The sequence below is a fragment of the Clavelina lepadiformis genome, chromosome 1, assembly GCF_947623445.1.
Source record: "Clavelina lepadiformis chromosome 1, kaClaLepa1.1, whole genome shotgun sequence".
Taxonomy (NCBI): domain Eukaryota; kingdom Metazoa; phylum Chordata; class Ascidiacea; order Aplousobranchia; family Clavelinidae; genus Clavelina; species Clavelina lepadiformis.
The window spans coordinates 19,182,280-19,324,693 of NC_135240.1; the positions used below are offsets into that span (position 1 = coordinate 19,182,280).

Below are 142,414 nucleotides of genomic sequence, written 5' to 3' on the forward strand. Positions count from 1 at the left end.
GAATTAAAATCAACTTTTTGCAAACCTTTTCTGCCAAGTTAGTAGCCTTATATATATGATCTTATATTTATAAGGTGAAATATTTCCACTTCATTATTTATTGCAACCCTCTTATTAATTTAAAAGATGTATTTAAGTTTCACTGAGCACAGCCTTGCATATTGTATTCTTGTATAGTATCGAGCCACATCGACCTATACATTATTCTATCGTATTGTTATAGCGCCAACTAACATAATTATTATGTTATTAATCATTTGATGGTTTTCTATTCCTATAGTATAGGCTTATAGGCAATAACCAAAATTAGTAACTAAAAATTTTCTTGACGGGAAATATTGCTAAGTATTGTAGCTGTGTATACCAGTTAAAGATTTACGCGTCTTGGGTATAGCATCAGAATATTCAGCCGCGATTTGTGAAACGTCTTTGTACGAATTAAACTTGGCGGCAATTCTTTGTCGCTCTAGCCCCGATTAACAAACTAATTGTACATATGTGCATTTTCAAATAAATGCATTTTTATTTGTTTGTTTAACTTTTGTCGTCTTGCCCGAATTTGAAATTGTTCATCAGGATCACTAAACAGGAGCGAGCGTTGTTAATGCCTTGCTACGCCCAATCGTCACGAGCAAGCCAAACGGCTGCAAATGTACTGAAATCTTGAAAACTGTTGTGACGATTACGCCACTATGGATGTGTGGCGCATAACATGAACTGAATATATAATAACTGAAAGTTCTGATTCCTGAAGAAGGCTAACTGTTCCAGAAAAACTTTATTTCAAATGTGCGGTGTAAACTGAACAAAAATATATAACGAGTATCCTCACTTCAGCACGTGCTAATCAAAGTGTGTGTTTCACAAGGTCGTCAAGATAAACAAAAATGTGAAGTAAATTAAAGTAAAATGTTCCAAAAAATGAATAGAATTATTTTTCATAAATTCGAGATGGCTGTTGTATGTGGCCTTGACCGCCACAGATGCATTGAGCATTAGATGAACAATTGAACATGCCCGTTTCAACTGGATATTTAATTGGTGCTCGTTACTTATATAACTGATTACGCAGCAAAGTAAACAGTAAAGCTTTGACTATAATAATAAGTGTTGTTATAATTATATCAATTATTACGTAACTATAACATTGACCATCGGCCCAAGTCTATATCGGTGTCACGATTTGTCTTTCGTTGCCCAAAAAGGCGACTGTACAAATCGCACGCAATGAAAATACAATACGGTTACAAGTAGAAGCATATTTTGTGTGACGTGGTGAGTGGTGGCAGACTGACAGAAGCCAGCTACCATTGGCTGTATGGCAGCCTGTTGGACTGTTGGACTGTTGGACTGTTGGTAGTAATCATTTCATATTCTTGTCGATGTAATGCCCGCAGGCGACTACAGGCTATGTCTTAACACATAAGGTGTTAACTTTTAAACACCCGCAACAGTTTTAAATTTATCCAGGTTTTCTTATCATGTTATCTCTTATCTGACAAATATATGTAGTAATAAATCCAAATTCTTTCACATAACTACCTGTTAAGTACTTCTGGCTACGTTTCTGTTATTATTGCAGTTGCTTTTCTAGTACCAAACAATCAGCAAAATTTGGCAAAAAGGCTGTGTTAGACAACGTGTTGTTGTTGGTATTCATAATTGCCAGAAGGCATACCATATGGCAACTTACCAAATGCATACTTTGCCTTCAGTGCTCAACTTGAACACGTATAGGTTGCTAACCTTAAATCCAATATGCTGCTTTTACAGAGAGTAGCTTTTCTTTTCATATTAAACATAATTTGTTCAGGAAATTGCCAAAGAAACAGCAATAATGTAAGTTTTTACAGTAAAATTGAAACTGAATAATACCTTTGTAAAAGTGAGAAAAAGTTTTATTGTTGTATTAGGTTTTTCCAATTTTGAGGTTGGTAGCTATGCGGCAAATCGAGGTTTCATCGCCACAGACAAGCGGGATCTTAGAATTTGAACAGAAAGGCAGATGGTACCGATTTTGCAACGAAGGTTGGACGGAACGCGAATCTTACGTGGCATGCGGCCAACTTGGCTTTCCTAACACCGTGTCGAAAGAACAGCGGTATACAAGTTCTGTGCCATACAATTACTGCGTTAACCTTTTCTAGCTGCAACGTTGTAAAATTTTTAAATCGTTTCTTACATGTGGATTATTTGTAACCAGCAGAGCTTCATATGGATTTGATTCATCGATTCGAATTAAAAACGTTAAATGCGAGGGACATGAAAGCTGGATAACCCAGTGTGAACACGAATCTGCAACCATACGAAACTATTGCTATTCTGGCCGGCCTGTTGTGGTATCTTGCCTTCAACCAACTAGCACGGTAAGCGAAATGAAGTCGTATTACTTCTATTCAGGGCAAACACGAGCTTTGAAATTAATGCGTAAAAAAACAAAATTAATAATAATAATTTGCCCTTAGTGATGAATTGTAATCAACAGTAATGACCGATATAGTACGTGTTGCATACAAGTTTCGTTGAAGGATTTGTTTTAATGTAATGACATGATTGATGATACGAATATAACTAATATAATTTGTTTCAATCTAATAAGTACAAGATACAATCTCGTGCATTTTTATTGTAATTTCCTATTCACAACCAAATATACTCCTCGATGTATTGAAACAACTGCATGGTGTCAGAAAAGTAACTTAGTGTCTCAAGTTTTCGAGCCAAATTTTCTGTGAGGATAGCTTTGAAAGTTTTGCAAATGATTTTCTCACAAGTAAACTATATATGAATCACTATATCGTCTATACCAGTGGTCGGCATACCGGTCCGTGAGGAGATCGTTACCGGGCAGCATTTATTTTCCATGTCTGTAGTGTAATAAGGTTGTCGCATTTTGTCACCAAAAAGGTATTGGAAATCCACCTTAGTTGATTTATCCTAACTATAGGACATCATAATGAACGTATTTGTTACACCATAATGGGTAATGGTTACCACAATAGTTTGAGGTTCGAAGAGGTTGTGTGTGTTTAGACCTGCGAAGGAAAGACCTTTTTTGTAACGAAATAGTAACTTTTAGTCCAGTCAGGTTTTCTGTTGTTTTATTTTGTACAAACTGCAGTGAAAGGGCGCATAATCTAAAGATTAGTGTATTAGTGTGGACACTAGGCAGTGTTTTGTGTGTTTTTTTGAAAGCCGGTCCGCGAAAAAATATCTGTTTTAAACCGGTCCGCAGTGCACAAAAGGTTGCCGACCCCTGGTCTATACTACATGGATGCATTAATTAATGAAGCTCTGCTCGGCAATCGACCATAACGTTCAGGTCTTGTATAAAACAAATTTAACGAATCAGTTTAAATCGTTTGAAATTATTTGATTTAATTAGAACAGACTAGAAGGATGCTGTACGAGCGTACGTGTTTGTTTTATGCGCAGCCGCCGTTTGGAATACGGCTAAAAGCAGGTGCATTTACGGGCGAGGGTCGCGTTCAGATCTTGTCTGGTTCCAGATGGATGTCAATTTGTGGAAATGGCTGGCATCTCAAAACAGCAAACGTAGCCTGTCGTCAATTAGGGTTTGGAACAGGGAGGGAGAGTTTTACAGGCGCAAAGTTTGGTCAAGGTAATCTATCCAGCATTATTAGCTTTCGTCAGTCCATTGTATGTTAAAGTAAAATGTAGAAATGTGCACTTTATACAGGACATGGCAAAATATGGATTTCAAATGTGACCTGTAACGGCGACGAGAAAAACCTTAACAAATGTGCATATAATAATGTGGATGCCGATGAAAGCTGCTCTCATAACAATGTTGCAGGAGTATCCTGCTTTGTACCTGATGTCAATCATGGAAAAAAGGTTCATGTGTATATTACATTAGTTTTTACTTTATTAATCCAAAGGAAAAATATCACTTATGGTTGTTATAAAAGCTTAGTTTATTCAGTTTAAAAATGTTCCAGTAGTTTTAACACTGACCCCCAGACAATGTGACCGTAACTGGTACACTCATTCGATCGTTCTCTAGGAACCTTTTTATGCATGCGCACTCGAACATCTGAACACTATGCAGCCGCTTCTTTTTCATGTCACTGTCGTTTAACTTCAGTCTTCATAAAGCAAATCTCAGTAGGTGACTATGGTTTCTGGTCAATGATGACCATTGACCAGGAGGTGACTATGGTTTCTGGTCAATGGTCATATATAGGTATGTAGTGGAGCAGTCTGGCTCTTATCTTGTGGTTCTTAATGAAGTTTAAACATGTTGGCTCCTTATATTGAAGCACTGCATTGATTGCAGCGTTGCCCTCGCAATTACAGTAAGTGATCCATGTTCGAAAGTCGCCCGCGCTATCCGTCGTAGTTATGCTTTGGGAAATGCATTGACGTTGCTGACTCCTATTTAATGTTTGGAAAATACTAACCTTCCAAGTTTGGTCGGTAAAATAACAAAGTTATGGTTGGCTGTCACAATTTCACCGGAAAAAAATCCTACATTCAAAGACATTTTTTAAAGTTTTTTGTTAAAATAACTTAAATGTTATAACATAGTAATTTAAACCTAGCCTAAATCTTTCTTCTAACCTTAATCTAACTTGAAATGGACCCCAAATGTTTAAAATCAACTTTTTGCATACCCATTCTCCATTTCTCCTAACCTGACCGCCTATGTTTAACAACGGGTTGCGTGACCTACTAGTGACGAAATTATCACTCTCTAGGTCTAAGCTTATCGATAAACTAAAAAGATACTTTAATAGCAAAACGCACGTAGATGAGCTCTATGTGAAAGAGCACGAGCGGTGAGCAATGAAAGCCGAGTTTAAGTTGCGCTATGACTTTCGTCCAGGTAAGTATTCTGATACTCTACCAAGTGTAACATACTGTTAACCAGCAATATACAACTCATGTCAAGTATATAATAACTAACCTACTAACTATAGTTAACTTATCAGTCCCTTCAAATTATAGCATCGGTGTAATGCATATTAACATACCGTCGTCGGCTTCACAATCATTGAACCGCAATAGACAGTTTACACATGCAACATTACAGGAAAGACCTAAGTTACGTAGTGGGTAAAATTTAAAGCATGACATGTTATAATTAAAAAATTCAAATATATATTTAACACTCATCTGACATAAACTGATTTTGGGAGATTTATCCTAATGGTAAGCATTGTATTTACATGATAGATTAGGATAATTGACGGGTTTGACGAACGCTCGGGAAGAATTGCTGTGCAAGTTAAAGAAGGTGTTTGGGGAAGTATTTGTAGTGACCACTGGACATTAAGTGAAGCTTCAGTCGCCTGTAGACAGCTGGGTTTGGGTTTTGCCTTGGGTGCAATACAGGTACGTAAGTTGTATTATATTTTTGTACAAATCATTTTATTTTTCTTTGTTTTCTGTTTGATTACCACAACGACTTTTTTATTTCAGATTTTAACATTTCCTCTTCAATAATAATTATTACAACCAAACTATTGATTACATAAAATACTGTTCGGTTATTTAGATCAAGTTAAAAATGCACAGGTACAATAAGCTAGGTTACGCAGGTACACAGATACAAATAAGGTACACAGGAATTGCTGTATACAAAGAAATGTATGCTGTGTAAGCGCACATAGATCTCAGTTTATTGATTACTCTTAAAAAATTGTTTAAGATATCAGTTCATAACAGTGTCCTGAATAACTCATCATATATTTAGCCATCTTAACTGCTTTCTTCTTTGGTAGTCTGATTCTGGAAGCTATATCTTCAGCAGTTGAAAGTTTTCCTATTTTTGACCATTTTTTAAACTTTTGTTTTGAACTTGAATGTTGATCTTTTCGAGGAGGTGCAGATGTTACATTTTTTATCATTTTCCTCAACTTTAACGTTTCCTTTTCCATATTATCTAACCCGAAGGCTTCAACATCATTTTTAAACTTTTTGTAGAAGTAGTCATAAAGTGCGATATCCTATCAAAAAGTTGAAGTGAGTCAAAATACATTATGTTGAGACTATCAACGAAAAAGTATTGCAGAACTGTTTTTGAACTTCTAACAAAAAAATTACAAATTTCATCAGTATGATTGCAGCACTTACAACTTTGTTATGTCGCTGAAAAGTTTTCCAATCTGAATGGCTTAGGGAAAAATGTTCGTAATTTTTTGTTTTTCCGTTTTGATAAACTAGGTCATCCAATTTGGCACACAGCAAGTTCTTTAAAAAGATGAATATTCGAATGTTTGTCCCAGGAGTAGGAGCTAATATATATAGGAGGGAGTGTAGTTGGTTGACTCACTTGACGCAATTTTTCTTTTTGCGGCCACAATTGTTGATCAAAATTTGGTGTGCTAGCTCAAAAGCGTTCGTAAACTTTTTGGATAAGGGGTCTCTTTGTGCTGCCCCAAGAACGTGTGAAAAGATAATAACTGACACGGCATATGGGAAATCACGTACAGTAGTCTCGGAGCAGCACTAACTGAATCAACCAACTCCGCTATCCCTACGTTTTAAAAATGTTAACTTGGAATCTTAACCTTCAAACATGCATCTCACCTTCAGTAGAATCATAGATTCATCCATGTGCTCGCTTATTAACACAGAATCAATTTGAGAATCTAATTCCAAGATTTTTTTGTTAATTTCTTCTTCATCCTCCATCATAGGATCTAATCCTAAGTCGTGTGCTTGAGAATTTTTAAACCTTTAATCATGTTATTTTGAATAAGTTTTTATGGACGTGTTTGCTGCTGTATTTTTATGTTTTATGCATTTGTTAGTCATTTCTATGTTAGTTTTCTTACCTAAAGTACCAGGGCACAGTTTTGTTTAACAACTTCTCAGATTTCCTGAGAAATGCAAGAACATTTATTTCAGTTCCATTTGTGACGTATTTTATAGGCATACTTCTACATTGAACGTTAGAAACAAGCTTGTTTAGAGAGGTTTTATAGTAATTATATGACGACTGAAATTGACTCCATGGGTTTCTTAGAATCGTGAAGTACCTAATAAATAAGCATTAGTTAGTAATGATCATGCAAACGGAATAATATATTCTCGGGAAACATTTTCAGATAAAATTCTTGCCTTGTGTCTGCGGGCATATGATGTTGCATTTCAGATGCGTTGAACCGGTGATGTTCGGATATTGTTTCCACGCCATCGCATGAAATAAATCGAAAATTAACAGGTCCAGGATAACCACCGATAAATGGCGTTGAGTGATGACACTTAAATTTCCCATCGCCTATATGTAACTGGATCGTATAAAAAATGTTACGGAAATTTGCTCGTCCATATACCTGCCTGGTTCTTGCTGGTCAAAGGCTTGGCGCTACAGCCAATTATGGTACTTGGTAGGTTGCTTTAATCGACTTACGTTTTATTCGCTGTCATTTGGATCGATATCAATCAACCACCCAAGTTATATGTCTGGGCACAAGTCGAGCAACCACTGGATCGTGCTGTCATCAAAAACTCGCAGACCATATACCGTGTGGAACGTGGTAAATAGAACAATCTCATGTAACATTGTTTACGATTTATTCCTTTGTGCCATACTCCCAAGCTGCAGAGTGCACTCCCCATTTTTAAAGAGTTAACAGTATACACGCCGGTTCGCAGGCAATTACGCTGTACCCAGACCCTTCTGACAAGCTTTGTTGCCCCACGAGTGAGAGGGTCTATCGCGGCGAGCCTCAGCAGGTGAGGCCAAAGTTTTTTAAATCCCGCCTAAAATGTGCTTAACACTGAAGTTTTGGGTTTTACGCCTCCAAAACCGTTTTCAATTTATTCTCATATTTATACGTACACTGGCAATTTTGGGTGTGACCTACAATTTTGAAACGTCATATAACCCATATATTACGTGTTTTCACAGATTCTCTATTTTTGGCTGATAGGCAGCAACAAACATGAAAATGCAATGAAAGGAAAGGCATGAAAGCGTAAAACGCCTATAGTTATATAGCTATATATACCTATATCCTAAAGCTATATAAGTCTATGAGGGGTCATGGCCTAATGTCTTCGCTAAATACACTAGTTTGTTGGATGGCAGCGAAGATGGAAAGTTTGTCCAGATGTGTGACGCAGACATTCAGTCACAGTATACGCTGATGCTGTTTATGACAATTTCGACATTGTGGGTGTGTGTATTCTGCGACACCAGACAGGTGCGCGGTACGTAGCACTGGAGCAGTCTAGGGCTTAAGCTGCTGTACGAATAATAGCAGGCTAGTAGCCCCAGCGAGCCAATCTGAGCCCACCAGTGGTGTTGTCAAGGCGGCCTAAGATGTAAGCTTCTTGCATTTTAGTGAGTCGAGGTGTCAGCGATATGTTAGCGATTTGTCTTAGGTTACTCTCTTAAGGAGAATTCAAGTCTGGTCAACAACTGAATTGCAAGATCTCAAAATAAAATTCAAGCATTTCAAAAAACAACTCGTGACGTAATCGTCACAAGGCTATACATATAAATTGAGACTGTGAGTGTACAAAAAATACACAAGGTAAACTTACAATCACGACATAATATAGTGGGACAAATAACAGACATAGAAAATGTTCGTTGATGTACAGTATATTTTAGCCAAATGCTGACTTTTCTTTTTGTTATCTATATTATCAAACTTTTATGTAACTCACCGTCGATAGTTGATTTTTCAACACAATGTTTCTTATAACAGATCTCACTGTTGTACTGCCGGTTTTGTGCGTTCTTATAAAGACAAAATGTCGGACTGGCTCCACACAACGCTATAATTAAAGGAATAATGCTAATTGGCAAGCAAAAAATAATTGCGTAAATTACATCACTGGAAAAGTCATGTTTTCTGCTATCTACCAGATAGGTTTTGTTAGAGTTTTTTGTACTACATCCTCATAAAAGTTTTAACGGATGACCAGTTGGCTGTAAAGATTTGTTGCTTGAAGTTTTTTACGTTTCTGTATAGCATTTTCATTTCTTGTGTGAAAATATTCAATCTACGTTATTTGTGCTTTCTAATGCTGCTTGTGACATATACGCCTAGTGTAGAATGTAAGCTACATATTAATCTAAAATTACCAAGCGAATCACTATGATAATAATACAAAGACTGCATTTACAGATATAACTATTTTTAGAAATTCTTAATGTTTACTTCACTGGATGTTTTAATGTTTACTTTTGTGCTTATTCTTCATATACTTACATACATTTTTTAGCCCTTGCTTGTAGATACGGTTTTCACGTTTTTCACTCCACCATATTGATGAGACTAAAAGGATTCCAAAAAGTATGAAACAAATAGATTTTCGTGTTGTACGCGACCTTAATTGCTTCAACACCACGAATTTCATCCAAGACATTTTTTAGTGATCAGCAAAAGTTTTAAAGAAATTGAAGACTTCAGCAAAGGCTATTAAATTTACGTTGTTTTGTTCTTGCAACTCTAAACAATCCTTTATAGTCTGCGAATTCTTTATCTTCTGTCACGTTTATTTTCAAAGAGAACTAAATGTTGGCTATATACTACCTTCTAAAGCTGGTTTAAGTCCTTACCGGAAATTGTGGAAACTATGAACAACTTCTTTTCGCAGAAAACGACCTAAATTAACTCATTCCAAGACTTTTGATCAAATTACACGGTCCTTTTATGGGTTAACCATCCATAGCAAACTGAACATGCGACATTTGTTCGACCACTTTTTCTACAGTATTCCTATATTTTCAAAAAGCCTGAGACAACATATTCTGATTTGAGTGATTATACTCGGTTGATTATACTGATTATTGTGTTGTGATATGATTATCCTCGGCACCAAACATAATACGAAACAAAAGGTAACGTCATGAAGCTGGATATCCTATACTAAAACAATTTGATATATCAAACGTATAATACAAAATGAAAAGGTATTCAAACTCAATCTGGCTTTGCAGGACGTGTGGTACTGGACTGCAAGTTCTGAGCATTTGGAAACTGTAATGACCAAAGTAAGATGCAAAGGAAACGAAAATGCTCTTAGTGAATGCGACTATCAGACCAATTCCAACACTTACTTTCTAAATTGTGGGACAAGACTTCGCTTCACAGCAGAGTATGTTGGTGTGTCATGCGTCCAAGGTGCGTTGTGAAATGGATAACATATAGTTACATCATGTATCGGTAACTGTGATATCGGTATGCTTTTTACACGTGTACTGGATTAGATTATCTCTTGAATTGAAGCTATATCTCTTCTCTTGTATAAAATACTTGATTGATCACACCAAACGTCGCTCTCGGAAAGTTCATCTTACGTGTTTAAAAGCTAACAAACGTTTTCATATTTTTCCCTTTAGTAGGATTTGACTTGACCAAAAATATTTCCTGTCGGATTTTTTCCTTGCTAAAGTTGATTTTTTGGATTTTATTCGATTGGTTAAAGGTTGCACGACTAGAAAATTGTGGATTTGTATTTGATTCCCTCTTCGATCCAATGTGACCTCATTTGATCTAGTTTTCTGCGTTAACTGATTTGCCATCAAATCTCGGCTGGTATAATGGTCAAAGTTGAACAAAATATAGTCTTTATTAATCAGTGTTCAAAGCTTCTGAGCTTCTTTAGGTCAATTTACAATCATTACTTAAGTAAATGCAATTATCTTTAGTGATTTAGGATTTTCCAAAAAAATAAAGTCATCATTTTTACATACCACACTAAAAAAATGGGAAGTTGAAACCTATTGACCAGATTCTTATTTCTGTATAACGCTTTGCTATTGCTCGTGATATTTTTGTTTTATTACAATTCCCATAGTCATAACTAACCATACAAACTCGTTTATGGTATCATGATTCATAGTACCACAGTACAATATGTAAGCTTATGAAAAAAGAAAGACGCGTATCTCTTAGCGTTTGGCATGAATCAGAGTAGCACATTTCAATATTGTCACAGAATGCTGCTATAAACAAACAACAATCCTAATTGTTAAAGTCATTTAATGAACTTTTAGTATATTTAGATCTTCTCTGAGTTAAACTTATACATACTATTTGTAAGTTTGGAAGTACATCATGTGTAGGCTGATTATGGTGTAAATAACAATCATGCATGCAAAGGATTCGTGTGTTGCCGTTTTTAAACACTTCCCCTATCAGTAGGATAATGTGCGAAATGGGGAGTTGGTTCCAAAAAATTCAAACATTGCGTTGAGAAAGTTCTGAAATAGAATAAACTATTAACATCTTGGCTATGTTTTGTATTTATATTCAGCATTACCGGACCTTCACTTGGACGTTGGCGCTCTCCAAGAATCCTTCACTCTAGACATCATTCCTTTACAGGAGTTAGAGTGCGCGGGTAATCTTCCTCAGCATCATATACTGTATATGTTATAGGAAGAAACACACGTTCGTATTTCAGAAGCTTATTTTTATAGCAGAGGTCACCAACCTGCGGCTCGCGGTGCCACATTGACTACAGTATATAAAATACGTCGCACCACCTGTTTTGACCGAACGTGTCTTTACTATCTGGCGAAATTTTTATTAAACTGGCTTCCTTTATAAAACTTTCAGTGATTTTTAGCGATTTCGTGTCAACTGCGCGGCAGTAAAACGTTAACACAAATATTTTACATTCATATTCGAAACATTAAAGACCCTTTTCTTAGGGTATGGCCCGTCACTACTCATAATTTTGATTATTCAGCCCGCTGTTCGGAAAGGTTGGAGACCCTGCTGTATAGTTATACTAAGAAAACAACTTTATGAAATGATTACTTTTCAACGTTATGTCACAGTTAGCGAAAATTGCTTTGCTCCATCTGCGTACGATCCAAGTAATGCAGCTTCACTAAGAAACCTACTTCGCTTTACCACCAGTATTTGGAACAGAGGAACAGCTGATTTCTCTCCTTGGCAGTCTCCCAGCGAATGGCAGTATCATGAATGCCACCAGTAGGCTATGTACTTCACATTTGTATTAGTATGGTGACATCAAACAAATTACACAACGGTGTATTACGAGGAGATCGCTCTCCCCTACCTTTTCGTCGGAGCATCACGTTGCCCTTATACTTCTCGTTGTGTCGCAACGTTTAGTTATCTGTTCTTAATTTTGTTTTCTCATGCTTTATTAAGCTTTCTTGTCTTAGTTCTACGTAGGCAATGAAAAAAAAATAGAAAGCGCTCATTTTTTATAAGAAACTTTGCAGTGGAGTTTTTGTTAACTTTGCCTAAGTTTTTAAAGTTTGGGCACATATTGTAAATCTTAGGTTTTTACAAAGGTTATTCATTTAACCTACCTAAACATGAACTTTTTAAAGCAAATATTACAGATCAAAGACCAAAGTTGCCGTTTTCAGTTTAGAAAAAAAAAACGGTATTGGATTTCACCGGTATATAGGTTTTGAATATATATTAGTATAGTCACATATTTTATATAACGAGTTGATGATGGCAGAACCGTGTTAACCTCAACAGTATATAATTAATAAAAACAAAAGCAGACTAAATAGCCCTTTTAAGGTTAACTTTAATATATCAACACGAATAGAATATTAAAAAAACAGCCTTAAAAACAAATGAAAAACAACAATAAAAATAATTTTATTGAATTAAACTTAACCTTAAGAGTGCTATTTATTCTAATTTTGTTTTTATTTATTATTATTGGGTGGGCGAGCGGCAACTTTTTCTCCCCAAATTTTTGTCAACGGGAAAGTTTTTTTGGAAAGGTTTGGTTTAATAATTCGTGTTTTTACACTTTAGCTTATAGCAAACCTTTCAAAGATACTTAAAATCGGTCTTCTTTACTTTTGTACTCCTATATCAGGATCGAGTATTGAGAAATTATTATGTCATAATTTCTTTTGTGTTTCCCTCATAACTCCTTCTCATTCAGGTCTTCAAGTAGGAGTGCAACAATACAAAATACCCCTTAAAATATTATTGCTAACAGTTGAATATGTTGACATCGGAGCGCCTGCTTCGCAAGCTGTTTGCAATACCAATGTTGCACCATAGTTGACCTGGCATGGTCGATGCAAGTTCATTTATTAATTCCCGATTAAGTTGCATTTCACTCGGCTTAACCATATGTACGAATCCCATACGTTTTCATTTGTCATAAATTTGCAGTGCTCAACGGTTTTTTTAGTCGTTGTGTGTTGGTTTTGTATTACTTCATTATGAAATGTAAATTATATTAATTAGCGGAAATTTCGGTTAAATCCATTTTAGCATTACTTGTTATTTAGAAGGCAATTACATTGTAATTAACGTTTTAAAGAAAATACCTCAATTGAACAGCAATAGGACTGCGCCTGGTCGCAACGACGTTTTGTTGAATTTGTCAATACCGTCCCGGCAGTATGTCATCATAAACCCATTATACTGTATGGTGTTAATATTTGCATAAATTACCTTGCTTTTTCAATTTTTTAATGTTAAAAATTGTTTTTGTTTTTAAAAAATATTTTTTGAAGTTCCTTGTAAAAAAATTGAGGTCTTAAAACGTGATGGCTTGAGCAATCATTCACGTGACTCAGCAAGCTTATGTCATTAATGACACCAAAAAAATCTTACTCCTTTCAAGTATATTTTCTAACTGCATCCCGGGCAAGACACCATTTTCATTTTAAACCCTCACAGCAACTACTAGAAAACTAGATCAACGACAAAAAAGGAGCTATATTTTATATCAAGTGTTTTTGAGAACCACAAAATTTATATTAGTGTAAAACTTGGGTCAAATAATTTTCTTCAGTAAAGCAGCTCTGGTTTCGACTCGAAGCAATTATAGAAATTTATGACTCTAGGCCTACTGTATATTTTCAAACCGTGAAAAAATGCGTAGGCTTATAACAGGAAGGTAAACACCGGCCTTAAACCATTGTTCTTATGGATTTCATATAACTGTATCATTTATGTCATGTAATTAGGATATTACGCGTATTTCTAGTTTTCCAATCTGGCAACCCTTAAATAAAGTCAAATTGCGAGCGAAATATAACGGTATCGGATAATGATGGTACTGAAAAATGGCGGTAACCGTACAGTGTTTCCTTTAACTGGTATTTAAATTATTTAATTAGTTATTTTAGTTGTTATTTAAGGCATATTTTCAGTAGGCCATATACTGTAGTTATAGCTTACACTGCATAAGAGATAGGTGTGTACCTTATTCTCAGTTTCATTAAAATGTTGTCCTTAGACACTATCACAGCATGGAAGAGTTTTTGCATTACGATATCTTATCCACTGACACACACCAACGTGTGGCTGAAGGGCACAAAGTCAGTTTTTGCTTGGCCGATACGATTTGTGACAGCGGAATTTCTCCACGCTATAACTGCAGTAACATATCTCAAAATCCTATTCAAGCAATATCAGTTGGATGTGCAGACATTTATTAGTAAGTTGTTTTATGAAAAATTAATTTACAGCTGGCAATGAAAGAGGTTGACGTGGCATTGATGCACCTCTAAACGGTTTTAGGTCGATTCAACCCAGGGATAATTAAACCAAATACCACTAAAACCAGGATAACCCAACCAACGTCTGTGGGTTGAATAGTCCTTGTGTTGAATTGTTCTAGGTATAATTTTCCATTGGTTGAACTGTGCTTGATTTTATCGTCCTGGGTTGAATCGTCCCTGGATTGACTTTAGTTGACCGACCACCCTTCTATTAACACACATACTGTACATACAGTAACTTATGCACACATATAGCTGTAGGTTACATGTGTGTCCGCATACACAAACGCACGATTACACGATGCACGATTGTCTTACAAATATACAAAACAGCATATTAACATGTTCCATTGTAAATTATGGCGACTTTTTTCAAGCTTATATTATGACTGCCAGTGGATTGATTTGACAGATGTATCTAGCGGAACATATGTTGTAAAAGTAAGTATGTTTTGCATGTTGGACTCTTTAAAATCTGAAATCAATCGATTTCTATATGCCGCGTACCTTTATTCCTACAATGAAAATACGTTTTCCGTATAATTTTGTATAGATAACAATAAACCCCTTGGAACTAGTTTCTGAAAGTGACTTTGATAATAATGAAGTTATATGCGAAATGGAATACACCGGTCTTTCCGCCTCAGTCAGAAATTGTCGTGTTCGTAAGTATACAATCAGTTTTGATTACACAATTGTTTCCAATTCTTGACGTATTATGCTTTATTACTAGGGCCATTTTTATTTTGACCTAAAAAAAATTTTTTTTGACTTTATTTTTATCAAATTTTGACTTTATTTTGACCTAACGAAATTGCTTATTTGTAGAGGCCACAGTTCTTCCTCCAGTTACCCAAACATAATATTTTGTCGATTTCAGACCCAAACGTAATATTTTGTCGAAAAGTCAAGGTGTTTTATGGATTATAAAAAGTGCGTCGTGTTTTTTGGCAATAGATTTAGGTAGCTTGTGTTATTTTGTCCTTGTGAAAAGGACACTTTGCCTCGATTTTCTCCGCATGGTAAATTCTAATAAACAGCAAATTAAACAGGGAATGCTTGTTGTTGCTCCAATCCAGCTGGATGGCGTTTACTTTTCCTGTGGCTTTCAACAAAATACTTTTTATCGCACTTCACTATAACCTCGCAAAAATTGCACCTTAAATCACCCCCGGGAGTTGCATTAAATTCATCAGAAAAATCTCGACAAATCTGTCTAACTTTTGCTGAAGACGATTTAGCTTGCTTAGGCATTTTTGTATTACAGAATGTCAGTAGGCTATTCCTAAAATCCAAACTGTTGATCTTCGAAAATACCACGTTTATGAAGAGGAAGTGTTTTATAAGAATTATTTAAATACGTAACAATCAATAAACAATGGACAATTTGCGATAAAAGTTACTGCTGATCCAAGTGGACATCGTGACTTATTTTCTGCTTTTATGGGTTAATATGGTTTAATTATGTCGCAGTTCCTGATTTACAATGCTTCCACGAGGATTTTTACAAGAATTACTCTCAAGAAACACAAAAACTTTGTAAAAAGCCATATTTTGACAAATTTTGACTTTATTGAAAATTTTGACTTTATTGTAAATTTTGACTTTATTTTGACCTATAAACTTCTTAGAAACAATCCCCTAGGTGCTGAAAACAACTTTATTCTTTGATTCGTGGTCAGACGAGGTCCTTAAAAATTTTTGACTTTATTGACTTTTGCGGGCCCTATTTATTACCAAATGAAATATGTGCTTAGAAACAAATGTACCTTTCATGACTTGAATTATATTCACAGCGTTGGTATAGTTGGGCTTTTTTATAGCCAACGGAAGCAATTCTATCTACAAAATCCAAGATGGTTACAGTTGCTGCATTTATGTTTATCATTAATTTATACCCCATAATTTTCTTACATTAAGTACATTTCCTGTTGCATTTCAATTCGTTACTTAATTTAGTTACATCAGTTAGCAGTTAGTTTCATCAGTTAGCTACATTCTGGTGTGTGTAGTAGCTATATTCGTTAAATTGTTTACTATACCTACAATTTGGCATTTAATCTAAATTATACCTAGCCCTATAGTATTTATATTATTGGTCTATATATATGCCTATATATATGCTGGTATCTACATAAGCTGCATGACCTAAATAGTTGTACATTTCGTTATTTAGAATGGTCCCAACTGACGCATGCAGCGCGTATCTGTATTCCGATGTAGAGTTGTAAGCGGGACTTATGTTTTTAACCCGAACCCCAAAATACAGGCCCAAAACCGAAAATTTATTTGAAAGCCGAATTAGGTCCAAAAGTTAAATTTACTGAATAATTCAAAGTCATCTTTTGATTTCATCCTTTGACTTTCATCATTTTCTACATTGCGCACTTGCGCTCTGTTCTCGCCCGGAGGGTTTTAGCACTCTGCGTGTTCGTACATTCGTGTAAAGAAAGTGAATTTACGACGCAAATGTGGTAAAGTGAGAGTTCGAATTCGGGCCCGAATCTGGCCCGAAATTTTTTCAAACTTAAGCCTGAACCCGGCCCGACTTACAAGTCTATTCCAATGTAAAATCAAAATCAACTGCGTGCGTCAATAATAATTTTTGATTATGAAAGAAAACCGTCGTTCCTAGAATTTGGCAAATAGGATATAAAAATTGGGCTCAAATCAGCTCAACTCTAAAGATTCGTTTTTGTACAATTCCTAAAACCACAGACATGCATTTAGTCCTAGTTATACATTGATACATTGTGGCCTGCAAAAATAGAAATACCTGTATTTATCAGAAATGTTTTTGACTATATATCACTGATGATTTTTCTATTTATCTTTATTACCAGCTGATGATTTGATGTGAACGTATATATCTTCTCCAAGTATTCCTATCAAATCGCAATATACCTGCTTCATCTGCTGCTTGCTTGGTCGATGGCCCTGTAGACTGAAACAACGTTTACGGTCAACGGAAAAACATGTTGTGTGTTTTAAATGCATTAACATAGGCTTTTAGTAACAACAAATAAACAACAGACTAACCACAGAAAAGTGGTATTTGTAACATTGGATAGTTGAAAGTTGAAAAATTATGGAAAAACTGAGGTTTTTCGTTGAATCTACCAGAATTTATCAGACATTACTGTATATTATTAAATACAGTACGCAATCAGCTAGAATTGATGTTAACACTGGGAAAATTGTCACGAATTCTACAGCTTTACCGAGATATCTTTCAGATTTTTACATGTAGTTGTTTACATATCGTGTTAATATTATCGAATTCATAATCCATTTTAATGAAAAATGTTTGTGTTTAAAACATTTTTTTGAAAAGTTCTTTTTAGCCCGGCATGTTTAGTGTAAAAAACTCACTTTACGTCATTAAGAAAGAACATTTATAAGGATACTATTTAGATTCATCTGTAACAAAGATAAATTTAAGTGTTATTAAGAAATAAACCAAATTGCAATCTTTGCATACATGTGTAATTGTGTATTTACTAGGGATGTGCCGTGAGGAAGATTATTCGGGTTCGTGCGAACCCGAATATTATGAAGGTCGACACGAACGAATCCCGAATCTATTCGTAATAGAACCAAACAATAAAATTTCATCCAAAAGTTGTCAACTCTTGCTTGTAACATGATGTAATCGAATAACAAATCGTTTTCTTTCGAAAAATAGTGTTTAAAAAACGATTGAAAAAGCAAATTCGTTTGGAAAACGACCTTCATTGTAAGTACTGTTGACTCTATAGTGTAGCTTTGTTGGGAAACTTGATCATCATTTTTAACAAAAGTCAGTAAATTTATAAGTAATATTGTATTCGGGTTCGCCTATGTTGGTATTCGTGTTCGCCCGAATCTTCCATAAAGGTGATATTCGGCGAATCTATTCGGGTTTGGGTTCGTATCGGCCCATCCCTAGTATTTACTGTAGTGTGAATGATTTTGCAAAGCAGGGTAAGGCTCAGCAACTTTTAGCCAATGACGAACCACTCTCCAAATCCCACAAAAATTGCGATTCGCGATAAACTAATGCAAAAATATTAATATTTGCTTTTAAAATTACTATTTCATATTATATTGAAATTCGAAGCTTAGAACAACTTTCAATGGATTAGTATGAGAAAACACTATAGGTGTATTACCCCAACATGGCCCAGGAGGGTATATTTTCTTCAAACGTAATGTGAAGCTTAAGGTTTAGGCTTAGCCATATAGATTCGAGTTTTATATGCAATTGTCTAACTGAAATTTGTAATCACTGATCAGTAAATATTACCTTAAGGATGGCCGCATACCCCACTTTTCCCTATACTGCATTGTTATCATTAATTTTGCCATAACTTAGTTTACAAATAGCAAGTGCGACAAGCTAATTACAAAAGTTAAAGCGGTGTCCAAATGTCAATATTTGTTCGATATGCATCCAAAACTATATATATACTGTATATATGCATCGCAAATATTCGGATATGAATCTCAATGAATTTATTGCATGCATAGCAACGTGAGTTGTCATCATTGTAAAAATTGGTGCAATTAGCAATCGTTAATTTTGGGAAAACAGCGCAAATACTTCTACTTAAGGGAGCCTATACTTTATAATTAGGAGAATTATAACAACAGCAAGTTACCTAATTGTCCTATATTCTGGGATTATCTCTTTTACAAGCTTTGATAGCTTAACGAAAGTATTTTTTGTTATCGGTAGTTAACGAATCAACAACATAAAGTCTACTTTGTTTAGCCTCCATCATACACATTAATTTTATTATAAATACTGTAAAACTTTGCGTTAAAGCTTTGACTGTTACTGTAATTTTGTTTATATATCTTCGTGAGTTTCGGCAAGTATTTTATAGTAAAAGTGTCTTACGTTTAAACCGAAGTTTCAATACAACTGGGTTTACTGCAAAGTGTTGAAGATATAGTAATCATGCAAATGTATATACTGTACTGTATACTGCAGGTTGATTTTGAAACCAACGCAACAAACAACCGATTGTGCAGCTAACAAACAACCGATTGTGCAGCTAACAAACAAAACGTTTTTTAATTATATTATAGTTGGTCCGACACATAAGTTTCTTGTTTATAACTTTCCGGAAAGAGCACATAGGCACATATACAGTTTCATAACTAATAAAAAATAGGTGTATATTAACTGACCACAGAAAACACACGCTACTTAATTCAACTAACGCATGATTCAACACACGAAAGAGTCAATCAAGAAACGCTCAACCAACACGCTATACCGTAACTGGAATGTACGAAGCGAAGCCATTCCTCGTCTCATTGTCGACAGTTGGGTTTACGTTGTTTTGCAAATTTTCCGCATTTGGTTATTCTGTGTTCATTAAACTCTATAAACGCTTTTGGAAGTATATAATGCTCTTAGAATGGCATTATGTAAAAATAAGTTCCCCGCATTGATTCTATATTGTTGTCATACATATTTCAGTGGAATATTAAGTATATTTGTGAATACTGGGTTAAATATAACATATCTATATTAGCCTCTGGCCTGAATTGGTGAGTTCAACATTTTTGATGAAGTCAAAAATGTAATACGTTATTAAACGATAATTAATTTTAGCTTATTTTAAAATGAATTATACCACTTGTAATGTTAACGACAGTAACCAGCGTCCATCTAACCTTTTGATACAATAATTTTAGATTTAATAACATGGGACCTCCAGCATTATTGATTAGCAAAATTTACGATATGTAATTTATAAAGCAATGGATTGCTGGGGGTATATGAGACGTTTGCAAGCGTATAATTTGCGACGTTGACGAAAAGTTATGATATAAACAAACCTACAAATTATATTTGTCAGTGTTATTAAAACCTCGCAATTGCTGGGCAATTAAACCTTCAACCGTTTGCTTAATGACTACAACAAAATCGCATGTACTGTTTCACTATATACTTTTATAATAAAATTACAGGGGCAAATGAGCATAAATTTTAATGGAACGAATCCAAATACCTTCACACAACAATCTATTAAGTGTATAATACCTTTTGACAATATTATAGAGATTTTATCTTGCGGATATAATAATTAGTTGTATGTGAATCATCATTTGCAATGAAATTTTTTATCGGTTGTTCAATAGCCAATATGAAAACGAAAGCTAATTTAATTTAGCAAGCCAACTCTGTCTTCATTAATATGTTGTTATATATATATATATATATTTGCAATGATGCATCAACAAATATACGCATAAAATTTAAGGGCATAAAGTTGTACACAGTATTTGCATTTTATTGGTTTAATTCTTTTCATAAATGAACGCAACTGTTTGCTATTTCAAAAATTGTACGGCCTTAACTCACTGCCATTGCTTTTCAAGATCTATATATAAAATAGGCAGATATAAGGTTAGCAGGAAGGGATTGCCGTAACCATGTCATAAAGTCTAAAGTACATTGTTATTAACAAACTTTTGCGTAATCAGTCTTTCCTGTTTGAATAGAAATTAAGCACGATTTAAAGGCACAGCATCAGAACATATATGTTTATAGGCCATGCCCTTGCGTTTGAATAATGTAAGAAACGGACAATAATTAACGGTTTTATGTCAATAATTATATGCATGCTTGAAGGGTCGTTCCTTACGTAGTTCGACATCGACGCGTGGAATATAGACGAAGTATAAGTTCTTTTTTCTGGGCAGGCAGTATAAAAGCTTTTTTTTTATAGACTACAACCCATTTTGCGTCGATTAACTCAACTTGCTGTTTGCTATAATGTGTACAGCAAAGATAGTTTTTTTCATTAAACAACTGTTGTTGATTTCGTTACTAATTATTACTTTAACCAGAATTCAACAATGTGAGGCAACGTTCGGTGAGTCTAGATTAAACATAACTGTGGATAATTTAATTAATCAAAGTATTAATTATATTGGTGTTTTGATATTTTAGGTTCAACATTTTACACTAGCCACTCTACATCGTCTTGGAGCCCATTAATTCCTACTTCCAAATACTCCTTCAGGAGAGAAATATGCGAAGGTCAGACCAAGAACATCGCTTGTCAAGATTCCAATCACGTGATTTTTGTTGAGGATGCCTTTTACGGTCGCGCCGATACCACAACGTAATCTTTTGACAGAGCTGATAGTTGTTAGAATATAAATGTAAACAACTATTATGATATACAACAACTAATTCGGAATTTCCTCAGAAACATTTTTGCAGTAAACATATAGCTCTCACTGAAAATGATTGTAATTGAAATAAAGGTTAAACATTGAGTTACTTTGTCGTAGCTGTCGGCGTTCTTCATCAACCAACCAAGATACAAGATGCGAATCTCCAGTCTCATTTAAGAAAATTTTCGAAAAATGCAACGGGAAGAAATCCTGTTCTTTAACTGCTTCGAATTCAGTTTATCAAGATCCATGTCGCGGGACCGGAAAATATATTCAAATGCAGTTTCGATGCGCAGAAGCAAGTAAGCAATTTTTCTGAGTCACGTGAAGTATCGCAAGAATAACTGAAGAATCCATTATGCCAGTAAAATGGTAGATTAGCTATACATATGAAAATGTTTCTAAAAAGTATATTGGACAACATGAATGTTTCTAACATCAGTTGGCGATACTATAGGTACCAACGTCATTGGTTCATGCCCGTCGCATTCGTGGAATTCGTGGTTAGACGTAGATAACCCATCTGGTACCGGAGATTACGAACTTTTGCAAAATCATCGACGGCGATCTCGTTCCGCTTGCGACAATCCGAATGGGTTGGAAATTAAATACGTTGGCAGCGTACGTTCTAATAGACAATGGCCTGCAAACGGAGATGTGCTTCGTCATGGACTGAATTACGGTTTATCTTGCAAAAATCAACATCAGTCAGCGACCTGCAAAGATTACAAAGTCAGATACTGCTGCGTGAAGGGTACGTGTAAATAAAATACGGTATAATTCATTACATTAATAGAGTCTATAGAGTATTTATCACAAAGTGGTCTTTTATTTGTGGCTAGTAGAGCTTATTTGAGATTTGCTTATCGAGTCTTTAAAGAACAGTCGTTTGGACATTTACTCTATAGACCAGTGGTTCCCAAACTTTTTCAGCTTGTGGTACACTAGAAAAATTATAAAACGCTCGCGGCACAGTTACAAGAGAAGAAAAGTTGTTTTAAAAAAATTAGTTTCACGTGTTAATGCGATGGATGTGCTTATTGGATGGACATGTTCTTATTTATCAGCTTTTGAAGCAGTTAGAGCGCTTTTAAGTCGCATATGCTTGTCTGCATGCCTTATTTTAAATATTTATATAGTTCTTTCCAAAATTCCAAAAAGATTCGCGGTACACCTGAGAAACTGTGGCGGCACACAGTTTGGGAATCACTGCTATAGACAGTATTAAGCATAAACGGGAGATGTAACTTACGTTTAGGTACAACAAACGATGTAACTTGTCGTCGGCCTTCAATTTCGTCTGACGTCATTTCCGATGCGAGTAACAAAACGACGTTCAAACCATCCGAGGTTATCTCATTCAGTTGTCCCAGCAATTATAGCATTAAAGGATCGTCAGAAATCACTTGCACGAACAATGGAAGATGGTCTGATAGCCCGCCTATTTGTGAACATCCAGGTTTTTTAATTTTCACCTTGGTCAAAATTATATAGTTCAGTTGAATATAGTTTTACACCTTTTACTAAGTTTAGTGAATCCGCACTATACATTTTTACATAATACAGCCTGTATTCTTTTACCGTTGTAATACTATTCAAAATATAATTCAACGTAGGATGCGATGGATTGCCGTCTTTGGAATTCGGCTCAGTAATTACTGCAAAACGAAAGTGGAGAATTGGTGAAGTCGAGAGATTCAGGTGCAACGATGACTATGCTCTCAACGGTCGATCATTTCGAGTATGTAAGCCAGATGGTGACTGGTCGCATCCACCGCCAACTTGTGAAGAAGAAACGACAACAAGTGGTAATTTGTCATTATCAATTTTCATTACATTTAATACTGATGCTTCATGTTTAAAAAACCGGTAGCATAACTATCTATAAAGCAGTCATACCAATAAAAACAAATGATAAACATGACATATGTCAACAGGCTGCGGCGGAAGGATTCGAGACAAGCAGTCAGGTGAAATAAAATCACCAAATTATCCAAACAGATATCCTCCTACCACTACTTGCAAATGGACCATCAACGTTGAACCTGGTCAGTCCATAGAGATCACATTTAGAAACTTTGAACTCGAATACGAAAGAAGATGTCCATACGATTACGTCGAAGTAAGAACCTATAAGAGTTATATTGCGTTGTCACTTATAAAAAGCTGTCTCTACTTAACCCGAAACATCTAAACGTTGGGTTAGTAGAGGCTATTATTCAAAGGTCCTTGTAAACTTAACTTGCATGTGATAACATAGTAACCTAAATTTAACGTAAGTTTTTTCCTAATCTAAATCTAGATTCTATGTTTACCCTAATACAGTGGTTCTCAAACTGTGGTACGCGAGAGCTTTTTAAGTGGTACCGCGTACCGCTGAACATGATTTTCGATGTGCTGTGAGTAATGTGTTGCCCCGGATAGACAAGCTTGTGCAGAAGAAACAGTTGCTTCTATCAAATTAAATTGTGTTTTCTTGCTATTCATTGGTGTTATGGTATAGTAATAACGGTAATAACTAATAAATACCGGTACATTTGAGTAAAATAAGTCATTCAGGAGCCAGGTGGTACGCAGTGTAGCAAAAAAAACGAATGAGTGGTACGCGATCGCAAAAAGTTTGAGAAACACTGCCCTAATAAAACAAAATCAGTTTTTGCATAATTTTCCCCTAGCTTAAACGCTTATCTTTAATAACCGGCTGCGTGACTTATATACTGTACTTAGATGAAATTATCACTTTCGATTTAAAAACTGCCAGTAGTCTATTTATAACGGACGCGGCATAGTCATAAAATAGCTTGTAAGTAAGTTGTAACTACTCTTTTAAATAAGAATACAATAAATCTAGGCTGCCACTATTTCAACGAAAAAAAATCGTGCTTTCCAAGCTATTTCTCACTGTTTCTTACTATAACTTGAATGTTATAACATAGTAACCTACACCTAACCTAAATCTACCTTCTAATCTGATACTAACTCCAATAAAATCTTAAATAGCTAAGATCAACTTTCTGCATATGCCCATTCTCCTAACTTAACTGCCTATCTTTAACAACGGACTGCGTGACCTACTTATGGTTAAATGGTCGCTCTCGTTAAATTTACGAAACAAGCTAAAGAAAAGATAATAGCCGAACAATTTCGTAACGGCTTATTAGTATCAGATTTAAAGATTCATATGCCTATGCCACATCATTGAGCTATATAACAGAAATTAAAACTATTTCGTCCGTCCCCAAACACGCAAAAGTTTTATGCAACTTTAGTTTTGTCTTCAAATCTTAAAAAATTAAGCTTAAGTTAATATGTTAGTTGGTGCTACAGTTTTCTACATATAAATAGTTGCATGCAGTATGTTCTTCGTTATGTATTATCATTTTAAAGCGATAGTGTCGCTAATCCTTATGTTCTACAACATAACACTATTAGTAGCTTAACGGAAAAATTGTTGTTATGTGGAGCTTCATTGTTTTGTGCTATGTTTCTGAAGTAGACCGTACTGTCGGTTTGAAAATGTTCACTACCATACGATTTTCGGCAGACCTACGCTGGAACCGTGAAGACTTCTCGAACATACAGAATCTGCGGAACGATGCGATCCCGAAAATTTGTATTCAACTCAACAACAGTTACAGTTTTTTTTCGCTCTGATCATGCAATACAAAAACGTGGCTTTATTGCGTACTGGAAGGCAGTAGGAGAAGTTGGTGAGTTGAGGCTTATGTGGTAAATATAGGTATATGACAATGAGATACGTTGAGAAATTTATATTTATAAGCTTAAATTTTATAGGCTACTCTTTATTTTTAACTTTAGGTTTTTTACATTTTAGGATGTTCTGTCCCATCGGCTCCTACAAATGGAAAAATCCTCAATGCAAAAACTTCATACTCAAAAGGAGAATACATTTCATTTCGATGCAACAATGGTTATAGTCTACAGGGTGTTTCCCGCTTACGTTGTCAGGACAGCGGCAGATGGCATGAAGCTGTTCCAACCTGCAAGGAAACAGGTGATCTATTCACCCATACATACGCTGATTATAAGTTACGCTAACGGTCGTTGCATTAATGCCACAAAATGATTTTAAAAGGTTCTAACTTACCAGCTGTGAGTTATTGTTATGCCGTTGGTGACCCTCATTATAAAACCTTCGATGGAAAACGGTATGACTTTCAAGGAACTTGTTCCTATATTTTGGTTAAAAACGCTCTTCGAGAATCAGATGTTCCTTCTTATTTTGTGGAAGTAAGTATAAGTTGAACTTGATAATTGTGGATATAGTGAAGTGAAATATTCTCAGACTTCACTCTGCTTTAGGTTGACAATGAGCATAGAGGACGCAATACAAAGGTGTCATGGTTGAGAAAAGTTACAATAAAAATAGGACAAGCTTCTACTATCGAATTAATGAAAAATCGCGTCGTAAAGGTACATAATTGGCAAATTCGTGCCAAGTAGATGATTTTTGACATCATAGCATTGTACTGTAATTACTTACTGTATATACTATATATATAGCCTACTCCTACAAATACGATATCTTCTATCTTTTAATGTTTATTTAGGTTGCGGGCGAGGTGGTAAATCTTCCTTACAGTAGTGCTCGCTTTGGTATTGACATAAAACATCATGGTAGATTTGTAGAAGTTCACAGCAACTTTGATCTCAAAATTGTTTACGATGGTAACTCTTATTTAACTGTGGGCTTGCCAAAACAATTTTCTGGAAAAGTCGAAGGTTAGTAAGCTAATCATAAATTCAACAGATCACGCTTTATGTAAATATGCCAAGGTCCAAGGGCATTAAATAGTTTTGTTTTCAATGAAGGTTATTTTAACCTGTTAAATTGAAAGTACTGTTTTATGAACACAGGATTATGCGGAAATTACAACGGCAATCCAAATGATGACATGAAAAGTCGTTCATCTGGCGAAATTATTACAAATATTGCTGAATTTGGAAATCAATATCAAACGGTGACAAAACCTGGGTAAATTGGTTACTCGCTATTTTGAATGAAAGGAAGGCATTATGAAAATGACTTTTAGGTTATAGACCAGTGACACTATTTAAGATCTCCAACATGAACACTGTGAAAAGTACTTATAAACTTAACAGTAAACGACTTAAAACATTTTAGGTGTACAGCCCATGTACCTGAGAGTGATGAAATATGCCCTTCTTGGAAAAAACGCCGTTATGAGTCGGCTTGTTCGATTCTTACACAAGAGGATGGTTGTTTTACCAATTGCCATTCTCGCATAGATGCCGCTCCATTTCTCGCGGTAAATTAGTGTTTATTTCAAATTTTTGTGATAAGTTTTCTGCGCTCTTGATATTTTGCAAATAATTTCTTGACAAACTTCCAACAGAACTGCATATTTGATGCTTGCGCTTACAATGATGCCGAATCCTCCATCAGAACAAATGTTGGCGCATACGTGAAATCCTGTCAAGATTTAAGGGTATCAATATGTTCAACATGGCGAACAACTACCAACACACGTATATTACTTTCTTATTACTTCAAATCTTTTAAGATGAACATGGTCATTCTTACTCGAATAACAATTATTTCTGTATTCCCTTTAGCTTTATTATGCCACTCAAACTCACATTATTCCATGTGTGCGTCACACTGCCAACCTACTTGCGCTTCTCCCGAATCTTCTTCCGTCTGTGATCGTTCATGCGTGGAAGGCTGCGTTTGTGACGATGGTTATTTGTTGTCTGGTGATGCATGTGTCAGGAGAGAAGAGTGTGGTTGCTTGTATGAGGGGAGATACTACAAAGTATGTGTTTGTTTATACTTTGCAGTTACGGGCTACGTGGCCTACAGACGGTGAAATAGTCACTCTTTTTGTTTAGTGACAGTAGTTAAAGCATTTTTTATATGTAAAGTTCCAATGAAAGAGAGGGGTTTTGGGGTTAAAAAGAGAGTTTTTTCGGCTTATGTATGCCAATGGCACGATTTCTACTTCGTCATGGTTCCGGCTAGGCCTACTACGCGCTATTACTACATTATCAAGCCGATAAATACTGGTAATGATTATAATAATTTCTGAGAAAAACATGTTAAACTTTTGCTGTGCTACAATTACTATAGGCAGAAGAGGCATTCTACACAACCTCATCTTGCACCAGGAAATGCGTTTGTCAGCGGGGAAGTGTGTCCTGCACGAATTCTCCATGTGGTGATAAGGAAAGATGTGGTCAAGACAGTCTTGGCAGGACGGCTTGTGTTCCAACTGGTAAAACCGTTTTTATCTTTTTAAAAACTTATTCTTTAGTAACTGTTGCTTTAGTTGTTTATTTTTAAAATAACAAATTTTTGGAATTGAAATGGTAGGTTATGGATTGTGCAAGGCATGGGGTGACCCTCATTACATGACCTTTGATGGGAGTGGCTGGTTTGACTTCATGGGTACATGCATCTATTACCTGGCTCGCACATATCAAATTGACCAATCGGATCCCAAATGGTTTTCAATTGAAGCTGCAAATGAACACAGAGGTCGTAACACCAGGGTTTCCTACCTGCGCCATATTACAATAAGACTCTCCGATGGACAAGTAGTTCGTCTAGAGAAAAACAGGATTGCCAAGGTGAAAATATGCCTAAAATAATCAGAAGACATCATAGGGGAATTAACTAACCATTAATGCATTTTCAAGATTAATGATCAAATTGTCCAAGAAGCTAAACGGTCTGATTTTGAGATTTTCCCATCTGGAAGAGCAATTCGTTTTACCACTAAATATGGGGTGACGGTCTATTTTAATGGAAATGGTGTGCGTGTGAAAATTCCAAGTTTTTACATGGGGAAGGTAAAACACTAAACCTATTTATCTGTGTTTTCACTTTGTTGTGTCTTTCTTGGCTACTATGGTGTATAAATTGTTACCATTAGGTTCACGGATTATGTGGAGATTATAATAACATAAAAGAAGACGACCTGAAAACACTTACTGGGGAACTAGTATCAGATTATGGCGTGTTTGCGAAGAGCTTTCAAGTCAGCAGTTGCACAGCAAACGATCCAATTCCTTTTGCATGTTCCGAAAGAAAACAGCAGAGATGGTAAAAAAGAATTTGTCATCCACTTACTCAATCTCTATGCAAGTACAACAAAGAATACTTGCCTATTCTAGAAATCTTTTTTTGTGAATCTAAAATTTCGAACTGTATAACTTTGCAAAAGGTTTACAAAATTCTTATGTTTCAGATAAAATGAAAACTGTTAAACTGCTTTGTTACAGGTCAATTTATGACAATTAATGCATCCAGTGCCCAGTAAAGTTAACAAAAGAGTTCACTATGTGTAGCTTATGTGCCAATGAAAGCATTTGGTTACAATAAATTAAAATCAGTTTCTAGGACTTTGAACAAAATCGAAAGTTTGAATTAGAATCCGTTGGAATTCAGTTTTTAAGATTTTTTTATTTTCGAATGTGTACACTTATTTGTCTATACAGAATCACTGATGTTAGATTGGTAGATATTGGCATGAATATTTAACAATTCCATGGTTAGTCACTACAGTGCATAAATTCGATATTACTTCTTCTAATACACTTTATTACTAGGGGAAGCATTGAATACTGTGGAGCACTGCTCAGTGAAACAGGCCCATTTGCCCCTTGTCACAGTTATGTTAATGCACACAAATTTTTTGAAAAGTGTGTTGTTGATGTCTGTGCTACAGATGGTGATCGAGAAACCCTAATTGAGGTAAAAATAGTGACTGCGTTTTTTTTAATATGCATGGAGTTACTGGTAAAACTTTCTTGCCAAACAAAAACAACAAACAAAATTTAAAATAACTAAACTTGCAGGCTTATGAAATTTATGTCACTGAGTGTCAAGATCATAATGTTGAAATATGTAACTGGAGAAGGAACTTAAATATCAACTCAATTGATTGTCCGGCTAACAGCTATTACCAAGGATGCGCTTCCTTGTGTCCCAATACTTGTGCAGATCCATACGGCTCATCAAGGTATATTAACTTTACCTCATTTAATAGAAATATAAAAATTTACTTGGTAATTAAACAAGCAGCTTATGATGCTGATATCATGTTGCTCGATTAAATTTATTTAATTATTTAGTTGTGCCTTACCACACAAAGTTGAAGATTGTGTATGTAATTATGGATATTTGAGGGATGGAGACCGTTGCATTAGGAAAAGTGAATGTGGATGCACAGTAGATGGCATATATGTCAGCAAAGGTAACTTTATTGTTTACTCTAGTAACTGTACTAGGTTGCTTTTTTAAAATATTCCGCTTTATTATTATTGTGTTGGATAAAATAAGGGCATAGTTTCTATCAAAGAGCAATTTTACATTGGCAGATTCTCACATTATGAGAAATAACAATGAACAATGTATCTGCTTGGGACAAAACGAATTCCGTTGCTCTTGTAAAGATGGCTACAGTGGGCAGCCATGTAGGGGTAAGTACTTTTTTAAATATTGTGCACTATAGTACTACGCCTATAAAAGCATTGTTTCTAAGCCCAAAGCCTATTTTTCATTGTAGATGTTGATGAATGCACCACAAGACCTTGTGGTGATAATACTTTTTGTACTAACACTGAGGGAAGTTTTACATGCCAATGCAATGATGGCTATCATGGAAATGGACATGTTTGCCAAGGTAGCTTAACTAACTTTAGTATTAAGCAAAACTTGTGATATTGTTGTCTAAAAAGTTCATGAAAAACTTTTAAAATCTAGTCAATTTTTTTGTTGAGTATGCATAAACTATAAGCCTAGTAGCAAGTAACTGCTTTATATTTAATTTTTATAAATTGTAATATAATAATTTAACAATTACCCTATTAATAATGTACAGTTAGTTTTATATGTATATGTGTATATTGAGTTATAAACTGTGTGCATTTAATGTGTTATTTCTCTTGAACTTTGTCGTCACAATTTACAGTGGATGCGATGTGTCCGGTTGCCCCTACGATCGAAAATGGAGTTGCCTATCCAGCCATTGTAACTCCAAGGCCTGTCGGAAGCACAGTTTTATATGAATGCAATACTGGATTTAAATTTGTATCTCAAGATAACATTTTATTGCGCTGTGAAGAAGGAGGAACCTGGTCAGATGACCCTCCATTATGCATAGGTGTGTAGAAGACTTTACATTAAAGTTCTTTCTAAAGTAATTTAACGAACCCGAACCTCTGCAATGCATATTTTTTTTATAAATCAAATGGCATATAGATGTTGATGAATGTGAGACTACAGAAGATGTTTGCCACAGTAAAGCAGTTTGTACCAATACGATTGGTAGCTATGAATGCTCATGTATGGAAGGATACACTGGAAATGGAGTAGTTACATGCAGTGGTTAGTTAATTTTTAGATTGTTATATAAAACTTTTGTATTGAGAAAATTTGATGGCACACTAGACATCACATAAAATATGTAACTTGCAAAAATCAACGCACAGTTTATTTTAAGCGTTAAATATGGATTCCAGTAACTCACACATTAAAAGTATTTTAAGAAATTCTTACCACTGTAATTATATAGATTATTTTAGAATTTGTAAATTTCAGCTCGCTCATGTCGCCCATTCATTCAACGAGCTGTTCAAACCATCGAGCCATTTAGCAGTGATGGGCACCCTGTCTCAGAGACAGTTGTGTTTGGTTGCATCGATGGTTACAAATTGATGGGTGTGAGCAGTTTAACTTGCCTTAGCGATGGTACATGGACTTCAAACCAACCTACTTGTGAAGGTAAGGTTATGTGCTATATTGTTAACTTTATCAATAAGTTGTCTAATTTCCTTATTAACTTTCGTGGATTCCTGTAGTTTTAAAAGATATTTCAAATTAACACTTGCAGCTATGTAAGTACTAATTAAAAAATTAACTTGTTATGCAGATATCGATGAATGCAGCATAGGTGTTAATGGCAGTCCAGCATGTAGTTTGAAAGCTTCATGTACAAATACTGTTGGTAGGTTTAGCTGCAGTTGTAATGAAGGCTACAGTGGAAATGGCAAAATTTGCTCAGGTAATTTTAACTCTAGCAATGCAGAAAGTTTACAGAAAATTATCTGTAAAATAGTCCACCATAGACAGGTTATAAATGAATGGTTAATTTTTCTAGCAAATCGATGCTTTTTGCCGCAACTACTTCCATACGGCACTGTACAACCTTCAGATAGGGATGAGTTTGATGTTGGGTCAGCTATAACTTATGGATGTGAAGATGGTTTCTCAACTACTGAAGAATCTCTGGCTAACTGTCAAGTCTCAGGAGTTTGGTCAAACAATCCTCCACGATGTCAAGGTCAGATGTGATATTAGATATTTCTTTGTTAGTTCCAATTTTTGTATCTATTACTGGTTTAGTATGATACTTTATAATTTTATGCACTGATTCCCTTAGTTATATTGCCCCATTTAGTCACTATGCCATACTATAATTGTGTTCAATGTGTACGTAACTTTATATTCATGCAAATTGCAGATATCGATGAATGCAATACAAACGAGCACAATTGCAGTGCCAATGGGAGATGCATGAATACTGTTGGCAGCTATAATTGCGTGTGTAATGCTGGCTATATGGGAAATGGAAGGCAATGTGCTAGTAAGAAAAGCTATCCAATTGAAACTTAATGTATAATGAATGTCTTGGATGCTAAATAATTTTAACTTGCATCATTTTTTGTTGTTGTTAATTTAGAGGTTACATGTTCACCGCAAAGTCCACCAAGCAATGGGTTCATGATACCGCCAGTAGTAAATGCTTTCATACCACAACTTGTATTGGAATTTTCATGTCAAAGTGGTTACATGTTAGATGGCGCTTTGCGAATAACTTGCCTTGCAGATGGTGTATGGTCCGATAATCCTCCTGTTTGTCTTGGTAAATAAATGTGATAGATGGATATATATAACTGATAACATGATTGGTATATAAGTTTTAAGTGTACAACTTAAATAATAATATTGGGTTATCAAGATATAGTGATTGTGAAATATGAAACTGGCAGAAGGCACTTTTGTAATTACCCAATTACCAGTTACGCATTTTGCTTGCTCCGATTAAAAAGATAATTTCAAAATGTAACTTCCCAAGAATTGGTAAGTCCAGTTTAGACACCAAATCAAAATTTAGTATTTATTTGTAAAGAATATTTTTTTGTAAATAGGTATTTTTAAATCTTCTAATACCAAGTAAACTTGACAAAAAATATTTTAGCTTTAATTTTTTAGTTGTATAGTGACACAAACTTGGGTGTAAAGGTAGAAATGGTATAGAAAATAATTCCTTATAATGCTGCTTTAAGATGTTTAAGCTCTCAAAATGTAAGCGTTTTTTTGCTATTTTTATTTAGATAGCAGAGCTAAGCTTTTGAAGGTGTTTTCAAAAATGTATGATTTTTCGCTGGGTGATTTTTGATTTTTATCTTGCAATTGAATGTGTTTAACTTTAAAAGTTTTTTCTTTAAAGAAATTGCTACAAAGTGAGAGCGTGACATAATCAGAAGTTATCATGTTTTCATGTTTGTTTGGTGTTTTACAGACATTAACGAATGTGACATACAAAATCCTTGCAGTCACAACGGAATTTGCACCAATATAAATGGAACTTTTGAATGTTTCTGCAAGTCTGGTTTTCAAGGTGATGGTGAAACCTGCGAAGGTGAGAAATATCTTTTGTGCTCATCAAATGTGGTCATAGAGATGAAATATATATAAAGATGAGATATATTGGATCCACCGCAGACTAACTAGAAGTGTTTGTATTTCAGAAATCAGTTGTACCGCTCCTCCTTCTGTATTCAATGGAAATTTCTTGGATGACGTGCAACAATCTTACAGAATAGGCAGTACAGTTATGTATGAGTGTATAGACGGTTTCACATTTTCATCAGCTGCACAAAGTGTTACTTGTGGAACAGATGGAGAATGGAGTTCTAGCATACCGGAATGTGTTGGTACGTTAGTTTTTTGTAGATTGTACACAATATGATGTAATTAACATAAACATAAGTATGATTGTGAAGTTTATTTTTTCTAACCAGACATCGATGAGTGTGATAATAGATTGTCAATTTGTGCTGAGGAAGCCATTTGTACAAATAGCGATGGTGATTTCATTTGCACATGCAAAGCTGGTTACAGCGGTGATGGATTCAGCTGCACAGGTATATACAACCAGAAACGATGCCTAATAACACCGGACCTAGTTTTAAAATATTATCTGAAATTTATTTGGTACATTACATCCAGAGATCAGATGTCCTCAACTCACAGAACCAAACCACGGAACTCTACGGACATTTGAAAATATTGTTAGCTCTGTTGTTTTATATGATTGCTCCAGTGGATTTACTGTGTCCTATCCACAAGGAACAGAATGCTTACCTAATGGACAGTGGAGCATAACTGATTTGATATGCGAAGGTTTTAATAACACCACTATTGTTTTCTTTAACATATGGTCAATCACGATCCACACCAAATGACCAAAAACGTTATTCTTAGGTTTTTATTATTTTGCATCTTATTGTAGACATTGATGAATGCACCAATCCACCAAACGAAAATTCATGTGACTCACATGCACAATGCACTAATTCAATTGTTAGTTTTCAATGTAACTGTAATATTGGGTATGTTGGAGATGGAGTCTTTTGCGAATGTAAGTTTATTTGGTGATATTCTGTTAAAGTATGACTAACTTTTTTTCGTGGGACAAACAAGCGAAAGCCAAGGTAACAACTCTAGTCAATCTCAGAATAGCACCAAATCCGTTAAAATATGATTGAACTGTGTATATATACTATAGATATGACTCCTTTTCCAGAAATACATTTTTTTAATTTAACTTTGGCTATGTTTCTTCTTTGTTATTGTCCAGTGCATGACTTTTCTCAGATTTTTTGCAATTGTTCTGTAGAAAAATAAACTCTGCATGAAATAAAGCTTGCTTTTTCTGCAGTAATATACTGTGAAGCACTCGAACCACCAGAATTTGGGGTCATGATGCCACCTAGCAGACAAAGATGGCACTTTGATGATAATGTTACATTCTCATGTAATCCTGGTTACCGATTAGTGGGGCCTGAGACATTAGTGTGTCAGGAAAACTTCCTATGGTCAAGTGATCCACCGATATGTGATGGTAAAGAGTGTGTTATTTAAACTGCATTTGTTGATGCAAGCAGCATTTAAGAGGACAATGTACATTTTAGACATCGATGAATGTGCTCCCTTGGTATCTCCGTGTCATCCAAATGCAGAGTGTCGGAACCTACAGGGGACATTCACATGCTCTTGTCGACCTGGATTTGATGGAAATGGAGACAATTGTCAAGGTGGGGAGGCCAAATAACCACCACTCAGATTTTAACAATTTATCAGAGGAGTTTAACACGTTTCTTCTATTTTAGCAATACGATGTCCAGATTTATCAAATCTGGAAAATGGTGTTCAGCAACCTGCTGTGTTATCCACGAATGTGGGAAGTGTAATTACGTTCCAATGTAATCCCGGTTACCAATTTTTCGGGAGTGATGGAGTTGCTTTTCGACGAATGCGATGTGAATTGTCAGGAAGTTGGGACACAAATTTTCTGCAATGTGTCGGTGAGTCAGAAATTTGTAGCAGTGGTTTGGATAAATATCTTTTGCAAATATACTTTTGCATAATGGTAATGACTGCACTACTTTTAGACATTGATGAGTGTAATACTGATCCATGTGACCCAATGGCAACTTGCTTTAACACACTTGGATCATTTACTTGCCAGTGTGACAATGTCTATAGTGGAAACGGATTTAATTGCGAAGGTACAGTTTATAGCTTGTCTTTTCGATTTGCTTGTTGTTCAGTGTTAGGAATGGTTTCAACAATGGTGGGAATAGGAAAGGCTTCAGTTATGTTAGAGTAGTTTGTTAAAGTTTCAGTTACATTTGCAGAAATTGTTTGTGGTAGTCCACCGTTCATAACAAATGGCGTATTCTCTCCTATTTTGGAAACTTATTCTATTCGCACTGAGTTATCGTACACATGTGATGATGGCTACTTTATTGATGGGACGGATTTTGCTATATGTCAATCGGATGGAGTTTGGAGCACTGAGCAGTTTATCTGCCAAGGTAAATGTCATCTCTAGGACTATGAAGAACTATAATGACTGAAGTTTTTATACTGCAGTTTACAGGAAAACTCTGTTATTTAAAATTATTACCATTCATGTTCCAGATATTGACGAATGCCAAACTCCAGACATTTGTGCCCCGAATTCGAAATGTTCCAACACAGTAGGCAGCTATCAATGCAACTGTAATGACGGATATGCTGGAGATGGAAAAATCTCGTGCGAACGTATGTAATTTTAATAAAAAAAATTTAAAAATAGGAAAAATAAAATAATAATTTTTGCGTGCAGGAATCACATGTCGTCAGCTTGAAACTCCCACCAGTGGAACAGTGGAAGCTATATTTGCAACTGAGATTGAATTGATTCCGTACGGTGTTGGAGATGCATTGCTATTTATTTGTGAAAATGGTTACGATATCGTCGGTCGTTCATTATTGGAATGCTTAGAGAATGGGGAATGGTCAAACGCAGTTCCATCATGCAGAGGTCTGTTTCAAATGTAAAATCTCGGACTCTTACCAAGTCTTTCCGCGGGCTGCATTTCGTCACAGCTGATCGAAACCGTGCACTGTTTTGCTTGTTTAAATGCTTTAGTTTAAAATTAATTTTCTTTTTATAGACATTGATGAGTGTGCTGTTGCTTTAAACGATTGTTCGCAATATGCGGAATGCACAAACATGGTAGGAAGCTACACTTGTCAATGCCGTTTAGGTTATTTTGGAGATGGAGTTAGTTGCACCAGTAAGCTGTTCTAGTGTTCTAATTATTTTGCATATTCAAAAATTTATAATAACATTTTCATTCAGCACTATCCTTGCTAATTTCATGTATTATGAAGTTCTTGAAGTTATAATAATCTTTGATTGGGCTGCTCTGTTAAACCCAACACCTGAATAATCCTACCTTCTTCAAATTTTTAACAGTGATGCTCAAGCTCAAACTTAAAATTATCCAAAATGTCAGAATTATTGAGAGGTTTCAATACCTCTTGTGTAGTGTGATTGTTTTACTGTAGGGTAGGGGTAGGTATTTTTTCGTGTTTTCGTTTGTCCTTACTGTAGTTGCTAATCCTACTGTAATCCTTTAACCAGGAATAACATGCAATTTTCCGAGCAACTTGGACGGCAAACTGAGCGTTTTTCCTCAACAACAAACATACGATTTTCCTTCTACCTTGACCTACACATGTCAAGAAAATTACAGGATAGAAGGCCAACCAATAGGAGCACATCTAGTTGCAAGATGTACTGAAAAAGGATCCTGGACACACCAGCCACCGTTTTGCCTTGGTAAATGACTGTTACCCGACAGGCTCTAACTGCTTTTGTTCTGCACTTTATTGCATAATTTGTGGATGTTTTGTAGACATAGACGAATGTTCACTCGGTGACGTATGCCCAGAAGGCTCAACCTGCGAAAACACCGTCGGTGGCTTTACTTGCCCTTGTGTGGAAGGTTATGCTGCAGCTGGACGTATTTGCGAACGTGAGTAATCAAGGCTTCTAAAGGCATTGGGGCAACAGGGAACAAATAAATGCAGTTTGTAGGTTAATGCATTACTGTTGAAACCCGCCGCTTTATAGATGGTGATATAATTTTTGACAAAAACAGATCTTTTCTTATGTATTAAAAAATCCACTGCTGTTTGTTTTCTCAGAATCTAAGTCTCGCATCAGGTTCTTTAGTATTATCTGTCTATCCCTCAATTTGTTATATTTTATTGTTTTTTGAACCATTTTCTGTGATATAGGTATCATGTGTCCAACTCGTTCCGCTCCTGTCAACGGGAAAGCAGCAAGTGATGCTGCGATACCCTATAAGCTCGGAGATATTGTCAAGTATTCCTGTGACGACGGCTTCCTTTTGCAAGGAAGTGATAAATCGGAGTGCGCCCAAGACGGTGAATGGTCATCACTCGTACCAAAGTGTGTTGGTGAGTTGCCTATTTTTTTAACTTAAGAACTTCGCTTGCAATTGATTTTTGTCTAAATTTGGTAATTTGAGAATTTCTTTTAAACGGCAAAGGAATGTAGCCTTGACATGTTTGTTATGGTTAAAACTCATTGTTTCAACAGATGTTAATGAATGCGATGAAGATCCTTGCCACATTCACGCTTTCTGTGATAACTCTCTTGGAAGTTTTGCTTGCGTCTGCAACATACACTATACCGGCGACGGATTTGTCTGCGATCGTACGATTTATGACAATAACCTAACAAAAACATGGAAAAGATGCTAATGATGATAATAATGGTTTTGAATGTTTCCATTTCACACTGTCATGACATTTCAAAGGTTAATATTCTCTATATATTTAACAGGAATTGAATGTCCACAGCCTATTCCTCCTCACAGTTTTGGCTCTATTTCGAATCCGACTCAAAGCGGATGGTTTGTTGGAGATGACGTAGAGTACTTCTGCGGCGATGGTTATGTTTTAGTTGGGACTGCCAGAGCCGTTTGTATGGCAACTGGCCTATGGTCTACCCCAACACCTACGTGCAGAAGTTAGTTCACGTGAAAAAATTAGTTCGCATGTATAACATTTATGTTGTTATATACTACACGCAGTGCTCTGTACAGCAGTTTACTTTGCCTTTAATTCGTAGACGTTGACGAATGCGTTGAAAGTCTCCAGTTTCCCTGCCATGAAAGGGCAACCTGTACAGACACCGAAGGAAGTTTCAATTGTATTTGCAATGATGGCTACACCGGATCTGGCACGGCATGCAGAGGTGAATAGACCGTATACTATTTTCAACACCATACTTTGAAGTTAAATAAAAGTAATTTACTTTCCAACCCCAAAATTGCTATTGTGTGAAAATAACATAACTCTTCGTTTAGAACTTGAGTTATTTCACTTGAACATAACAGATATAAGCTTTCATGACCTTTTTTTATTGCCAGCCGGATTAAAAATTTTTGTTTCTGCTCGTTAAAATCGAAATAGGCGAAGCCCAAAAACTTTACTCTTTCATGTTTCAAAAGCCAGCCTTCTAAACAAAATAAGTTCTGGTATTTCTTCCTGCAGTAATTTTTGTTTGCAATAAAAGAGGTGTAATACTGTGCTATTATGTTTAAAAAGTATAATGCCCACACCAATATTTTGCTAAAAGTGAATAATCAAACGCTTTGTTAATTCAATGGTGACGTTTTGACCTGTGTGCGTTTGAAGACGGTTAATCAGAATGTTTAACGAACCTTTAAAGCTATTGTTTCGGAGAAACTACCGGAACCAGGACCTAATCTGTTGAATTGTTCTGAAACCAAACTGATTTTGAAACCATTGCAAATTTCATCGACTTGTTTTGAAATGAAGTTAGCAAACCCATTCTGTACAATTTGAAAGTGTCAAAAAATGTTTGCTTTGTTATTAAGTTTGTCAACCCTTGTATATTCAAATATCGCAAATAGAAATTTTGGTGGACCATGGAGTGTTTCCATCGCAAAACGTTTTTATATTTTCTGGATTTACGGAAAATTTTAATTGGAATAAATTGACATTTAAAAAAGGTATTGAAGTTGCAAAAAAATTTACATATGACTTTTAAATAACTTTTAAAGAAGATTATGCTGCTTTACATAAAATGCACAATTATTTTAAGAAGTAAATAATTTTGTATTTATAACAAGTTGCTGAATATTTTTCAATATTTTTACATACAATACCTTTCTAATAGATTGGATCAATTTAAAAATATGTTAATACAAAACCGAAACAATTATTGGAGTTTATTATTTGTAATAGCTTATAATGTTGTACTCACTTGTAATGCTCTTTTTTACTGTAATATGGCTGCACTAGATATAGTATTGCATGGAGCCCATATTACTTAATCTAAAATCTAAATTATATGGTTTTTTTTCTTGATTCTGAATAAACGAACTTTTTGTTATATTTTGAATGCAAATAATGAGAGCTACCTAGAATATCTAAAATATTAACAGAACAGTAGAGAACACACACATCCACTAGTTGCAAAGTGCAGTCATTAACATGGGTTAAGGGCTGTTTTTAAAAGCTGTTGTTGCGAGTTGTCAAATGGCCAATTTTTAAACGGTCGGGGTGTGAAAAAGTCAAAGTAGTTTTAAAAATTTATTTCAGGTAACGGCGAGAGTTATGAAGTGAAACATGCGTGGATATATGAAATACTATATTATATGACAAATTCGTTTTAGCGTTGCACTTTGACTAGTTGTTAAGCATAAACTTCAAATGTGTTTGTTATTGTTTGTGATAGCTATTCGGTGCACCCCACCTACGACTGACGATATCCTGAGTTATCGACTGTCCGATAGATTCACTACTGTTGGTACCGTAATATCCTATCAATGTGCTGATGGTTATCGCTTGGTTGGAGCATCATCAGCGCAATGCCTTGTTACTGAGCAGTGGTCGACTGGTATTCCCACCTGCATTGGTCAGTATTTACAAAGTCAAGTTAGTTACAGCTTATGACACTAACTTTTATAAATTAAGCTCATCTGCAAGAAACTTAAATGTGTTTTGGTATTGATGAAACTTGATTGCTTCTCAAATATACCAATAACTAAGTAAATAAAATGCAGACATTAACGAATGCGAAAAAGGGACTCCATGCGGCCCCAATGCCGACTGCACCAACGTCGATGGTGAATTTGAGTGCGCTTGCAGAGAGGGATATGTGCACAATGGGATTGGATGTGAACGTATGTAGAAACATTTTAATGACATTTTCAGCTACTAAGCAGAATTATATTGAACTTGTAAAATAGCGCGTGCTTTACTCCAATTCATTGTCTGCTTGTGCACAGAAATACGATGTATTCCACCTCGCCTCGACAATATTCTTCAAAGTGACCCACCATTCGACAGCAAAGATATTTGGGTGGTTGGAGATACGGTGGTATATTTCTGTGTTGATGGTTACATGCAACCATCGCTCTCGACTGCAGAATGTTTATCGACAGGAATATGGTCAATTACTCCACCCATTTGCACAGGTATTTTTTCACAGTTTTCTATTCATTAACTGGTGACTGTTGCTTCCCCAGCTACTGTAGCTGTTGTACGAATGCAGTTAATTTCTGCAGATATCAACGAGTGTGATGAGCAGCCAACCCCTTGCGATGTCAACGCTCACTGTGATAACGTGGTGGGAAGTTTCATTTGTACTTGTAATGTTGGATATAATGGAGATGGAAAGAATTGTCAAGGTATAAATTATTTTGTACACGTAGTTTGTTGAAACTTATCTTGAATAAGACAAAGACAGGCTTTCCGTTTTTTGTGTATTATTTTTATTTATAAATTGCGTGAAATGTCATTTATTTCTGTGACAGAAATCTTCTGTCCTGATCTTCCCTCTCCTGCTCCACTTGGAAGCATCTCACCGGATCAATCGATGTGGAGAGTAAATGAGAAAGCGATATATAATTGTAAAACAGGATACCAGATTTATGGCAACAACTATCTCATCTGTCTCATCACGGGCGAGTGGTCACGTGACCCATTAGTTTGCGAAGGTGGAGTAGTGTTAACTTGTATAATTTGTGTAATATTGTTAAATTTTACTACTTTGTGTAACTTTTTTCGGCACAGACGTAAATGAATGTCTTACAAGTTTCCCGTGCGATGTTCACGCATCATGTGATAACACTATCGGCGGTTACACTTGCACATGCAGTGAAGACTACATTGGTGATGGAAAAACGTGCACTAGTAAGTATTCTACGTTTGCATTAAAAACGAAATCGAGTAATCTGCGTATAATTTAGCATGACTAAATGACCAATTTTGATGTATATTTCAGGACGAACTTGCGATGTTCTTCGTGAAATTGACAATGGGTTTTTCAATCCTCAACCTCCTTACTACGTCAACACTGTTGCGTCATTTGTGTGTGCACAGGGATGGGCAATCGATGGTTCCAGTTCACTTACATGCACAAGAACTGGTTGGTCGGATTCGCAGCCAACATGCATTAGTGAGTGCCTCATCTACAGACTAGTATTCTACATTTACATTAAAATTTGCAAAATTGAATGCAGAGATATTACTTATATGCTTCCACAGGCATAAACGAGTGTTTGACAAATCCATGCGACGAAAATGCGGAATGTATAGACACGAGTGGAAGTTTCATGTGCAAATGTAACGAAGGCTACCAGAAGTTTGGTCAATTCTGTGAAGGTGAAGTTAAAACCTCAGTTGTCCTTTGAAACCAATCTTTTTTCAAATGATTTACTTTCGTGGAAAACTTTGCGATGGCTGATTCATTTAATACAAGCTTTATTTTAATAAATCAGAAATACGTTGTGGTATGCCACCAAGCACACGTCACGGTTCCTATGCTGGTGAATCCGATTCATCCGCTATTTACCGTATATCACAAGAAGTAACCTATACATGTAATGCATATTATGAAATATCTGGACAAAATCCTATTTTCTGTTTGCCGTCTGGAGAATGGTCACATGATGCACCAAACTGCGTTGGTTAGTAAAATTTCATCAATATCTTAGCTTGGTACTTGTGATATTATTCATTCCAGCACAATCCATAATTGCTAAGTTTACCGTCTAGGATTGTAATAATGGGTATTCATGTACTTTTACTCTGTTTCGTGTCACAGGCGCTCCTTTTTTCATAGCTGTCCCCAAACAGTTCTTGAAGCTAAAATAGTCATTAGATATTCATCCTTAACAGATATCAACGAATGTCAGCAAGATCTGTGTGGTCCTAATACTGACTGTGAAAATACAATAGGCGGATTTTTTTGCCGTTGTAAAGAAGGATTTTATCTGAATGACTTGGAAATTTGTGAAGGTAATTTGATGAAGAAAATGCATGCTTTTCAATGTAGTGCTTTGTTTGCTTTCATTTATCTTCAATATGTTCCTTTATTGTGTAAGTATGTATGTGTGTACGTATGCAAACATTTTATATGGCTGTATGTTACTCGTACGTTTTATTGAAATCTGTTTTTGTTCTTTAATTTCGTGTATTTTTAGAAATTACCTGCCCCAAACCCCTTGTCCATTCCCAAACAACATACATTGACTTGGTGAGAGATTCGTACGACATCGGTGCTATCTTGCAATACAACTGCTATCCAGGGTATAACATTTTTTCTTCACCTACAACATTGACATGTACGAAAAGTGGAAGCTGGTCAGCAGCGCCTCCGGTTTGTACAGGTGAATACTAGAAACTCAACTTTTAAAGCAAAAAGAATTATTGTAATCATTTCATCAACAAACGTTTGTGAAACACTATTTATTTTGACAAATTATTTAGTATTTCTTTTGCAATACCTCAGATGTCGATGAATGTGAAGGCACACCTTGCCCTGAAAATTCAGCTTGCACTAACGCCAGAGGTTCTTTCCAGTGTATGTGTAACAATGGATATATGAAAGACGGGGAAATTTGCAAAAGTAAATACGATTATTAACTTAAAGTTCTTAAATATTTTTGATGTAGGCTGTCAATTGCTCAAATCTCAACTTCAGTTGTTATCTCATTGGGTTTTATCGAGTTCAGGTGAAACCAATGGAAGTTTTAATAAAGATATTGGATTTATCAGATTTTGTTTGCTAGAAATTGAATGCGAGCAACTGCAAGCGCCCGGGAACGGTGCTATAACGTCAAGAAGGAAAGATAACTATTATGTGAACGATGAAGTATACTTTGCTTGCAACCGAGGTTATCGCTTGAATAGTGTGAATAATTTTATCAAGTGTGGAAGGAACGGAGAATGGTCAGACGATGTACCAACCTGTGATGGTAAACAAGAAAATAAAAATTTGGTTTATGAGTAATTTATGCGTTTGTTTTAATATGTTTATTGTTATTAATTATTTTTTATTAATATGGTCAAATTCCCTTAAGTTTTTTACATATAAACTCTATTTTCTGTAGATATTGATGAATGTGCCAGCGAGTCTACAAATCCTTGTAATCAGCAAGCTACTTGCGACAACACAGATGGAAGCTACAGTTGCACCTGCAATGATGGTTACACTGGAAATGGAATATCTTGCACGCGTAAGCACTAGTTTTAGTGTACTTGGATATTATGTTTAATCTTAGGTCCATTTATAATTTTAATTTTTTGCCTTGTTTCTCTTCTCACACACTTGTAACGTGCAGAAATCATGTGCTACACTGAATCGCTTTCAATAAACGTAAATGGGCCTCCTGCATTAACCCGCGTTATACCTGGGAAAAGTGTCACTTACTCATGCGAACAAGGATTTGAAACTAACGATGAAACAACACTCATTTGCCTTTCATCTGGAGAACTTTCCGACTCACCACCAGTTTGCAAAGGTATCGCTCGTCACACAATTGCTGGTGTAATCTGTGATAATGAAATAGAGTTAACTGTACGCTAGCAATATAGTGCAATCGTGTATTTTTGAATAATAAATTTAAACATTCAGACACAAACGAGTGCAGCCAGCCCAGTCCCTGCGATTCCAATGCAGTGTGTATCAATCAGATTGGAACTTTTGATTGTTCTTGCAAGTTTGGATTTGAAGGAAATGGAATATCTTGTTCTTGTAAGTGGTCTCTGTTGAAAATTAGAACGCAAATTTAAACTGATGCTTTGTTGCCAACTTTAACGGATGATTCATCAATTGTTAGTGATAACTTGTGAGGAAAGTGCAATCGTGGATTACGAACTTCGGGTTCTTGAGGGCACCGGACCCTACAAAGTGGGTAACAGGGTCCTGCTGCAATGTCAGCAAGGTTATAGGAACGTCGGAACACTTTCAACAACGTGCTCAGTTGATGGGACTTGGTCTCAGTCTCTTCCTGTTTGTGTCGGTATGTTGTGATTTTTTACTATCTGTTTAAAACATAAGCTTTGTTCCTGAAGTTCATTGGAATATACAGGATATCTACTCAATTTTGCGTTTGTAATAGACGTTGATGAATGCAGTGAGAGTGGTGATTTTCCGTGTAGTCCTTTCGCGGATTGTATCAATGAAAGTGGTGGATATTCTTGCACTTGCGGGGCTGGATACAGCGGTGACGGTCTTGAGTGCTTCCGTAAGTTTGTTGTGTGTAGCATTGCTATACTGCATGTTGTAACTTGTAACATATATTTAGTTCTCCTCGTGTTGTCGTCTATTCTATCATATATGTTTCGTGTATTTATTTATGTAAATACTTGTATAGGTGTGGAGTGCGAAACACCAGACTTCCCATTCAATGGATTTATTTCAAATCCAAGAGAAGGTAGTTGGCTGGTTGGTGAGAGACTGATCTATTCATGTAACAATGGTTATATGATCAAAGGCAGTGATTCCATTAACTGTCTCAGCGCTGGAGGATGGTCTGCTCCTCCTCCTATGTGTGAAGGTAAAGAACAAACTTCCATACAAATCTTTGTTTTTAAGGAATAACTTCTCTTTTGTGCTGATGCAGCGGTTTTTACTCGTGTTTTTTAGATGTTAATGAGTGCGAGGAAAATTTGGATTTCCGATGCCACCCACTTTCAAATTGTGTCAATGCAATAGGAAGTTATCTTTGTGAATGCCAAGCTGGTTATATAGCTGACGGTGAAGAATGCAGACGTAAGTATCGCTTGCATAAGTTAAACTGTAACATGTAAATTATGATGGTTGTAAAGAAGTTAGGATGCTGGTTCTAAACCTGAAAATATTCTTACCCACGAGCACGAAGTGCGCAGGGTCCAGCAAATACTTTTGTTGGGGTGACGATTTTGCATCAGTTTTGTTCGTTTATGAGAAAGGCATAAGGTACAGAGTGATTGAGTTTTATTTGTGATCGCAAATTCGAGCGGGTTTACGGCAAGTTTACTTGTCTTGTTTTCATTTTTGCTATGATTTTTAGAATTCCGTAATTTTTGTGATCATACAATAGGGAAGTACACAATTTATCACTTTGCTTATGTTTTCCTTGCTCAACGGAGGAAGACACTGCTACAGTGTAAACTTTACATAAATTTGCGAACTGAACTCCCCTAAATGATTTCCGACACATGAATTTCCGTCCAACTTTTATATTTTCCTCCATCTTGAGGTCTTTCCATAGAAAATGGATAAATTGTACTACAGTATAGAGCTTTTGTTAATGTTGTGTCTATAGCGTTAGTTCCATATTAGCTACTACGCAACATTTGTAAGTCGTAAATCATTTACTGCAGGTCTTCAGTGCTCACCTCCAAGGGTGGCGCCCCCATTATCATACACCCCATCGAACAGTGCACTGGTTGTTGGCACTACGATTATATACAAGTGCAGACCAGGCTATCTTCTGCTTGGAGAGCCAAACGTCGCTTGTCTCGATACGGGTGATTGGTCATCACCTCCTCCGACTTGCACAGGTTAGTTGAAATTCATCAACCTTCACTAATACACTTGTGTCAATGAGAAGTATCGGAATTATGAAAAATTCCAATTATTTTATGCTTTTGTTGACTGTCTTCAGATATTGATGAATGCGGTGACTCAGACGTTTGCGGGCAAAATAGCGTATGCACAAACACGGTCGGTTCATTTAATTGCCAATGCCAATCTGATTACGTTAACTACGGTCATGGATGTGAAGGTATTTTATTAACTATAACATTGATATACAGTAAAATGCGATTTGTGGTGCAAAAACTGCCAATAAAAATACACATTCGCTTTCAAAGTTCAAAAGAGAAAGTATACAATTCCAACTAGCGGTAATAAATTTAATTTTTTTAACGTAGCGATACAGTGCTTTCCTGTTGCGCCTCCAACGCACGGATCGATTGCATCCAACCCTGTTCCCACAGAGTTTGTGGTTGGTCAGGTTGTAGTGTTCACCTGTGATGCTGGCTACAAGTTAGAGGGCAACCCGTCAATTTCTTGCCTCGCGGACCAGTCTTGGTCAAACCCAGTGCCGAAGTGCTCAGGTATAGGCTTAAGCCTTAAAAGCTAATGGTAGCGTTATTTGGTCATCAGTCATCACAATAATGATAATTGTTATAGGCTTGTGACACTATTGTTACAGATATTGATGAATGTAATGAACCAATTAGTCCTTGCGACACCAATGCTCGTTGTAGCAATTTGATAGGAAGTTATCGCTGCACTTGCAACGATGGGTATAGGCCAAATGGGAAAGATTGTGTAGGTGAGTGCAATCCGTCGGTACCATCATGGCCATGTTATAAGGATGTGCAATATAGAATACTAAATTATTCTAGAATATTCCGGAATAGTTCAGAATTTCGAATTTTTTTTGGAATATTTTAAAAGTAATTTTATTTTTTATTCGTTTTTCCAGTAGGTTCATAAAGTTATTAATGCCTCGAGTAAGATAACAACTGTCAGATTGACATGATGCTATAGTTTAATTCACAACTATTAACGCGTGAATCGCTACGTTGGTTTTGAAATATGAAATCATAAACGATAACAAAAACGTCTGCGACTCGAAGTAAAAACGCTTAATCATAAACAAATCCGTTTCTAGGATTGGACAAGTATCTACAAAACTAGATTCGAAATTTTTGTCATTCCATTGTTTAAAACTCGTTTAAATGTAGAATGTGCATTCTTGGGCATGCATGCATTATTGCGCTAGATAAGCGCTTTTCAGCGTGTGTTAACGACAATTGCTTTGGATTCTTTTTGAACGTAACTTAACCAGTTCATCCTCATTTAAATGCGTGTTAAGTTTTTATTGATAATGATAAAAAGCGACATTAGCTTAACACTTGACTAGAAAAATAAAGAAATTGGGCCGATACATATTAATAATCTAATTTATAGCTATATCAACGTGTTTATATTTATTTCTGTGACAGAAATCTTCTGTCCTGATCTTCCCTCTCCTGCTCCACTTGGAAGCATCTCACCGGATCAATCGATGTGGAGAGTAAATGAGAAAGCGATATATAATTGTAAAACAGGATACCAGGTTTATGGCAACAACTATCTCATCTGTCTCATCACGGGCGAGTGGTCACGTGACCCATTAGTTTGCGAAGGTGGAGTAGTGTTAACTTGTATAATTTGTGTAATATTGTTAAATTTTACTACTTTGTGTAACTTTTTTCGGCACAGACGTAAATGAATGTCTTACAAGTTTCCCGTGCGATGTTCACGCATCATGTGATAACACTATCGGCGGTTACACTTGCACATGCAGTGAAGACTACATTGGTGATGGAGAAACGTGCACTAGTAAGTATTCTACGTTTGCATTAAAAACGAAATCGAGTAATCTGAGTATAATTTAGCATGACTAAATGACCAATTTTGATGTATATTTCAGGACGAACTTGCGATGTTCTTCGTGAAATTGACAATGGGTTTTTCAATCCTCAACCTCCTTACTACGTCAACACTGTTGCGTCATTTGTGTGCGCACAGGGATGGGCAATCGATGGTTCCAGTTCACTTACATGCACAAGAACTGGTTGGTCGGATTCGCAGCCAACATGCATTAGTGAGTGCTTCATCTACAGACTAGTATTCTACATTTACGTTAAAATTTGCAAAATAAAATGCAGAGATATTACTTATATGCTTCCACAGACATAAACGAGTGTTTGACAAATCCATGCGACGAAAATGCGGAATGTATAGACACGAGTGGAAGTTTCATGTGCAAATGTAACGAAGGCTACCAGAAGTTTGGTCAATTCTGTGAAGGTACAGCTTGTTACTGTTTTAAATGGCTGCTTTGAAAGCGACCCAGACACCATCTTTAAGCCCTGAAACTGTAATTGAACAAACTGCATACCAACGCGATCAGAAATTAACAACACTTTTTTGAAGCTATTCGCTGTGGAAGGCCACCAAGCATTCGTCATGGCAGCTATCCTCTGGAATCAAGTTCTTCCATTACTTACGCTATTGGCGAAGAAGTCATTTATACATGCAATAAATTTTTTAAAATTTCCGGGCAAAATCCTATTCAATGCCTACCGTCTGGAGAATGGTCGCACGATTCAACAGCCTGTGTTGGTATGAAGTGTTTCGGTTTTTGGCATTTTGTTATGCTGGTTAACATTTAGTACGTCGTTAAGTACATTATATGTTCGTTCGGGACTCACTTGTTTGTTGACGTGGTTGAATACAACCACACTAATGGAATTTGTGAGTTTTAAAATCCTGTTTTGTCTTGATTTTAGATATCAACGAATGCATAGAAGGAGACCCCTGTGGAACAAATGCGGATTGTGATAACCAAATGAGGGGATATTTCTGTACATGCCGGCAAGGATATTTCCTGAATGATTTGAATTTGTGTCAAGGTATTTGCAAGCTGTTTTTGAACTAATTACAACATCAATTTAATTCGTTATCGCTGTTGTGACGCATTTGTACAAAATATATAATAAACTGATGCAATAAGTACATCAAAAGCATAGATTTGCATAAGGCACTTTCATTACAAGCAATAAAAAATTACATCACGTTTGAGTGATAGACGTTTTAATTAGTTATTAGAACATAATGTATAGGCCTAGCGATAACAATAGAGTTGTAAGATGTAGCCTAGTTTTGTTGCAGATATTAAGATGACCCGAAGACGAGTTCAATGACGAGATAATGAGAAATAGAATAAACAAAATCATTGAATAGAATATTTATTTGTAAAATGCTTTGTTCAGAAATCACCTGCCCACGGCCTTTCGTAAACGCTGAAACAACGTTCATTGATATGGTGAAAGACTCTTACCCTATTGGTGCTGTGGTTAACTACGTGTGCCGCCCAGGATACAAATTTTTTGCTTCCACGACCAGCATCACGTGCGAGGGATCCGGTACTTGGTCATTGGAAACCCCCCCAGCTTGCACAGGTTTCACAACTTCATCTATTTAAGACAAAAAAACTTAAACCATGAATGTAAAACACAGAAAAAAACTTACATGATCAATTTCCTCAGACATTGATGAGTGTCAGGACAACCCATGTCCTGAAAATTCAGTTTGCGCGGACGCTAAAGGATCCTTCGAGTGCTTTTGTAACAACGGATATGTTATGGACAGTGGAACATGCAAAAGTAAGCGTTATTTTATTTCACTAAGCGATCAATACCAGGGGCTTTGGTTTTGTATCAGCTTTTGTTAAGTATACGTGTCATGTCAGGAATCGAGTGCCGGCAAATACAAGAGCTCGAAAATGGCAATTTCGCTTCAAAAGATCACTACTATGTGAATGACAGAATTTTCTTTACCTGCCAACGAGGATATCGCTTGAATCGTCTCAACCACTTAATTACTTGTAACCTGGATGGGGAATGGTCTGACACAATCCCAGCCTGTAATGGTAGGTGTTAATAGTAGAAATTTTCGTCATTACAAAGATACTCTTCGTTTTTTTTGGGGGGCGGGGAAAATTAAGTTTCGAGGAGGAAAAAGATATTTTACCGCTTTTATAGTTCTCGTGTCAATGTCAAACACCAGCTTGACTAAACTGTTGACTTTAAATGGTAATTGATATTTTATGTTTATTTTATTAGATATTGATGAATGTGCCAGCGAGTCTACAAATCCTTGTAATCAGCAAGCTACTTGCGACAACTCAGACGGAAGCTACAGTTGCACCTGCAATGATGGTTACACTGGAAATGGAATATCTTGCACGCGTGCGTTCTATCAGTGCATACATAGCTCCAAAAATACAGTACTTCAAGTATTTTTCAATTGAATAAACCGCACCACTTTTTTCTCACTCCGAAATAAGTCAATCAACGATTCGCAGAGATCATGTGCTACACTGAATCTACAAATTTGAACGTAAATGGTCCTCCTGCATTGACAAGAGTCACGCCAGGAAACGGTGTCACGTACTCGTGCAAAGAAGGATATGACACTAACGATGAAAAAACCATCACCTGCACTTTGACTGGAGAATTTTCCGACCCTCCGCCAGTGTGTACAGGTGGGTAAACTAAAACTCTGAGCCAACAATTACGAGTGTCCTACTCTAACTTTCTTGATGGGGACGCATTTGTTGTACAGATGTCGACGAATGCCAACGAGCCAATGACTGTGATCTTAACGCCTCTTGCTCAAACCGCATTGGATCTTACCATTGCTCTTGCAATAACGGATACGTTGGTGACGGCGTCAGCTGCTCATGTAAGTTGTTTAAATTGAAAATATTCTGAAACGCTCATGAATTAACTTTTATGACGAAAACTGTGCATCGACTGGGTCACAGTAAATAATTAATCCTTTTCACTGAAAATACAACAGTACTCGAATGTGATGATGTAACTGATCCGGATAATGGCGCTCTTATATCCACCACAACCGAATATGTCTTGGGAACAACCATATCTTATCGCTGTAATGAAGGATATTTCAACATTCTTGGTTCACTCACGGCCACATGCCTACGTTCTGGATGGTCATCGCCACCACCAGTATGCGTAGGTCAGTTAATTTCAGGAATTATGGCCTATCAAAAACTTGCTTAGTCTTAACAAATTAAAATCAAGCATAAAGTTTAAAACTATTTTAGACATCAATGAGTGCTTGGGTAGCGGCGTCCGAAGATGTTCGCCTTTTGCTGACTGCACAAATACGGACGGGGGTCACCTGTGTTCATGTCGGGATGGGTTTACAGGAGATGGCACTGAATGTACTCGTAAGTTGAACAAAGTTTTTATATACCGTTTAGGTAAACCAAACCCTTTAAAAAAAATTTAATTAACAATTTCCCGTCATGTTTGTTTTATTTATTCGTAATTACCGTTCCTGTGTGTTTCCTGATAATGCAAAACGTTCATTAACAAAAGGTTTGTCTTGCACAACCCCGAATATACCAACCAACGGAAGAATCCGCGGTGAAGTCGTAAAGACGCAATATGAAATCGGGTCTACAATCACATATGAATGTAATCAAGGATATCAGGCTCAAGGAACCGTTTCTATCACATGCCTAGATAACGAACAGTGGTCCGCTGATGACATATCATGTATAGGTACTCAGAATTTTTCTCAATATATTTTCTATTTTATGTGATATCTATGCATTTATCTTCAAAATAATGATTCTGTTTATCATTATACTCATGCTTTATAAAATGCATTTTCATATAAATCAGATATTAACGAGTGTTTGGATGTAACAAACCCGTGCGGAGAAAATATGGAGTGCTCAAACTCAGCTGGAGGCTTCGGTTGTACCTGCGTCTTCGGCTACCGACGATCAGGAACCAGTTGCGAATGTATGAGACTCCGTGGATAACGACTTTAGACATTATTGTATAAAAGAATAAATGAAGAAAAACACAAAAAAGTATTTAAGCATCTAAGCATCTTTTACTTATCAATGCAGTGATCACTTGTGACGACCTTGCTAATCCAGCAAATGGCAGAGTAGATGTAGCCGACATTCGGGTTAACGGCGAGGCAACTTTCTCTTGTAATGAAGGATATCTTATTGTGGGCGAGAGCGTTTTAACTTGTCTAAACACTGGATTTTGGGATAAATTTATTCCCCGTTGTCAAGGTGTTTATTTCCGTTGAGTTGTTAAAATAGTATGATTTAGCCTCTGCTTTTACCAAGGAAAAGATGAGTTTTAAACTGCAGAATTTATTTTTAAAGATGTAAACGAATGCTTGAACAATCCATGTGATGAGAACGCCATTTGTCAAAATGTAAATGGAGGCTATCAATGCACTTGTTTGGGAGATTATAGTGGAGATGGAAAAACTTGTTCATGTAAATTTGGTTTGGTTTTCTGTAACACGCTTATTCATAGTTAATTTCAATGAAATGAAAATGAAAAAAATTCGAAATGTTGTTGATTTAATGAACAATATCCATTTAATCATAAAGTAACGAATGAAATAATAACTTTACTTTATGAAAGTGGTTGAGTGCGGTGACCCACCTATCGTGGACAAAGGCAGGATCATCTTTGCCAGCTCCTTCTTTACCAGAGGAAGCAGAGTACAATACGATTGTCTGACCGGATATAGAATGGTTGGAGAAGATAGGATTTCTTGTAGTGACGATGGCGAGTGGACAACTGCTCCAACTTGTGAAGGTAATTTTGTCTTAAACATTTTTTAATAAGCAGAATATGCTTTACAGCTTTTTTTAGAAGCAGACATTTTTTTATTCTTTATTCACTATGTCATGTTTGAGCTGTTGGTGGCTGTCGTTCACTTGTCTGTTATTATATTCTTTCGACCTAGATATTGATGAATGCGCTTCTGAGAACTTCTGCGATCAAAATGCTATCTGCACGAACAATATTGGTAGTTATCAATGTCAATGCAGAGCCGGGTATATCGGAACGGGCACATTTTGCAGAGGTTAGCTTGGATGCGAACGCTTTTAATGGAGCATACTTATGTATGGTTAAAAATTGTTTATATTTTGTAAAATCATAGAAGTGGTATGTCCGGAACTTAACCATCTTCAACACGGCACTATTTCAAGAAGAAACGATAACCATAACTCTGTCGGGGCTGTAGCCACATACGACTGTGATAGCGGTTATATATTAAGTGGTAACGGCGTCCTAGAATGTTCATCCAGTGGAGCATGGTCTGATCATCAGCCAACATGTGAAGGTGTGTAAAACGAGGAGTATAAGTGTATATATTTTCAGTTGGGTTGGTATGGTTTAATATGCTGTTATATATTGTTTAGCGGTTAAAATGAAAAGTTATATTAACCTCGTTTATTTTGACACATGTTTGCAGTTTTCCTTGTTTTTTTTGTAGATTTGGATGAATGCACACTTGGTCCATGTGATACTAACGCATTTTGCAGAAACTTACCTGGTACTTTCCGTTGTTCTTGCAACGCTCAGTATACTGGAGACGGGATCACTTGTTCAAGTACGTTAGGAAGCTTCTTGAAAAAAACCAATAGTCTTAATGGCAAACATTTGTCGAAGTATGTGCAACAAACCTTCTTTTTCAGGAATTACTTGCCAGGCTCCAAAAGTTCCAGACGGTGCAACGATATTTGGTGGTGACAAAACTAATTATTACCTCAATGACAGAATTTTGTATGTATGCGCAAGCGGCTATCAACAGAGTGGAGGCAATTCAGCAGTGACTTGCTCCCACGATGGAAGTTGGTCGGAAGAGTTTATTGTTTGTTCAGGTATAATGAAAAGAATGTGATCATTTCATGTGTCTGTGATCAATGTGATCATCATATTCTAAATACATTTGGTTTTAATTATAAATAGATATTTAAATTACTCCCATGAAAATTTTGTAGACATCAACGAATGCAGTGACTCAATCTCACCTTGTCATAGCGCTGCTTCGTGCACAAATCTTCCTGGCTCGTACTCTTGCGAGTGCAGAAGTGGTTATTCTGGCGATGGAACCAACTGCATGAGTTAGTTGCGATTCGACTTATTTGTAAATTTCTCATACTTTATGATAATTTCGGAAAAATTGGTACAGTATGTAATTCCAGGAGTTTAATAATCGCATAAAAACATTTCAGAACTCAAATGCGCGGACATCACTGCTCCATCAAACGGCAACATGGTGTCATCAGCAAGCGTTTCCTTCTCCATTGGCGATATCGTGACTTTTACTTGTAACAGAGGATACACACTTGTAGGAGAACCCGAAGTAACTTGCAGGTCATCCTTGTCATGGACAGCACGACCTCCCATATGCCAAGGTGAGGCTGCTTTTCTATACCTGCTGTTTAAGCTTTATTCTCGAGAGTGTTGCAAGATATATAATTATATATCAACCATTTTCTTCATACTTTTGTTGGGTGCTGATTTTGTCAAACCTTCGTCTGCTTTTCAAGAAGACCCAACTCAACATATAATTACCGATTGATGCGTTTACGTCTACAATGGATTGAATATTGGCGTTGGCGATAATATTTTGTATTATTTTTATGAAATGTGTCGTCACTTGTTAATCGTTTTCCTGTTCTTCGTGCAGATATCAACGAATGCGAAGAGTCGCATCCTTGCCACAGCAATGCAGCCTGTATCGACACACGTGGTGGGTACACTTGTGAATGTGAGGACGGCTATAGTGGAGACGGCGTTGAATGTCAAGGTAATTAAGTTAATTTTCCTTCCTAAAATATATATTTAAAGAAAGGCTTTATTTCAAATGTTTGTATCGTGCGTTCATGTAGCCAACACCTGTGATGACATCATATCTCCTTCCGGTGGTACATTTAGCGCAACAAATGGTTTTTTCGTTGGAAGCGTTATAACTTTCTCCTGCGCGCAAGGCTATGATTTAGTCGGATTATCTGTGCTTACATGTATGATTAATTCTCAGTGGTCTGAAAGAGTACCTGTATGTGAAGGTAAGCATTACTGGGCATTACTGAATATGGAGTGGTAGTTATTGAGTTAGGGCAAGTTGACTAGATTTTACATCAATATTGCGCTTTGTGTAGATATCGACGAATGCGCGTTGGGTCATACGTGCAGAGGAGTCTCAGCCATTTGTACAAACACTCCTGGATCATATACATGCAGATGTCCGGACGAGTGGACTGGTGATCCGAGAAGAGAATGCTTTGGTATCACCTCAATACCCAGCAATATTAAATTGACGAAATAATGTTCAAGGAATGAAATTGCTTCGTAGATATTTAACACAAATTGCTTCTTGCTCTTGCAGCTCCTGTTTGTTCGACGCCACCCGAGGTGTCGCGGGCCGTCTTTAGTGAACCAGCGGATGGGCAACAATATCAGCTCAACGAGGTGGTCACCTATACGTGCATGAGTGGATATCGCTTGACTGGAAGTGGCACTGCTACGTGTTCAACTAATAATCAATGGATTTCTAATAATCCTTCATCATGTATTGGTGCGTTTGAATTAATTTTTTTTCATAAATATTTGCTTGAAAGACTTTCTGATCTATAACCTTGCCCTCTTAACAGATATCGATGAGTGTGCAAGCCCCCGTGAATTTTGTCATTTGCGTGCACATTGCACCAACTTACCGGGCAGTTATAGCTGTTCGTGTAGAGATGGCTATGTTGGTGACGGCGTGAATACATGCGAAGGTCGGTAATTATTTTTCTGGGCCCAGTTGTTCTTCTGCAGCCGACGGATATTGTTAATGAAGCTTTCAAATTTTCAGCCGTCACATGCGACCTGCCTACCACCACACTCGTAAATGGAAGAATATCACAGTTCGCGTTGCCATTGAAGGCAGGGATCACTATCACTTATACCTGTAATCAAGGCTACATCATCAGAGGGTCGAATCGCATAACCTGTCTCAATACCGGTCGTCTTTCAGGAGATCCACCGACTTGCCGCGGTACATTATGGCGAATATGAATGAATACATTTATTTTTTCGTTGAAGTAACAATTTCGAAATTGCGATTTTTGCGAACAGATATCGACGAGTGCGCTGATGAATTCAATACACCGTGCGACCACAACGCGGATTGTGCCAATACTCAAGGTGGTTTCACTTGCACGTGTCGGGAAGGGTATGCTGGAAGTGGAAGTATATGCCACGGTAAGACCGCACAAACATATTGTTACGATACTTTTCTGTGGATATTCTTCAATAATTTATTTACTACACGTTTTTATTAAGTAAGCGACTGCGGTAAGATCAATTCTAATGTTCAGAATAATAATCGAAAATCACGCGATTCAAAACCAACGAAAAAGATTTTAATCTATTACAGAACTGGTTTGCTCGCCTCCACCGCAGCCAACATTTGGTAGATTTGCACCGGCAAACTCTCGATATATAGCCGGCTTCACTGTTAAATATATATGCGATAGCGGATACCGAATTCCTGCATCTGGCTATACTGAAACAACGTGTCAGCCACAAGGTGACTGGAGTCCCCCAGACGCTCCTACTTGCGAAGGTATACTTCCGTTGTTGACACAAATGGATGAAGTTTAGCAAAGACGCATTCACAAGCGCCGCGTTGAAGAAATACGTGCTATTTCATACTACTGTATATTTATATTTGCTGTTAGATATTGATGAATGCCGAGAACAGCCAAGCGTGTGTCATATCAAAGCTACTTGCACAAATACGAGAGGTGGTTACAGCTGTGAATGTCAACCTGGTTATCAAGGCAACGGCCAACATTGCCAACGTAATTTTCAAAATATTATTTGATTCTTAGAATTCTTAGAATTCAGCTAACAATTTCTGACTTATGTCGTCTAATTGTAATATAATAAGCTATATGAATTGTTTTTCTGCTGACTTCACTATTTTTCTTTAACTTTATTCAGTTGTAACTTGCGGTTCTCCGATAACTCCAAACCAAGGAGGATACACAAACCCGGGATCATCTCAGTTTACTCAAGGAAGCGAAATCACTTTCTATTGCAACACTGGATACGAAATCTCCGGATCCGATAGTGCTATTTGCCTGGACGGTCTGTGGTCGCCACGAATTATAGTGTGCTTGGGTAAATGTTAAAATATATTCTTTTGTTATGTACAGACAAGAGGCTGTAATGTACGTAAAATTGTATTGCTTCTTCGACCGCAGATATTGACGAATGCACGAGAGCTAACAGCTGTCACCAAGACGCGACCTGCCGCAACAATGTGGGAAGTTATTCCTGTCAATGCCGACAAGGCTTTCAGGGTGATGGCCGAAGAGAATGCAGAAGTGAGTAACTCGTAATATTACATATCCTCTAGTCCAGGGTTTCTCAACCGGAACCCCATGGCCCTCTGGGGGTCACGAGTAGAGGTCTCACTACTGAGCTATAATGTAGTAGCAGGGGAAGACGAGGCAAGGCAAGAAACTTCAAGTTTCTCACGTGTTTTAATCTTTTGCCCCCTCTACCTGAAAGCACTTGCTAACTACTAGTGAGCAGTGCTTGCTAACTTTGACACGAAAACTTCCCCTGATAGTGCAGTAACTTTATAATCATTCATACATCGTATTCGTAGACGAACAGTGCACATTATTCCTACCAACACGAATACCGCTGTTTTGCTAATATTCGCCAAATATATTCGGGTTCGTGTCTGTAGCAGCACATTCTTATAATCTTCATTTTTTATTGGTAAGCCGGGGGCCATGGACTTGGAGGTTCACTGTAAGGGGGCCACGAACTATGAAAGGTTGAGAACCACTGGTCATTTTCAACTACAGTCACTTTAAAAAAATGAGAGTAAAAATAATGAGCGAAGTATGTGCTGTTATCGTAATATTGCGTATTTATAAAACGTATATAATACTTTATGTATTTATAAAAAATTATGTTATGAAGTACTATATTTATTTTTATAGGAATGACGTGTCATACACCTTCCGCTCCACATCGCGGAACCATAAACACCAACGGCGCGACAGTGCTACAGTATGGTGATGTCATCAATTACGCGTGTGACGAAGGTTACGTTCTAATCGGACACGAAAGGGCCACATGCCGAGAGAATGGCCAGTGGAGCAGTAATCCCCCTCAATGCTCAGGTATAAACGATAACAACGTGAATGAACTATATAATTTACTTACTCTTACAGTTATGTAAATAAACTTCTGCATTATGCGGAATCCATGACATTGTGTCAAACGTGCTACTTTTGAATGCTTTTTAAAGATATCAATGAATGCTTGACTTCCAACGTTTGTCATCATTCGGCGGATTGTATCAATAGCGATGGAAGTTATTCCTGTAATTGCCGACATGGTCACACTGGCGATGGAAGAAATGAATGCACACGTTAGTCGAAACGATTCTGACATCATAAATGATAATTTTGACCTATTCTTTCAATTGTACACGTAGACTTCTTATTTAACTTGACCTATATTTTGTTTTGCCGCAGAAATAAGTTGCAGACAACCAAGTAATCCTGTCCGTGGTTCGTACAGCACTCAGCAGTCATACGCACTTAACTCTGTGGTTGTTTTTAACTGCATTTCCGGATACGAGATATCAGGCAGCCGACAAATAACTTGCTTACAAACCGGTGAATGGTCCGATGTGGAGCCATCTTGCGTTGGTAAGTTTCATTGAAACATGATTATTTGAGTCATGAAAAATGTGGACGTATGTAGAAAAAAATATGGTTTTGCTCTGCACAGACGTCGACGAATGTTCACGACCAATATCTCCTTGTCATGAACATGCTACCTGCACCAATGTGGATGGTAGTTATCATTGCGCCTGTAATATCGGTTACTCAGGAGATGGAAAATCATGCTCTGGTAAAAACCTTACAGTGTCTTAATAAATGATTTGCCTCTCAATCAAATTCCACCATATTTTATGGGGATATGACTTGTATGATTGCAGTTCCTACTTGCGGCCATTTGCAAAGTCCAAATCAAGGCTCGGTCGAATTCAGCAATGGATTTGCAGTGGGTTCTGTGGCTCGCTTTACTTGCAATACCGGATGGAGGCCCGAAGGGTCTGTTGAATTGACTTGTCAGGGCGATCTTGCATGGTCTGGAAATGTACCTCATTGTGTCGGTGGGTTTTTATATGGACGAGTATGTATCTGATTTGGTTACATGCTTGACCTACACATCGATGATTACAAAATAATTTTTTCATATATATCAACGCGAAACATTTGCTCATTGCAACAATAACACCTTCTACACTTTAATAAACACCAGTTTCCTTTCACGTTTAGATATTGATGAATGTGCTAGTAACCAGTTTTCTTGTTCTGGTCAAGCAACTTGTCAAAACACTGTCGGAAGTTATGAATGCGTTTGTGAACGAGGCTATGTGAAATCTGGAACCACTTGCATCTGTGAGTAATCTGATGTACAAGAAGTTAAATTAAAAGCAATACAGGGAAACTAATTGATTTGTGAAGCTAATGCTTGCTACAGTACGCACAATACACATAATTTAACTTCGCTTACTTTACAGTTGTTTCTTGCTCAACACCTGACGCACCACAATACGGTTTTGTTAACCCTGACAATGGAATTCAACTCGTATATGAAGATGTATTATCCTTTTCCTGTCACCCCGGATTCGTTCTGGAAGGGACAAACATTGCCAGATGTGAACGAGATGGGCAGTGGTCCAGCGAACCTCCTGTTTGCAAAAGTGAGCTCTTTGCTTATCAACTGCGTTTTTAATTGTGTCGCTGAAATATGTCCTGCTGAGCTTAAAACCAACAGCTAAGGGATTTTGTACTTCACTTTAAACCTGCATGCATTAAGAAAGGTATGCTCTTTGATAATGTGTAATATGCTGGCATAGGACAAATTCCGAACCTGCGTTGGTGCACGGCTAGTGGAGACCCTCATTACGTAACGTTTGATGATCATCATTATGACTATCAAGGAAGTTGTTTATATGACTTCATAAAAACTAATGAAGCTGCTGACTCTGCTGGACTGATACCTATAAAAGTAGAGGTATGACTCTTTCAACACTCGTAACCGCTGTTAAGCACAAATGTAGTAAAGTAGAACCGTTGCATTATTCTTATATAATTTGTAATGATTTGTTTTCAAGACGGAAAATGAAGGTCGCTTTGGATTAACGCACGTCACGTGGTTGAGGCGTGTTATTTTCCGTTTTCCTGGTTTTGTGGTGGAGTTGCGTAAAAGGCTCAAAGTCTTGGTACGTCTGATGTGTTCTTCATACTGCTATTAAATGATTGTGCGTGCTGAACAATAAGTTAAAAACGCAAAGACTTAACATTTTATACAAGAAATAACAAGAAATTTTTTTTACGTAGATCGATGGAGTCTTGACTACCCTCCCTTTTTCTCATTTATCCGGAGTCGAAGTAAGCAGAAGTGGTAGATACGTCTTTATTACGACAGATTTTGGCTTGCGAGCTCGCTACGATGGAAATCATTACCTGACAGTGGGATTGCCACCTACTTACAGAGGATATGTTGAGGGTATTGTACTGTTTTTAGTTTATAAATAGTGTTCAATATTGATTTACCCAGCTCAGTATTCGCATTGGCTGGATTGGGCTCACATTTGCTTTGACTGTATAGCTACAACACCGACAAACTTATATTATAAATGTATTCATAAACATAACTCGGTATTTAGGCCTATGCGGAAATTACAACGGAGATGACACTGATGATTTTCTACTCCGCGGTGGCTTCGAACAGGCAATTACCAATGTCCAGTTTGGAAACAGTTACCAAATAAACTCCGTTGAAGAGTAAGCGTTGCATGGGCACATGATGAATGTTTGGGTTTAAAATTGTTAATAGCAGATGGATTTTAACTTTTTATGTATTTATAGGTGTGCCGCAGCTATAGTAAATGAGAATCCATGCCGAGATAATTTTGTAAGAAATCAATACGAGAATGAATGCAATTATATACGCCGGACAGATGGATGTTTTGCCAATTGCTATGGATTCGAAGATCCCGTGAAAGCGTTTGAAGTAAGACACCTAACATGGAATAGTGGATAGTTAGGTTGTGTATGAAATGGGTTGGAGAAGTATAACTTCCAACGGAACTTAAATATCCGACTATTGCCGTTTTATCCAATTACATCTTCAAAATTTATGAAGCATGATAGAAGGTAGCGTTAATTTTAATCAATCGTATGATGCAGGATTGTGTCTTCGATTTGTGTGCGCTTGAAGGAAATGTTACTGCTCTTGAACAAAGTGTTGCAGCGTATGCGGATGTTTGCAGAAGCTACGACATTGATTTCTGCGACTGGAGATCGGATTTAGGATTACGTTAGTATCTTTGGAAGCAGACATGCAAATAAGCTCTAAAAATATTTTACTTCATAAGAAACGTCGACATGAAGCCATTATCCGTTTGTCAAAATAAATTATGCTTTCCAGCTCTGCAATGCCCACCAAACTCTGTATACCGTCCATGCACCAGCGCTTGTCCCAATACCTGCAGTGACAAAGCAGCATCCGAACTTTGTCCCCATCTTTGTGTTGAAGGTAACTAGAATGATTTGTTGTGAATAATGATATTTCAGTCGATAGTAGAAGTTTAATTTGATCTATACTTACCGCTTGACTACAGGGTGTGAATGTATTCCTGGATACGTTCTATCAGGCGACGAATGTGTTAGGGAAGATCAATGCGGCTGTACTCATGAAGGGCGTTACTATAAGGTAAATAGAATATTCTTGGCCGTGAATTATTAAAATTACGTATCGTAACTTTCTCATAAAACAGCAGAAGTTTGTTTTTGTGTTAGAGCGAAGAATCATTTTACATCAGTGGCTGTTCTCAATATTGCTCTTGCTTTGGTGGAAGATTGTTGTGCTCTCAACGTGGATGCTCAAGCGAGGAAAGATGTGCTCCTGATGAGAACGGAGTACTCGGATGTAGACTTCCTCAACGTACGTGAAACCAAACAGATATAGAAGGGCACACATCCTCACAAAAAGCTTATTTGAAATTATAAAGCAAAAAAGAAAGTCGATTAATTTTATTTGATAATATAGCGACCTGCAGCAATCGACCAGTTCCCAAGTTGGTTCGACTTCCCTCATCATGCTCCAATCTTGATGGATCGTCAAGATACGAAAATGTCGGGACGTGCCCATCCGTTACTTGTCCAAGATCTGGATTCTTTGAGAGTTATTGCTGTGGAGCAGTTGCACGGCAGATGGTGGAAATCCAATGTCATGGTAATTACAGCATTTTTCTTTTTATTAATAAACTATTTTAATATTGTTAGTAATTACATTTTCTTATTCTAAAGCAAGAACGTGTTTTTACTCTCTACAGGGGGCGTGGTATTGCAGATCAGTAGAGTGACCGCATGCGGATGCAGTCGATGTGTAACACCAACAATCACAGTCATGGGAATGTAAGCAATCAGTATTAAAGATAAAACAACATGCTGTTTTAATGAAACTTCTTGACCAATGCAATCGTTCTTAACATAACTGTTTGTGTAATTTAGGGTTTACGGGTTTGACGAACGAAGTGAAGAGATACCGCTTCGTAACGGGCTTGTGATGCGAGAGAACCGCACGGCAACACACACTGACGACGAAGGAAAGTTCTTGCTTAACATTAATGCCGATGTTGACCGCCTGGTTATTACCTTCGTTGATCCATATGCTCAGTTAATGACCACCACGAAGGTAAGATTTTCACCTGCAAACTTTTGGACATTCAGTATGAATTTGGATGCTTTGCTGGTTGTTATCTGCTTCCATTTCTAGGTCATGTAACAGAACCGTTATACAGGCTGAATCACGCTTCTTATTACGTATTATGCGTTTTTTAGGTACTTCCCTTCAAAAGACTTGGGGGCGTAATTTTTCACAAAATAAGACTTCCCCGCAAAGCTCCATTTAGCCACCTTATACCAGATGAACGAGGATATTTTATCCCGCAATCAGCCACTCAATCCACGGCAATTACGGTTGAAGTTGAACCAAACTCTTATTTCGACAAGCAAGGCATACCCTATTCCAGCTTGGTAAGTTCTGTTTACTGGAGGTTTGGTCCTACGTGTCTTTGCAAACTTTGTCCGTGGTTTTCATTTGTCTTTTTTTAAATTGATAAAACGTTGGTTATTGTAGGGACGCCGGAGTATTACTTACATCGACCCACGTGATGTAAATTCCTACTTGGAAGCACCAAGTGATTTGATAACAGAGTATGGTGATGTCATGCGCTCATATGGAATGTTTGAAATGGACTTCCGCGATGCCCAAAACATAGAACTTGATATTCGGAATGTAAGTGATTTCATAATCGTACACATGCACTACAAGTCTAAATCTTTGCATGCCAGGGTGTGCGAATGGCACTGTTAGGGTTAGGCTAAAGGGAACATGATGCTAAAACGGTTGAATTACTTCTAGATCCAAATAAGTTTAGCCGCTGAACAAGTTGGGATTGTATCAGACTTAAGTGAAGTACGTTTGTGGTCGCTTGACCCATCTTCAGGCTTTTGGATTGACGAAGGAGAAATGGCTGTAAGTTTATTAGGCAAAGAAAATTTCTATACTTTCACTGTTGGCATCTTGTAACATTATTAATGAACTCGTGTTTTGTTATGACATCTAAACAGGTTACCTCGGGAAGAAACGGCAACCGTGTGTTAACTGCAAATCTTCCATTCATACAAACTCGACGAATGTTGAATATTGATGTGGCTGCAAGGCGTTCTTGCTTTGTAAAAGGTACCATGTGCTGCAATTCTGCAAATGTAGTTGTTTAATTTTCACTGATATTTATTTTGAAGGTACTGTGAGTTGTTTCGCATCTTTTAGTGAATTTATTCAACGTATTTGTTTCTAGTGAGAGCATACGGTTCCGATCTATTTAGTGCGTACGACCAGGTCTCCTACGTTAAAGTGAATGCAGTATATCGGGAGACACTCACTTCAAACTGGAGAAACTTTGCCACCGGCTTGACTCGTCCAGATTCTGGAGCATGTTTGCGGGTTTTCTGCGATGTACAACAATTCAATGATTATAGAGCCGTGTTTGATGGTAAACAAAGCGAGAAATATTTATGAACCATTAACAATAATTCGCAGGTTTTAAACCATTTTTAAACAGCATCATTGGAAGCAAAATTGATGATTAAGTGATACTGTGAAAGTTTTTATGAAACCCAACTTATATAATTGTCTTGTTTTTAGCTTCCTTGAATGAGGAAGAAAGTTTAGATTCTGCACCATCTGCTCTGCAAGACCCGAATGTAATTGGCGTTTCATCAGAGGCTTTGTCACTGCTCAACTACAAGTAAGTTTTGTTAACAAGACAGGAAACAGACCCAGTTACTAATAGCAAACCAATAAATAAACAGAATACTTTAGTACAATAATCAGAATAGACGATAAAATATCTACGAATGTAGTGAAATATTTGACACTTAACAATATCGGTATCGTTTGCCTTGTAACAGTCAAGAAGTGATTGTTGGAGCGGGAATTGGATTTTCTATTGCAATTCCACGAGACTCTGATGCAACGCATTCGAGTGGTCCATTCTACAGAAACCGATTCGATTGTTTGGATGCTCCTTTGTCGGATAACCATTTCCGGTTTTCAAGGTATAACCAAACATATCCCATGATTTTCATTAATATGGCTTGAAAGTGATGACTAAATGCGAACACAGGCAAAGTTTAAGCTGTAATGTTGTATTTTTGTAAAGCTGTGTGAATATTTTGATAAGCCTTATAATTAACAGGAGGTCGACAGCAAGACTTGAATTTAATACAATTCAAATTGACGAAAACAACATCTTCTTTACTTGGCAACCACACGCCCTAATATGGTGGCCAAGTCCACATACTTTCCACGCCTGTTATATAAAGGTAAAGTGATATTTTGATTATTAAGATGTCTGAATACGGATGAAAACACAAACACTTATTGGCGACGTTAGACCTACTTATAGATCGTCAGCGTTTTTTGAAACTAACAACGACTTTTTATTTTAGATTAAATTTATCGGAAGCAATCCATCAAACCTATTGACTCGAGTGAAGAGCAGCGTTGGGTCAAACAGAGAAAACATGGGTCAAGTTTACGGGATCCGTGAAGACCTGAGCGTTGGCGAAAACTTACAAGCAGCAGCTTGCGTGGAATTTAAGTGCAGGTAAGAGCTGTCCAGCAGATGGAAATTTTCAATGGTTGACATTGTGTTTGTGTATGGCAACGTTACTCTCATATTCTTCTATTTTATTTCAGCGTTTTCTCAGAGGGCGATTTACAAGACCGCACTATTGTCGATGTAATACCAGTTCGCCCCACGTGTACAAGGGTTCTTGAAAACGACTCCCTGAAAGACTACTTTACTAGAAGCAGGTTCGCCGCTGGGCAGATCCACCCAGGGCAGTACCGTATGTACGCTCCGCCCGATCCACTTGGCCATACCTATGGTATCTACAGGGTTAGCCGTGACGATCCGATAACTGCGAAACAAATAGCACGAGGACGGTGTATGGCAGGTGGCTCATCAGTAGTATCCGATCGTATGATCGTTGACGACCATGTGGCTGTTGTATTTGCTTGTTAGCTACTGAGTAATAGCAATTTAGACAAGCCGCTAACTAGGCTACCTCTATTTATATCCCATTTCATACCATGTAGTATTTTTGTATTTAGGTGTTTAGTAAATAAAAGTAGACTGCTTATTTAATGTGTAGCTAAGTAACGTTTAGAACTAAGAAATTGTTAATAAATCATAATAAAATGAAAATCGTGTTTATACTAAAACTACGGGAACCGTATTAAAGAAGGCAGAGTATAAAAATCATATGCAGAAAATTTTTTCCAACGTAGGATTACACAGACCGCATTGATTTTACCAGCTTCGTTTATTGCAAGGGTGTCCACCTTTTGGCCAAAGGGCCACATGCGCTTTACAAATAATTGCGCGGGCCACTTGAGTGTTTACTGCTAATTTCTAATTAAAACCCTCACAGCAAAATTCCAATCTTAGAAATAAAATTTGATGCAATAAAAATCTACTATCTTTTGTATAGAGCGATAGACGAAGAAAGCAAGCAATAAATGCGAATTCATCAGAATGTAAGTTCGCCATAAATTACATAGGCGATTCAGTTGATAAAATTAATATAATTAATATAAGTTATTTCGAAAAATACCGCGCGGGCCACCCCTGGTTTATTGCATGTATAACCTAAACACAAGCCTGAATTAACACTTAACGTTGCTTTCATACAAATCATCAAATATAAGGTACTACTTGTGAATACAAAACTTGACTATTTGCCGATGTTTCACTAACCCATACTGGTTAACTTCATCAGGGCAACGGGAGTAAAATTGTTTCAATATTTTGCATGTTTCAATCTAGTCCGTTGGTAACGTTCGAGCAGAGAGCGTCAGTAGATGTAACTCAATTCAGCGTAAACCAATTTTGTGTTAACAATTGCAAACTGCGCCGAGTTGAAGCTGGCGTAAACGTACCTGAAGCCCAACCCTGAAATTCCCCCCACTAATTGATTTTAGCGTATTGAACTGACATGCAAGGATGTGCTAAAAATGTATAACTTTGAAGTGATTTTATTCGTATTTATGACCAACCTACCTGAAATGCTATTTCATGCGCGAGGAACACTTTACTATTACACGGTTGCTATGTATGGTGTCATGTTTATCCTCGGACTGAGGAAAGTGCATGACTAAAATCCGGCAATGATTCCTCATCGCTTGAGCGCCGTTACAAAGCTCGCTTTTATGCAATTTCTGATTGTCACTACATTTTTATTATTGTTTTAGTATTATACGAATTTACAACTGTCCATCAGGTCCATTGGACAGGAGCAGGTATCGTCATTGCCTAGCTCAAGGGCAGTACTACTGTATGGCGCCACTGCGTATCCAATACGGAACCTGAGTTGCATTTATTGCGAGGCTAGTGCTACCGAGTCAACAGGACTGCTTGCCAACTAATTGATTATGATGAAAACATTAACTTTGGATGGAAAACATTTCATTTTATCCGATACCTCAGATGCTGCTTACTTTAAAAGTAGTATAGTTTGGCAACAATATTGCATTTTTTGTAATGTTTGTCGCTAGTTTACGTGACACAATTATCACGTTAATACAATCTTGTAATACACTGTTACACTAAAGCAGAGGAAGTATTACAAACTATATTCGATACAAAATGATCATGCGCACGTGACGAAGATATATAGTCAAAATCCACCACCAATGATGATTGATATTTCGGTTAAAACCAGTTTGAAGTAGGGGATAAATGACCATAAAATTAAAAAATGTCACATGAAATCGATGATAGGATTTCCATCAGCTTCACTCGTCACCAGCATTTGCCATGTAAGCATCCAATTCTGCATCCATACTTCCTCTTGTTTTCGACATGTATGAATCGAGATCACTATCCAATTTATTTCTGTTAACAGGAGCTTGTTTACCACCCCTTTTTCCTCCTCTTCCACGAAAACCACCTCTTCCACGAAAACCGCCTCTTCCACGAGATCCTCCACGAAACGAACGGCCACCTTGAGACTTGGTCTGAACAGGTTTTCCGAGTCTTTTGACAATGCTCACCCCTCGACCAGAAAGACCTTTACTCGCAAAGAACAGTTGTAAGAACATAATATGAACCTCATTGTATGAACAAAGTATAATTCAAAATCCAGCAAAAATGGGTTATACGTAATATCTGACATCACCTACCTCTCTGATTACCTCTACCTCTCTGATTGCCTCTACCTCTTTTGAGAGCATTTTGCAAAAGGCCTATTACAAAAGTAAAAATTTTTTAGTTCCTTTTACTGAGAAACAATGAAAACTACTGTACAAAAATAAAACATTTTTCATGAAACTAACTAACTACTGTGTTTACAGTATTTGTATATAAGTTGCATACCTAAGTCACACACCTAAACTCTGGCTTAATAATGGTACAAAAGTTTTTAAATAAAAAGCACAACATTCAATATCTACTAGCCTCAAAATTGTGCAGTGTATAAGCCATACTCCCTTATTTAAACTGTTTATTATGTATACCTCTGGCTCGATCTGTTACACCGTTGTTGTTCTGGTTCTGCAATCTGCCTCTTGCACCACCTTTAGAAGGGAAATTTTTTTGAAGTAAAATTAAGTAAGTACTAGAATTTCCTTAGTAGAAACTTGTGACTAATTTAATTTTACAAAACTTTCACTTAAAACATTTACAAGCACTTAACTCATAAATAATGACATACTCTATTTTCTCCAAAATATGAGCTGGAGTTCTTTCACATGAAAAGTATATGCTTTTAATATTGGGATAATTACCAAGAACTTATGCAACATTGCATTATGATGAATTTTGCATTTCACTGACGTTGATATTAAAAAAGATTGCATCATTTATTTTTCGCCATTAACTGTGGGGAGCAAAAAATATGGTTCTAACCTTGTTGTAGACTGGTCAAACAAGAAATACGCTCACAAACAATTTTCTACATGACTACAAAAGTAGTTTCTAGACACACGCAATTAAATTCTAACCAAATAAATGGTGCAATGTTGGTGAAAATACAATGAAATGGACTGAGTGGCTAAAATTGAATGATCCAAATTACTATACTTTAATAAAATAATTGAATTTGCTAAATCTTGTTAATCAACATAAATTCTTTACATATACCTCATCTCGAAAGACCCAAGTGTACATAAAGAAATAAACTTTTAGTTGAAAAGCTCTAAGATCATAAAGATGGCCATGCACTACTAAATATGTGGATAAATCTCACCTCTGAAATTAGCAACACCTCGGCCTCTTGATGTTCCAAGGCGATCCATAACAGATACCTAACAAAAAGAGTTAATTCAGAAATGAATGACAAGCAAAGATGTGTGCTCACACGAATAACAGCAACCCTAAATTGTTACTTATGTACTTATTTAAAATACAAAGTTGATATGTTTAAATTGAGATTTTCGCAAATTGATGACAAATTTATATAACAAACTATCTCTGGCATTAGCCACTCAAATACTAGTTGCACAAAACGCTCTTTTTATCAGTGTCCATATTTGAAGAGACTTTTCATTTAAATACAGAAAACAGCATGGTACAGTATGGCATACATCAATAAATGTGAAAACAGTTGCATTAAAGTTGTGCTGATGACACATTGTTTAGGGTAAAATATAAACAATGGTTTAATTTGACCTATACTAGGAAAGCTTAAATTTAGGTCATTATGCAGTGTTTGAACAAAGTATGGCCAATTTGGACACATGGATTACTTGCACATATTCCAATCAAGCTCTATCTAAGCATTGTAACAATAATCCAGAGAAGGAAACAACCCTTAATGGTAGCTATATAAGTCAATTTACTAACATTGCCGGTTCAAGTCAAGTCATTATAATGACTATAAATAATTTTATTCAAAAGTCATAACACTTACCAAGTCCTAGCCTACTTTTTATGATTCATTGATGTCGTTTTATGGGCCAGATGTTATTGACCACGAAGACTAGATGTTGTCAAGCCGGGCAGCCATTGCACCCATTTTATGGTCACAGGCTATGTATTTGTTAGGGAGCATGATAGATAAAACAATCAGACATAAAATGATATGCAGTTTGCTCCTCCATGTTACACTCGCAAGCCGTGGAGTTTGCCACTACCGTTTTTCTGCAGAATGGGTGGATATGCCCATCGCTGGTTTACAAGCATTTAAGCCTTATCCAAGTCCGGCACAGTAGGAGTTGGTTTGTCAAATGCTTTCACGAGAATATATTTGAATGATTTAAACCTTTTTAGCTGACCTTTAACTTGGAGCTGAAATGTGGTAATCTTAAAATCCGGAGCTACCTTCAGAGTTTAACTGAGAGTGTTTTAGTGATTACATTGATGTAATTTTTTACAAATTGCAAGAAAGCATTTCTCCTAAAATGCGTTGACGAACTCCGGCGGAAGTCGGAACCCTTTAAAATATTCCAGAAAAGCTCTGTTAAGAAGTGCTGCGCTAAACATAACAACACTATACATGTTGCAATACTTGAACAAATAGGAGTATTAGAAATATGCCAATACTTGATTATGTACAAATATTAGGATGCCAGTTGATCAAGTAAATACAGTATTCTAGTCCACTGCTTACCGTGGCCACTTTTACAATTCTTTTAGCTCTTTGCAAGAGCCATGGACAAAAATAAACATTTAGTATAAGAACTGGTTGATGGAACATATGTTCAGAAATTGTACTTAAGTGGACTACAAAAAAAAACAAACTGCAGAAGTAAAAAATCACTTTGTATTCAATTCTGTGATGTATGTAATTTCAAATCAATCATTTTTAGCACCTTTTCAAGTTTTCAAACATATGTTATTATCATGACAAAATGAAGAATAGCTCAAATGCAGTATGGGTTACTTTCTGCACTGTTCAGCAACCTTTTTTCACTCATGACACATTTATCAACTTTGAAAATTCAGCAACATACCTCAACTGAAGATATAGGTAATAAAAAACAGACGTTATGATTTATTTCAGTGAGATATTTGGGCCTGTTTTAAGCAAAACTGCTGTACGTTTGGCTAATCGTAATCATAACCGAACAACTTGAAGTTACTGCTCGGGTTGTTACCATTTTGGGCAAACCTCGTTTGCATCATTTAACGGCTAATTTGGAAAAGAAAGATTAAACTTTACCCACAAGAAAATCGCTGATTGTCGTTCCACTTTTTCGATCAACCTGTTGTGCACCAAAAGTGTTAAAAGGTCTTTTTTAATGGAAGAAAGTATATCCAGGTTACATAGTTATACTCTGCAACACACTGGTTACACACACTCGTAATTACTGTTACCACCCTTATGGGAAAATCCCTACCGTACAAAATCTGGACTGCAGTAGGAAGGAGAGAAAGGACATGTACAAGAACAAGAAAAGACCAAGATAAAGCTGTTTTTTGTTTAATATCATTAAACATCTTTATTCAATAAGCAGCTGAATAAGAATCAATGTAAGCGGTAAAAAAATTCAGATGTTGATTAAGTTACAGAATGAGCAGTCAAAAACTAGAGTAAAAGCGACAAACATAAGAATTCATAGGTGGATTTTCTGATTTGCTTTGATCTTTACTATTACAACAAACTTTTTATCCTTAATTAGATACTTAGATCAATCGCGGTATAAAAATCTAATCCACTGTGAAACAAAAAGCTATTGGCTGATATGAGTTGAATTCGGTGTTAGAAAACTGGATGCAAGTCATAATTTTAAACGGTTGTGTTTAGTTGTGAGCCATAAAACTACTTTGCAATTGCCACATCCGATTAGGAAACTTTAATTTCTAGACCTTGTAGACCCAAGACCGAAAACATAGAAAAAAATCAAGAAAAACAAGAAAGTCCTCCAGGAATTTGCAGCTTTAATCAATGCAATTTTAACCCAACGCAAAATTGGGTTAAGATATAAAACAACTCGACTTCACAAGCACCGGGAGTGAGTAAATATGTCGTTCTTGGTATGCTCGTTTTATGTGGCAAATGTAAATGTGTTTCTAAAATTTATAAGAGTGCTGCACGGCCATAAAGTAATAAATCTAGTAGTCCAAAGGCCGTTACGTTAGCGACTGCTGCACAAAACATGGTGTCGGATAAGTATGGTTTCTGAAATAACAAAACTGAATAAAATGCAACAACATAAGTTGAAAACTGTTCTTGATAAAAAGAGTCTGATTGTGAATGTTATGAATTAATGAACTCTGAGCACAGTAACGACATTCCACTGTTTTTAATTCAATAATAAACGCAATGTGATTATTTACTCAAATTTAATATATTTTTGCACATTCGAATGCGTGGCAGTGGAATTTTTGAAGGTGTTTTATAAGAAATTAACTCTTTGTCAACAAAATTTCTGGTCCAACGAAAAGCTTTCAAACCAGAACACGCAAGTTTTTAAAACAATCTGACTTGACTATTTCTGTCTCTGAAGAATACTGCAATCAAATAGACCTTGGTAAGGCCACCAAAAAAATAAATAGGAAAACAGCCTAACCGCTATCTTCAACGAAGAAATGAGCTAACTTTTTCATTTTTGTTTTTCCGAATCCCAGAAACTGTTTTTTTTATTATTAATGCTTTTATTAGCACATACCATTAAGTTTGTTGTCAATTTTAATTTCATGTAGGCATAACTATGGACAGCACTGGTTAACGGCCATGAAGTACTACAAAATGCATTCTGTAATTTGACCAGTAATCTAACTTAAACCATTAATAGCTTTGTGGACATATTATAAAAATACCACTTAACCACTGGAGCTACTGCTACTACTACTGTTTTTTTTAACTGTCAAACTATTCTAGAATGAGATTTGAAATTCTGGACTTCGAATTAATTATACTTACTTATTATTATAGCACTTGACTATTCTAACACAGTTTAGTGCTCTAGTTTGTACAGTCTCATACAAAACTGCATTACAAGTTTACAACTGCCATATGTGTCATAAGAAAAAAATCAAGTATATAAAAGAAAGTATAAATTTTGTGCTGTGGTCACTGATTGTACACAATTAATTAATCTCAAATCCATACAATGACTATTTCACAAGCTGTACCATTTTTAGACATCACTTCTGTTCCTACCAACAAAAAAATCTCCTTAAGAAAAAGGTTTAAGAGAAAACCTTTTTAAGAATAACACTTGCCACTCTGACTGTTATCTTGGTTTTGTACTTTCAGATAAACTGAGACGGATCTTAAGTAGCCAAGAATTAAGACGGTATTTAAGCTTGCTGTAAAAATATGTTATTTACTTCCTCTCCCTTAAGACCAGGTACCATCTTACAAAAGACAAGGGGCGATTTTTGAGATTCCATACCAAGATTGCAGCTCAACATACATTGGGGAAACTAAATGCTCTCTTATAGGACTAGGATAAAAGAACATACAGGAAGTATCTCCAATTTTTGACATGAAAAAACTTCTTTGATTAGACATGCTTTGGAGCACGAATACGCCATTAACTGGAAAGATGTGCGTACTTTGGATTTCGAACAAGATTATTGGAAACGTAAATTCATTGAATCATAAACGAATGTGGTTTATTAATGATGAAAAGGATACCATGCTTTCCCCAATTTATATCGAGTTTTTTTGTATGATCATTGTTAATTTGTACGGTATTTATTGTTTCTTATAACTGGGTGTTTTATATTCTATATTATGGTTTTATAACCATGCCAAAGTAGTAGCTAAGTAAGCATTCTTATGACATCACATTGTTGTGTCATAATTATTATTCAGTAATGCAGCAAATTTGTAATCTAGCAATCGTTATTCTACATCTTTTTCAAATTCAATCCACATTTAAATTTTATTCCCATAGCCCTAATGAAGTTAATGCGAATGGGTTAATGAAAAATCGGCAGACAGTCAAGTTCTGTATTCACTAGTAGTACCTTACACTTGATGATTATTATGCCTGATGGCAACCATACTGTAGAAAAACCTCCTTTAGTGCCAGTAAGTTAGCACATTAAAGACATTTGTGATTAATAGGCAACAACCCTGATCACTTTGGACCAATAGGTGTGTATTGTTTAATAAAAAATGATTACTTTTGACTTTTGCACTGATGACTAAGTGTTTACAACTTTTATCAGCTGAGAATTAAAACATGTACAACTACATACGTTACCCCATTTATAAGGGTGAAAAGCCATTTACACTCAAAAACAAAAGGTTACAGTCAGACACCAAGGTAGATGAATTACTCTATTGCTATTGAATAAATAGGAAAATCTCCTCACCCAAAAAAAGAGACTGTACACTGAGCCAGTCTCATTACTACAAGGCAGTTTCAGTGAACCGAGGTATTCTCGTTTTAATATGAATATAGTTAATGCATACAAATTTTCAAGAAAATAACAACTTACAATCAACAAAGCAAATTACAAAGTTATAAAATAGGACAAATTTTCTATACGATTACATCTCAGTTAAGTAAAATTCCACTTACTCTTGGTAACTGTGATGAAGTAGACGGAAATTTTCCTAAAGCGACTTCGACAGCTGGTCGGTTTTCCATTTGCTGTGCAAGTCTTCGGTTCTTTTCGCTGGCTTGTCTGGTTGTGGAAGTTTGAGCTCTCACAGTCTGGGCACTTGGTGGAGGGCGAGACTTCATGATGCCCGTGAAACTTTGGTGGATTGTTAACACCCAGTTAGGTTTTAGAAGACACTTTGCCACAGATCGGTATATAATTATCAAAGGTGTGTGCACGTGCCCACAACGAACAGCTACTGATCATGAATCTTGTAAACAATGCAAGCACAAAGGGCTTGTATTTGAATGTGTACACACAAAGACCCCATTAGCTGGAAGTGCAATTCTTTTTTAAAAAAATATTTTGTGGGATTGTAGATAATTATGCATGAGTTGAGAATTGTGACTGAAAGTGTAACGGTAAGTAGAATTTGTTGTGACAATAATGACATAGGCCTAACTAATGTGCAATTAATTTCAATTATTGTGCTGACAATATAGTAATAAAATGTTCGTATTGAACTTCAAGGACCTATCAACTCATGATTTTATGCAAAATTTCGTTATTCAAGTATTTTGTCTATGATTTGTGGTATGGTAAAAAAAATTCCATCATTAACACTGAAGTAAAAAAAATTTCAAATTTAAAACTAAATACAAAACTGTGGGTTGTCCACAAGTTAAAAAATACAGACTTTGCCCAAACCAAACCATATACAGGGAAAGTTAAGTAGATCTTCAAACCTGGATCATTATGTCACAATTAACTTCATTGCTATCTGACCAACAATTTTCTGGATAACTACATATCTGTAAATTTCATAGAATTTGCTGGTATAAAAAGATTGACCTCAAATCATGACAGACGCAAGATTCTTTCCATGGTTTAAAAATACAAAAATTAATCATATGTTTATGAAGTCTTATGAAATCAATGTTTATGTCATTGAATTTGAGATGCATTAGAAGAAATGTATTCAATAATACACTTAGTTAATGCCAGTAGATCACTTATCAGAGATAAAAGGACAGACAACAAATCATTTTCTTCATTTAATATTTAGCTTGTCTCCAAACTGGAAAGAGCACCAACTGCATACTGGGAAGAGCAAACAGTGAAGTAAAATTGGCCAGAGTAATGTTGCAGCAAATAGGACACAAGAATTCTACTAATCTTCTTCAATTAACAGACTCTGCTCAGTAAGTGCCTGCCAGATAAAGTGAATCAAGGCCAGGCCTGCTTGAAATAGTCATGCACACAGGTCACTGAGCAACTTATCATGTTCTACTGCATACAGAATTATAGAATGTCCAGTGCATAATCATTGAGTGGCAAGCTGCTTCAAAGATGTCAAAACACATTCAAGGAGGCAGTCTGTGGTCTGATCTTTTCGATATCATATCGTTATTGCTATATCAATATGATGAAACCTTTGTTTCCTTGTTTCAACAGATATACCAGTATCTCAAACGGATGGACTTCAGGTATGGAAGTTGACTATTGAATCACATTGGTTAAAGCGTCTGTGTTCTACACAAGAGATTCAAGTTTCATTCCTGGATCAGGCTAAACCAAAGACTTGAAAAACGGTATTGGCAGCTCCCTCGCTTAGCATACAGAATGTAAACTGAAGGGAGTATATTGAATATTCTACCAGAAGGTATGCCCCCCACTGCAGTATTTAATGCAGAAGCAGCAGTGTGGCCAAAAGGCAAGGAATGGCGTCACTTCTATGCCTGGGAATGTGCATAAGACAACTTTACTTCTTTACTGAACACAATGTAAGTTAAAAAGAATCATTTGATTTAGAAAAATGATTTTCTCAATTCTTCTATCAAAGCTTTAGATGAAACATATTGTTGATAAAAACCATGAATAACCACAAGTCCAATACTTTCAAACTCTGATTACGGGGAAACAATGTCGCCAACTTAGAACTTGCAGGCATGCCACACATGCCTGAATTTTTGATTGGAGTTGTGTTTTTAAAAACCCTAAACTAATGATATATCAAACTTGAATTTTTATAACAACTACTTACTCTTTCTAAATATTTCAATGAAAGCACCAAGTTTAAATTTTGCTATTCTCTTTGTAGCCTCACATCTAATTTATTTGCTGTAAGCAGGTCAACTTAAGCATAGCTTTACCCATCATTACTAAACACTTTTAATTGGGGGTTGGAAATTCTGCTGTGAACTCGCTGAAAATGCTCGCTCAATCTATTTTAGTCTGCAGATTAATCTGCAACTATTATGCAGGGTGTTCATTTGTAAGTGTTACAATTTTGCTGAGCATTTTTAATCATCAACGATAGCCGATCTAAATAGGCATTATTGCATAAACACTTTAATTTGACTGGATAGTTATATTTGTATTTAAGAAAATATCGTTGTACCAATTTTCCATGCAAACAGGAGTAACAAATTATACGCCATTCTTTTTATTTTGACTAAAGAAACCATTATTACTCTTTTTGTATATCAAATGTAGACAATGTGTAACTCTGTTACGATTGCAAATCTATGCTTCATATGATATTTACACAAAACATTAAAAGTAACTGTGGCAATTACTTAATCACAAATTTATATCAGCCCTGACATGCTCTGCTTTGTGCATGAGGCAGATTATGTGACTTGATGACATAGTGTGAAGCCACACCGTACCTGAATATTTTACCAAGTTGGTGCTAATGACAAGAATACACAATACACTGATGTACTTTCTGAGCTGCTAACGTTAGAAATATATGTAGGTGACTACTTATGGTAAAATTTAGAAATAAGCATTTATCTGAATAAATTTGATTGACATGCATAAATAAAAAGTGTTTGTGAATAATGAATACATTAAGCTAAAAGTGTGAACTAAGTATTTTCTAAGAACTGCTTCAGTGGTGTGAGTGGTGCATTTGTAATAAGTAACTGTAAATAGCAGTAGCAAAATTCGTGTGGGCAGTATACAGAGCCACTTAAAGTTTTAAAAACAAGGGCAGCACAGGGACCTTGATGTTAGCCTCTTACCTTTCATAACATTATGAAATGGGCTAATTATAACACTTACAATAAATGCAACGTTTTATGAAATTATGTTAATCATACAGTTCATAATTATGGAGGATAATTATTATCCATCACAAATTGAACAGAGCCATCATCACTAGCCATTTTGCATTATCGACAATAAGTGAAGAGTCGGACTATATGAAAGTGAACCAGTGTTGCATTTCTCACCGAGCATTTAATGACAATTTAGTTGTGTTCTTGAGAGTGATTTTTGTTGGTGCTTTCATCATAGTGTAAAGCGTCTGTAAGAATAAGCAAACCATGTAACTATTGTTAAAAGCAACACTTAAAAATTTTAGTTACAATCAATACTGGTAAACCATAAAAAAATAAAGATGGGACGCAAAACGTACATCGAATCTACTTTCAGGACATTTTATCAGTATAAATATACACATATAATAATACATAATTTTTGAAAATTATTACTGTATATACTGATAGAATAGCTAATAAAAAACAAATCACTTAAACACTCTAAATTCAAAATGCTTGATGCCAGTGAGTACACTTGCTTTTACCTCAAAAATCGATGTGTAATAAAAAAAATTGGTTTTGCTTCAGCAAGCAAGCAGTGAATGAAGGTAATAACGTAGTCAGCTGTTCAGCTTGTCCCAAGGTCACAATATTGACAGTACGAAGAATGTTTTCTCTTCACAGGATTAAAATTTAACAAGACAAATTGTAAAAACTAGGCTATAAACTTTCCACCCTGCATCAAAAAATAAGAATCGGGAATTATGAGAGAATTGAAACTTAAGAAAAAAACAAAATTTGGTAAGATAACTTTTCATTATGATTACAAGATCCAAGCCGTTCACTAAACTAACTTCATATCGTCTTGAAAATAATTCAATGTAACTCTCATGATTTGCTTAAATACGTCTCTTGCATGTTGTATGATACATAATATAAAAGTATGAATTAACTTTATTCCCAACTTCTAGTCTTGAATGATCCCTTTTTACGCACCCATCACTAATAAAATATTAGGGAACGACGATACTCACAGGATTGTTTTGAAATGGAGTAACCTGCATCTGTGGCGTAAGCAATATTGGGAAAGACTTGGATAGCAGCCAAACACGCAATGCTCAAAGTAGTCAAGATTATCAGTTTTGGAGATTTCTCAAGATTAACAGATATTTCATGGTTATTTCTTGCTCATAACATGGCCATTATGTTACGATATGACTTGTAATAAAGCGTTGATTAGTGAGCACTATAGTTTTCAGTAAACATTGTGTATGGGCCGCCTTAGGAAGCAAGGGAAAACCTGCAAGCCAAACTGTGTACTGTGCGGCATAATGATTTGCATCGACGCCAAATTATTGTGTTAATAAACGCAAAGCAAGACAGATAAAATACAACCAAATGTGGAAAGTTTAGTTTTACCACACAGTTACGGGATTTTGATAGACATCAGTTCAATTACCATACTTTTTGTGTGCTAGTGCAAACTGGTTGATCTGCTTAGTTTCGCTTACACTAGTTATGCTATTAACAGATAGATCTTTGACATTATTCGTTAGAAATAGATTTATTTTGTCGACTGAAACATAAGAAGAATTAGCTCAGTGCTACTGTTAAAAAAGTGCAACCTAAATATTTGTCTCTTTGTTTTCATTAGCTATAGTCGCAAAACAAAATTAGATTTAAATTAGTAAACAATTAGACAAACCCATAGGACTTGTTTTCCATATTTTCTATTAAGTGGTCATCGCACTTAAAAGAAAACCTTAAAGGTCGTATGCCAATATACCAAGATTCGGCTTTTAGTGTTGTCCAAAAGTACCATATACTACATTTTGCAATGGACAAGTAATATAAAGGCTAATACTTGTCAGTTAGGCAAGTAGTTTTTTTGTCTTTTAGCATTTAAAGTTTCCAATTATTTCTGTCAACAGACGTATCCCAACATAGTTAGCCTATTTCCCAACAACCAATTATAATTCAAAGAGCATGGCTTTGTTGGACAATTATTATTGAATTAAGATTTCACAACATGTAAATGTACGTTATGTTTTCATTGGCTGTATGTAGGCACCAAGTTATTGTATCTATTTCCACACAAAACACAATCAGTTAAATGCATGCAGAAACTATCTTAATTCTTTACAATGCTTTAAGTTAGGTATCAATAACTAGTCCCAAAAAAGTAACCAACTAAACTGTTAGCTCTCAAAAACCTTTCACAACCTAATTGGACTGTACATGAAATAGAAGTATTAATGAGACAAAAACTGCAAATTATTATCTTCAAAAAGGTTGAAAAAACTATTCTAGGCTATTTCTGTTAGTTACATCGTAGCATAGCCATACAGGTTTACCAACTGCCGTTATCTTCGAGCAATTCTAAAACGAGGAAAGTTGAGTTATGCTAGGTTGTGCCAACAAAAATTAACAAATCAAAACATTGTACAAAGACAAGTTGATCATTTTCCCAACGTCCATTTACCTAAGATGAAATGCAATACGTACAATACAATATCATATGCAATACGGTAATCAGTATACTTTTGCTAACCTGATAAACAAGTTGCTGATTTTAGAGGAGAAATAAAATATAATAAATACACGCGCAAACCGTTCAGAAAAAAGGCATGTCTACGCAACTTTGTAAAAAAAGTTGTACAGGTAAGATTTTTTCAAGTCAGTTGCTTTAAAAATTTAGAAGCACAGCCAGGTTCATATGTAAATCACCTACATTTGGAAATATATTTCTGAGAAATCTGCTCAACCACATAAAAATTAGGATATGTATACAAAGCAGCATGTGGATTTTTCGTTCCCGGCACACTTGGCAAGTTTTTCAAACTGATCGGTCATTACGTTTATGCTGTTAGATTTTCTTATCGCTCTCATTTTTTTGCATAAAAAAAACCTAGTTTCTTAGTGCAGCAGTTGGCGTAAGGGCTAGTAAGCTGAAAATCGTAGTTTCATAGTGGTAGGCCATTATTAACAAAGTTTTAAAACGAATAAACCGTCAATTTCTTATTGTTAGCTAATAAAGTTAATTACAAAATTTTAAAATTTTTCTTCGCTTTGCTGATTACAGATTGCTATCAGGTCATTATTAAACAACTGTAGTGCAATAATCAAACAAAGTTGACAGAAAAAATAATGAGTGACTTAGCAATTAAATAACTGCGACAAGGAAGCTATAAACACTATACGTTGTTTAGACGATTTTTGATCGATAATGAAAAGTGTGATAGTTACACATTTCACACACTATTTGTTTGAATGCCAATATATGAATGATAAACAAAGAATTGGACTTTCGGTTTAGGCCATCATGCCAGGATGTGTCTTTGCACACACGATTTTTCGTCAAAAACTGCCCAACTTTCCAGTTGTTTTTTAAGTGAAAACGTTTGAAGTATAGCCTTAAATGACTTTTGGAAATTGTCGGTTGTGTGGCAAGGTACAACGCCATGAAGTTAGTGACGACGTACAGAAAAGTTAAGTTGTTCCTGCCACATCGTCTTAATAATATTATCTTAATGATTTATGCATATATTTTGTAGCCTAGCCCAGACATGGAATAGCCATTATTTTACCAGGCCTAAAGATTTTTACCTGGTTGACCATTTACCAGCAACATCTTAAATTTACGAAGCGCTTTCAAGGACCTCATGACATCATACAGGCCAGCTTTAACTTACACAGCGAACATTCACACAGGTCAGAGACTAAACGTCAAGCAAGCTAAATGTACACTTCCCAAATCAATACACATCACAGCTGTTGACTTTAGATTGGTAAAAAAATAAGGTGTGATATCACGCTACATCACACAGGCTGTCCACATTGAAAAGTTTGGAATTTGCACGGAAGATAAATTTTTTCGGAGAACAATTTTGGACGAATTGCCAAATTTTTACCGCAGACTATATTGTTTGCATTCAATTTTAGAGCGTTAAAATCTAGCCTATTTGCTACTGTCGTGTCGTGATTTCTGTTCGACTCGCACTCACACTTCACTCATGCAGCAGACATAGGCTAGTAAGGCTACCGACTAGGTCACTAGGCTATACTGTACCGCTGTTAACGTTAACAACGAATATTTTGGAATTGACCTGATACAACCGACCCTGCCACCTTATGGCGGCCATTTAACAATTACGATTCTGGTAGCATCGCTACAGAACAATGCTAGCTAAAGCTAATCTACAGTCATTTGAGGTTGTGGCCTCGTGTTAGCACTGTTCGGTAGCTTATGCTTCAGAACAGGACTGCAGAGTATTGCAGTTTTCGCCCGAGAACTCGGGTGTGTAGAAGTAAAATTCCAGTGTGCAAGGAAGCAACTGGTGTGGACTGCGACTCGTGGCCCTAGGCTGCCTCGCGGTGGAACAGTCGAAGTGCGACCAAAGATCACTACGTACCGGTAGTAGGCTACCAAGGGCGACCCTATACATAAGAAATTGGGGAACCAGTGTTTTCCGTTGCAGTGTTCACACAGATAACACTTGTGTAATTAAAAACGTCTTTATAATTAGTTAATCATCCATTCTTCAAGAAATATTAAAAAAGTCTGTCCACTTAGGCTACTATAGTTGCCGAAATGAGTTTTCCAACGGCAACTTTTCATTGATATGATATGCGCTTGAACCACTTAAGAAGACCAGCCAACATGGTGACGTCACATCGCCCACCCTGCACAGTTTTTGGAAACGATTTTGCCAATAATTCGTTAACGAAAAAAGATAGAGAAATATCATTTACATTTTCGGAATCAGCATATTTTTATTCATTTTTAGAAAATACGTTAAAATGATTTCAGTTCCTCTTTAAAACGATCGTTTAACAAGGCCGAAAACTCAACCAAGCAAGACAGTTCTAAACGTCACAAATTATAATTAAATTAAGTTGAAATAATTACTGAACGATAACATTCTATTTTAATCTTTTCGTAAAATCCATTACTGTATTTAATTGAAACGGTTGCAGTGACTTACAAAATAATGACCTGCGCACTGTTTACGTCCAGTTTGGGTTATTTCAGGTCAAGCTAGCTTGCAACGTCATTTCAAACTGTTTTGTTAGCTTCACGGCTTGAAACTTTGGTGAAGTCTTTAGAAACCTCTTCTTTAAAAAACAATAGATTGCAAATCTTTTGGTTTGCTTTTCTGCATATGACAATCACTGCTGTTGCCTACTTTGTAGTAAATTTTGAAGATCAAATCAGTGAAGTCAATGAATATCATCAATGAAGATCCTCACTGGAAAGCAGTTTGCCAGATGCTACACAAGATTTGTTTGTGGCAAAATCGGTGCACCGCTTTGAGCACGCTTTATATTGTTAGTTTAGTTTTTTGCTGATGAGAGAGTTATTCGATGGCAGTTGGCACCACAGAGCCACATAGAAATCTAAATTTGTATATGACGTAATTAATTGCTGCTTTTGCTTGTTATTGTACGTCAACTTCAACTGCCAAAGGTCATTGACCAGGCTACTTATTCTATTAGTGACACCGTTACAGACGGTAGTGTACGTTCTACGGTTCTACGCAATACATGATCTATAGTCTAGTCTAGCTTACTATACTGAGTTTTCACGTTTTTGAGGCAAGTAAATAGTACTTGAGGTAAAAGTTTGCTGAACAAGAGTTTGTGCCATTGATATACAAAATGAGAATCTAATGAGAAATGATTATCAAATTGACCCGCTAGTACCAATACAATTTGAAGGTAGCGGAATAAATTGATCAAAATTTGGTGTGCCTTTTATGGTTGTGATTTACTTAAACCTTGTTTGCCAAATCCTTGTTAAACCTTGTTGGCTAAATCACACCTCGGAGCTGAAATCATTTCTTAACTTCATTTCAATTGTAATACACTTTGAAAATGATGCCATATTTATCGCAGTTAACATACAACTTAATAATTAGTATTCGGAATTACCATACAAGTGTCAAGTAAGACATGAATAAATTTAACTCCTAAAAGCTATTAAACTAGCAAGTAACACTATATTGCTATACTAAAATGCTATTTTACCAGTAAAACAAAAACACACATCGTGCAACTGCTTTTGTTTGAATTTTTTGAAAGAGTATTAAATTATCTTTCGAATGACATGAAAAAATTAAAAATTGAAAGATAAGTTTTTTGGCAATAAGCCACCAAACTTTATTTACGCTTGACTGAACAATTTTGCTTGCTTCCCAAACACGGCCTGTAAACTAACAATGGTTGATGTTATGCCAATTTTTTTCCAAAAATTGTTAAACAAGGAAATTTTCAACCGAAATCAATCATATTTGTAGTTATAAAGCAACAGCATAACAACAGATTATTTCAGTGAAACTAGACTAAGAAATGTCCAGGGTTGTTCCGCTTCACTGAGCACAAAAAATACCATTTGGAAAAGGGCTGTATCTCGGAAACTACAGGACTGATTTCAATAAGATTGTGTTCATTTTTCATGAAAAGACTTGCACTTCCAAAATACGAAGTTTCACCAAAATCTGACATGGTGGGTATCGAATGTCTAAAATTCTGGTTTAGTTGACATGGAATAATTAATCCTGTTAGAACAACCTTCTAAGCCAGTGGTTCTCAAACTGGGGTCCGCAAGACAATTTTCTGGGACCACGAAGCACCTTCCAAAAAACGGCATTACTTGCCATCAAGCCAAAAGGTCGAAACCGGTTGAATGTGATTCACGATATTACGGTTTGCCTTGTCCAAAATTATTAGGGTTGCGTTGTCCAAAACAGAACCAAACGTAGCCGAACTGATTGCAAAGAAGCAGGTACACCCGTCACAATGATACCATAATAACCAACGTGTTGTTTTGTGTTTATTTGTGTTGACTTTTTAAGGGACCGTGAGCCATTTAAAAAATTGCTAGGAGACCGTTGCGTACTTTCTTTTAAAAAAGTTTGAGAACCACTGTTCTAAGCCCACCCTCTCCAGTATAACTTGTTATAGGCTACGTACGGTAGTCGTCGGGTTTGGAACATTAGCAACTGTTTCAAGACCCGAATTGGCCGTTTTGAATCACTGCTACCAGATACCCTGGCTCATCCCAGTCGGTAGATCACATCCTGAATGGACAATGTGCTCTTCTCAAATTTCGCTGCTAAGCAACAGAACAGACCTGGTGTACCCACTACCCACCCACTAAGCTATTAAATTGGCTAGATGCGACCACATTTGAAGCATGAGTTTTTGATCATACGCAGGAGTGGCACGACGACGAGATTTTTATCTTTATGCAAGCATACATCAAGGAGATGAGTAATCAGTGACGTCACTAAACTCCCGGATGTATATTTTTTTCAAAAAACACCAAATAGTGTGACCTATGTGCTTTTATCAAAGTGTATTAACCTCGCCAAAACAAACTAGTTTTTGTGAAATTGACACCGTTATATTGATAATCCCAAGAAAAATGAAAATAAATACAAAAAATCATTATATACATGAGCACTTCTACTTTCGCTGGCCTGTAAATACTTTCGGTGAATTTTTTTAATTTTTGGAAAGAGGTTGCTAGACCTTGTTTCGTTAATAGGAAAGAAGCTGCTTACAAGAGACGCAATCATTGAAATAGGGATTAGCAAACAAGCAACAACACTTGAATAAAAGAAAATGCAATTTTACGTAGAAATACAAATTCTGTTTTGTTTACTGAGCGTTGAATCTTCAACATTTGCCATGTTGTTGTCATAATAACAGTAATCATTTGAAAATTCATTCGGCTGCGTAAACAGAGGATTTAAATCTGCGACAATACAAACCGAGTTTTTATTGGATGAATTTAGGCTTTTAGCCAAATCCGTGCTCGTTGTATAGTTTGAATTAACATAAGACTTATTTTCGAAGATCAAGCCATCTGCTACACTTGATGCAAACATTAAGTCTTTTTCGCTTGACGTGGATCGCTTTAGTGATGAGTTGTCTGTGCTTTCCAAAACTGGAGCAAGTCTTTCTTGCGATGTACTTTCAAAAACGTGGTCAAAAGTGTCGTAATGGCTTACGTCAGGGATTTCTAAACTTTCAGAAAATGTATCATCAGCTTCTTCTGAAGACAAGCCATCATTTTCCATATGCATAATCTGTACGTTTTCGTGGCAATGCTGTTTATTATCTGCTGAATTGCCGACCTCGTCATTAGTTGGAAAGCATTTCGATGGCTCATCTTTCGCATCAAATGTTTTTAGTTCATCTATATCATCTGGTTCATTTAGTGGTTGGCTTGGCTTGACTTTAAGCTAAAAATTTCATATTTATTAATTGCCAAAAGACTAAGAAACAACAAACAAAAGCATAGCATTGGCAATGTATTTTAATGGCAGCATACAATAATTTAACCGATACAAAACTAACAGACGTGTCTTCATTTGTTGATGTCTGTTGTATAAATCCGACAATTTGTTTGACCAAAGTAGAAAACGACGTCCTGTCTTCGGGTATCCACTTCCAGCACGTCAACATCATTTGATATCTGTATTCATGTAACCGACAAGTTATTTGGTAGATGAATTAATAAATAATTTTAATACAACTGAAATGCTCAAACAGTACGCATCATTGTAAAAATATTATAAAAATGTGCAAAAGAATCACATTTGTCCTGATGCCATATCAGGTTTAGGTAGTCTTATGCCGCGTCTCAAGGTATTATATAAATCCTTTGGTTCTAAATCTGGATATGGTTCTTGTCCAAGGGTCAGTATTTCCCAGACAAGCACTCCATATGACCATCTAAAAAAGAAAAAGGTTATGACAGATTTTCCTATTCTTGCAGAGTGTTTGGAAAAAACGTTTGAAATATTTTCCTCACATATCGGATTTATCGGAATATTTGTCGAACATCAGCGCTTCTGGTGATGTCCATTTGGCGGGCTTCTCCTGTATAAAAAAAAAGAGTAAAAACTGTTCTGACAGTTACCAAATGTTATAGGTTTATTTAAAACTAAGTATCTTTACCCATCTATTGCATATTCGATAGTAGTCTTTATTAATTAAATGCTTGGATAATCCAAAGTCTCCTATCTTAACAACGTGGTCCTCGGTTAAAAGGATATTTCTTGCCGCCAAATCTCGGTGGAGTATCTAGATATAACCACACTCATCATAAAGATATTTACTGTAATACAACCATATTACTTCGTAGTTTTTAGCCATAAGAAAATTTTGTTGAAGGTTCCTCTATTCCAGGCATGCAAAACATACGGCCCACGAGATATTCCGTGATTTCGCTCATTCAGGCATTTTCTCCATGGTTACAGTTACATAATCAACGAATCCGATGCTTTACCGCCGCTAAGCGTTAAAAACAACTAGATACTGTAGTGCGAGAGGCAACCGTCTCTTGACAGTAACCATCTTCTCAACGGTTAATCGGTCACATTATGTAAAGTAGGCTACACGTTAGTTACAACAACGTTAGCACGCGGCCCGCGAAAAATATTTTTTCGCTAAAACGGCCCGTGTACTGTTTTGAGTTGTGCATGCCTGCTCTATTCTATACTATGTCGAAATAAATCGAGTGAATTGGCAAAGTAATAGCATATCCAACTGTAAGACTGTACATGTAACCTATTCGGAGTTATAATCGACGAAAAAAACTGGCAACAAATATCACGCACTAAAAATCCTTTAGGCGTTTTTAATATCTTTAGTGAAAGTATACAAATCGTTGGCAATTTCGATATCATATACATCAATGTTGTTGTATCATAAACAAGCCGAATTCATAGGAGAGCAATAAGGCGGCTTATAATCTTGAAATGCATAAATTTCATTATCTTTATTTGTCACAGTAAATCGAGAAATGGGAACCACGAAAACTTTTTTACAAGATAGCTACAAAATTAAAAAATTGGTGCTGTGCAGAATTGCAGCATTAAAATTGAAACACAAGAAGTGCAAATCTTGTACAAGATTTGATTGCACGTGGAATCAGATCTGCATTTGCAGTTCACAACATGATCGAAACAACGACTTTATACGTTAAACTTTTTGTATCATTTATCTTCCAATACCTGTAATAATACTTATAATTGAGTAAGCTATAGGAAGCTTGTATTTGATATAGGCTAGTATGTTTCATGTATCAAACAACGGAAAAGTAATTATGGGTCTATATACGACACTACCAAACTGTGGGACGGATTAAGCAAGGTGTGGTTGGAAAAAGGTCTACCCGCTGTGACAGCTGAAAAACGTATATTCTATTAATGAAATTATTTCATGTAGAATCTTCTTTGCATAGAATCTCATTTGCACAAGCAGCAAAAAAATTGTGTTTCAAATATATGGGTTCATTTGTATAACCAAACCTATAAGAGTCGTCTGGTGACAATACGCATTAATGTTGTATTTACACATGCTCTATATACCTATACAGTATATAGGTATGTAATTGGAAATATGTATAAGATACTTTAATGCTATTGGCTTACTAAAATGCAGCCAATATCTTTGAATAACACTTGGGCAAATACATGGAAACAAAATTTAAATATTAACAAACCCTTTTTTGCGAAAGGTGTTCCATACCCAACGCCACTTGATGGGAAAAGGAAAGCAGCTGCTCAAATGTAATAATAGTTTGTGCACAGTAAGATTGATAAATGCCATTACATTGAGGAAAATCAGAACGACATTGTAAAAGATATGAGCGGAGGTTTCCTCCCGACGCTAATTCCATAAGCAGACTTGGAGCTTTATTAACAACGCCGTTTCCCTGTTAAAACATACAAGTCTGTCTTAGGCACATATAGACGCAAAAACCAGTAAAACCAATGCATTATGATATTTAAAGGATATAAATGTAAAATAGAAAACAACCCTATATACCTCCTTTGAAAAAAAATCAAGGAGACAAGTTCCTAGTAAGGAAATAACGTTCGGATGCTTTTCTGCCTTAATTAATATGGTAGCTTCCTCCAAAAAATATCCTAAATCACTTACGCCGAATCCATCTGTATTGTATAAATTTTCATTACAGAGTTACAGTACATATAATGTATTAGTCAACTTAGCTTATGTTCGTATAAAAGTATAGCATATATTTTTCAAAGTGGCACTACAAACACCTTTAAGAACTTTTACAGCTACAGGAACAGCGCTTGAAGTGTTAGAATCAATATTTCCTTTATAAACGTTGCCGAAAAATCCGCTTCCCAAAGAAACAGGCTTGTCATCATTATATTCAATGCTGAGCCTGTAGAAAGGGAAATGTTAATGAAAAGTTTTTAAAAAATTCACACTTCCTTCGGTAAACTTGAGGATGGAACCAATACCCGTAGATAACCTTTGGAAAATTAATATTGGTGGTGATATACTTGTCCCTTAATAGCAAATATCTTGTAGTTAATATAGAGGTCTAAAAAAACACTATTTTCGATATAATTTTTAATAAAGAACAAGTAAAAAAAAACGTTTAATGCGTTTGTTTTATTTTCGTTTCATGTGTAATGTGAGGCAACAACAACACTTGCAAACTTTCAATAGATTTTATGTGAGAGCCGCTCAATGCAAACAGCAAAAATATTGTTATACGGCCGTTTAAAAAGTTAAACACCCAAAGTTTTGCTTTCGTTAAAATTTGATAATAGGTTACTAGTTCAAACCATATTGCAGTAAAATGTAGAGTAGACCAAACCAGTTATATGAAATTGTGTTTGGACAAAACAAACTTGTAACACGGTTTGCTCATACTAATTGACCAAAAATTACCTTCCCCTGGCTTTCTTAGGGGAAAGTACGTTTTAGAAGGCAGTTTCGTAAATAAACTGGTAAATATTACCGAAAAACTTTCCACAGGTAAATGCTGATGCAAGAGTCAGTGCTCTCAAAAATGAAAGGCAGTGGAAATGAGCAAAATGACCTTGATGAAATTTCACAACAATCGTTTGGAAAGAACTGTCGTTAAGCACAAAGACAAACGAGATACAGTAACTATAACTTTCTACATATTTTACAAATTAAGGATTGAAATAAAACTTACTTGAAATAAAAATAGCATATTTTGCTCACAAAATACGCCGTAGAAACAGGTTAGACCTTACCTTTCACGAGAAATTTCTTTTGCCTTTACAAGTTCCAAGTCGGTATCAGAAACGGCGGGAAATTTTTCTAACTGCAAAAAGTCAAGAGGGTTGCAATTAGTCATTCGGTTTCATTCTCATTGGACGTAAACAAAGGCATTTGATATATGTGCAATGCAAAGGATTTTCTAAAGGCCGTCAAACAAATTTACCCTGGTAAAACGACCCTACACACTTAAGACGAATTTAACAGCCTGGTTAGCGTCGTAAGCTGTTTATTTGCATCATGCTGCATGGGAGTGCGGTGCATGTGGCGGCAAAATCCATCTTAAGTGACGTTTCCTTTACTCATATTACACTCACTACAGTATGGATGGAATGCCACAACAAATACGTGAACAATATTTTAATATGAGCCACAAGACTCAAATAGCGGGTAGGTCACAAACGCAAGCTCGCCAATCTATCAATTCTTTGCTGATTAAGCTTTGTAATTGTGGTATCACCTTTCTATTTTTAGTTTGCAATTCTTGTAATACGGCAGATTTAGTGACAGAAACAATACGCCCCGAACTAAGAAAAAACATATGTCGTTGAAGAACGTATTTTACCAACTACATTAGTGTAGTTAATGGTATCATGAAGTCAATCAAAAACTGTTACAAAGTTGCTTTTAAATGCAAAAACAGCTTCTTCTGATTGCCTATAAAATTTTCATTTACCAAATCATTCATTTTACTACAGCAAATATCAGGTATAATTTCCAACGGGTTCTTGGTAGCATTTGTCATAAATTTTGGTTAACTTTTGACAGTGCACGTTCGTTTAGCACAAACTACACGTTGCTGTAATAAAACGTTAAACTACAAGTTGATCATAATCCACAAATTTTGACAAAATTGGTAGTCAAAGATTAAAAATTTCAACTCTTCGAAAATATAAGCTTATTGAAATAGACAAAAAGTTCATGGCAGACAAGTGAAATTTAACGAATTCTTATATCGAGTTTCACTGCAAATAACATTTCGTATCCAAGTGTTTTTATCCGTGATATACAATAAAAATACAAAACACTGTATGGTTCTCAAATGTTGTGTGATGATTACATAGGGTTTTCGTTGAACGTTTCTTAAATCGATGACTCATTCCCGTGTCAGGATACTTATTTTCCGGGGTCAATATGAAAAACAGCGTCGAAGTAAAAGAATTAATAAGTAACAAATTTCATTGTGTAAAATGTTTCCAAGAAAATTAAAGGATTTTACGTAAGAGAAGTATGACTAATTTTTGGATTATTTGTTTCTGTAGTATTACAATGCAACTCTGACATTGCCAGTAGAAAGACATAGCCAGACTAAAAACAGATAGAGTTACCTGATGATACAGTAGGCAGTACTCCTTCATATTTCTTGGAAGGCTAGTTGGAACCATTTGCTCCAGAGTATCGTTTCTCTTAATCATTTCAACTGAAGAATGGTTTTCCACGGTGCTGTATTTTTTTGGGCTTTCTATGTACATGCCGTAACCCATGTACATAAAAGCAGTTTTCTGAATAATAAAAAAATTTCATTGCTCTTTTACTCAAAAACAGAAACCAGAGCACGTAAATCACTGACATGCACAAAACAAAACAACATAGTCAACATGCAATTTACAATAAACCTTTAAAATTGGTCGTAGCATGGAATATGTTGCGAGTAAAAAGTTCTACCTATAGCATTGTATACGAGTAGACAGCGTTGGATACAAACCGTTTCCATCTTTTTATGTTTTTTTCTTATGTTGGTGACGACACGGCATAAAAGTGGACCAACTGCAAAAAGTGCGCACAACACGAAAACAAGCAACCACGAGCCCATTTTACCGATTTTCGGGCACAGTTCTACCCACATTGGACAGCTGCAATTAAAAACTGTAACAGTGTTGTTATCTTAGAATAATGTTTCCCAAATACATTACAGACTAAAAACTTTCTAAAAAATATTCTATACAAAAGAATAAGTGTTACCATTTGCCTGAACATTGAAAGTATGTGTAAATCCACCAAAGTCATTTTGAACATCGCATGTATATGATCCATTTCCGCATGCTGGAATCTGTAATTGTTACTAAGAACGTTAATATGATCAAGTTAACTTAACTTATATACAAGAAAATCTATTGAACACGATCGATATCTAACCAAACAAACTACAATAATTTACTCACAACTTTGCTTGTAGATGCTAACACGTTTCCCTGAAAAAACCAAGTTATGTGCACACCATCTCGCCCAACTAGGTAATAGGAACAGTCAAGCAAAACCCTTTCGTTGCTGGAAGTCACGTTTGTACTATGTGTTAATGAGTTAAGACTTTTGCTCGGAATTTTTACTGGTATGGAGTAATTTCCTTAAAAACAAGATACATTTGATGCATTTTTTTTGCAAGACAATTTTGATCACATTACCATTGCCAATAATTAATTAATGGCAGTCTTAAGTTTTCAGCCCACTTACTTTTGTTTGTCACTAAAAGGGTAAACATCTTCTGCGCTACAAGTTCTCTCGTATCGTTGGTCATGACTTGGCAAGAGTAAACCCCGCTATCTTGAACCACAAGATGTCGTATTTGCAAACGAGGATCTTCATGAAAAGGTTTCTTCAGTCTGCAGCCAAATGGACGGTACTGCGCGATATTGCGCAAAATTATATTACTACATTAGTCAATGCATCTTGTCTTTGAAATTAACAGATCTAAATAATTATACATAACCATAAAAACTACCAACATAACTTAATAAATTTGCTTATGATTACATTTCCAATAAAAAATCGAACATTATTATCTGAATGAATGGTGCCTTTATTACCTTATCTGAGCGAATGATATTGCTGTCATATTTTGTCCAGCGCGTTATGAGATATGGTGAACCATCCCTTCCAGTATATCGTAAATTCCTGCAGTTCAGTTCGACGTTTTTGTTTACGATGGCATTTATTGTCGAAGGCGTAGATGAACTCCCCCAAATAAAATATCCTAGTAGAACAAAGAACTTGAAAGTAGCATTTGTATATATGTATTATGACTGTTTTTTGCGAAACTAAATGTATTGCCAGCTCGGTATAGTGTAGTCGCTACACTGTAGTGGTAAGGTGTCGAACTTGAATTTTTACGATCAATGTTTGATATTCGTGGTCGCAGATAAATATAAATTCCTATGCTTATAATGCGGTCTAGCAAGGCACAACGACACTTGTTTCTATTTGACAATCATAATCATTCTGTGATTGTTGCAATCGTAGAGGTATCAAATTGGGCAAATGAGATGATTTGTATTTGATGTTGTTTTCAGTTAATTCCTTCATTCTCTGATAGATTATGTTTCTCAATTGATACCTCATAACAGGATAAAACTTTGAATATTTTATACATCGATGCCTTGTGGTATATCTTACGACCTGCATCGTTTGCAACGTAGCCTAACTCATTAATCTAAAGCCTTACGTAAACTATAACATTTAATTAAACTCAGAATATCATTATTACAGTCAGAACATCTCAAAAAACGAATTTATTAATATTGTTTTAATACTGAGGTTTTTCCTGAAAAACGCAGAGTTTCTGCCTCAAAAATTCACATATTTGTATAACCCTCCATTAATGCTCAGAAAATAAACTGCTATGAGTTTGGGGCCATGAAAATCAATCCAATGTATCCTATATTACCATTGTATTTGTTCGGTGTTTTCATTGTTCCCATTTTCAGTCGAAGTATCCTACAATGAGCGTTGGAAGCTCGCTTTGCCTGTGGGCTATTCGAACAATCGAACATCAGCAGTGGTAGCTGTCAATAAAAGGTTAAATTATGAAAAAAATCCTTACACGTCTGGTTCTCCACGTCATACTAACGGAATGTGAAACATATTTTCCAAAACTACCTCAGGCATAAGAGTAATAATTATCACTTCTGTATCTGCAATATACGGTAAGACTGCATTGGCACAGAGATTTCCGCAAACAGATTTGACTTTTGTTCAACTTAGCCGAGCGTGACACTTAACGCCAAGACGGTAAAGCAAATGCAAAATCTGTTGGCAAGTAGTCTGTGTGTGGATTTAGACTTACGCTTGTACAGCATAATTTACACAATGCTGTTTCACATATGTTTTCGGTAACACAAGTATAGCTACTATTTGTATAATCAATAGGACGGTATCGCTACGGTACACTTACCAAAATTAGGTAAAACGCAACATCCCTGGAACTACCATGGATCATAGTTTTTGCATTAAGTATTGCATAGCTGTGATTTTAGAAAACTAAGGGTATAAAAACAGGTCATTTGCATCAATGCTGTCAGATCACCATTCCCGGCACTTCTAATACATGTAAACTCTATCTGTACTTTTTGAAACTAAGCTACATTTTTCAGCTTATAATCCAGCAGGCTTGTCGCAAAATAAACTTGCGCAGCTACTGCATTAGTCTTTTAGCAGCTATCCCTCTACACGTGCTGCTCGTACACCAATCATGGTATCAAATTATTTCCCGCAAGCACAACACTTCCGTTATTCACTTATCGTAAATATATGCCAAATATAGTACAATAGCATTAACCTAACAGAAAAAAATTAAATCTCAGAAATATATTTCGAAAATTTCTAGGTAAGTGCTTTATTTTTAAGTAAATAGCCAAATTACAATAAATAGTAAAAATTGTTTATTAATATTTAAAAAAATATAAACAATGGTCAATATTCCGTGCTGTTATAGCTCTGAAAAGTATAGCCTACATTGAACACGTTCTTTCTTGCTCTTGATCACTCTATATACTTTAAGAATTTAGGCCACTCTAATTTGTTGTACATTGAATAAATGACAAAAGTGTTTTATTCCAAATAACGTCCAGTAATCCATCACAGAATAAGTATGATTTACTGTATAGAGAAAATAGCATTACAGAAAGAAACAGATTTACAAAATATACCACCTGGGATCTCCATCTTTCTAAAATTTAATTTTCTGAAGGTTTATAGTTGACATAAAATTATGCAATTTGTGCTCTCGACACCGTTCAACGTTTTGTCAATTATGACTTCTTGTATCACTCTTGGCGACCAATTCATCGTTTTCAACCTTAAATTAAACATTCAGAACCATGTCCTCTTCGTTCACGTGATTCCTCACTGTTCGAGTCCTCCTAGTTTGTAAAGGTGGCATACAGTCCATTCCTACAAAAACTTATAAAAACTCCGACAATGATTCCTCATCGCAAATGAATACTGTACTGTTTTAAACTTACTTATATAGCTTTGCAATTGCATGATGAATTATGTTGAATTATGTAGAATTGCATCTCCGATTTGGACTTTGAAAAATTTTAAAGTTGATTTACTTTCAAAAAATGCCCAGGTCGCGCGAGAAGTCCCCCCGGAGAGCCGGTCTCCGATCCCTAAAGAGTTAGACTTCTCGAGCCCCGTCCTTATTTGGCGGTTTTCAGGACTTGGACAAGTCACGAGCGAAGTGATTGAGTATTGCGATCGGCACGAACGTGTAAAAAATCGTGGGGCGTCCGCCGTCCAGCAGCAACCTCGTTTCCTGCGAGTAGAGTAGCTAACTGGTTGATCCTACCTATGCTTGTCACAAAGATTAAGCCATGCAAGTGTAAGTAGGCTACTATAGCTGGTGAATTCGTCTGGCTCATTCCAGTAACGAACGATACTTTGGCTTGCAAAATAGTTGCGGAATAGTGGCGTATAACCACACGAGACTCAGAAATAACAGATTTGTGATGCCCAGGCCGCACGTGCGCTACTCTGATCGGATCAGGGTGTGCTCCCCTTGGCCAAAAGGTCTGGCTAACACGTTGAATCCCGGTCGTGCGAGGGATAACGAATTGAAATTATTTGCTTTGAAAGAGGACTTTCCAGTAAGGGCGAGTCATTTGCTCGCGTTGATTACGTCCTGTACTTTGTATACTCCGCCCATCGTTATTACCGATTGAATGGAATAGTGAGGTTCACTGATTGGACTTACCTATGTTACCTACCTAAAATGTTTTAATGCAAAGCCTAATGTGATAAAGAAATTTTTGGTCAAAATTTGCCATTTTTCATCGTTAGACAAAGAAAATTGTTTTTTGTACGTTTTCAAAATTGCTTGTATTTTAGGCATCGAAAAAAAACATTTTAGGCAACTAAAACAAAGCTCAACGCTATATCTATTAACTAATTTTTATTATTAACTATTGCTAGGATAACTTCTACCTGAGCCAATAGTAGTTAAGTTTTAAGCAATTTCACTACAAACTGATTTAATGGCGCTTTTATTGAAAAGAAATAAAATACTAATGGTGAGAAATCGATTACAAAACGAGTGACTCTTATAAGTTAGTATTAGAAGAAGGTTTGATTGATGAAAAAAAATCCGAAAATGCAAGCGTTTATCGATCTACTGGGATTGCATTTATGATTACGACATCTAACTACAATGTTTACGTCACAAGAGTTAATTGGGTTCAGGTTTGGCAATAGGTTGAAATTTCGCACAATACTGTCATCTACTTACGGTGGCTTGTAAGTGCCACAACAATTATAATTTGGGTTCCGCAAAATATTTATGATCACCACAAAAATATTTCACGTTAGCGCAAAATATTTATGATCACCACAAAAATATTTCACGTTAGCGCAAAATATTTATGATCACCACAACATATATATTTTGTCTCAGCAAAATATTTTGTGCTGTGAAAAATTTTGTGCGTTGAAAATATATTGAGCTGTGAAAATATATTGTGCTGTGAAAAACTTTGTGCGTTGAAATTATATTGAGCTGTGAAAATATATTGTGGTGTGAAAATATATTGCGCTGTGAAACTTCCACTACCGCCACAAATAAAAATTCCCGACCACGATAATTTCAATTCTCATGCAACATTTGAAAATGTATGCTTACCGTATGGTAGGCCTAGGCTAGTTGATGAGGTGTTCGGGAAAGGAATAAGGTTACCGGTCACAGCCACAAATAGTGAGAGATAGTAAGCTTTTGCAAGCCTTAACAAGCTTAGGTCTAGGCTACATGTTAAACATTGTAAGGTCTTTTGCAAGTTCAGTATGCAAACAAACTTTCTAGGGCTTGACTGTATAGGTTAGGCCTACCGAATGTAAGGTATAGGGCTATAGGCTATGTTGTTTTTTTTTCGCGAAAACATTACAATATTTTTTTTTGTTTACTATAGGACAGACCAAAGCTGTTTATAACAGCATAAATTTTAACTAACTTTTTCAGAAATTTGTTTTATAAAATGAAGTGTACCTTCTTAGTGTGAAAGCTGATCTTCATTGCAATGAATTGTGTTGAGTGACATAATGAAATACCTGACATTTTTATGATATGTTCACACTGTGGTCACGGTGAGTAGCGTACCTTTCAAGTGAAGTTATAAATATTTTAATGAAAATTTGGCTGTAGACTAACATATTTTTTGTTTTCTTTTTCACACCAACAAGAAATGTTTTACCTAAATCGACTATGTGTCTGTGTATTATTATTAATAACTAATTATTATTTAGTAAAAAATATATGATACAACGTGCCAAGTCATGTCTCAAAAGTGCACCTGTTGTTTTTTTGTTTTGCAGCTACTACCTTGGATCAAGATCAAATAATATCTGAATATTTCCATTCAGGATATGAGTATGGAGAAATTTTACAATTGCTACACAGTCGTCATAACAGCATAACTATGCAATCCGTATGAGAACTTTAAAGAGACGATTGCACAAAATTGGACTGCGAAGAAAATATGGCTGGAAAAAATACATCACCGTTTCATTTCAGGCAGAAAAACGTATCGAGGAGTTGTTAGATGGACCCTCTTCTTTTGGTGGATATCGGTCAGTTTGGCAAACATTACAAATGGAAGGTTTTAAGAGTACCAAGGTTGTATGTAGCTGATGTACATTGATCCGAAAGGGTGTGAGGCTCCAAGAGCTCACCGTTTAAGGCGAAGAGAGTATCACAACCCTGGCCCAAATTATGCATGGCACACAGATGGTTACGACAAGCTCAAACCATTCGGATTTTCTATACATGGTGCAATTGATGGATTTAGTCGAAAAGTGCTGTGGCTTAATGTTACACGATCAAACAAATGTCCACATGTTGTCGCTAATATGTATATTAAAGCTGTCACTCACTTCCTAGGCTGTTCAATTGAAGTATTATCAGATTTGGGTACAGAAAATGGATTGTTGGCAGCAGCGCAGTGCTTTTTTCGAGATAACATTAACTCGCATCGTTATGTACCATCACCCCGAAATCAGCGGATAGAAAGCTGGTGATCAATATTCTCCAGGTTTCGTGCCTGTTGGTGGCGCATTTTTTAGTGACCTTGAGTTTCGAGGTATTGTGGATTTCTCCCAAACACTCAGCAAAGAATGCTTGTGGTATTGCTTTTCATGTTTAATTCAAAATGACTTAGATTTTTTCAAGGACCACTGGAATACTCACCGAATAAGAAAATCTCGACATAATGTAATTGCAGGACGGCCAGATTTACTATATTCCATGCCAGGAAGATATGGAGGAATTTCTGGCTTATTAAAAAACGTTGCACCACACAACATTAGTTTGGTATTGGCTGAAATATCACAACCAACTGAAACTGAAGACTATCAAGAATATTTTGATTATGCTACATCTGAACTTAGACAAGGAGTGCCATCTTGTTGCACTGAAGCATTAGATCTGTATAAAATGTTTATGAATGTAGCCAGAGACCGATAAACGGAACTATTTATTTCTGTGTGAGCAAGTAATGTAAAGTTCATTGCCTATCATTTTAAGTCTATCAACATTTCATATCAACATAAATGTCGTGTTTTGTATTACTTTTGTATTGCATTCATCATTAAGCACGATTCTATTACACTGAAAAACTATGTATCGACATTTTAGCAGACACACTTGAAGAAATACAACTGTAGCTCACAGAAACATTACACTTGAAAAGAATACTGAAAATCTCACAGAAATATATCTTCTGTACCACAACAAGCATGCAACATAAATACTGCTAAACACACAAAAAAATACTAATTACAGCAAAAACTCAGTTTGGCAAGCTATGTTTATAAACATTAAACAGTGGTCATTACACATTGAAGGCAAGTGAAATAGGTTCAACAACTAAACTAACGTAAAATATGTCAGAATTAGCAACAAGTTAAATAAATGTGAGTATTATCACAAATTTTTATCTGTGGATTGATTAAGCAAATTTTCGTTTAACTGACAAATTAAATTGTTTTACAACAGTCTGAGCTGGAAACTTATTTAATTGGAATGAGAAAGGAACATGAACTTGAAAAATAAAAACAATTTATGAATACTGTACACACATTTCAACAGGAAGTATGACTATAATTTCAAACATATACAATACTAGACGCCACCAATTTGCATTGAAAGGGTCAAGTGGGCCAACAGCGGAAGGGCAGATTATATGTTATGAAAACTGAACACATTTGTTATGAAAAACACTCATTTATACAACGAGAAATTTTAATGCAGTCCAAATGCTTGAGCATTACACATTGCCGTTAAAAAGATAGACCTAAAATCGTTTTCTTTCTCCATGTGCTTTGTTGGTAGTGTAACAACCCTGCCGCATGCTCCAACTACAGGGTAGCAAATACTGTGTTTTGGATTATTTTCCAAACAGTTGTGATCGAACTGCACCGAAATTTGAAGGTCGTTCCCAAATATAGGCCTGTGTTTCTGGCCTGTTAGCCAACCCAACACACCTGCAGGTGTCAAGTCAGGAGCAGTACATGAAATTAAATGACAATCATTCTCGTCGTTAGTCAAGATTTCATGTCCAGTTACATGGACCTTATTGTCCTCTAAATGCATTAAAAAATTCACGAAGTTATCCATTATCAGCGTTTGGTCCTGTTCCAGGTAACTTTTTATAATGTTGCACCCAGCTTTGGACTATATACCTAATAGTAATCAAGACAAAAGCCTTCAATATTTCTTTGCAAGTTTGTTAGCATACTGAACTTGCAAAAGACCTTACAATGTTTAACATGTAGCCTAGACCTAAGCTTGTTAAGGCTTGCAAAAGCTTACTATCTCTCACTATTTGTGGCTGTGACCGGTAACCTTATTCCTTTCCCGAACACCTCATCAACTAGCCTAGGCCTACCATACGGTAAGCATACATTTTCAAATGTTGCATGAGAATTGAAATTATCGTGGTCGGGAATTTTTATTTGTGGCGGTAGTGGAAGTTTCACAGCGCAATATATTTTCACACCACAATATATTTTCACAGCTCAATATAATTTCAACGCACAAAGTTTTTCACAGCACAATATATTTTCACAGCTCAATATATTTTCAACGCACAAAATTTTTCACAGCACAAAATATTTTGCTGAGACAAAATATATATGTTGTGGTGATCATAAATATTTTGCGCTAACGTGAAATATTTTTGTGGTGATCATAAATATTTTGTGGAACCCAAATTATAATTGTTGTGGCCCTTACAAGCCACCGTATCTACTCGTTTTCATCACGCTGTCATTTTACCGAATTTACTCTGCTTCAATTTCTGACAGAGTTTCCAAAAATCTCTTATTGGGGAAAGGCCCGTTTTCGAAATCATTTCAACATCGATACTCAATTTCGAAATCTGCTGCGTTGGCTATGCACCGATATGCACCTATGTACCATAGGCTATAGCCTATCAATGAAAATTTTGACAGTTGATAGGCAGCACATGGCGGCAAATATCTGCACACATAAAATAGATAATAGAGGGACCCATAGGCTTGTAGTGGTAGGCCAACTACCCCAGGAACCTCGATTTCATGCAGAAAAAACGGCAAGATTAGAGAGATAGCCTAGAGCCCTATACTATAGTTTAGTGTACGTATATGTAGCCATTAGTGGAACCTGTTTTTTTAACATTCAATAAAATTTTTATTTACTTGGAATTTGAAAGCTCTGTAATTATTTTACTCATGGAAATAGAAGCATGGTTTCCTAATAGCCCGCACTGACTGGCTAGCATGAATGTATTGTATAACATATAGGTGCTAGAATGTAACATCTTACAAAGAAACTTCTGCCACTATTGTTGTTCTTTGTCTATGGTGGAAAGTGTGTCAGCTGCACGCACGAGGTTCATCAATGAGCACGCCAAATTTTTTATCTTCATGAGGATTTATAACAAACAAAGACAGAAAAGCTGGTTGTCTGAACGCCAAATTATAATAGATAAACAAAGAATTCAGGCTTTGGTGCACGCCGTTACACCAAAATTTGCGTCTGTGCCTGCACACTTTCTCGTTGAAAACTGCTGTGCTTTTTGTTGGATATTGAGCTCATCTTGACTTAATGTGCAGTACGATGTGTGTTGGCACTGAGCCATGTTCTTTTTTTGCCTCGGCCTAGAAAATTTGGACATTGCATGATTGGTTGAATAAGTTATCATAGAATCGGCTTTTATATCTATGAAATATTTGCTTCAAAAACCTCTATCCAACACATTCTTTTGAATGTGCACACTCTATTGAATATAATTCGATTAGCTCCTGACCTTGCCAGTTAAGTGTCTTTGAAGGTTACACCTGATTTAATGTACAGATTGTTCAGTTACAGTATTGCACCGTTGTTGCTAATGAACTTGCATTGTTCATTTAAATTTCCATAAATGACTTACGTTCATGTGTAATGAACAATTTCTTTTTTTTGATTAAATCTGAGTATACCACACAAGCATTAAAGTAGAGCTGCATTTCATGTTGAGTTGCAAGCTTGTTACATGCTTGAGAAATATTTGATGCATGCTGTGGCACACCTTACACTGCATCTTTTCATCTATCATTTTATTTTATTAACTGTTGTCAGCGATATTTTTATTAAACCCAGCTAAAAGTTAACACAAAGCCAAATATGCAATGACAAAGAGAATATATTTTTTATACTTTTACTGGACACCTGTTTTTGCAGCTCATTAAAACCACATAAGGATTGATTAATTAATTTTTAGCTTTATTTAAAAACAACTGCTGGTCCATCATGGACAAAAACTATAGAGGTAAATGCAGTATGTTCAAATCTGTTATTATGCGCTTATACTGTTTGGCATATGCACTATCCAAGGAATTTAAAATCTGTGTGGACACATTCTGTTTGTGTTAAATTGCTAGTTTGGGAGTGAGCGCTTTTGTGTTTTCTTTTCATTTTCCTACTACTTTTAATATGTTGTCATATATTTCTTCAAATGTAGGTGGCCCAAGAAGAGGATCTGGTTTTTGTACTCATAAGAGTAAATCTTTCCATGATAAACCAAGAGGTGGACGGCCTCCTTCAGGTTTAAAGGGTCGTGAAATTGGCTTGTGGTATGCGCAACGCAGTAAACACAAGAAAAAGATGATGGAAAAATCAAATGTATGCTAATCATATATTTTTATGAAAAGTGTTTAGAGCTTCCAGGAGATTATTGGTACCGATAGTAAACCTTTATTTCCCCTTTCTCACCGTTAGTAATTTCCAACAAATTTAATTGGGCAAAAAAACTTTGTGGGTGAAATCGCTTAAAGAAAATTGGTTGGCTCAATAGCTGAGTGGTTCAAGCGCTGGCCTTGCAATAAATGCGGTTTGTGTTCAATGTTCGATACCTATACTGTTGCAATTTAACAAAAATCGCTTCTGTTCAATGAACCTTATGGACAGTTCTAAATTCAGGCAATACTATATAAAATAAAACTTTTTTGACAATCGGAACTTGCACAAAAGCTAGCTTGGTAACTGGGGCTCAAACGATGAGTAATCATGCAAAGACTCACGTCAGTCCGAGGATAAATATTATCATATCATGCCAAAGTTTGGGCAGTGCAAAACCTGGTTTCCCTTAAGTCAAAAAACAGTTGTCAGTAAGTATACTGGAGAAAGAAATTTTTTTAATATGTTGTGGTTAATTATGATGGAAGTGGTGGTAATTAATATTGAAGTCAACTAAATATTAATGAAAAATGTTTTCTTCAATATACTACTATACTTACTAACATCTATTGCTTTGATTTGAGGTCATCTTGTTTTTATCTGATTTTCACCTTCAAATTTAATGCGAAAACAAGTTTGTCTTAAAATAAAGTGTGTAATATGTGCAATAGTTAATGTATCCACGGCTTCTACACACATTTTACCTCAAAACTCACACAACTGGCAAAAAAACAGGAAAATTGTTCGCTCGCCCTACCATCATTTTATATTCAAACAAACACTTGCATCATTCAAGTGTGAAGTCTTTGGCTCGCTAAGTACTGCTATAACAGTAGTGCCCAAACTTGTGTGCTATTTTTGCAAAGGCACATCATAATGATTGATTAATAAAGCAATTCTTATGTAAAATGCTAAGTTTTTACATACTTAGTAGTTTGTTTTGCGCATAAATTGTTGAATGAGTTTGACATGAAAAGCTTTAAAAATAACGGAAAGGTTTCTCTGTTTGGAAAATAAAGGAAAAATTGGTTATCAAAATAGTAAATAAGTTTGAATGATATGCGATCATTTTGAAGAAGTTTTGCAATTAACATATTGGAGAACTCTGCACAATAATGTTAACATGTTGGGTAAGGTGAGTGAAAATTTTATTTTTTTCTGCCAATGGTGTAGATTTTGAGATCAGACATGTATAGGTATATTAAGCACTTACTTTATTTCAAAACTTGCACAATTTTCCACAATGTACTTTTGCTTTAATTATCAAATTTTTTATATTTCTTGGAAAATTTGCGTTTTCAATTATTGATTTTATTCTTCAAAAATATATGCATTTCAGTGTGGAATGGTTCACATGAATCATTCTCAGCTGGATATGGCTCATGATGCACTGCAGGCTTCACATTCTTCATGTCAAGAGTATGTATGATTTTATACAAATATATGTACTGTATAGATGTATTCGTTAAATATTTTAAGTATGTATGCTTTGTTTAATTCATCAGTTTGCCTAGTTCGACACAGTTTTGTCTTTTCCGGCAGAATCGTGTACATTTTAATGTTCTCTAGTTCGAATAATTCGGCTTCATACATTTTGACATTTCGATTACTTTGGCACCTTTCTTTCATCCCTGATAAGTATTTTGTTCATCTAATTAAACATTTTATCATCAGCTATGCGTAAATATAAGCATATGTAATCTATGACGTAAGGCTCAAATGATGAACACATTTTAATTGTATGAATGTGTGAGATTTTAGTAAACGCATTTTCATTGTGTAAACGAACATGTTTTTATACCAAATACGGATGCATGAACTAATATTAATTGTGGGAATGGGTGTTCTGTACCTGAATGGCTGTGTATTATTACTTGTTTACATATTTTGGAGGTTTGCTTAAATCAGGGGTCGGCAACCTTTTGCTAGTCACGGGCCAAATGTCGAGTGTACAACTCTTTGGCGGGCCGGAATTTTCATTAATACTATAATTCACACTCACTTCAGTATATTACGCTACATTGCTGCAATCTCAATCATACCAATCACAAAAAGAGCAAAATATATGTATTCACACTTGAATAAGGTCCATTTGAAATTTTTCGGGAATGGTATTGGCGTCCACATCAAAAGGAGTACTGAATAGCCTGAATTTATTTTGTAGAGAACGAATGTCGGAAAAGCGTGAGGAAAATTCAGTAATTCAAGCTCGTGTGCATCTCTCTTTGTATCTATAACGACTAGTCTAGTCTACTAGTCTAGTCTACAGACAATCTTGTACTTAGTACGAGATACTAGTCTACCGCCTTCGCATCATTTTTATGTCTCGGGCCGGACGATTTCGCAGGCCGGGCCGTAGGTTGCCGACCCTTGGCTTAAATCATTTTCATAAACCCCTGGAGGTTTCAAATCAGCAAAATTCTACAGTATATTTGTTGGCAGTTTAAAGCTGAGAATAAATTACTTAGTCTAATAGATTGCTCTTACAAAATCCACATTGTCCCCAACTGTCATTGCAGAGTTCGATAAAAGAGCATGACAAATAAATTTTTAAAGCGAAATCTGAACTTATTGAAAGAAAGCTTTCTGATGTAAAAAAGTTGTCTTTAACTAGATTAACTTAACTTGAGAGCACAAAATGTTTGTTGTTTAGATGCTCTTACTTAATTTTTTTTATTTTGTTGCCAAGGAATGTTTTCTGTAATACAATTAATAGAATAATACATTTTGATAATAATAACACTGGTCAACACGATTTTTGTTGCAGATTGTGTTTGGGTCTTTTTTACCTAATTTGGGAGCGCTGAATCCGAATCTGGCGTTATTTTGTTTCTATCACATCACGTTTTTGAGATAATGTATAATTTATATATGTTCATTATAAAATAATACTGCAAATCAGAGACCGCCTTGAAATGTAGAGGTTGTTTTAATCAGAACTGCTGGAACGTTTAATCATGCAAAGCACGAACACAAAGCCTCGTGTTCAGTTAAAAAACATCACCAGAAATTGACCGTTGAACATTCAATGTAATGCCACAATCTTTTAGAACTCGAAAATTTTCGTTTTAATGGCTTTCGTTTGTGGGTAGTAGTGTAAATTTCTCTCTTCAAATTCCAGCAGTAATCTGCCATCATGTGGCAATCCCATCGGCCCTGGTAGCGCTCTTCCATAACTCTAATATCTTGGTGGAAGCGCTCACCTTTTTCTTCACTGACGTCCCCAAGGTTTTCAGGAAAGTAATCTAAATGATTTTTCAGAAAATGGAGCTTTATGCTCATATTGCATTTCATCTCTTGCATGCTGGACAACATTTCTTTTACGAGGTCTCGATAGTTCTCTGCCTTTCTGTTGCCAAAGAAGTTACTAACAACTAAAGAAAAAGCATTCCATGCCCTTGCTTCTAATGTGTTCATTGATGCTGCAAAATTTGGATCTCTGAGCAACTGCCTTATTTGTGGGTCGTTAAAAACTCCAGCCTTTTTTTTTCTTCACTAAGACTTGGGAAGGCTTGGCATATGTACTTAAAGCAATCTCCATTGTGATCAAGGGCTTTAACATACTGTTTCATTGCGCCAAGTTTGATGTGAAGTGGCGGCAGGATGATCTTCTTGGTATCCACTAACGGGTTATGAATGATATTTTTTTCTGCAGGTGTTAAACTGCTCCTTTCTGGCCACTTATCTTTTATCCAATGCTCATCTTTGGCTCTGCTATCCCAGTAGCAGAGAAAACAAGGGTATTTGGTGTAACCACCTTGCTGTCCTAACAGAAAGTTCATCATTTTTATGTCTACACATAATCTCCAGCCATGATCACTGTACTTCAGTGTTTCCAGCACATTCTTAATGTTTTCATACGTCTCTTTGAGTGTCACAGAATGTCCTACTGGAATCGATGCATATTTATTTCCATTGTGAAGTAACACGCACTTCAGGCTTCGTTTTGAGCTGTCAATAAACAGTCTCCACTCATCTGGTTGATATTTGGCTATTCCTAATTGCAAAAGAAGACCTTCAATATCATGGCAATAAACCAAAGATCTTTTAGAAGAAAAATAGTTCAGAAATAGCTTTTCTCGATTCCGATAAAACGTGACAGAACATCCAAGCTGGAGAAGGTTTTTTTCCTGGAGCCGTGAAGCTAGCAGTTCTGAGGCCTGTTTGGAAAGATTTAAATCACGGATTAAATCGTTCAGTTCCGACTGATTGAACAATAAGGGTTGCTCAGAAAAGGAGCTCAAGGGTTGAAAATCTAAATCTGAAACTTCTTTATCAGTTTGTGAAGAATCAGAGGATAACCTAAGCTCTTCTTCACTACTTTCGGGCAGATGAGTAAAGGTAGGCACAGATATTTCGTCACTGTGTGCAACAGGACGCAAAGCAGAGGCAAGATTTGGATATTGCAGCTTGTGCTTGTTCCTCTTGTTGTAACCTTTCACACTGACACGACAAAAGTAGCAATCATCGAGATGATTTTTTTGTTCTCGCCAGATCATTGGTATACCAAACTTTAGATGTTTGTCCTTGCCCTGAGACCAAGATCTCAAACTCTCCACGCAACTTCTGCATACTTTATGAGGGGCCCAACTTTTATCTTGGTCCCCTAACTTCACCTTAAAGTAAGCGAAATAAGACCTTTTCACAAAATCGGTAATTTCATGTCGTTGAGAAGAGACAGTGAAGCAACCACAAATGTAGCAAAAAATATTGGGGTCATTGGCGCATGTACGCTTTTTGACAGCTGACATAGTATTTAATACAATCCAAAATTACAGCTCAATAACACAAACTGACTCCATAAAGTCAATGAAAGTATACTGCGAAAATTACACCCTGTCTTTCGTTTGGTTTCAAGTTAGCAGAATTAGCACGATAAACACATTAAGCATGATAAGCAGATTAAGCATGATAAGCACGATAAGCAGTTTGGTTCTTTGGATAAGCAGACATCCTGTGTCTTTTAATGTTTCAAAACAAGCTTATATGACCACACATTTGGGTTATTTGCCAAAGCGCATAATTTTATTTTACCTTGTACGAACAATGTTATGTTTATCGTTTACAATGTTTATGTTTTACTAAAGAGCAAGGTGCTGTCATAAAAAGCATTTATAAAGCTGATTAAGTCTGCAGGGCAGATGTATAAAGATAAAGATGGTAACTAAGTAATGAACTACCGAAGAAAAATGAATGCGTCCACATATATTTTCGAAATTCGAAAAGAGGTCCGTGATTGAAAAAGATTGAGAACCATTGGATTAAAGTTAACCGAAATCTCTGTCATTCAGTTTCTTCCAGCCGAGGTTTCATCATAGGTGATTTCAATAACAATATTTGATCTGTTGCTGTTATACGCTCACCGTACCGTCGCTAATGAAAGTCAAAATTTGATCAATTTATGAAATTGGGGAAAATGCGCAGCGAAAAAACCTGACGTGATAGAGCAATTCTGAGCTCAGAATTGGATTCAGCAACCAAAACTTATCCTAAATCAGTTATCAAAGTTCATGCAATTAAAAATTGTTTTGTTTTTGTAGACCAGTGTAATCTATAACTCTCAGACAATTTATAATTTGTCTGAGAAATTTTTTATTTTCTACATAATTATATAAGTGATGCATGATATCAATACCAAGAAGAAAATATTTTCCTTTAATTGTAGATGACATTTGAAAAAGCTTAGTCCATGCGAATTTGAAATACACATCGGTTGAGTTGTAGGAGATGGTGATATTTGGATTTAAGGCTTTTTTGGGATTGAAATAATTGTTTTAAAGGGGGAGGGTTTTTAGGTTTTTTCTTTGAGTCGGTTGTGCAGCCCAGCAGTTGAGTGGCAGGCCAGCATTAAAGAAGTTTTCAATTTGACGCTCTCTGAAAGCACACGACTGTGTCTTCGCAATACACTGAAAGACATTCCTAATTGTAGGCGTGAAGATTGGCTCCACTTGGCTTCCCACCCACTTAATCAAATCTTCACCAGAAGGCTTAAGTTCATGCATAAGCATGCTTAAGTCCGTATACAATAGAAATATTGTAAAGCACTCTAGGTTCTTATGTTATAATAAATGACACTTCTTTACTGAGATCAATGAGGTTGACATAATTAATGTCTTTTATTGTCAGGCTTGCTGAGGAACATGATAGTGACATGAAAGATGCAACGTCATCAACCGCTTCAACAAGAGATTATGTGCGAAAAATTATTCTTTGCCTAGCATATTGTAGATTAGGTTAATTGTAACTTTTGCTGTGTTCAATACCTTGCTATTGCTATTTAAGTAATTGTGATAAAGATAACCTATACCATATATCATCGATCTTCTGCATACAATATACAGAAATATTACTGTTAATGATAAACTGGGAACTAAACGTTGATTTTAATTAACAAAAAGTCGGATGCAGTTATGCAATGAACCCTATTTAATCAAACGAAGTTTTATTGGACTACCCACCTGGTCGGACCTATCAACATCCATTTTTCTGTTCAAATTTACTCTACTATCATCATTTTCATCCTTCCTTTATTGTTATGGTATTTTGCTGTTCATGTACGTGTTTTTTTTCTATAGTTTGAATTAAGCGAGATAAAATCAAGAAATAAGTATGCTGCTACACCAAATACTGTACTGTATTATCATTTGTTTTGATTGCTAATGGTATGTTGGCTTTGTGTATAGTCTGAATTGCAAATGTTTAAACTTCATCCAAAAAACAATGAAAATGAGTAATGAAAATTTATATCATTTCCTGCTTAGCCGGACCAATGTGCCCACCCTCTTATGTGTTCTGGTTCAGTGGGGGTCCACTATATATTTGCTCTAGAAATTTTTTTGCTCAACATTTGTCAAATTCTGTCAAATCGTCTCGCAGCTGTTCAACAAAGAACCAGATTTTTTGCATTTATTGTAGTTTTTAGTCAATATACATTACCAGAAGCAATTATCATGGAAATACCATATCTCAACGCAATAATTTTACTAAATGGACTGCCATTATTCAATTTGTTTATTTCTTTAACCTTTTTTGCAACAAGTACAGTAGTACAGGATAAACTAAACAAAAATGTTTGGTAAACGAAAATAAATGTTTGATAAACAAAATTCAAAAGTATTTCATTGTGGCGAAACACCACATCTTTCCTTTATGAAGTAATAGGAAGTAGATTGTAGTTGTATAGTTCAACATTTTTACGTAATTCAGTTCTGCAATTAAATATTGATTATTTTAAGAATTGATTAGAATCAATCTCAGTATCGACTTTAACATCCTTATTCTTGAGGTTGTTAATTATTCAGATGCCAGATTACCAATATATGTATTTTATTATCAATAGATTATTTGCAAAGTAACATAATATTATTTTTAAAGGAAAGCTTCATACCTTTGAAAGAGGATCCTGATTCTGTAGACCATAAACAATCGATAAACGACAATATCAAATGTCTTGAATTCAATCGTAAACTTGTTCAGGAAGCTTTAAAAGAAAAGTCTGCTTCATACTATCAAATTTTAGAATTTCGTAAAAAACTACCAGCTTTTGCTATGAAAAAGGTTTGTGCACTACAGTATAGCATGAATAATGTAATAGAATGGTTGTATCTGGTTAAGAATGCATAATGGTATCATATTTACTGCGTGATTAATTACATTCAACGAAAACGGTTCGTTAGACCTTTTTAGTTCCTTTTTAATTTAACCCTTTGCGGTCGTATAAACATTTCCCTAACTGCGCTGGTTAGTCTTTTTTAAAATCACTCAATTTTGCATATTCATATTCATATTATTCATATGCATATTATTTGCATATTGCATATGTTGGGGTTGTAACATTTCCATAACACCCTCTCCTTGAATCCAATTGTGCTTTCATCCTCAGAAATGTGTTCATCTGGCCCAAAATATTCACTATGTTCATTCGCCGGATTTTCACAATTGGCAAATAACGGTCGCCTTACGAGTGGGCCAAGTGCGATGTTAATAAAAGACAACCTATACTCGCCTTACGACTGAAACGGCCATTTTGTAAAGGCTAGCTATACTCGTCCATTGACCACAAAGGGTTAAAGTTATTTTAAAAGTCTCCCTTTAAATTGTTTTGTTGCAATGCCATACTAAACTACTGTTTTAAATTTTTAATTTATATTCAAACTTAAAAACTTTGCACTTACAAACAAAGGAAATACTTGATGCTATAACTTCTCATCAAGTGTTGGTTATTACTGGTGAAACTGGATGTGGTAAGACAACTCAGGTATGCATCAGAGTAATTGTTTTTACCAGTGTTATTTCTTGTAATCCTTTCGTGAAAATGTATTTAAACAATGCTCCGTTACAGATTCCACAATTTATCTTGGATGAAGCAATTGAATCTGGATTGGGGTCTTCTTGCAAAATAGTTTGTACTCAGCCCCGCAGAATATCTGCAATATCAGTAAATTCTTTTTTAAATATTAGCAAAGCTTGAAATCCATCTTAAAATTAAAATCAATCAATTAATTATTTATATTGTTTTCTAAGCTTTCAACACAATTGGAATGTCAAACTTAACTCTAATAATTTAGTGGTATAGTAATAATAAACATTTGTTAATTTTTTCAAGTTTTACTACTGCCTAACAGTGTAATCATATTTTTACTCTTTGAGTAGATTAAGTTTTTATAAAATGTTTGTAATTTGAAATATAAAAAGCCTGTGAAGCAATGTTAAGTTAACTATATATGTTTCTAAGGTTGCAGAGCGTGTTGCAAAAGAGAGAGATGAATGCTGTGGAGAAAATAAAAGTTGTGGATATCAAATACGATTGCAATCAAGATTGCCACGAGCAAAGGCTTCAATACTTTATTGCACAACAGGAATTTTGATTCAAGTATGATATCTACCTTTAACTAACTTATTACATATGGTAATAAAATTGACTTAAACTTTCAAAGACAGCATTACTATAACTACCACAATATCAGTAATAAATACTGGATGTCTAGTTTGACCAATGCTGTGATCATTTATTAAACTTTTTTACTGTTTGCTGTTATGATAGGGAGTTTTTTGTTGGGATGTGATAATATTTCTTTGATTAATTATTGATCTGAGGATAGATTTTTACGGTGAATACTTTTATGGTTCTAGTGGTTGCAGTCAGACCATTTTCTTTCCAATATCAGTCATGTGATTTTAGATGAAATTCATGAACGAAATCTTCAATCTGACTTTCTGATTGCAATTATCAGGAGCATTATTAAAAAAAGGTACGTGTGAGGCTATTACTAAACAGAATTGATGGTAGGAAATGATTTTATGAAATATTGAGAAATTTTTGTTTTTAAAAGTATCTATAAGTATCGTACTTTTGCTTTCGCACTTGTGAGATGTATGTAGTCGTTTATGCATGAATATAAAAAAATTTATTTAAAGAACAGCTAAAGAGTAATAAGAGGAGCCCCTGACTAAGGAGGTTTTAGTTCCTATAGAATAATTCAAAAAGCAACTGTGCTATAAATGGCTTGGCTCCTTTTACTTTTCACATGTCCCAGCTCCACTACACATTTATTTCCAGGAATGACCTGAAAGTGATACTTATGAGTGCAACTCTCAATGCAGATGTATTTTCGCAGTATTTTGGTAATTGTCCAAAAATACACATTCCAGGTTTTACTTTTCATGTCACAGAATACTACTTGGAAGATGTTGTGAAAATGTTAAGGTAGGTTTTCTTAGTACTTCTTCATTATCCTAGTTGTAAGTTGAACCATGAGTGTTACTCATAACAGACAAGGAAAACTATTTTGACATTAAATATGTTTCTCATTTTGAAAGATTTTTGCTTGCACCTTTGTGCTTATGTTGGCCGAACTGAACATAAGAACGTACACAAGTAGATTAACTGACTAGTTAGATTATAAAATTGCAATGTTTATAATGATAACTTAGGTAGAGGGAAAGTTGGCTTTAACTATGACGCAGTAGATAATATGAAAACTAATGCAGAAAGACTCATAATACATTAATGTTTTTGCATTAGTAAGACTGCACACCACTTTGAAATGATTTTGATAGAACACACGCAATTGGATAAAACAGCCCTACACATTCACAAAGAAAGCATTGCAAAGTGTATAATTAATCAATCCAATTACATTGTTCGGACTAATGCCTTACCCATATTTTGTCGCCACTCATTGTATAGCATTAATCCTATTATATTGTTATATTAATTTCTCACCTACTCCCAGTTACTGTTTAAAGTCTAAACAGGAAACTGTTCTCTTTTCCACATCTGTATATTGTGTATATATAGTTGTTTAATGTTTACTTATACCAGGGATGTCCAACCTGCGGCCCGCCTGAGATTTTTGTGCGGCCCGCTAGTCATTTTCACTCCAAAATTATGTACTTTATGTACCCATTTTTGTTGAAATTTAATAGGTTTTGCGGCCCATTCAATTATTTCAAGTGATAATGCGGCCCACTATAATAAAAGGTCGGACATCCCTGACTTATACCATTACTCTCGAAAACGGCTATGTTCGTTCAAAATTGGTTAGTGATTTTCTGGAAAATAAATGTTTATAATATATTACTTTTTATAGTGGACACTAAATCTAAATACTTACTACAGTACCGGTATGTTAAACTCACCGTTTTTCTACTTAAAAATGCATATCGGAACATTAAAATATATCCAGACAAGCATATTTGTAATACAATGTAGAATGCTATATGTGTCTTTCAAACATGAAATCACTTTTACCTTCCACTGCTCCAATTGTCTGCTTATTTTGATATTCATAGTGTTGTATCACAAGAACTATTTTAGCTGCCTTGCACTCATACCTCAGCTCTCTGAAATATTTTTAACAATACAATGTTCGTGGCGAGTATGATAATTGAATACATAGAAATTGTGCATTTCAAAAATGAATATTTTTACAGTTATCAACCTTCTAAGCGTGCATTTGATACTTTTCATGGACTTAAGTCGAAAAGATATTGGAAGACTAAGTTTTCTGCTACCCTGGAGGCTAGAGAATCTTATCATTTGCGGCTTCAGGACTATGAAAAAGAACTGCGAAGAGTGTAAGCATTCTTTAGTTACATGACAAATAAAACATGACAAATTAAGTTTTTGCCTGCAATAATATGACATATAGAAAACATAGAAGTGGTTAGCTTTTCTTCGCATCCGATACTAAGCCATAACAGCAGTTGATTATTACTATTACTAGTTAATAATGACAGGCTAATCATTGAATAGTAAACAAACTTCATGGAAAAATTTCATATTTTTATGTCAAAAATTTTGCATTTGTGTTGATTGTACATGAGAATCATAACCTGCATATGAAAAGATATTACTTTATGCTTTTGGTATTGTAACAGTAACATAGTTACTATTAATACCGTATTAACATACTTTTTAGTGCACGTCAATACAAATTTCCCTTGGCTTAGCTCTGTTTATGCCAACTCAACCTGTCAGTTTTAAATTAATGTTGTTGTGTTATTCTATGATGCAGACATTCAGTTGAAACAAGTCGAAACATATGTTGTGTGGATGCATATCTGCAGAAGAATTTGGATTATGATTTAGTGATCGAAACTATTAAAAGTATTATTCTGCATCCTTCTGTTGAAAATACTGCAGGAGGAATTCTAATCTTTGTTCCAGGATGGGAAGACATCAAGTCATTGAATAATCTTTTAGCAAAAAACAAATTCTTTCATTCAGGTTACTTTTTTTCCATCTTACAAATCAATTAAACATTAATCTTTTTTATTACTGAAAGGATATCTTTCAGTTCAGTGCTTTACATATCAGGTTGAGGCTATGTCAATCCATAAAGACATCAATTCTATTTTCAATCATGGTGTCTGAAATATCATTATTCAGTGTATACGCCTTCTTAGTTCCATATCTTATTATGTATCAGCAGGAGAGAGTCTTATAGCTTTTGACAACTTAGACTTTGCACTTTTTATAAGTGTGGGATTTCCCTGCCACTTCCAAATAGTTTTTGATCCAAAACTGGAGTCTTGTACACCAATAACAATCCTTATGGCTTTCACAGTGTTGCAAATCATAACACAATTTACACCATCCATTGCAAGTTCTCAAAAGTCTTCTTTGTTGTTACTCTGTACAACAAAAGGCCTTCAGTCCCTTAAGGCACTATTTCAGGGAACTTGTCTTGGATGGCATAGATTATGTTATACTTTGTAGCAAAATCACAACTTGCAAATTTTAACCTTGAACCAGTTACCAGTTATACCCCAGCGGGTAATAAAAACTTGAGCTGAAAAAAGTTTTACCGAACTGTGTTTTTTGGATTTGGTCCAAAAATGAATTTTTGGAAAAAGCAACCGAATTATTTTAATCGTGTCGTGCGATCTAGTATTGCAAGTATATTTATCATTAAAGTACATCAAACAGTGCATATACACAATGGATTATTTAATTAAGGAAATATCATTGGTGATCTAACTTATACTTAAAAATACCATGTTTGCCACCAGGCATAATTTAAACAGCAAAAGGCACTCAGCTTGTGTTTGAATTGTTTAATGAAGCAACGTTTTGGAAACCCTTGCGGGTGATCTTTGTCAGGGCAGATTAAAAGAATATTTTTGAAAACTACAAACATATAAAATTACCTAGATACCAGCAATAACTAAGAAATGCTTACGGTGTATGGTACGCAACTTGTAACTTGCGACAGAAAGGTAATTAATAACATGCTTAGATTTCCTGTTATGTGCACTAACAATCTTATCCGCTGTTGTTATACCTTTCCTGCACTCAAGGAATTGTTGAAAACGGTTTTAGAAGTGTCGTAAATATGCGGTTTTTGGTCGTTGGAAATAAATTCAGCCGAAAACAAAAATATGGGCAACTTTTTCCAATTCAGCCGAATTATATTGGCCTGCTGATATTTTGGTGCACTTCTAACAAAAATCACTCGGCTAACAGCAAGCTGCAGAAGGAAAATAACTTACGGACAAAAATGCAAAGCTTGTTGGTAAATTGTCAAAACGTGATAGACGAAGCATATCTCTGACTGATATCTGATAAAATATAGGACTTGCAGATACTATATTTCAAGAAGACCTAGAAACATGTAGCCAAGACATACGTTCAAGAAATATCACATTCCTTTCAGTTGGGCCGGCCCAAGTGAATGCCAGGTCCAATGCAAAAGCTAATGCTTGATAGCAGGGGCCCTTGCGGATTCTAAATAAATTGATTTGATAATAGCATAAACCAAATTAAGCAGTCTCCAGCAAAGAGAGCTTTGTGATATTTTCTCACCAAAACCTTCTATTTCAGAAAAAAATTGAAAAACAAAACTGAAATTTGTTCAAAATAAAAGCTAAATTGTTATTTTTGTCTTGCATTACATCGGATGCAGCCCCATCACCTGCATCAGCCTAAGGCCTTAAATTATATATAGGCAATACATGCACAGTGCACTCTGTGATGAAGCTTTCTTTTTTGGAAATGTGTTGCAAGCTCATTGATTTATAAAAACTAATTTAGATTTTTGTTATTGCAGATCGGTACTTAATTATTCCTCTACATTCCATGATGCCAACAGTGAATCAGCAACAAGTATTTGACAGACCACCACATGGAGTTACTAAAATAATCATTGCCACAAATATTGCAGAAACTAGGTAAGTGTTTATCGTGTATTTTAATTAGTTTGTGAAATAGGATTTCTGAGCATTCTATACTTCTATTAACACATTAAGTTTTATGTAATTGCATAGAGTTCATGATACAGGCATTATTTTACTCATATGTTTACAAATAATCGATATTTTGTGAAATTTTCAAATTTAGTATTACAATTGATGATATCCTTTATGTGATTGACTGTGGTAAAATAAAGTTGAGGAAGTTTGAACATGGAAAAAACATTTGCACATTACAAGCGGACTGGATAACAAAAGCAAATGCACAACAGAGAAAGGGGCGTGCAGGAAGGTTTGTTATTGTTACAATTCGTTGAACAAATTTTTTAAAACAAAGTTTTTCAACAGATGTTCAAGTCAAGGTAACTTATATAAGGCTTGAATATTGAATCTCTTTTTATGATTGGCAATTTTTCAAGTAATGAGTTGTAAGAAATATTTTGAAGATACCTTTTTGTTGATTTCAGCATTAGATAGATAAAAGATATTAAATTACTGTTGGAGATAGGAGAAGAGAGTTGTTTGCTGGCTTTGCCAACTAAATCTAGTTACTAAATTTACTAGGCATCTACCAGATATAGCCCAGTTTAGAAAGCACACTCAACCAAGTGCACTTCAGCCAGTCTGTGTTATTATTTAATCACAACCATAGTGGCTATTTCAACAATACACTCTTCATCTTTTGGAAGAGGATAAGAGAGCTATGATATAGTCCTAAATAAAAAGATATAAGTTCTACTGCACGAACTTGGTCATAAATAAATGCTGGACTAAACTGCCAGGCATAATTTTTGCCTTCAAGCAAAACTTTTCATCTAAACTTGATCTTTTTTGCTTTTTAGTTTTCAGAGTTTGTCATAATAAGTAAACCTAACAACACAAATTAAAAAAAAATTGTATTCTATGGTAAACTATTTTTAAAAAGTGGGAAAACTTTGGCAGGGCAATCAAAGGACATAAAAAGCACGCTGGAATTTCCAAACTTCTGTCCAAGGTTGTGCCTCCGACTGCCTTTCTGTGGAAATTCTAGTTGTTGTTTACATTTTCTATAAACATGCAATATAAAACTTGTTTATAACAGAACTACGATTTTTGCCATCAAAAGGCTTGGGTTTGAATTTGGTATCCCAATTTTGATGCTGGATGTTACAGACAGAAATATTTTGAGAAGCTGCATTTTAGCATCAAGTTATGGAGCTGAATTGTTACCTCATTTTATTGGTCTTATTTGAATAAAAATATTTGCAAATTTTTATAGATTTTTACCTTCTAAACTCAAAATTATTGTAGTTATTATAGTTAATATTGAAAACATTTTTGTGTTCCTAAATCATATTTATGACTTTCTCACTTTCTGTATAAACTTAGTCCATTATTCCAATAATCTGTTCGAACATATAGTTTGAAAATTTCGTTTACCAAAAGAAATTTGTCTGGACTGTTGAATGATTTATGTCTGTATGTTTTCATTTTTATCTTTTTAAGCTATTGTGCTATGTTTTCGTTGTATTTTGCCCGATAGAACAGGTTACATCTGCCTTTAAAAGTGTATTTTTTCAGGGTACAAGAAGGATTCTGTTTTCACCTCTTCACGAAGTTGCAAGCTCGTAGCATGGATGATTATATAATCCCTGAAATTCTCAGAACACCACTTGATCAACTTTCATTGCAAATAAAGGTTTGCTATATGTTAAAAAAGTATGGTGCATAAGAAATGTTACTCATCAGGTATTTGATATGATGGAAAATGCTTCATCTTTTGCATTTCCTTTAGTTGTTAAACCTTGGCGGCGTTAAAGATTTTCTTTCTCACATACTGGAAACCCCAGAAGAAGAATCTGTTGACTTGTCCATAAAAAAGCTGAAACAACTGAATGCATTCGACGAACAAGAAAATCTGACTGCGCTGGGAAGGCACTTAGCTAAGTTACCCGTTGAACCTCAGATAGGTATGTGAAGTTAGTTGCCGGTTCGCTGGTTGCTTATTCATTTACTTATTCAAAACACGAATTTGATTATCTGTCATTAGGTTTTATATTCAGTTAGTTGTTTGCAGATGAAGTTGGTTACACGCTACATAGTTACTCATTTATTTATTCTTAAATAAAGATACTCAACGATATTGAGTAAGTAGCTAGATAAGTAGCCAGGGAACCAGCTTTATGCCGATATTTAACACATAACTTGCATTTCGCACTGGGAAACCTTAATGCTTAAAGTAAGGTACAAGTCCAAAAACAAGTTGGCCTTAATTCAAAAAGTAGTTGTCAGTAAATATACTGGAGAAAGAATTTGTACTAATATGTAATGGTTAAGTAATTATTCCCTTAAATTCATCACTTAATTATGACGTAGACTCCAGCTCTTATTACGTCACTATAAAATAAACAATAGAAGTTACTCAGGTATTCGAATCGAGCATGAATAGAATGTTTTGTGTGGCCGACAAGGGATAGGTATAATTGAAGCATAACAAGTGTATAACAATAATATTTTTTGTTAAATATGCCTAAACTAGCTTACTGTAGGTGTATGTTATAGATTATAGAATAATAGATGGTAAGCTACCGGATTAGTCTTGGCTGTTAGCGCTAGACTGATCCGGTAACGATAACTGCCGTAAAAACAAGACTGCTTGATCAATTGATGTAATGGCATCTGTGACATTTCTATGATGAAAACAAACACTACATGCTGCTAGCCACTTACCTATGGTTCATAGAGACGTATTCTATCTAAAACACGTTAGCTAGTCTACTACTATGACCAGGGTTGCCTTCGGACTCAAAGATAAGGACGACTAGGAAACTAAAGAAAAATTCTACCTTAAACAGTGCGCAACAGGAGAAGACAATCAAAGTTCCAAAACAAAAACGAGACACTATTTGCAGGTTCCTAATTTTGGTCTCTCTTTGGTACGAAATGGTATAATAAAGGTGTCGAAGCCCCAAAAAGTAAGGTCCCTGACTATTACCACACCTAATTCAAACCCCAGTTATCAAGCATATTGATTTTTTATTGTTATTTTATAATGACCGCCATCTCCGTCATAAAAAAGTCCATATTTGCGATATATAGACTATCTGCCTAACCACTATACATATTATAAAAGTTCTTTCTCCAGTATACTTACTATAGCAGCGACTCTTTGATTTAAGGCCAACTTGTTTTTCAACTTGCCTCACTTTAAAGCGATCATTTATTCTGCTATGTGACAATTTTTTTAAAACAGCCCAATTCTAATTCGACTTTTAATAGGTAAAATGCTGTTATTTGGAGCAATTTTTTCCTGCTTGGATCCCATTCTTACCATAGCTGCAAGTTTAAGCTTCAAAGATCCTTTTGTCATACCGTTGGTAAATATTGGCTGGAAACTTACTTCCCTTTTCTTTAAAACACTCGAATCTTTGCGACTCTTCACATTGTAATACAAGGCAATCTAGGACATGCTCAGAATATTATTTTCACTGTCACTCGGACCAAACTCTCAACACCTTGCCCAATACATTCTATAAAGAACGGGTATCGTCGCTGTTAATGTTGAATGAGCCGAAGAGTCTAGTGAATTCGCATATCTGACATGGTACGATATCATAACCTTTATCGTCGGACTGCGGAAAGTCTTTGAATTACTTCAACTCAGCGATAATTTCTGATCACTCGAGCTCCGGTTTCCGAGCTAGAATTTGCGCAAGTGCCGATAGACACAAACGTATTTTATTGTTTTCTGACTTTTTATATTGTACTGCCCAAATTTGGAACTGTTCATCTGGTCCATTGAACAGGAGCGATCGTTGTTAATTCCTTGCCTAAGGATAGTACAACAATTCAATGAGTACTCACATTGAACAATTTCAACGTAGCGTTATTCTTCCATGGTTTAATTTAATATATAGCTCTAACCTGCTAAATTAAAAACTGAAAAAGGACTGACTCTCAACACCTTAGATACTTGCTACCTTTTAGCGTATTTCTGGACAGGGCTTATTCTTGAGAATCGATTTGTTGACTGGATTATTTTGAAAACATTTTTAAGGGTAAAGAAAAAGAAGCTGATAAACAGCGAAAAATTTTGGCCCAACATTCAAATAGCGACCATATCATGTTTGTTAATGTGTACAACGGTTGGAAAGATGCTGCTGCGCACGGTCGTTCAACAGAAAAGGACTACTGTTGGGATAATTTTTTGTCCTTGTCGGTACTCAAGGTGAGACCCAATCTTTTTAGCAAAAGTACATTTTCTTAAGTTTTTTGCCAGGGTACTTCTGGTGTAGTGTATAGTGTGATCCTCGTTGCTTTAATTTGCCATGGTACAGCTTAGAAAATGGAAATGCTGGAATCAATTTATTTATTTTTAAAAGCACTAAATGACAAAAAGCGGTGTAGTTACGAATGTCAAATATTTTTATCCGATCACACTAACTGTTAACGACAGATGATAAAGGACATGCGTGTTCAGTTTGCGGAATATTTGCACCAATCCGGTTTTATCAGCTTAGCTGATCCAGCTATGCCCGAAGCCAATCGAAATTCGTTTGACAAGAAGGTACCGAATTCTACAGTATGCATAACACGACGTTGTATTTTTAGTTGAATTTCCCTGTGGTTTTCTTCCCATACGATATATTGGGTATGCCTGTTTAAACTGTTCAACCTGTTCAACTAAAAAACTTCGTTTTTCTAGCTCATTACAGCAGTGGTTTGTTCAGGGCTATACCCGAATATTGCAAAAATGTTGAAGTGGAAGCCGCATATAAAGCCCAAATTAAATACACTAACAGAGCGTAAAGTGTCTTTTCACCCAAAATCGGTGAATTGTGACAAACCGTCCTGTGAATTTTCAAATAACTGGTTGTGTTATTACGAAAAGATGAAAACTGCAGATGTGAGTAAAATAGCATTTTTCCACTAACGACGTAGTCGATGTAAATGTTTCTGTTTTTTTGTCAAATTTGTATATGTTTATTTGGATGTGCCTTTGGATTACACTTATTTTCATGATATGGAAAAGATTACTAAAATAACTCTGCGTAAATTGTGCAGTTGTTGAACACACCTTAGTAATCGTAAACATGACAAGTTCCTTGTTTGCGTTTCATGTATAAACAACGCTCGCGATGTTTTAGTCATCAGGTTTTATTATTTCTAACATAGGTTAAACAAGTCATATACTTTTCGTTTGACTTATAGCAATCTTTCATGCTGCCTTGTTTGCAGTTGTACTGGTAAATATGAAGTAAAAAATTTGTTGTTGGTTTTCAAATACCACCGCTCGGTAACTGTCCAACTAGCGATGCAAATAATAATTGAAACAAAACTTTGTGTTTGTATCAAATAGATTTGCTTTGATTTTGTTCCCTGGTAGTCTAAATTTATTACCTCATATACTCTTCAGGTTTATATTTACGATTCAAGTGAAATCAGCTGCTTTCCCTTGCTATTTTTCGGTGGAGATATTTGCACATTTGTTGATGATGATAAGACTGATATGATCTCTGTAGATGGTTGGATAAAATTTAAAGCCCAGCCTAAAATTGCAAACACCGTTCGGGTAATAGGACAAAACGTTTGACGTGCAAAAAGTTTTACTTGCAAAAAGTCTTCTGTATAACTTCAGTCGTAACTAATAGTTATATATATATTAATTTTTTGAAGGACCTCCGCCAAGAGCTGGACAAAATCTTGGAAAGAACGATTAAGGATCCACAGTCTGCATTTCAAACAGGCGAACTGTCGGTTATAAATGCTATTTCTCACCTCATATCTCGTGAATGACACGCTATATCAATGAACAAGCGTTTTGCTGTATGCATCTTTATTTACCTCGCATTAAAGCAAATGCTGATTAGAAGCACTAAAGCAGTGTCACGATTTGGCATTTGAGGACTGGCAAGACTTTCACTTTGTTGCAAATAGCAACAGGTAGTATCAGCTGGACTGAAGTCTTCAACTTACATTTATTGCTCACAGCGATTTACGACTGAGCAAAGTTTTTTTGCTATCTTATTGGCTAAATTATCATCAAGGGCTTCAAGTACGCGGAATAAGGCATCGCCAATTAAAATACTATGCTTTTGTCGGGTAAATCCCATTCGCAGGAAAATCAGTCCTGAACGCAGCGACCTTGTTAAAGGAACTGGGAGTGTAACCACCTAATATAAGTAAAACGCATTCCGTAAATTTAATTTTGACATAAATATTAGGGTTCTTGTAAGAAGCTAATTGTATCAGAAAATTGCTTTATGTTTTAGGCTACATACTGTTTTTCCAGTTTTGCATAAGCGCTTAAGTGCCAAAATTATGCTATCATCAGATTTCCCGCTTGTTATTAGAAATACTACATCTTTTTCAGTTAATCTGTTTTCTTTCACCATTAAAACTTCTGCAGCGTGATCCAATGCCTTTCCTGTGTAATCGCCCTGCGAAAAGTAGAGCTTTATACGGAAAACTCAGGACCAAATAATTAGAGTTGTTATTTCTATAAACGAAACAACAAAAGTTTAGCTACCACATCTCGAAGTTGCTTATAGTTTCACAAGAGCTTAATGTAGGCTACAAGTCACCTGAATGAAACAATTCATGATCGTAGTTGTTTCAGAAAAAAGCTTTTTTCATTGTACTCTGTTAACAAAACGTAATAAGAAAGGATATTGTAGGATTAAAAATATTCTGGTTTCGTATATTACTCTTTTCGTTATTAATAGGGCCTAATTACTTCGTGCTTTGTGTAAATTGTAGAAGTATAACGAAAAGTGGCAAAAAATGATAGCATTCTTTCCCACTGTAAACTTTCTAAAAGTGTGCATTATTTTTGTCAGACCAAAAACCACTCGACGATCAACATTGCATTTGCGCCATATGCTTACTTAAGCAGAGACACAACAAAGTTAGTTATCTTTAACCAAGTTTCCTTGGAAGTCGATGAATCCAAAAAAACAAGCCCCTAAAATAAAACAGTTCATGTAAGAGAAAATTTCAATCACGAAAGCATTATTAAAACAATTTTAAACCATAAGCTACACTCCGGATCTTAAAAATAATAGTCTGTATATAGGCCTAGACTATAACGTGTGATATAAAATTGTATTACAAACTTTATACTAAAGTTATTGATTGTTTCTATTTAAATTTCCTAGTTTAATTAAAAAAATTATACTACAAAAACGTGCATAGACCTTACGTGTACAGCAAGGTTTCAAAGCATCTCATTTAGCGTTCGCGTTGCAAGTAGGCCTACTAATTTTTGAACTCGATGGATAATACCGATATCCTTGCAGAGGAATCGCACTGAAACGTGAACCCACCCAATTACCTTTAGTGCACTCGATTGTTCCATTATTAAGTTTTTCCAAAGGTTTGCACTTTGCCTGATTTTGTGCCTTCCACTCTTTTGATACGGGTCTTTGCCTACCGCTATAAACATAGCAATTAATAAAGTCATCTTTAGACCTTAGCTTCCACTAATAGGAAAAACGTACTGATCTATTACGTTGTAATTTCGGAGTAACTCTAGTGAGTCTAGTCCATACATCGGCTGTTGGTGACAATTCAATGCATTTAACGGTAGATATTTTTTCGCTAAGTTTATACCCAACTTTGCATGAAAATCTGTTACAAAGATAGTAGCCTATACTTCATAAACTCTTGAAAAAAAATTTACTGTTTTTATAAGTTAGAAATGTCTATACCTGCACGTATTTCACAGAATATTTTCTTCTTTGGAACAAGTAATTTTTCTCAAAGCCGATTCACGCAAGTGAGAACATTGCAGAATTTGGCATTCCGGCGTTGCTCTGTAATTCCAGTTGGCAAAATAATCTACAGTTAAAAGTAAAAAAGATTTGAGAAGTTTTTGATGTGTTTGCTTTCGGTGATAAACAGCCACAATTAATTTCAAATTGCAATGTTTGAGCTACAAATCGTACGGTTTATTTATGTCACCAGATTAGGCCACTTCAAAAGGTCTATCAGGATTGTACTGTAGTAGGCTATAATCAACAGTTTGCTATCAATATTTAAATGTTCTATATATTTAAATTTTGCTTGTGAGTCAAAGACTATATCGACTTAAATAAATAACACTACGTAACAAAATTAAAAAAAAAATTTGTTTGGCTACATTTATTAAGTGTGTCTGTATGATTTTCAAGCGCTGATTCCACAAATGCTATCAGTTTTTTTCTATCATCAATCGTTTTCAAGATACAATGATTTCCGTTTTTTGTGATTTTCCATTAACTGTAAGTTTTTTATGCGGTTATGATCTTTTGGGATGGACATTGGTGATCAGAATAAGTCATGGGCACCACATGTTATCTGTGGTAGCTGTCGATCTAATCTTGAAGGATGGTTGAAGGGTTCTGGAAAAGTTATGTATTTGCAGTTCCCAGAGTTTGGAGAGAGCCGCGGAATCATCATGATGATTGCTATAAAAAATAAAAAATCTATTAGGGGAAAGTCGCCCATGATGGGACGTAGCACATGATGGGACAGCGCGATAATTTCTTTCAGCCACAAGGTGGCGAAAAGTTGAATTTTGTTTTAAGTCCATTACGTTGCTGTCTTCCTTTCGACATATTAACAAAGAAGTAGCTTACTTTGTGTTTTAAGTTAGTTTAATTGAAAGAAAGAAAAACCCAAATTTTAAATTCTGACAGGATTTTGCTGCTCTATAACTAGGTTTTAATTTGACGTTGCAGTTGACATTCTGTAGCAGCCTGGGAGCCGCTTTCAATACCATTATATCATTTGTGGGAACATATTCGCCAGTTATTTATTGTGATATTGTTTACTGATAAAACCGCAATTATTGTCGCTTAATATTTGGAAACTTGCGCTAAATAACTTTTTGTGAAAACGCCGTTTAGTGCGCTACCAGGTGATTTCATAACATCCTAGTTTTAACTGAAGGTAATTCCCATTGCCAACGCTTTGTTTTTATCGTTCACACATTCTGAAATGTTCGTGTATATTGTGTTGAATATTTCCGTTCACATCGCTCCGCTTTATAAACTCGAACTAATACGCGAGTAGCGGCGCAGACAGAGAGATACAGAATCGTACGAACGTGCTACGTTATTCGCGTAAATTGTAATTTGTTAAACTTGTTTTAAAATGGTGAATGTTAAGTTTGTGTTCGTATTATACTCGGAATCTGTACAGTTCCTACAATAAAGGATTGCTTCTGATAAACGGTATCTGTTAATCGTAAGAACTTGCGGTTAGTAGACGTAAGGTTAGAGAATTCTAACCGCACGCAACCACGGAGTCAGATCATTAATTCGGCAGGTAAATTAAGTCCGAATATCATAAGTTAAGACAAGCAGTGACCTCTGCAATTCTTTTGGTATACTAACCATTAAAATATGCATGAGTTAATATGTGATAACTTGAAAATTGGCAGACTTAGCGGTGTATCATTCAGAAACGGTTTATTGACAGTGCAATGGCTATTCCAAGATTGGGACATATTGTCCTGACTTGGGTAACAAGCGTTTTGGTTGCAGTACTTCAGGGTGTTGAGACTGATTTCTATACCTTTATAACGTTTGACTTAGTTTGAATCAATGCGTTTGTATTTGTATTAGATTTAATACAAATTTATCAACATTTATTATGAAACGACGCAAAAATTGCAAAACACGCAAGGTTACATGCTGTAGATTGAACACGACGTTTTATCTGTTAGAGAAAATATTACATGGGAAATTTGTTTTTCCACAACTTCTGATGTGCTTATCATATTTTAGACATCATCTTTTAGAATGGAAAAAAAAATCAATCTGAAAAGGACGGCATATACAACGCAACCAAAAACCTTTGGTGGCGTTATCAAATAAACAGTTGGTAAATTACGAAGGCTGCCTATACTTGAAATGAAAACAAAATACTTTGACATCACCAAGCAAAAATTAATTGCCTGCCATAATTTGTCAAGAAAAACTAATTCTTCTTCGTGTTTAACAGCGGTAAACGCTGGAAAGAAATGGCCACACAGTTTTTTGGAGATCATCTTTCGTTGTTTGTTTGATCAATCAATTTTGTCATCTATTCGACAATTAGGCTATACGTTGCAAAAATCAAATCAAATTTTGTTTTAAAGTTAAGCAATTTTATTTTAAAGGCAAATTTCCTAAAATTACGGCCTAATTAAAACAAGGTTTTTCTATCAAAGATTTATGCGTGCTGTCCCATCTTGGTTTACCATTAGAAAAAAGACTAGCCAAAGCGTATCGCGCTTTTGAGTGAGAGCAGTTTTTTTAATATAAAATATGAACTTTGCGCACCCAAAGTATCCCAGGAATGGGAAAAACCCTTAAACAGAAATCATATCAATGAATCAATCATTTTATTTTTCGTGAAAAACGGGTTGGTGACCAAGCATAGCATAACAATTCGAAGTAAATACAGACAATACACAAGAAAAAATTATTTTCCAGTTTGTGGAGAAATTGTGTGCTACAGGTGAAAGCCGAAATCTATTGCAACAACTTAACTAGTACAAGTTATGGAGTCTCAGGGTTCAAGCTGCTTTTAAATTTACACAGTCACAAAAGCTGGGAATGCTCTGTGCATTTGCAGGCTGGCGGAATGTTAAAGCATTTGCGTTCATAATTAGCCTAACCTCCAGTATATCCAGACCTCTGGGTTTTGCTAACTTTTGATTTGCTTCATTTCTTTTTTGTAATGATTTTCGAGGTCTAGTATACAAGTGTACCACCACAGGGTGCCTTTGTAAACTAGACCCGATTTTTGTAATAGAATTTCATTTAATTAACAGGCTAGGCAATAAATGCAGTTGTAATTTTAAAGCAACGTATGTCATTGTTAACAGAGATCTTTATCTCCCCGCAACAGTAACCAGGATACAGCGTCAAATCTAGGTCAGGTCTTTCCGTACGAAAACATGCTTACGAGCAACTCAGATCAACATTCCTTGTATGATTTGTTTGGAAAAATTTCCACACAGGTAAAAAATTAATAACCAGTTCAATTTCTGTGTCCTATACACTAAAGAATTTTTTATGACCTTAAGAATGATTTATGAAGAATATGTCATACAGCCAAATTACTATAGCAAACCATTTGTGGGCTTAACAAAATAGCTTAGTAAGTGTTTCCTGATTTAAACTTAAAGTAATGAATAGATGGAAAATTCTGTGTTGGTTTGTACAATTTTGTGAAATTCAAGCATTTTATTCATATTAGATTATCAGACAAAATTACATTTGAAAACATTTTGAGATAGACCAGCATATTATCAACATTAGCATATAGTATAAGCAGAATATGAATATAAAACTAACAAGCTCTTTTCTTTATCTAGTTATCTTGTACCAGTACGGTTGTAACTATTTATGCAAAAGATTGGAGCACATTTTTTCTTGCTTCTACATAAACTTTTTCAAAAACAAATTTGTCAATTGAAACATTGACAAGCCTAGATATTTTATTTTGCTGCCATATGTTACTTTATAAGTTACTTTTTCAATGTTGAAGGTTGACATATTACACTGCGTGGCAATGATGAATTCTCTCCAAAATCAGCAGCAATCTGATGATCACTGTGACTTTACTATTTGCATTGTGAATGATGGTGAAGAAAAAAACTTTAGAATACATCGTTGTTTGATATCAGCACTATCGGAAATTTTGAACGAAATGGTAAGATGCATTTTTTGAGCATTTTTCTAAGCAGTAGGGCTGAGACAAATTGAGTTCAAGTGCTTGGCTTAATATTGGCATCATGCATAATGATATCATTTTAAATCTCGAGTGTATATAGCCCCCTTTTTTGCATGGAAAATTGGTACAATATTTGTTTCTTTAAATTATGAATGTAGGTTTCAACTATGAAAATTTACTGTTTCTAAAAATTAAAAAACTAACAAAATAAAAGTTGCTATTGTAAAAGATAGGCCAAATAGCCAAGTGTCATCAAAAAGCATCTTGTGACTTACATTTTACGTCAAGCGTTTTTATTGTGCAAAAGATCTATTTTTTGAGTTTTTTACAGGCAGCGCATGTTATTTTAGGTTTTACTTTGTCAGTAAAAGCATGTTCCAAAAAAACAATGCAGTAAGAAATAAATTAATAATGATAAAATAAATTGTCAACAGATTATTTTTATATAAATATAGTCACTTTTTATGACAACAACTGTTAGACTATGTGACCAGCACCAATGACTAGTATTCATACATACCTTAATTCTGAAACACCATGTAAATAGATTTTAATATCGTTTGCTGACGAAGCATTGTTCAATGCGTTCTCAACCAGAAAAGCACATGGCTCTGTGCCAACACACATCTCAGCGAGGACAGATACATGAGTGTGTGTGCTTTTAATTAATAAAGTTTTTATGAGCCCCAAATGGAACCATTGTACCAAGAAGTCAGGATGCTAGGTGTTGTTTTCCTGAATTTTAAAACGTTCTTTGTACTGGCACTCAATGTTACATTAATTACACTTTATTGGCGACATGTAATCCCACCGCGTATGTATATCATTAATGACATTGTGACATGCCCACTTGGGTGACAACCAAGTAATAACTTTAAATCACCTCGATTCAGTGATTTCAAGTAAGTTTCATATATATTAGAGTTGCACCAAAAAATAGCAGGCTAGACTAATTCTGTCGGATTTTTGAAATACTTCTAAAACCTGCAAAAAACAAACTTGGACCTGATAGTTACCCTTTCTATATTGTGGCTATTGCCATTGGTTACATACATCACATGCCATCAGTTTTGCTTATTCATTTCCATTTTTGAAACTGCTTTTATAGAGTGACTCCATCACAAAAATTGAACTAAATGTGAGTGAAAAGATATGGAAGTGGTTCATGTGCTTTTTGTATGGTGGAAAAATTCATGCTGTACATGCAATGACCGCAGAGGAAGTAAAACAGGTGGGAATCTTTTACTGGTTTCCTTTTTATTTTTCTGCATATAGTACATCAAGCAATGTCCAGACTGTCCACATTTACAAAATTATCGATCAGACAAACATTTCGTTGTATTGACTACCACAAATCTAATATATTGTCATTTTATAAACTGTTTTAAATTACCTAAAAATCTCATATTTAGATATGGGAATTAAGTGACAGTTTAAAATCTTCACCGCTAAAACAGTACCTTGCAAGAGAAAGACCAGATGTGGAAATTCCTGATGATATGATCAGCACTGTATCATTTAATGTTTGTTCAGTTGAAGAGAAGGAAAAAATGGATGAAGCTATAATCACTGGACAAACAACAGAAGATACACCAGTCAATGGAAAAAAGTTTTGTTGTGAAAATTTAAAAACAGAGCAATCCTTAAACCCATTTGTTGTTGAAAACGAGACATCATTTCCAATTAAGATTGACAATCTTCCTGCAGGAAATAATTTTGAATCCCCTGCTTTCAACATGGAATGTGACAGTGATGATGACCAGCAGTATGACAATGTTACAGATCTCACAAAATATTCTCCTAGTGTTGACTTACATGATTTTAATGAATCAGAATTTGGCAAAAATGAAAACAAAAACAGAAAACCGCAAAGAAAAGTTAAAAAACGTCAAAAAGGGTTTACAGCATTTGCACCAACATCATCATCAAAATCTAGCAAACTTGAAGATAAGCGCAAGGTATGGGTATCATCAAAAATCTCACATACCAGTAATTATCCAACATAATTATGGTATATATATAATGTTGTGGATAAGCTCATTGTATGTATTTTTACAGTTGGAACTATCGCCTCAGAGAAAAAAAGAAGTACAGCACAACACAACGGTGCCATCTAAAAATTTGAATAAAGTAGAAAGAGTTGACAAAAAACCGTTTCACAAAAAAATACCGGACCCAAAATTATTGCAAATGTATGAAGAGGATGATATAGATCTGCTTAGGGAGCTTAAGCTAACTGCGCCCAATGCATGTGTTTTTAGTTTGATACCGAATTTGTGAAGAATTTTATAACACAAATTTGAACAGAATCATTAAATGATATTCATTACAAAATCATCTGTTTTGAAACTAGTAGCGGTAAGCGTTTTTAACTTGCAGTACATATGAAGTCATGCAATAGCTGTATGTGTAATATGCCCAAGAATTCCTTCTGTATAAATAAAGAAGCTTGCAGTTGTTCAACAAAAACTTGTAGTAAAGAAAAAAATGGAATCTACTAAATCATAAATAATTAATCTACAATAACAGTTTGGTAAGCTGCCACCTGCCTTACTCTGTTTTATAATCAACGTCTTACATTTTATGACATATTTAAAATAACATGTTAGTGCGCAAATACATTGTTGAACCTCTTACAAATGTACTTAAGCAAGTATTTGTCAGCATGCCCCTGTAGTTACAGGACAGTGGGCAACCTGAAACATCAGTTTAAAACGTGTACTTTATTTTCAAGCTACACATGACATTATTGCATATACGACGTCTGTTCAAAAAGTATCCAACCTTTTGGCAGAAAGTACACAACACAATGAATTTCACAAATTTTATTTAATCTCCTTCAAAATAATCCCCTTGGAGGTCAACACTTTTCCCAACGCTTCTTCTAGAAACATCTCTTAAATTGCTCCTCCGTCATTTTTTATAATGTTTTCTCTTGACTGAAATCATGTCCCTTTTAGTGTGGTTTTAAACATGGGGAAAAGCCAGAAATCACACGGTGCCAAGTCTGGAGAGTAAGGAGCCTGGGGTACGAATGGCATGTCGTTTTTGGCCAGAAAAGTTTGGATCACATGAGCGGAATGAGTGGGTGCATTGTCGTGAAGCCGAAAATTCTTTGCTGCCCACATCTCTGGCCGCTTTCTTCGCACCACTTCACAAAGGCGACATAGAACTTCCAAATAGTACTCTTTGTTGATTGTCTGGCCTTCTGGTGCATACTCGTGATGTACAATGTTTCATTCTGTTGCATTGTTTGACCACAGCTTTCAGAAGTTTTTGAAACAATAACACAAAACGAGGTTTTTTCTTTGCATTGCAATATATGTCTCTGGTTGTTAGGACCATGAAATAGATTTATCAACAATGTGAAGTGTACAGTCTTCAGCGTAGGATTTCATGAAATGTCTTTAAACATTTGCAACAAATAATGATAAGAAATTACGGTTGCAGTCATACACATGTTTTACATTGCAAATTTTCAACATTGGAATGCGATTGATGTTTGAGAACGCGCCGGAGTGAAAATATTTTTTAATAGCTAAGAAGAGCGTGAACGAAAAATCGAGTGCTCTCTTTTCTTTATAGAAGAATAAATGCACGAGTGCTCTCTTTTGTCATTGATGAGCGATGCTCTTTTTCAATAAGTGGTTGCCCAGCTCTGTTGTTAATGTTGCTTTTAATAATAAGTTACTGCAGGCTTTGGTAGTTTTGTAAAAGCTGACTGATTGATTGATACTTTGAAAGTAGATCAGTGCTAAACGGGAGTACCCGTAAATTAGCCTTGTAATTTTTCATAAATGCATTTAACTACTATACATATTAGGCGCTGGCCATGTTCAAGGGAAATATAAAATATTTATAATATGCAACAAATCGCTAAGCATGACACACTGTTGTTTAGATGAGAAACTTTAGAATGCTGGGAAAATATTTCATTTCCAAAAGCATAACGTAAGTTGGTTTGTTCTAAATAAAATGCGCACCATATTTGGCTATATGAATGCAACCATGCATACATATAAAATGAACAATAACAAACAACAGAGAGCACAAATCAACTTAACAAATAGTTCTACTACAAACTTCTATAGCTTTTTTATTACAATAATAATTGCACATCTGTTCATTGCATGGCTTCCCTATACTGTACGATGGAATATCCCCATTGTGGAATACAATGCACAAGCTAAATATCAGTGCAAATTGCACTCTTAGTTTCACATGCAAAAAGCAATTTGAGAGCAGAAGATTATAATAGCGATGTGCCAAGTCAAACAGATTTAACTGAATATTACATACAAACATCTTCCATTTTTGTTATTCTCTTGAATCAAAAACTTGGAAACAGATTCAGGCTGGATCTTGTATTTCAAAACAGTAAGAAACTAACAAAAAACGGGAAAGATTTTGATTGTTATATCAACCATAAAAACAGTGGAATCTTAGCAAGAATTTTTGGTATGAGCGAAAAGTTGGTTGAATTCTTTCATTCACTAAACCTGGACAAATTTAAGCATACATTCTTTGCTCGTCAAGTAATCTTACCTGTATAAAGCAAACTCAACAGATTGGTATAAAAATCTATTATTTGTATTATTACAGATCAAAATCTTATACAATTCAGCATACCACTATATTACAATGCACATGTTGGTTGTTCAAATATATACTTCTGCAAATTCTTGACATATAAAATGCTTTTTCTTAAGTGGAATTTTGATTAACAAGAGAAGTTAAACAAAGTATAATGTATTGAGTTACTGCTATTACCTGTACATACAGATGTTCATAAAATATTCTGCATGTTAATCTTGAAAAGCTTATGCAAAAACTTTACATAAGAAAATAGAATTCAAAACTATTATTCTTATAAACTTTATCAAGGAAAAAATATTCCAACTGTAGTAGGGATATACAACCATTATCTGCACTACTGCATACTTGCATAGTAGTAATGGCATGATTATGTAAGATTTCATGTTTACGTAAAACCTGATGGTAAAAATGTAGCCCTGTTTTCTTTGTGTGTTAATGGGATATTGGAATTCAACACTACACAAATGACACTGCAATAGCAATAAAACTCCATATGATACTTATCTCATATACAGTAATACAAATATCCATTCTTAACTATGTCATTTAAAGTTCAAAAGATAATTTCATCTGGAAATAAGACACTCGCAAAAGAAATCATGTTGTTTTGCAATTGTTTACCAACTAAATTCTGTGGAATGCAGCCCAACAATGTCATTCCTCTGCCTGTTGCAGTGTAGAAAAGTTTCCAACGTGAATCTTCAGTTGACTTTCTTTAGCTTGGATGGAATGATTAGGACTTTTTTCCTGGTTTATGTTGTTATCTTTCATTTTTGCATTTGAAGAAGACCTTAAAAACAGATTATTTTTTATCCGATATTCCTACAGGAACCACTTACATAATGCGCATCAAACAAGTACTATACAAGTGACAGCCCGACAATAATCAAATTTGTCAATAGTTCTGATAGTTTTGGATAGATATAAGAGTTTGGATTAGTTATAGCAATAGCATAAATTAAATTCAGGAAATTGTCACACTAGTGAATTGTGAAAGTGATGCTAAGATTCTTATCAAGTGGTATGGATAATTCTAGCGTTGGGGTTAATGTAGGGCAGCACTTGCCAACTGGTGGGCCGGGGAGCTCTTAAAACAGGGCTGCGAATCATTTAAAAATATTATTATTTCTGGTCATTAACTAAAACGTTTTTGAAAATTAACTGATATTCTATAGTTTTCTATGGATTAGTCCGTGAAACGGGAACCATGAGTCTGCCCATTGTTACGCTAACAATTACGCATTGTGCGCGTGTGCTCTCATGACACAAAGAAGGTTAGCCTATATTTTGCCTAAATTGGCTTCTGTTACGGTAAATGCTCTCTAAGGCTAGGAATTAGAAATAAAGGGCTGGGCTAGCCTAAGTAAGGAGTTGATATGTTTATGTTGATATGCAGTATTTAAACTTTGTTTCTTGTTAGACACAAAATGGATAGTTTTTTTTAAAGAAAAAGTGATGAAAAGCACAAAGCACAATGTGTTAATTGTGCAAAAATATTGTCAAATGAGTCATTGAAACCGTCAAAGCTTGAAAGACACCAGAATGCTCACCACCCACTAAGTGCAATTAAACCGAAAGAATATTTTGAAAGGAAGAGAGATGGTTTGCAGGTACAGCAGCAAGTCATTACTTCATTTACTACTCAATCAAAGTCAGCATTAAAACCTAGCTGTATGGTGGCTTGCTTGTAGCAAGAAAGCATTGGCAATTGTGGAGGAACTTATTCTATACTTATAGGAAGTTATTGGGAAAGCAGCTGCTTCAAAACTTGAATTAGTATCACTGTCCAATAACACGATTACGAGAAAAATAATTGACGATATCCAATGTTAGTTGTTGGAAAGTGTCAAATCTAGTCCTTACTATTCCATACAGTTAGATCATACGTGTCAAACTCCCGGCCCGCGGGCCACATCCGGCCCGCTTTACAATAAAACTTGGCCCGCAATACTATTTTATACATTTAACTATTTCTGGCCCGCGAGATCATTGTACAGTATAACTTACTTTTTTCAAGCAAGAAACAAGATTATAACAAATCGCACAATACAACAGCACAGCAGTTGCCCCATCATACGATAGAATAAACCGATTTATTCTAACGCTTGTAATCTGGGCTGCTTTTTTCTTTATTGTTTGTTAATTCTTTAATGCTTTTGCAAGGAGATGAATGAAACATAATGATGTAATAGAAGAATAATCAAAAATAGCCCAGTCAAAACTTGTCAAAAACTTCAAAAAAACGGTGTTGTTTCGCTGCCTGTTCCAACTCATGTTTCGTGTCACGAAACGTTCAATCAAGTTTTATCCTTACGGCCCGCAGCGTTAACTAAGTTTTGAGTTTTGGCCCCTGGTGCGATTGAGTGTGACACCCCTGAGTTAGATGAATCTACTGACTTTACCTTGTATTTGTTAAGGTACTGTGGTGACGATTCATGATAACTTACTTTTTTGCAAAGAACTTCGTAGGTAAAAGAACTTTTGTAGGTGTTTGCACAGATGGAGCTGCATCAATGACTGGGATACAACATGGTGTTGTTAAAGAAATTCTGGAGAGAGCAAGCCAAGCGAAGTCGGCTCACTGCTTCTTGCACAAAGAAATCTCGCTGCAAGGCAGATGTCACCAGAACTACATGAAGTTATGTCTGTAGCTGTAAAGGCTGAACTATATCAAGAAAAATGCACTGCGTTCAAGATGTGTTGCTGACATGTCTGACAGGCTCAACTCAGATCACTTGCAGCTCCTGTACCACTGTGAGGTTTGGTGGCTCTCAAAAGGACGTGTTCTTAATCGTCACTTTGAATTGAGCATTCAAGTTTACATGTTTCTTCAGGATCAGTGTTCACCTCTTACTGAACATTACGTTAATGACTACTTTTATGCTAAACTGGCCTACCTTTCAGATGTGTTTGACCAGTTGAATCAACTCAACATGTCAATGCAAGGCAGGAACAGCTCAGTATTTTTAGTTGCTAATAAAGTTGAGGGGTTTAAGAAAAAGATAAGTCTCTGGGAAAGAAAGGTGAAGGATAAACGACTCGATATTTTCCACTGCTCAGCGAAATACTCGAATCTACTCCTCATGTGGACATTTCTGAACCAATACTTCAGCATCTTACTCAATTGTCGCATAAGTTTGATGACTATTTCCAGAAGATTGACGTCCTAGAAACCTTTGGATTTTGAACACCTTTGCTGTCAATTCTGCAGCATAGAAAGTGAATCTATCCGCAGAAATTGAGGATAAACTCATTGAGCTTTCTGAAGACAGCAGTCTCAAGCTTCGATATCAAGAAGCAAATCTCACTTCATTCTGGATTCATACCAGCAAGGAATTCCCTTCATTGTCAGAATGAGCCATCAAATTTCTCTTGCCTTTTACCACCACATACCTGTGTGAGTCCGGCTTATCAACTGTAACTGTAACAAAATCGAAGGCCCGAAATAGTCTTAAAACTGAAACTTTGAATGCTACATTGTGTGTGGGCTTGTCTCCTATCAAACCTCCCCTTGATCTGATCATGTCGAACAAGCAAGCTCAAGTGTCCCATAAAGTTAAACAATAAATCTATCATTTTGTTTTGTTCTTTTATTTTAGTTTTGTTCAATGTTATATTGCCCATCTCATGAGGGCCCCAAATAAAATTTTCAGTAAAAGTGGGCCGTGGCCTGAAAAACATTGAGAAGCACTGATGTAGGGATTCATCCTACAGTTCTACAAATCCAATTTCTTGTACATGTACTAAATACTAATGGAGTACTTTTAAAAAATAGATTCGTTTATCTGTTTATGTTACCTTTGATTGTTGCTGGCTTTAAGTTTTTGTTTTAGTAGTATATCTTCATCTGTGAAAAAATCTTGCAAATCAATTGAAGAATCTGTATATTTTAATTCTTCACTGACTATTTTTGCAGCCACAGTATCGCTGTCTTTAAGCTGAACTGAGTTTTCTTTGATATTTTTCTTTTTTCCCGTTGTTTTACGTCCTTTTTTCTGTACTTTCTTCTTGGCATTCAACTAAGTAGTAAAACAAAGAAGTAGCAGTGGTACAGTTGTACTTTGTTGAATTATTATCTAGTTACAGCATAGCATACATTGGAAGATTGGTCTGGCTCAATTATTGACCATATCATGGCATCGTTTGTTCGTTTTGCAAGAATCAGCTCATTATCTTCAAAACCAATGCACTTGGCAATATTGCCGTGCAAGTTTGCTGTAGTGCGACTGCAAACATATTCAACGGGAGAAGTATAATGTCGAGTATTTGGAATGTGAAACACAACTTTGATAATAACATCTTCTTTTCTGCAAAAGTAAATATCAAAGGTGTCACAGCAATATCACGATGTTTCTTGTTCACAAAACTTGGTTAAATGACATGACGTTTATATCATGAGATAAAATATCTCCACAAAAACGTTTAACAAACCCAATTTCCATCGTAGATGGTTGAATACCCAGCTGTGTAGATGGCTGAATTTTCAATCGTTTCAAAGTAACAGTGTTATTGTCTCCTTGAGGTAATGCTTTGGTAAGAAGACCTTTATCTATGATGCGTATACAATATTTGTCGGGCCTGCAAACAAAAAAATGTCTTCTGTAACAATGTGATCCAGTTTTTAAAATAATAAACTGTTATCAAGCAATTACATTTTCTTATCAGTTTGAATGGCCTTGATCTTTCGCTGTAAGTCATACAAAGTATCCTCTCTCTTCAGTTCAACATGACCCAAAATACCTGTAGTTTTAAAGATATTTCACCGAACTATTTATGAGATTACTCTTTTTTTCGAAATTAAAAGATATGCAATTCATTTTTATATTTATAGTGAGCGGAGTTTATCAACTAAAATGAAGAGCTGCTGAAAAATATCTAAAAATACTTGGAGCTTCTGAAGGTCTTGAACTCTGGTCCAAATCAACTGATTTAAACAGTGAAGTAATGATGTTTTTATTGTAAAGCTCAGGCAAAGTCAAACATTTGGGATAGATCCATATACATAAACGCATCTTTCCTTTTTCAGCTAACTTCCCAGGAGCAAGCTTTGCATAATAATTAACATCAATAGTAATCATAGTAAATTAGTAAACATTAATAATATATGCAAGCAAAAGAAGAACACGCAATGACTCTCAGTGCCTTATATACTAACTGCAATGATATCTCCGTTTGAAATTTTTGCTTCAGTTATAGTTTTATTGTTGTCATCCAACAGATATGTTAAGTCTCCATATCTGTTGCACTTCCTTAAATGCCATTCATCCCCTTTAAACATACCATCATTCCAAAGTGAATAATCATATTTTTACAATATAATATAATATAACAATAGAAAGGAAAAATTATTTATACTTAGACTTTAGAGGAGTTTAACATCAAACAAAATTGAACAAAAAGCAGAATCAGAATCAAACACAAATAACTGTTCACCATATTCCACAAAGAAGACAGATACCATGGTGAATGGAGAAAATAATTAATAATGTTTTTAATCAATAATTTGTTGATTATCTCAACTTTTTGCTATTTATTTCACATGAACTAAATTAGATACTTGCAATACAGTACTCACCATTTAAATTCAATTCCTTCAAAATTCTTTCAAACGCTTCGGAGATTTTAGATGATTTGGATAGTAATAATTCAATGCATTTCAATTCATTTGGAGGTTTTAAGAAAATAAGCACTTGCTCATTGGTTGGTGCCTTCCCTCTCTAAGCATAAAAATACGGCATTAAAATACAGCTTTGCGTTTAAGGATGGTCAAACACTTAAAACTAAGATCTCTATGATGTTGTTGGACGTCTTACGTAGAGTTTTAAAAAACCTGTTTAGACCAATCATAAGGCAGCATGGTTGGTGCTGTTTTCTAGCCTGGGAATTACCCTAGCAATTGGCGTGCTTCAATGTCCCAGGTTGCGTGCAGAATTTTGCTAAAAATTGGCATGAAAGTAGCTAAAATTACGTGTTTAGGCCAAAAATTCTAGTGTCGATTTTGCGCCTCTGTTAAAAAAACTTGAATCATGGTTTTTTGATGGCATTTTATGGAATGGTAGTCAAAAGCTAAATTAAACTAAACTAGATTAAACAAAATTGACATGCAAAATTTCAGGGAGCCCCATGCATGATTTTTCGAGTAATCATTCTTTTAGTAAATTCACTGTATAATAAAACATACAAACAAGGATTTTATGGCATTTTTGGTGTTTGACGTCTCCTAAACCAAAGAGATGCAAAATATAAAGTAATAGTGGTAGAGCAAAGTTTCTACAAACCTCCAACAAAAAAATGTCATCATTTGTAAAGGGGAGTGATGAAACAGTAATACTGTCATACAAACATAAAACAGATTGTTTTGAATGAAGGGAAAATCTACATTCTTCTATATTTATAATTTCCTGTAGATTGAGTTTACATAGGACAAAACTTTTCAGTGCTTCTATGCTCTGCAAAGGATACCATCAGACATCACATCCCAATAATGCAACAAATGAAGGAAACTAATGTTTTTATCAAGAATGAAACATAATGTAAAGTACAATAACACAAACCATTTTCTCATCAATATCCAATTCATATATGCTTTCTTGAAGTATTTCATCATCATAGTTTATTATTTCCAGTTGTACCTGAAGCATAAAATATTATTGTTCCTACAAAGCATGATCAAAGTAATTTTAGCGAAATGCAACATTTTACAATACAACAATACAAACATGAACAGTTTTGTTATGGCATTTATCCGATAAAGCATTCTTGAAATCTCCAGTTTCGTCTAATTCACTGTTTCTCTGAACTTCTTGTAACTGACATCCTTTACAAAAAGCTGTAAAATTTTCTTCATAACCATAGACTATGCTGGATATATCATTGTCAATCACTTCAATGCAATCATCAGCATCTTCATTGTGTGATTCTATGAAGTAAGCACAAAGTTTGCTAATTACCATTAATAAAAGAAAACTCTTTGTCATTACAATCATTTCTGCAGCACGGCATTTACCAGCATGATCATGTGAACTTGCACAGCACTTTGAGTAAGTCTGTGCAAGAATTTCATGGTAAACTATTTGAGGGATATGATTTTACAGTTTAGGCTAAATTAAGTTAAATATTGTTTAATCATGAATCTGACACTGAAAATTCATACCATTTCCTTTGATCTTTCTCTGAAACACAATTTCATTTGAAGATGTATTTAAAAGTTTAGAAGCATATGACCGAACTAACAACAGACATTCACTCTGCGATGCCTTAAATGACAAGTAACATCTGCTATTTCTGTCATAATGACAGATCAGTTTTACGCTGATTGCTTCGTATTCAATTCCAATTTGTATGGTTTGGTTTAAAACCTAAGTAAAGTGTAATGAGTTTGTTATTTTGTGATCAACGCAAACAAACGAAGATAAAAACTTGAAACATCATAGATTTACCGATTTCCCATTCCACAGGAAAAGACTGGAGTTATTTTTTATGCCGGCTTCCTTCAATGTGATTTCCCTGCCAACAGGCAGAGATTCGTATAAATGAATTCCACCATGTGGTAAAATCTGTAGAAGACCAGTAAATTAAATAAACTCCTCATGAAGCAAAAATCATAAACTGCATTTTGTGACAAGTCTTCGCTTTTAAGAATAACCTTAGTTATTGCTAACCTTCAGGATATTCAAATTAGTCATTTCAAGAGGACTTATTTTTATGTCCTCTGTTGTTTTTTTAGTAAGCTGTAGCTTCTTACGCTTCGGCTTTTTTATCATTCTATCCAGATTGTATCGTATTTCACTCAGTAGTTCAGAAACCTGTTGACTAAATAAGTTTTGCGATATGTTATCTACAAAGATATGCATTATCTATTTATAAAAACCAATTTTAAGTTTAAAACATACTGTTGATAAAAGCTCATCAAGTATCCATCAAGCTCCACACATTTTATCAATCCATTAGACATGATGAGAATTTCTTCTGTGTAAATATGTAAATCTAATCTGCCAGCAAAATAAACAACCATTAATGGGAAAAATTAAAACAAAGAAAATATTCTAATGAACAAAGGTGTCTACAAACAATGCATCACAAAGGTAACTGAGATGTGTTCTATTGGATGAGGAAAAACAAACTATTGCCAAACTGGATAGTAATTTAAAATAGTTTTTAAATTTTTTTGTCTTCCGAAGAATTACCTATTGACAGCTAAATCATATTTTGTTCTCCATTCCATCAGATGAATATTTTCATTATTCATCATATCTTTTATAAGATCTGGTATTTTCTCAAACCATTCGAATGAAGAAGACAAATCATTTCTTCTATACAAAAAAGCTTTCATTTATTACCGATAACTTAATACAAATCCACTTACCACTTTTCCAAATCAATTAACAAAACATTTAAAATTTTCAACAACATGAATTAAAACTACTGTACCGTATATTTCTATTAGTACAAACCTGTAGAAGAGCATATATGCACATTTTCTTCCAGAAAATTCCTTTGGTATTTCATTTACAGAAATTGTTTTAATATTCTCATCATTGAAGTTGAACCAATGCATGCCAGTGCCAGGCTTCTCTTCTGCGAAAAGAGAAAAGCAAACTGTACCATTCAGAATGCTTCACAAAACGTATTCAATGTACAGTAGTACGTTTTAAGCCAAATAGTTCCACCAGGCCAACAATTGCACTTTGAATAGTGCTTCCCACCAGTGTAGCAATGACTCAAGTCACTGACTTGATTTGAGTCAAAGGTCCAAAGTAACATGACTTAACTCGGGTCAAAGTATAAAATGACCTGAGTCACATATGACAATCATGATAGCAAAAAAAACAACTTTAAGCAACACAAACAATATTTTTCTAAAAAATTACAAATCTCTGTAAAAGGTATGAACCAGACCAATTTGTAAAAAGTTATGATACTATAGTAACTAATTTAATGTAACGCATAGTGTGACCTAAGGATAGTTTTAGTTCAGGATAACTTAAATTGACTTGAGTCAGAAGAAATGGCTTGATTACAACCCTTGTCACCACTTAAATAGACATAACAAACAGAATTTAGGTTTTTCTATGAAATTTCAAAGTAAGGCAGTCCTATTTACCAGAACAAATTTCATAACAACAACAAGAGTTGGGATTGACCAATTTACAGCATCCCATGGCATTGCCAAGTTCAGAGTTTGTTAAGTCTTCATATTCACTGTTATTTGGTAATAGAGAAGCATCAGCGGAATGTTTGTCGATATCTTCCACGTTCTCAGCGCACTTTAAAGCAATGTCACTGAGGAACTTTTCATGTGCGCTTTTACAAAGTGAAACAGTGCGAGTTGCTACATCCAAATTGAAAGTTTCACAGTTTGAACGTAAAAATTTTGCCATAGTTCCATACTGTTTCCGATATACTTTACTCCAAGAGCTTCCAGTTGCTTTAAGAAGCGCCTAAAGTCAGAGCAACGTAACACATACTTTTTACAGTATTATTTTAATAATTTTATTTTAATATTAAATCTTATTAACCGATAATAAGGTATTGCTCATCCAGTGTTACAGTATGCAACGTTGCACTTGTGCAGTGTCCTATTTATTTACACTTACCTGACCAAGTTCATCTAACCTCATGCTTTCATGTTTTGCAACAATACGAGCAAGAATCACTTCTGGGTTAATTGGGTCAGAGATCTTTTTATTCATAATATCATTTTTTATTACGGGCACAGTTTCAGAAGTTTGAATAAATTTTGAAAAATCTGGAAAAATTTCCTCATTCGTCAACTGCAAAAAAAAGTTTTAACAAAATTTATAACGCAATAATTAAAAGGGAGTAATGTATCCTTGTTATCACACAAAGTTTTCACTGGCTGTGACACATTTTTCTAATAGAATATTTATTGCAGACTTCCATTGACCAATATAATGATCAGAATATATAAACTTACTTCAATGTCTGAGTATCCAAGTTTGTTGACGTCCCGTATGTGGGCTTGATAATGACCACGATGTGCACTACCAGAATGAACAATGACTGAATAAAGTGAATAATGTCCACAAGAATTTATGCCTACAAAACAACCAAGTCAAATATTTTAAAAACTTACCAACTACAGAGTCAAAAATTGCGTCAACTTAGTATGTATATTTTATCACTAACTTCTGCAATTGACGTATGGAGTCATGTCCAAGTGAAACGGAAAGGCAAAAGGACTTGTTTCTTTATAACGTGAAAAAGTTTCTTTGTGGTAATTGAAACGAAGCAAAGATAATGTCAGTATAGGTGGCAAAGTTTTTAATTTAGCTCTCTGAAAGAAAAAGTTATGTATATATATATATATAAATATATATATATATTAAATGAGCTAATGATATGCAAACAATTGAAACAAATTTATTCTTGTTTCTACAAAAAGGGTAGCAATATGCAATTCAATTATATCCACAACTATCAAATAAAAGTCCGCCAAAAAGTTTTTTTAAATTATCTTAGTTTTTTGGTCATTCTGCATATCACCCAACAATTTGCTTCCAAATATAAACACTAATGCATAAACTAATTTTACCTTTTTTGCATCTACCAACTGGTTGCACTGTTCACAAAAGTACTGATTCTTTCCGGTCATTGTTTCAGCGTGCTTAAATGTGTTAGAGAAAGAATTTTCCAGCAACTTCATGTTATTTGTAACAGAGACAGTTAAGTCCAGAAA

At 35.5% G+C, this 142,414-nt stretch overlaps 9 protein-coding genes and 1 long non-coding RNA gene across 18 annotated transcripts in view; 5 read left to right on the forward strand and 5 right to left on the reverse strand.

The window, feature by feature from the left end:
* The first annotated feature begins 1,681 nt into the window (after positions 1–1,681).
* LOC143447994 (lysyl oxidase homolog 2B-like) lies at positions 1,682–17,926 on the forward strand. 3 transcript variants are annotated; one of them, XM_076947791.1, is made up of 13 exons: positions 1,682–1,839; positions 1,914–2,101; positions 2,204–2,366; positions 3,436–3,622; positions 3,701–3,858; positions 5,200–5,358; positions 9,926–10,109; positions 11,245–11,331; positions 11,774–11,930; positions 14,188–14,388; positions 14,830–14,893; positions 15,006–15,117; positions 17,296–17,926. In XM_076947791.1, the coding sequence occupies exons 1-13, from the start codon at positions 1,759–1,761 to the stop codon at positions 17,310–17,312; spliced, it is 1,758 nt and encodes a 585-aa protein (XP_076803906.1). In that variant the 5' UTR covers positions 1,682–1,758; the 3' UTR covers positions 17,313–17,926. The 3 variants fall into 3 exon arrangements, with proteins under 3 accessions (XP_076803906.1, XP_076803907.1, XP_076803908.1); XM_076947792.1 differs by having other exon boundaries at positions 2,207–2,366; XM_076947793.1 differs by lacking the exon at positions 17,296–17,926 and adding an exon at positions 16,249–17,289.
* LOC143448030 (galactosylceramide sulfotransferase-like) lies at positions 5,366–9,499 on the reverse strand. Of its 3 annotated transcripts, none has more exons than XM_076947794.1 (7): positions 9,199–9,499; positions 8,647–8,757; positions 7,090–7,259; positions 6,804–7,007; positions 6,556–6,703; positions 6,100–6,216; positions 5,366–5,972 (listed from the first exon to the last, which is right to left on the reverse strand). In XM_076947794.1, the coding sequence occupies exons 1-7, from the start codon at positions 9,349–9,351 to the stop codon at positions 5,670–5,672; spliced, it is 1,206 nt and encodes a 401-aa protein (XP_076803909.1). In that variant the 5' UTR covers positions 9,352–9,499; the 3' UTR covers positions 5,366–5,669. The 3 variants fall into 3 exon arrangements, with proteins under 3 accessions (XP_076803909.1, XP_076803912.1, XP_076803911.1); XM_076947797.1 differs by having other exon boundaries at positions 9,195–9,332; XM_076947796.1 differs by lacking the exon at positions 8,647–8,757.
* Positions 17,927–21,190: 3,264 nt separating the features above from the next.
* LOC143444282 (uncharacterized) lies at positions 21,191–65,859 on the forward strand. Its single transcript, XM_076943472.1, has 140 exons — positions 21,191–21,324; positions 21,402–21,576; positions 21,749–21,933; positions 22,089–22,385; positions 22,890–23,090; positions 23,248–23,439; positions 23,569–23,753; positions 25,176–25,341; positions 25,467–25,646; positions 25,728–25,882; positions 25,955–26,065; positions 26,203–26,374; positions 26,510–26,627; positions 26,778–26,922; positions 27,010–27,142; positions 27,230–27,429; positions 27,744–27,888; positions 27,987–28,243; positions 28,313–28,465; positions 28,549–28,718; positions 29,225–29,369; positions 29,474–29,637; positions 29,750–29,871; positions 29,996–30,097; positions 30,184–30,300; positions 30,589–30,780; positions 30,879–31,004; positions 31,218–31,400; positions 31,549–31,680; positions 31,777–31,959; positions 32,140–32,262; positions 32,359–32,541; positions 33,202–33,321; positions 33,431–33,616; positions 33,704–33,826; positions 33,912–34,085; positions 34,195–34,323; positions 34,624–34,806; positions 34,877–34,999; positions 35,075–35,269; positions 35,357–35,473; positions 35,603–35,782; positions 35,889–36,011; positions 36,076–36,273; positions 36,407–36,529; positions 36,880–37,077; positions 37,154–37,273; positions 37,539–37,721; positions 37,864–37,980; positions 38,110–38,295; positions 38,398–38,523; positions 40,033–40,212; positions 40,361–40,480; positions 40,586–40,774; positions 40,865–40,987; positions 41,114–41,296; positions 41,373–41,492; positions 41,584–41,757; positions 41,847–41,963; positions 42,080–42,268; positions 42,480–42,599; positions 42,785–42,970; positions 43,093–43,209; positions 43,373–43,558; positions 43,694–43,819; positions 43,925–44,104; positions 44,218–44,337; positions 44,423–44,605; positions 44,705–44,830; positions 44,960–45,142; positions 45,232–45,357; positions 45,951–46,130; positions 46,235–46,354; positions 46,503–46,688; positions 46,787–46,909; positions 47,586–47,768; positions 47,845–47,964; positions 48,056–48,229; positions 48,319–48,435; positions 48,562–48,750; positions 48,918–49,040; positions 49,401–49,589; positions 49,677–49,793; positions 49,880–50,059; positions 50,253–50,378; positions 50,495–50,674; positions 50,755–50,874; positions 50,992–51,171; positions 51,260–51,385; positions 51,537–51,722; positions 51,846–51,968; positions 52,079–52,252; positions 52,349–52,465; positions 52,617–52,793; positions 52,945–53,064; positions 53,143–53,325; positions 53,479–53,595; positions 53,681–53,866; positions 53,987–54,109; positions 54,221–54,403; positions 54,679–54,798; positions 54,881–55,057; positions 55,151–55,276; positions 55,378–55,566; positions 55,643–55,768; positions 55,846–56,028; positions 56,109–56,234; positions 56,410–56,598; positions 56,714–56,836; positions 56,979–57,158; positions 57,242–57,364; positions 57,995–58,177; positions 58,306–58,428; positions 58,535–58,711; positions 58,794–58,916; positions 59,005–59,181; positions 59,348–59,470; positions 59,593–59,775; positions 59,932–60,089; positions 60,190–60,297; positions 60,416–60,584; positions 60,745–60,862; positions 60,947–61,091; positions 61,268–61,397; positions 61,509–61,616; positions 61,702–61,793; positions 61,880–62,024; positions 62,130–62,315; positions 62,416–62,497; positions 62,594–62,777; positions 62,924–63,118; positions 63,222–63,380; positions 63,507–63,620; positions 63,716–63,827; positions 63,946–64,140; positions 64,293–64,395; positions 64,559–64,705; positions 64,846–64,972; positions 65,099–65,256; positions 65,349–65,859. Exons 1-140 carry the CDS (start codon positions 21,225–21,227, stop codon positions 65,674–65,676), a joined length of 21,600 nt encoding a protein of 7,199 aa, XP_076799587.1. The 5' UTR covers positions 21,191–21,224; the 3' UTR covers positions 65,677–65,859.
* Positions 65,860–67,164: 1,305 nt separating this feature from the next.
* Positions 67,165–77,957, reverse strand: LOC143447457 (chromatin target of PRMT1 protein-like). The gene is made up of 7 exons (XM_076947570.1): positions 77,747–77,957; positions 77,394–77,467; positions 74,133–74,310; positions 68,900–68,957; positions 68,169–68,228; positions 67,836–67,898; positions 67,165–67,723 (listed from the first exon to the last, which is right to left on the reverse strand). The coding sequence occupies exons 2-7, from the start codon at positions 77,453–77,455 to the stop codon at positions 67,449–67,451; spliced, it is 696 nt and encodes a 231-aa protein (XP_076803685.1). The 5' UTR covers positions 77,456–77,467; positions 77,747–77,957; the 3' UTR covers positions 67,165–67,448.
* Positions 77,958–84,538: 6,581 nt separating this feature from the next.
* LOC143464706 (fibroblast growth factor receptor 2-like) lies at positions 84,539–93,772 on the reverse strand. 2 transcript variants are annotated; one of them, XM_076962639.1, is made up of 17 exons: positions 93,451–93,772; positions 92,944–93,061; positions 92,087–92,253; positions 91,734–91,902; positions 91,445–91,626; positions 91,245–91,332; positions 90,988–91,148; positions 90,611–90,784; positions 89,258–89,328; positions 88,283–88,410; positions 88,044–88,168; positions 87,718–87,930; positions 86,169–86,294; positions 86,023–86,090; positions 85,806–85,943; positions 85,566–85,683; positions 84,539–85,450 (listed from the first exon to the last, which is right to left on the reverse strand). In XM_076962639.1, the coding sequence occupies exons 1-17, from the start codon at positions 93,493–93,495 to the stop codon at positions 84,836–84,838; spliced, it is 2,706 nt and encodes a 901-aa protein (XP_076818754.1). In that variant the 5' UTR covers positions 93,496–93,772; the 3' UTR covers positions 84,539–84,835. The 2 variants fall into 2 exon arrangements, with proteins under 2 accessions (XP_076818754.1, XP_076818763.1); XM_076962648.1 differs by lacking the exon at positions 92,944–93,061 and having other exon boundaries at positions 93,451–93,770.
* Positions 93,773–95,799: 2,027 nt separating this feature from the next.
* Positions 95,800–98,170, forward strand: LOC143464425 (uncharacterized). The gene is made up of 2 exons (XM_076962180.1): positions 95,800–96,632; positions 96,861–98,170. Exon 2 carries the CDS (start codon positions 97,176–97,178, stop codon positions 97,560–97,562), a length of 387 nt encoding a protein of 128 aa, XP_076818295.1. The 5' UTR covers positions 95,800–96,632; positions 96,861–97,175; the 3' UTR covers positions 97,563–98,170.
* Positions 98,171–101,242: 3,072 nt separating this feature from the next.
* LOC143457801 (ATP-dependent DNA/RNA helicase DHX36-like) lies at positions 101,243–121,773 on the forward strand. The gene is made up of 22 exons (XM_076955267.1): positions 101,243–101,332; positions 101,525–101,685; positions 103,079–103,158; positions 107,866–107,932; positions 109,114–109,296; positions 109,922–109,996; positions 110,081–110,176; positions 110,474–110,611; positions 110,872–110,990; positions 111,299–111,445; positions 112,675–112,818; positions 113,259–113,470; positions 115,293–115,413; positions 115,583–115,726; positions 116,995–117,112; positions 117,209–117,383; positions 118,693–118,790; positions 119,471–119,641; positions 119,870–119,980; positions 120,119–120,319; positions 120,830–120,985; positions 121,090–121,773. Exons 1-22 carry the CDS (start codon positions 101,314–101,316, stop codon positions 121,207–121,209), a joined length of 2,856 nt encoding a protein of 951 aa, XP_076811382.1. The 5' UTR covers positions 101,243–101,313; the 3' UTR covers positions 121,210–121,773.
* Positions 108,647–112,700, reverse strand: LOC143457817 (uncharacterized). Of its 2 annotated transcripts, XR_013117502.1 has the most exons (4): positions 112,683–112,700; positions 109,914–110,165; positions 109,127–109,219; positions 108,647–108,947 (listed from the first exon to the last, which is right to left on the reverse strand). It is a non-coding gene; the product is annotated as an uncharacterized LOC143457817 (long non-coding RNA). The 2 variants fall into 2 exon arrangements; XR_013117496.1 differs by lacking the exon at positions 112,683–112,700 and having other exon boundaries at positions 109,914–110,480.
* A 4,011-nt stretch (positions 121,774–125,784) lies between the features above and the next one.
* LOC143463230 (uncharacterized) lies at positions 125,785–129,453 on the forward strand. The gene is made up of 5 exons (XM_076961698.1): positions 125,785–126,403; positions 126,934–127,098; positions 128,228–128,350; positions 128,532–129,077; positions 129,178–129,453. Exons 1-5 carry the CDS (start codon positions 126,341–126,343, stop codon positions 129,397–129,399), a joined length of 1,119 nt encoding a protein of 372 aa, XP_076817813.1. The 5' UTR covers positions 125,785–126,340; the 3' UTR covers positions 129,400–129,453.
* A 2,240-nt stretch (positions 129,454–131,693) lies between these two features.
* Positions 131,694–142,414, reverse strand: part of LOC143463039 (ubiquitin carboxyl-terminal hydrolase 40-like) — an 18,228-nt gene continuing 7,507 nt past the window's right edge. For 2 of the 3 annotated variants that reach the window (XM_076961431.1, XM_076961578.1), the window contains exons 5-26: positions 142,271–142,414; positions 141,865–142,012; positions 141,653–141,774; positions 141,312–141,488; positions 140,819–141,155; positions 140,169–140,292; positions 139,902–140,027; positions 139,608–139,706; positions 139,377–139,527; positions 139,155–139,271; positions 138,869–139,073; positions 138,435–138,634; positions 138,270–138,347; positions 137,994–138,164; positions 137,291–137,432; positions 136,871–136,983; positions 136,601–136,760; positions 136,368–136,455; positions 136,147–136,293; positions 135,812–136,022; positions 135,514–135,734; positions 131,694–132,505 (exon numbers count right to left, since the gene is read on the reverse strand). The exon at positions 142,271–142,414 is cut by the window's right edge and continues 64 nt beyond it. In XM_076961431.1, the coding sequence (XP_076817546.1) occupies positions 132,370–132,505; positions 135,514–135,734; positions 135,812–136,022; positions 136,147–136,293; positions 136,368–136,455; positions 136,601–136,760; positions 136,871–136,983; positions 137,291–137,432; positions 137,994–138,164; positions 138,270–138,347; positions 138,435–138,634; positions 138,869–139,073; positions 139,155–139,271; positions 139,377–139,527; positions 139,608–139,706; positions 139,902–140,027; positions 140,169–140,292; positions 140,819–141,155; positions 141,312–141,488; positions 141,653–141,774; positions 141,865–142,012; positions 142,271–142,414 (3,417 nt within the window). In that variant the 3' untranslated portion in view covers positions 131,694–132,369. The remainder of the gene's footprint in view (positions 132,506–135,513; positions 135,735–135,811; positions 136,023–136,146; positions 136,294–136,367; positions 136,456–136,600; positions 136,761–136,870; positions 136,984–137,290; positions 137,433–137,993; positions 138,165–138,269; positions 138,348–138,434; positions 138,635–138,868; positions 139,074–139,154; positions 139,272–139,376; positions 139,528–139,607; positions 139,707–139,901; positions 140,028–140,168; positions 140,293–140,818; positions 141,156–141,311; positions 141,489–141,652; positions 141,775–141,864; positions 142,013–142,270) is intronic. The other variant, XM_076961502.1, reaches the window with a different exon arrangement.

Bases quoted from the DNA above. Each gene is read 5' to 3' on its own strand.
- LOC143447457 (XM_076947570.1), bottom strand. From the start codon at position 77,455: ATGATGAAAGCACCAACAAAAATCACTCTCAAGAACACAACTAAATTG. The intron at 74,311-77,393 runs GTGAGAAATGCA...AATCCACCAAAG, and splicing joins AAATTGTCATTAAATGCTCG to TTTCACGGGCATCATGAAGT. The intron at 67,899-68,168 runs GTATACATAATA...CTTTTGTAATAG, and splicing joins TGTAACAGATCGAGCCAGAG to GCCTTTTGCAAAATGCTCTC.
- LOC143463230 (XM_076961698.1), top strand. From the start codon at position 126,341: ATGCTTACGAGCAACTCAGATCAACATTCCTTGTATGATTTGTTTGGA. The intron at 127,099-128,227 runs GTAAGATGCATT...CTGCTTTTATAG, and splicing joins CGGAAATTTTGAACGAAATG to AGTGACTCCATCACAAAAAT. The intron at 128,351-128,531 runs GTGGGAATCTTT...TCTCATATTTAG, and splicing joins CCGCAGAGGAAGTAAAACAG to ATATGGGAATTAAGTGACAG.
- LOC143447994 (XM_076947791.1), top strand. From the start codon at position 1,759: ATGCTGCTTTTACAGAGAGTAGCTTTTCTTTTCATATTAAACATAATT. The intron at 1,840-1,913 runs GTAAGTTTTTAC...TTGTTGTATTAG, and splicing joins GCCAAAGAAACAGCAATAAT to GTTTTTCCAATTTTGAGGTT. The intron at 10,110-11,244 runs GTGCGTTGTGAA...ATTTATATTCAG, and splicing joins TGGTGTGTCATGCGTCCAAG to CATTACCGGACCTTCACTTG.
- LOC143448030 (XM_076947794.1), bottom strand. From the start codon at position 9,351: ATGTCTTGGATGAAATTCGTGGTGTTGAAGCAATTAAGGTCGCGTACA. The intron at 7,260-8,646 runs GTGAGTTACATA...TATACGATCCAG, and splicing joins TGAAAAATCAACTATCGACG to TTACATATAGGCGATGGGAA. The intron at 6,704-6,803 runs GTAAGAAAACTA...ACATGATTAAAG, and splicing joins ACTGTGCCCTGGTACTTTAG to GTTTAAAAATTCTCAAGCAC.
- LOC143444282 (XM_076943472.1), top strand. From the start codon at position 21,225: ATGTGTACAGCAAAGATAGTTTTTTTCATTAAACAACTGTTGTTGATT. The intron at 46,355-46,502 runs GTATTTTATTAA...TTTTTAACGTAG, and splicing joins CTACGGTCATGGATGTGAAG to CGATACAGTGCTTTCCTGTT. The intron at 61,794-61,879 runs GTAAATAGAATA...TTTTTGTGTTAG, and splicing joins ATGAAGGGCGTTACTATAAG to AGCGAAGAATCATTTTACAT.
- LOC143464706 (XM_076962639.1), bottom strand. From the start codon at position 93,495: ATGATCCATGGTAGTTCCAGGGATGTTGCGTTTTACCTAATTTTG. The intron at 91,627-91,733 runs GTAAGTGGGCTG...CTTGTTTTTAAG, and splicing joins CCTTTTAGTGACAAACAAAA to GAAATTACTCCATACCAGTA. The intron at 89,329-90,610 runs GTAACTCTATCT...GACTTTTTGCAG, and splicing joins ACTGCCTACTGTATCATCAG to TTAGAAAAATTTCCCGCCGT.
- LOC143464425 (XM_076962180.1), top strand. From the start codon at position 97,176: ATGTACATTGATCCGAAAGGGTGTGAGGCTCCAAGAGCTCACCGTTTA.
- LOC143457801 (XM_076955267.1), top strand. The intron at 115,727-116,994 runs GTTTGTTATTGT...GTATTTTTTCAG, and splicing joins AGAAAGGGGCGTGCAGGAAG to GGTACAAGAAGGATTCTGTT. The intron at 117,384-118,692 runs GTATGTGAAGTT...GACTTTTAATAG, and splicing joins ACCCGTTGAACCTCAGATAG to GTAAAATGCTGTTATTTGGA.